We start from the raw sequence: 144179 nt of genomic DNA on the forward strand, positions 1-144179 counted from the left end.
TGTCTTCTCTGGACCGGAAACAAGCTTCCTAGGACCGGTTTCTGGCATTTCAGCCGTCTTCAGCCAGGCTTGCTTGAATCCAGTGGCAAAGTGAGCAAGTGACTCACATCTGAGCATACCCTGCCAACTTATGGCGAACAAAGCAAAAACCAAAGGAAATGATAGACGGAGTGTTGAACATTGCAAGAACTCACCCCCAGTCAACTGATCTGGGTTTAATCCATCACCGTTCTTTAGCCCACTCTGCCACCCCAGTTCAGACATGGCCATATGCAAATCAGTCTCACCCTGTGCCTCATGGGAACATTCCAGCCCGAACTGCCAAGCCATGTCTTCCCTGGACCGGAAACAAGCTTCCTAGGACCGGTTTCTGGCATTTCAGCCGTCTTCAGCCAGGCTTGCTTGAATCCAGTGGCAAAGTGAGCAAGGGACTCACGTCTGAGCATACCCTGCCAACTTATGGCGAACAAAGCAAAAACCAAAGGAAATGATGGACGGAGTGTTGAACATTGCAAGCACTCACCCCCAGTCAACTGATCTGGGTTTCATCCATCACCGTTCTTTAGCCCACTCTGCCACCCCAGTTCAGACATGGCCATATGCAAATCAGTCTGACCCTGTGCCTCATCGGAACAGTCCAGCCCAAACTGCCAAGCCATGTCTTCCCTGGACCGGAAACAAGCTTCCTAGGACCGGTTTCTGGCATTTCAGCCGTCTTCAGCCAGGCTTGCTTGAATCCAGTGGCAAAGTGAGCAAGGGACTCACGTCTGAGCATACCCTGCCAACTTATGGCGAACAAAGCAAAAACCAAAGGAAATGATGGACGGAGTGTTGAACATTGCAAGCACTCACCTCCAGTCAACTGATCTGGGTTTAATCCATCACCGTTCTTTAGCCCACTCTGCCACCCCAGTTCAGACATGGCCATATGCAAATCAGTCTGACCCTGTGCCTCATGGGAACAGTCCAGCCCGAACTGCCAAGCCATGTTTTCCCTGGACCGGAAACAAGCTTCCTAGGACCGGTTTCTGGCATTTCAGCCATCTTCAGCCAGGCTTGCTTGAATCCAGTGGCAAAGTGAGCAAGGGACTCACGTCTGAGCATACCCTGCCAACTTATGGCGAACAAAGCAAAAACCAAAGGAAATGATGGACAGAGTGTTGAACATTGCAAGCACTCACCCCCAGTCAACCGATCTGGGTTTAATCCATCACCGTTCTTTAGCCCACTCTGCTACTCCAGTTCAGACATGGCCATATGCAAATCAGTCTGACCCTGTGCCTCATGGGAACAGTCCAGCCCGAACTGCCAAGCCATGTCTTCCCTGGACCGGAAACAAGCTTCCTAGGACCGGTTTCTGGCATTTCAGCCGTCTTCAGCCAGGCTTCCTTGAATCCAGTGGCAAAGTGAGCAAGGGACTCACGTCTGAGCATACCCTGCCAACTTATGGCGAACAAAACAAAAACCAAAGGAAATGATGGACGGAGTGTTGAACATTGCAAGCACTCACCCCCAGTCAACTGATCTGGGTTTAATCCATCACCGTTCTTTAGCCCAATCTGCCACCCCAGTTCAGACATGGCCATATGCAAATCAGTCTGACCCTGTGCCTCATGGGAACAGTCCAGCCCGAACTGCCAAGCCATGTCTTCCCTGGACAGGAAACAAGCTTCCTAGGTCCGGTTTCTGGCAATTCAGCCGTCTTCAGCCAGGCTTTCTTGAATCCAGTGGCAAAGTGAGCACGGGACTCACGTCTGAGTATACCCTGCCACCTTATGGCGAACAAAGCAAAAACCAAAGGTGGCAGAGTGGGCTAAAGAACGGTGATGGATTAAACCCAGATCAGTTGACTGGGGGTGAGTGCTTGCAATGTTCAGCTAAAGAACGGTGATGGATTAAACCCAGATCAGTTGACTGGGGGTGAGTGATTGCAATGTTCAGCTAAAGAACGGTGATGGATTAAACCCAGATCAGTTGACTGAGGGTGAGTGCTTGCAATGTTCAACACTCCGTCCATCATTTCCTTTGGTTTTTGCTTTGTTCGCCATAAGTTGGCAGGGTATGCTCAGACGTGAGTCCCTTGCTCACTTTGCCACTGGATTCAAGCAAGCCTGGCTGAAGACGGCTGAATTGCCAGAAACCAGTCCTAGGAAGCTTGTTTCCGGTCCAGGGAAGACATGGCTTGGCAGTTCAGTCTGGACTGTTCCCATGAGGCACAGGGTCAGACTGATTTGCATATGGCCATGTCTGAACTGGGGTGGCAGAGTGGGCTAAAGAACGTTGATGGATTAAACCCAGATCAGTTGACTGGGGGTGAGTGCTTGCAATGTTCAACACTCCGTCCATCATTTCCTTTGGTTTTTGCTTTGTTCGCCATAAGTTCGCAGGGTATGCTCAGACGTGAGTCCCTTGCTCACTTTGCCACTGGATTCAAGCAAGCCTGGCTGAAGACTGCTGAAATGCCAGAAACAGGTCCTAGGAAGCTTGTTTCCGGTCCAGGGAAGACATGGCTTGGCAGTTCGGGCTGGACTGTTCCCATGAGGCACAGGGTCAGACTGATTTGCATATGGCCATGTCTGAACTGGGGTGGCAGAGTGGGCTAAAGAACGGTGATGGATTAAACCCAGATCAGTTGACTGGGGGTGAGTGCTTGCAATGTTCAACACTCCGTCCATCATTTCCTTTGGTTTTTGCTTTGTTCGCCATAAGTTGGCAGGGTATGCTCAGACGTGAGTCCCTTGCTCACTTTGCCACTGGATTCAAGCAAGCCTGGCTGAAGACGGCTGAATTGCCAGAAACCGGTCCTAGGAAGCTTGTTTCCGGTCCAGGGAAGACATGGCTTGGCAGTTCGGGCTGGACTGTTCCCATGAGGCACAGGGTCAGACTGATTTGCATATGGACATGTCTGAACTGGGGTGGCAGAGTGGGCTAAAGAACGGTGATGGATTAAACCCAGATCAGTTGACTGGGGGTGAGTGCTTGCAATGTTCAACACTCCGTCCATCATTTCCTTTGGTTTTTGCTTTGTTCGCAATAAGTTGGCAGGGTATGCTCAGACGTGAGTCCCTTGCTCACTTTGCCACTGGATTCAAGCAAGCCTGGCTGAAGACGGCTGAAATGCCAGAAACCGGTCCTAGGAAGCTTGTTTCCGGTCCAGGGTAGACATGGCTTGGCAGTTCGGGCTGGACTGTTCCCATGAGGCACAGGGTCAGACTGATTTGCACATGGCCATGTCTGAACTGGGGTGGCAGAGTGGGCTAAAGAACGGTGATGGATTAAACCCAGATCAGTTGACTGGGGGTGAGTGCTTGCAATGTTCAACACTCCGTCCATCATTTTCTTTGGTTTTTGCCTTCTTTGAAAAGGTGCCAGCTTATTCCATGACAGTGTCAATGTACTTTTGTGTGCACTGCCTTGTGCGACATATTGCATGCAGGCACATTAGTGTTCTTAACACAAATTATCCAATTTCCACATGTGAAACATGAACAACTCTTGACAAGTGCCGTGAGTGCCAAGGTACAATTCATGAAGAGTATCAACTTGAATCATGTCAGTTGTCACCAGGCCATCCGTCACCTGATTACACAGTTGGCTACACATATGACCTACTGCCTGTCATCTGGAGTGGCACACATGTCCACACCCAGGACAATGCATAAGCTAATGGGCCTGCAATTGGGTGGTAAAAAATACCAGCTGTACTGTTTGGACACCCTCATGGCAAGCCAGAATGTACACACAGATGTCAGCACACAAAGTCCAAACTGCGTTGCATCTGAACCACACACATGCCAAACATTTATGAGCAGGATTCTTGTTGGTAAAAAAATGACACAGGCTGCAAAGCACGTACATTAAGCACTGGCCAGCATCACAGGGGCACTGCCCAGTGTATTTTAGTCCAGGCAATTCTCACACACCTGGCAATGAAAAATCAGAGTTGCACATGTATGCCTCTCCTGCACCCCCCCCCCCCCAATACCTGAGTCAATGTGATTTATATAGATCAAGAAGTGACACCTCTTATTCAGGGTTACAACAACTGTGCTTGAAAAATTGCTTCATTGACACCACATCACCTCATGGGGCTGACAACACATATTTGTGACACACAACCATCAACAGATTGTTGTGAATAGCCACACAGGTACTGCCCAGTGTGAGTATGCACAAGCAAAATGTTGTATCCCTGTCCAGTGGACACATGTAGCACACATTAACAAAATCCAAACTAGGCCAGGGAACAATGCCACAGAGGCAGACCTATGCAGCACACACACAGAATGTGTACAGTGTTGGATGACACACATGGAGGCCAGGGTGTCTCACGGGACTGTAGTGGGCACACTGCTCCATGGTCCTGGAATGAGCTGACTCTACCATGTATAACCGTCATAGCACTATGCATATCTCACACTCATGCACATCATGTCTGAGGCCACAACATTGCTCATGCATGCTGCAATGGTGTCCAGTTGAAAGCTCACACTCCTATGTTGAGAATCAGCATCAGTGACAACAACTATGGACCCCCTACATAGTGAACAGGTCATGGCACAGGCAAGGTACCAACACAAGTCACAGACCACCCTCCCACATGATGCAGAAAGCAATGTGCACTTAGATGTACTGGCACCCTAGATGACCATGTGCAAATGTGATTACACACACACCTGGGGACACATGTCAAGGAGAGGAAGGGATAAAAAAGATCCCCAGGTGACATTTGGGAACAGAAAATGCACTGCACATATGAACTCTGGGAGTGTATTCATGCAAAATAGCACTTCCTAAAGCTGGCGACACATAACACAACAAAAAGCCATATACCCACCCCCGCCTTGCTGCAGTCTCTCCTCTAGCTGCCTAACGAGGTCAGGGAAGACCACCGCCAGGACACATTTCATGTGGTGGGTCAGGTCTCGGCGGCCTCCGTGGGAGCGAGGTGGAGAGAGCTTGAGCTGGACCCGGGCGATCCACCGGGTCCAGCACCGGATGTCCTGCCACCTCTTGCGGACCTGGGCCAGCTGCCGATCACGCCTCCCCGCAGTCCTCACGACCCTGATGACGTTGGTCCAGATGACCCCCTTCTCGTAGGCAGTTATCTGTCAGGATGACAAAGTGACACAACATCAATACACCTGCTCCATGTCCCAGAGACTCACATTAGAACATCTTTGAAATGTTGAACAGGGCATAGGATGCTGACATGAATAGCCTCATTCACAACATGCAATTGGCCTGTGTGCAAGCGCCAATGCAGTACATGGCATTGAAAGTCTACAGGTGGCATGAGGGGTGCAAAACACTCAATGAACATGCCACACACTGTGCAGCACATGCAACAGCAGGCTGATGGGCAGCACGTGCCATGCAGTCACATGTCCCACTCCACTGACGCACCCTCAGCAGACTAGACAGACACACCCAGCCACTGATCACTGGCCTGTCATTGACAACAGTGGATACAATCCTCACTCTGCACATGTGCCATTTGCCAGGGGGGAGTCACAGGTGTCGTGCTAGCTCTGCAAGTCAGACACAAAGCACGGCTCACTTGTCACATCAGATGGTCAGATCAGTAGCCTCCAACATGCAGCTGTGGTGCAACACTTCACATAGACACTCACCCATATGACAAGGAACATTCACACACATCAATGTCCATGAGGTCGTACACGTCATTTGGACACTCTCACCACAGGTCCACCCAACTCATACACATCTGTGGGTACAGTCACCTGTCACACCGGGGGGACCACTGAATCACCTCAGGACAACATGAATAAAAGCCCCCAAGGATTAGCCAGGCTGAATGTCTCATGCACTATGCAGTGAAAGTCACTGTAAGCACCATGCAAGTGAGGAGTGCACACAGAAACTACATGATGCACTGCATGAGAGACATAAGCATGCCCCCCCCGGGACACACTCTGAACAACATTGCATGTCAGTCCCATCTGGACACAATATTGACAGTCACACAACAGGTGCATAGGCAAAGGTAGTGGACTCATCACTCACCTGCTCCCCTGGTCTCCCATACAGGCTGGTGTACTGTGGAAGGAGGACGTCCAGCAGGGCCTGATTCTCCTCCAGGGTAAAAGGCTGGGCCCTCTCCACAGCACGAGACATGGTCCAGGGAAGCAGAGACAGCAGCAATGTTGTCGACAGGAAAGTTGTGCAGGCAAGTGCCCTCTCATTGCTTCTGGCTGCCTTATATCTGTCTTGCTGAGGGGCATTCATTTAGTGGAGTACATAGTTATTGGTCAGAATCCTTTGCATCTTACGTTTACTCCAATCCCTTTAAACATACACCAGTGACAGCATTTGCATCGTTCAAATTTAGAGCATCATGTCAAGTCAACAACCACTTTGCAACATTGTATTTTGTGGCCAACTGACTTTTCCAGGACACCTGATGGAAAAATTTGAAGAGAAAACTCGGTATCCATGACAACCAGCATGCATTTAGGGCCTAATACTTGTCCCTTATGTGTCCCCTATGTAATTTTGGAAGCCACACACAGGTACGGTGCGTTTCACACGTACCCCTACGGCACCAGTTGCACAGTGCGTTTGACACGTATGTGTAGGCACTGGTAGTACACGTACGTGTACTACCAGTGCGTACACGTACTTGTACATGTACGTGTAGGCACTGGTAGTACATGTACGTGTACAACTAGTGCGTACACGTACTTGTACATGTACGTGTAGGCACTGGTAGTACACGTACGTGTACTACCAGTGCGTACACGTACTTGTACATGTACGTGTATGCACTGGTAGTACACGTACGTGTACTACCAGTGCGTACACATACGTTTACAACTAGTGCATACACGTACGTGTAGGCACTGGTAGTACACGTACGTGTACACGTACGTGTACGCACTAGTTGTACACGTACGTGTGGGCACTGGTAGTAACACACCTAGGGCCTGCACATGAAAGTATGCAATGACAAGTACTTGATGGACATCCATGTGCGACTTGTAGCCCTCCATTCCTGGCATGTGTACGGCTGTATTACCATTGTAAGCGTGTGAAATGCGTACCCGTACGTGTACGCACTGGTAGTACACGTACGTGTACGCACTGGTAGTACACGTACGTGTACACGTATGTGTACGCACTAGTACTACACGTGCGTGTACTACCAGTGCGTACACGTACGGGTACGCATTTCACACGCTTACAATGGTAATACAGCCGTACACATGCCAGGAATGGAGGGCTACGAGTCGCACATGGATGTCCATCAAGTACTTGTCATTGCATACTTTCATGTGCAGGCCCTAGGTGTGTTAGCCAGTGATATTGCACAGGTCCTCTCATCTAGTTGCACAATTGATGTGTTCTGACCTGTGGACACATGTCATGTGTGATGGGGCCACGATGTGGCACACATCACCTTGACACTTGCCACATGTGTGTCTGTAGTCCAACTGTGTCATGCATAGAAGCAGTGGGTGGCACAGTCATCAACACCCGCACCTGTCTCCTGATGCCAGGGACAGGGACACTTTATCAACTGACCTGTCACGATCAGCGTGCCCCTTTGGGACTATGTCGGGTGTGTGTCATGTGTTCCCATGAGCTTCATGTCATTGTCCCGTCAACGGCATCTGCTGTTGGTGCATCCAACAGGGGTCTGTGTGGAGATGGGCATGTAAAATATCTACTACCAGTTCCTACACATATGTGTACAAGTACGTGTACACACTAGTTGTACACGTTCGTGTAGACCTTGATAGTACACGTACGTGTACTACCAGTGCCTACACATACGTGTACAACTAGTGCGTACACGCACGTACGTGTACACGTACGTGCACTACCAGTGCCTACACGTACGTGTACAACTAGTGCGTACACGTACGTGTACGCACTAGTTGTACCGTACTTGTACACGTACGTGTTGTACACGTACATGTACTACCAGTGCCTACACATACGTGTACACGTACGTGTATGCACTGGTAGTACATGTACGTGTACTACCAGTGCCTACACATACGTTTACAACTAGTCCGTACACGTACGTGTAGGCACTGGTAGTACACGTACGTGTACACGTAGGTGTACGCACAAGTTGTACACGTACGTGTGGGCACTGGTAGAACACGTACGTGTACTACCAGTGCCTACACATACGTGTACAATTACGTGTACACACTGGTAGCACACGTACGTGTACTACCAGTGTGTACACGTATGTGTACGCACTAGTTGTACATGTACGTGTAGGCAATGGTAGTACACGTACATGTACTACCAGTGCCTACACGTACGTGTACACGTACGTGTAGGCACTGATAGTACACGTACGTGTACACGTATGTGTACGCACTGATACTACACGTACATGTACTACCAGTGCATACACGTACGGGTACGCATTTCACACGCTTACAATGGTAATACAGCCGTACACATGCCAGGAATGGAGGGCTACGAGTCGCACATGGATGTCCATCAAGTACTTGTCATTGCATACTTTCATGTGCAGGCCCTAGGTGTGTTAGCCAGTGATATTGCACAGGTCCTCTCATCTAGTTGCACAATTGATTTGTTCTGACCTGTGGACACATGTCATGTGTGATGGGGCACGATGTGGCACACATCACCTTGACACTTGCCACATGTGTGTCTGTAGTCCAACTGTGTCATGCATAGTAGCAGTGGGTGGCACAGTCATCAACACCCGCACCTGTCTCCTGATGCCAGGGACAGGGACACTTTATCAACTGACCTGTCGCGATCAGCGTGCCCCCTTGGGACTATGTCGGGTGTGTGTCATGTGTTCCCATGAGCTTCACGTCATTGTCCCGTCAACGGCATCTGCTGTTGGTGCATCCAACAGGGGTCTGTGTGGAGATGGGCATGTAAAACATCTACACACACCATGCCACATGTGGATTCCCAAGGCTGTAGGGTCTGAGTGCATGGGACATCATATATTTTCAGTCATACATGTGTTTGTTGTCTCAATGGCTGTGTCTTTGTGTTGTCACGTGTACCCCTTCATCGCACTTGATATGTACATTTGACATTCCATGTGACCTGTGCGTGTGCCTTGCAGTCAGCTGTCTGGATGAGATGAAATCCTTCAAATGCAGCTATGTGGTTGTATGTCACTCCGGTGATATCTGTGGCTCTTCACTCAGACTGGCCCCCAAATCATTTCAGGGCATGTCATGTTGACTTGACAATCAACAGGTGTATCAGGCTTTTTGTAGGAGTGCCAGCAAGCTGCCATCTGTGTCCTGGATGTATTGCACACACCCGACTCCATAGTTACCTGATGTGTATTAGCAGTGTAGCATGTGCTATGTTCATTGACATTGATGTTTGCCGACTCTCAATCTTCATTCTTCAAAACTATGTTTTGCAGGGCACCACCTGTCCCAAGACTAATGCCAGACTAGGGTGCCATGAGGGAACGTGCCTGCATCCGCCGTTACAGATTCACTCAACAGTTGATTGAGGACCTGACAAACACGCTGGCACCACACCTCCAACCGCAACACAGATATCCTACTGCGCTGACCCCCAAGAACAAGGTGATGGCAGCCTTACATTTTTTTGCCACAGGTACGTTTCAATTGACCATAGCTGATGTGGGTGGGATGTCCCAGACTATGTTCAGCCATGTCCTGCGTGATGTTTTAGCAGCCATGTTGGAGCACCTTGATGAATTCATCAAATTTCCGACTCCAGAGGGGTTGAGGGATGTCAAGGGGGATTTCTATGCCCTGGGTGGGATGCCCCATGTAATTGGGTCCATTGATGGTACACATGTGGCATTTGTACCACCACAGGCACAGGAACATGCCTATCGCAACCGCAAACATTACCACTCGATAAATGCCCTTGTGGTGTGTCTTGCTAACATGCTGATTTCCCATGTCTGTGCACGTTTTCCAGGATCAGCACACAATGCCTACATCATGAGGTGTAGCAGGGTGCCACAAATGATGCTGCGGCTGCACAACGAACGAACATGTCTTGTTGGTGGGTATAGTCTTTTTGTCCTATGTGTTGCGGTATCTTTGTCTCTTACGGCATCTCATGACCCACTTATTTACATGATGTTTCCATGTAGGGGACTCTGGCTATCCCAACATGCCATGGCTGCTGACACCTCTCCGCAACCCAAGAACAGCTGCAGATCACCGGTACAACGATGCACACGGCCAGACCAGGCGAGTGATTGAGAGGACGTTTGGCCTCCTGAAGAGCCGATTCCGGTGCCTGGACAAGACAGGTGGGTCCCTCCCTTATGGCCCGGAGAAGGTCTACAAAATCTTCATTGTGTGCTGCATGCTGCACAGCATGGCAGTTGAGAAGGCAGTGCCACTCATCCTGGATCCAGATGAGCAGGAGCATCCACCCATGGAGGATCAAGGGCTTGGTCACAAGGCTAGTGATGATGAGGAGGAGGGGGATGATATCCGGAGTCAGCTCATACGCAACTTCTTCTCATAATGGTGAGTCACTGGCTATGAGTGTGCAAGCTTGTAGCATTGATTGTCATGTGTTGCAATGTGTGTGTCCAGCTGACTGAATGCAAAGTGACTTGGATGTGTGTTCTGATGTGTCACTCGAGTGATGATGTCATGCAACACAGTTTTGCGGAGAGACTTGATTGGCAATTTACATGTGTCCAACATTGTTCATGTTTTGTACACTTCCATGTGTGTGTAGAGAATTTTTTTAGGTGACTTCTTGTGTGTCTGTCATTCCCAGGTATTTTGCACCTATTGTCTGGTCGTGTCATCGTTGTCCTCCTGCTATTCCTCGTGTGGATTGCAACGTGTGCTGAATCAGCGTTCCATGCACGGACATGTGGAAATGTCACTTTGGGTAAGTATTGCAGCAAGGCTTTTTGGTGGTGGTACAGGTTGGGAATGTGTGGTGACTGTTTCTGTGCATGTTGTGGTACCATGCATAAATGTCTTCTCACCATGGAGCATATCACATGTAGCATTACTCCCATGAAATGATAGTCAGCCTTCTTGACAGTCATCTGTAGTGGAATATGGCATCTGATGAAGGCATCAATGTGTGTGTACCTTGGCTCTGAAATATTGCAGATGCTACGGGTGGACATAGTGTGGGACATCACAACAGGTTCTATGGGGAATTGCAGCCTCTCCGTGGGCAGCAGGATGTCTTTTGCTCATCCCCTTACCTTGTGTGCCAGTTCATTGGGATTGACATCATCCGTGTTGTGAAGGGGGGGTCCAGCGTATGTCCCACATGTTCTGTCAACTGACCTGTGAGTCTGTTAATTTGGAGGCATATCCCTTTGTGTGTGTCTGTGGAATTAAAGGTGTTCAGCACAATCCAAAGTGCCTCATCTCGGTCACTGCAGATCTCTTACCAGTTTGCATGCGTCATCTATGGCAGAATTGACAAAGATTGAGCATATGAGTGTATGTGTACTTCGGCAACATGCATGCAGTGCTTCATGGCTAATGGTCTCTATTGTGCATGAAGTACCTGGTTGTGTATGTATTTGTGCAGGTTGCTGCCCACAACGGGACGTGAATGCCTGCTGATGGTGTGTCTCCTTTGCGCATCTACGCATTTTGTTGCCTGACACAGTGGATGTAATTTATGGTGATTGATCATACACTTTCTGGGAGTGACCCATGAGTGAGCTGACACTCCTTCCTTGACATACACCTGTTGCACTGTGCCTTGCAGAACTCCTTGTCTTTGTGTGTTGATTTTGCCATGATTTCTAACCCCTTCCGCCTGCTGCTGCCTCACCTGCGGCCCCACCACTCCAAGTGCCCTGATTCTGCAACCCCCACGCCTCAAAAACTGCTCAGTCTTCCCCCTCCACCCATTTGAAATGCAGCCAGCAGCTTTTCTGTGCCACTGTAGCCCCAGCGGCGTGCCAAAGGCAGGACCATCTGCGCCTGCAACATGCCATGCACAGTGCATGACCCTCTAGTCTTTGCATGACCCACGTCACACAACAGGCTCATGCTGCAGCCACTCTCCAAGCAATGTCCTTGTGACAATCATCCTCCTGCCATCAGGCAAACCCTAAGCACACACACGACACCTTCGCATGCTGAGTGTGCTACTCCAACTGCCTACACAGCGCTGCCCAGCCTACCAGACCCTGTCAGTACCACCAGGTTATGTGCCTCCTACTCCACACCCGCTCCATCCACCAGCACGCCATTGGACTCTGTTACCTCCTCAACACTACAGCCCCACACATCACCTTCATGACAACAACCTGGACAAAAGCATCCTCAGCACATGACGTCTTCATTGCCATCTCAGACGGATCCAAGATCACCCGCAGGGACGCCAACACCAATCCCGGGGGCTGAATTGCTAATTATTCACAAGTACACCCTCAGAGTCACAAGTCCGGTTTCGCAGCAACTCCCTAGCAACCCTCGGAGTAGCACTCATCTACAGATCTGCAGGCCTACATCCACAATTCCGCTAAGCCATCAACACGTACATCTGCACGCAGGCCCTCACCTCCACAGGCTACATGTGGCTGGGGGCCAGTAACTTCTTGCTGGAGGGGACACACACCACCATACATCATTGGTCCATCAACATTTGAATCCACGTCTCCAACAAGCAACACAGTGCCACACACCCCGCTACCGATCCCTCAAAGATGCTTGATGTAAGTCGCCACAATTAAGCTGTGTGGGACACTCAAAACAACACCACCGCCACACCCTGCAAACTCACACACTGGATCAGCAACTGATCCTACAACCTTGTCACATTGACAGACTTTCCTGTGAAGCACAACAACAGTTAAGGCACCTGGGACAAGGCAGACCTACTGGACTCCTACAGCCCTAGCCGGACTCTTGTGCAAACATTGCAACACAAAGAGACATCATTTTCCTTACAGCCCTGGAAAACACCACACACAGCCATCACCATATCATCAGCAGGGACAAGTGGAGATCCTTCAGATAGTGCAGAGACACCCAAACACACGACATCAAGGAGCTCTTCAGCATTGTGAGTGAACTGACAGCAGATCTCCATCCAAGACACCCCACCCTTGCAAGGCAGATCCCATCCCTTGCAACTTTGTACCACTGCAAGCTCATGGCCATGCACAACAGCCTTGGCACACAGAGGCAGACAGCACTATTATCCGCTGGACAAACCCCCCTCAGGTCATGGACTCCCGTCAGCAGCAAGTACACAATCAGGATCATGTGCACCATCCACTCTGGCTCTCCATCAGGCCCCTTCCCACACAACATCTCAACCACATCATTCGCCATCCTTGAAGCCCACGTCCTGCGCGACAAGAATGTCTCCTTTGAGTTAGCCACATGGCTGCAGGAGGCATGCAGAGCCCCAGGCCCTTCTTAAACAACGGACGGCAATAAAGCAGGATCTCCTGGTACATCACCCTACTTCCCTACCCAGCAAATGTCACCAGGAAGACACTCAACAAGCAACTGACCAATTTCCTACATGCAACCAGCTCCAGCCAACCGGCACCAGACCGTATTACACAGTAATCACACCACTGCAACCGTCATCATTGCCACCACCGACTACTTTGCCCTGCTCAACAATGGTGAGGCCACCACTCTTGACCTCTCAACGGCATTCTACACCATGTGCTACCACACTGTCAGCTCACACATCTCACACACTGGTATCCAGAGGAGGGCCCATGATTCAATCAGGAAGTAGCTCACCAGCAAGGCCCAGGGAGTCTGCCTCCACCCTGCAACATGTAGTACACTGGGGCCATCTGGCCCATGCCACAGGGCTCTTCTCTCAGCGTGACGATCTTCAATGTCTCCATGACCCCCCTCTCCACCATCACATGCGCACACAACCTCATCATCATCTGGTATGCCATTGACACCCAGCTGCTCCTCAAACTCACCAAAGAGCCAGCCATTGTCAGATCCAAACTTCAAGAAGGCATGAGATCCATTGATAAATGGCTCAGCCATCTGAGGCAGGACTTGGACAGGACAGAGGTCATCATCTGAGGATTGTTCCCTTACGGCTGGGTCAACTCCTTGCGTCCTACAGGTCTGTGCACCGCACCAGCACCCAGTGGCCACGCAGGCAAGCTGGTGTTCATCATGGACCCATCGCTCACAATTAACATGCAACTCACCAACATCTGTACCTCATGCTGCAACACCCTCCACATGCTGCTGATGACCCCCAGATAGATCCACTCCAAGGCAAGACAGACCGTCCCCCTGCTCCAGGACACCAGCCGGCTCAAATACAGCACCGGCCTCTACAGAGGACAACAGAAAACATGCAGGAGAACTTATCCACATCCAGGGTGCATCCGTACACCTCATCTGCAACATCCCCCGCCCCAGCCACATCACCGTCCACCTGAGAGAGGTACAATGGCTCACTGTGTGCTGCAGGATCACCTTCAGACTCCTCAACCACACTCAGGAGGCAGTCGACAACCCCAGACCCAAACCGACCTTGGACGAGTGTCATCCAACACCCCGTTGGCCCTACTCCATGCAGCCCACCTTGCCCTGGCCACCATTCATCACATCCACATTACATCTGCATGCAGGAGATAGTTCTCCCACCTTGCAAAACAGACCTGGTACTCCCTCCCCGGGCACATCAACATGACCCATGACCTCTACACCTTCATGTAACTCTTCCAAATTGGTCTGTCAGAGCAATATAGCAAGCCCCCCCTCAGCAGCTTGAGGCCATCATGGGTGAGTGTTGGGCTCCATGTCTGTATTTTGTGATACATTGTGAGCCATGTGTGTCCTCGACAGGACTCAGATCCAAGTGTATGGATGGCTGGAGTTAGTTCTACACTCAGGCATACTTTGACATATCCCCACACGTATGTTGTGGACTCATGCTAAATGACTGCAACATGAAATTTCAATTATTAATGTTTTAATTTCGAGCTCTGGGACGTGATTTGTCCACAGAAAATGGGGAAATGCAGGGACCATAGAATCCAAAGTTCACAGGGGGAGATGGGATCCTTGGCATTTGAAGACATCAGAGTCCAGCCCACAGTGTTTGGCATCATTGGTCAGACTGTGACCAGCAAGTCCATGTGGCAGATGATGTCAATCAATGAGGTGATGCTGTCGCACAAGAAGGCCAGGTGACCTGGGAGATGTGGATGGCCGGCTGCCTCTCACGGTCTTTTCCGTGGACGACCAACCTTCCTCCGGGGACCCTCAGATGCAGGCCTTGACGATGTTTGGGACGCTCTGTCGGACGAATCCTCCTCCTCCTCCCTCCCTGTGGCTGGTGCTGGTCTGCGCCTGGTGTCACAGGGAGGGTTGCCCATGTTGTCGGCGATCCGACGGAGTGAATGGCTTATGTCCGTTTGCACCGCCAGGAGCTCAGCCAGTCTTGCCTCCATCCGTCCTTGGTGTTGTTGTTGACTGGCGTGATGCTCGGCCTGCTGGTTTTTGATCTCTGTGAGGGTCACCACTACCTGGCTGATCTCCCTGGTGTCACGCCAGTATGCCTCCATGAGGTTGCGGATGTGTGACATACCGGTCCCTTCAGCTGGCTGGTCAGGTTCTCACCTCCGCCTGCCTCCACTCCCGCCACCCCTGCCCACACGAGCCGGGCCTGCCGTTGTGGGCACATCGGGTCGACGGGACCCCTGAGGGATGGCAGTGGCAGTGTTGTCTGCCTCCTCCTGGGTGCCCGCCGCACCTTGTCCCTCCTGGTCAGACTGGCTCTGTTCACTGCGGGCAGGGCTCCTGGGTGTCTCCTGTGATGTGGCAGGAATGGGGGTGGTGGTTGGCACAGATGTTCCTGAACCAGGTGCTGCAGGGGCTTGGACACCAGAGGGTCCAGGTCGGTCGGGGTCATCCGCGGAGTGTTGAGAGGCGTCGCTGCTGGTGGGATCCGGTTCCTCCCGAGCCTGTGACTGTGATTCTTCCTCCCCATTGTTGGGGGGATGTTCATCACGTTGCCCTGTGTGTGAGAGAGAGACAATGTTAATGCTGTTTCATGCAACATGCATGTTTCATACACATTCAAGTTGGCACTGTTCCTCCAGGTAGTTGTATGTGCCTAGCATTCTCCTCAATGTTCACTTGTGTATGGGTATGTTGCGGGGGACAGATTGATATGTTCTCCTGAGTCTTTGACACGTCCATTTATGGCTTGGGTGATTCTTCGGCTATGTATTGGTGTTGTGTTACATGTCCATTGTGGCAGTGGGTAAATCCATTGCCTGTCCTGGTGGTGTCTGCTTGTGTAAGGGGTGTGTGTGACAGGGCCTGCTGGTGGGTGTAGTGTGATTTGGCCCTGGGGCTCCCAGGTGATGTAGCTGTCCCCCCTGGAGCATGCTGCCATGACAGTGAGTGTTAGTTCCTGTCCTAGATATCTGACCTTGTTGTGTTGGTGTTTGTGTTTGCACTGGTCACAGGAGGGCCTTGTGCTGCCTACACCAGGGCCAAGTATGAGCTATCTTGTCAGTACTTTCCCAATCCCTGGGCATTGCGCATGGTGCATGGGTATGTAGCTGGGCCATATGGGATGAGGGCAATTGTGTCTGATTTGGAATTCAAACATGCGTGTTGGTGCACCCACCCTCCCAGCATACTGGACATCCATTCTTGGGTTGGTACTTCGTGTAGCATGGGACATAGCATGGCCTTGCTTTCTCAATGGGGCATACACATGTTATTGGCATTCGCGTTGTTTGTGACTGTGGTTCTGGCGGGTGAGGGCTTGGGGGTAGTTGCGTGCATTTTGTGTAGTTGGGGTGTGGATGCCATTACCCCCATGTTACGTAAGTTGTTTGTGTACTCACCAGGCTCTGGAGGTCCTTGGAGTCCATGTACTCCCACCATCGGAAGCATGGCCATCACCTTCTCCTCTCAGGGATGGTAATGTACTGGTCTGCGGGGCGCACCACCTCCAGTGATGTTGGTCTGGGCGTGCTCTTCATTCATTTTTCTCTTGACCGCCCTCCGCAGATCGTACCACCTGGCCTGGCATTCATTCCTGGTCCTTCTGATGTGTGCAACAGCATTCACCCTCTCGACGATCCTCTGCCACAGGCGTGATTTTTCAGCTATGCTGGTCTGTCTTACCAATGTTCCAAACAGCTGTGGCTCGACTCTGATGACTTTGTTGACAAGGATGTCCAGCTCCTCCATTGTGAACTTTGGATTCTTGTCGGTGGGCATGGTGTGGGGTGAGGGTGTGGATGGTTGTGGGTGTGTGGGTCTGATTGTGACGGTGTGTGTGTGAATGTGGAGAGGGGGTATGTGTGAAGGGGTGTGTGTGAAGGTGTATATGTTAAGGTGGATGGGTGCAATGGTTTGTGTGTGCTCTGTAGCAGTAGTGAGTCTGTTGCAAAGGCTCATGGTTTGTGTGTGTCGTCCCTTTTTATTGGTCCATTTGTGGGTGGGGCTCAGTTTGAATTTTTGGTGGGTGTGTTATAAGGGGTGGTTGTGAGGTTCCCCCTCTGTTTGCCTGTTTAGATGTGTCCAGGTCAGTCCTTTTCATTATTTGTGCAGTGTAGACGTGTTTTGTGGTGTTGTGCGAGTCGAATAGGCACTCCTTGTGCTGTTTTACAGTGTCCGTGGTTCAGTACGGTACAGGGGTACGAGTCGTACAGCCACACACCCCCATGCGTAGTGGATGTGAGGTGCGTACACGGACATTGCTATGTACGGTGCGTACACCCCAATGCTTCTGTACGGTGCGGGTGCATAGACCGCCATCGCGTATGTACGGTGCGTACTCGCAACATCGCATACCCGCAACATCCGCCGTACATACGCGATGTCCGTACATTCGCAATGGGGGTACGGTGCGTACATACGCGCTGGGGATACGCACCGTACATACGTGATATGGGTACGTGCCGTACATTCGCACTGGGGGTACGGTGCGTACCTACGCGCTGGCGGTACGGTGCGTATGTACGTGCGGGGGGTACGGTGCATACCTACGCACTGGGGGTACAGTGCGTACCTACGTGCTGGGGGTACGCACCATACATTCGCACGGGGGTATGGTGCGTACCTACGCGCTGGGGGTACGCACCGTACATTCGCACTGGGGGTATGGTGCGTACCTGCGTGCTGGGGGTACGCACCATACATTCGCGCTGGGGGTACGGTGCGTACAAACTTCGCTTCATAGCGGGCAAAGTCATTCCCCGTGTACGGGACGTTTTCCGTACAAATCGTAAATTGTAACGCCGGTCCGGATCGTACTAGTACGGTCGGACTTCATTTTTACGATTTGTACGGAGAATTGTCCGGGTCCGTCTCGTACTAATTTTCCCGCTACGATTCGTACGGATCGTACTTCACGGGTCGGACGTGACTTGTACGATTCGTACGGAAAAAAATACGGATACAAGTCGTACGGGAAAATAAAATACAGGATCGGAATCGACCCCTCAATGTATGTAATAATTAATGTTTTTGTTTCTAAATAATTTCTAACTAAAAATATTTATTTGTTTAGAATATTTTTTCTTCATTTTATTTAATATAATATATGTAGGTATTTGTCATATGTATTTATTATTATAATATGTTTTATTTATTTTAACTGTCAACATATTTATATAATTTTGATTTATTTGTTTTTTTGAATTTTTGTTTTGCTGTTGTTGATATTTTGTATGTGTTTAATTTTTAACTGACTGGAGTAGGAATACTAATTTTTACCCCTCCGCAATCCAACACTTTCCCTACTGTTGCACTGACTGGAGTGGGAGATTTAAGTTTAAAGATTTTTAAATAGTTTAATGTTTTAATTTATAATAGAATGTTTTTAATAGATACTATGGTTTTGGTATATATATATTTATTTGTTAAATGTTTATATAATTATAAAATTGTAAAATAAATTCAATTTTATAGTTTAATAATTATTTTGAAGTGTATATATATATATATATATATATATATATATATATATATACCCAAATTCAGCGCTCCACACTGACGTTGCCATGAGCTTGCCGCTTATGACGGCGGTCCGTGATGAGGGGGCGAACCTTAAAACACCGCAGCAATCGCTGTAATCTTTCCTTCCAGAACAACATCAACCACGGACTCAAATAGCTTCTTTAGCAGTGGAATTTATTTCAGCAAGATTCTCGGAAACTCAACGCGTTTCGAGACCCTGTCCCTTGATCACGAGTGCCGTTAGTGATTTCACATTTCCCTAAATAACACGTGACTCAACAAAAAAAGATAGTAAATAGTGAAGACAGACTTCCAACAAAACAACAAAGTCTCGCTACATATTGGAACCGCTTTTGTCAGCTTTAAATAAAGTTAAAGTTATTCATCTTAGCTCAAGTTGTGAATACATTGACAAAACATCTCTTTGATTATTGAGATCAATTCGTTACCTTGCAAAATTACATTTTGTGTTGCGAACGAGAAATCTTGCATTCGTAACTAAAACATTCTTTGTTCCAAAATTGCGGTAATTCCGTCTGTACCAACATTATTCTAAGGACTCTCTCCGCATTGATTTTTGGGAGACATATATGAATATTCATTCACCTGTCATTGCCCCGGTGGGCTCTTTGATTAAATCCTCCAAACGTCCTTACATTATACAGTCTCTATATGAGTCTAACCAGTATTATCATATCTCAAAAGTCACGCCCAAGTGGGCTGACGGGCAATCAAAAGATATTTTCGCTCTTGAGCTTTTCTTCTGACAAAACATCAACGGCATCATCTGCAAACAAAAATAAAATTAACATTTTAAAAAATTCTGTTGAGTGACCAATAAATACGCATACCAAATAATAACACCAACGGTGACAATAAAAACTACAAACATCTTCTTGAGGTAGACATCATTCTTATTTCTTTAAAACATATCAATCTATGTACAAACAACTATCTATGTCGCAACTGGCCATATTATAATCACTTCATAATTATCTGAAAAACCTCACAAAGTGAATCACTCCTCAATGAGGTTTAAAAACGGGCTCGTATATACCTATCTAATCAGATGTTATACTATACTTCAACCAAGGTGAACAGCTAGCTCCTCATCGCAGTTATGTCCCATCGGAACTAACGTTCTATACTGTATGATTAGTTTTGACTCAAGGAGTCGTAGATTCTGTACTCTATTACCTCCCCTTTCATTGTGTTTCACCATGTCCAATACACAGAAGCTCAACAAATTGGTATTTTGATTATGATGACTTTGGAAATGTCGCGCTATCTGGTATTGATTATCCCCATTTTTTATAGCACGAAGATGTTCAAGTATCCTTTTCTTTGCTTTGTGTATTGTGCTGCCTATATTGGCTTTCTTACAGGGACAAAAAAGGGCATAAACTGCATATTCTGTATTACAAGAAGTGTGTTTCATTATCTCAAATGGTTTGCAGTCTGGTGAAGGTCTTACTTCTTTGATGTTTTTACTGTTTTTACATGCCTTGCAGTTATGCATGTGAAAAATCCTTTTATTCCTGATGGTTTAGCGAATGCTGGTTCTACTGCTCTACATAGAGTGTCTTTCAAAGATCTAGCTCTCTTAAACGTAATCTGGGGCGATGCTTCGACACTATTAGCTAAATCTGGATCCGTTTGTAGGACCCGCCAGAATTTACTTAAACTCTTCCTAACGTTATAGGCCTGTCTGTTATAGGTTGTAATAAATCTGATTTTATTTTGAGATTCTTCTCTGTCAACCTGTTTGACCTCTAACAGAGATGCTCTAGATCTTTCGGCCACTTTGGTTTTAGCTGTGTTAATCACTGAAGATGAGTAACCTCTCTCAAGAAATCTCTTGGTCATGATTTTTCTTCAATCCTGAAACTTTCAGGTGTGCTGCAATTTTGTTTCGCCCTTAGGAGTTCACCTACTGGTATGCTATTAATCAAGGAACTCGGATAGCAACTTCGTGCGTGTAACAAACTGTTGCTCGCAGTGGATTTTCAGAAAAGTAGGCTCTCGAGTTTGTCATTCTCAGTAGCGGTCCGTGGAGGGAGTTCCGTGGGATGGTGAGGTGGGGCGGGGGAGGGGCAGGGTGGAGGAATGTAAACACCAGAATATGGATGAACGGAGGTAAGTACACATTTAAATAAATAAAACGAATTTCGTTGCGCGCGCTGCATCGCATTTTGCGATGCAGGGCGCGCAAAGGAATTCGCTTTATTTATTTAAATGTGTACTTACCTCCGTTCATCCATATTCCGGTGTTTACATTCCCCCGCCCGCCTCATCGCCCCACGGCACTCCCTCCACGGACCGCCACTCGTCATTCTGAACGTAAGCTTAAGATCAAGAAACTCTAGTTCATCTGTTGACCATTGATTAGTGAATTGTTGATTGAAGTTATTCACATTCAATGAGGCCACAAAATCTGTTGCACAAAATCTGTTGCTTCATTTTCAGTGCCATCCCAGACACAGAAAATATCGTCTATGTAATGGACCCACATGGCCACCTTCTCTTTAAACATAGACGACTCTCTCACTACTTTCTCTTCCCAATAACCCATGAAGAGACCTGCAAAACATGGAGCAAAAAAAGTCCCCATAGATGTACCAAGGGTCCGTTTAAAGAGCTTATTATCAAAGAGAAAGTAGTTCTGGGTCAGACAAGATGTCATCATCTACACCTGCATCTCCGTATGAAAGAGATAAGAAATCGATCTTTCATTGAGAAAGTGTCTCTTTTGATTGCCCGTCAGCCCACTTGGGCATGACTTTTGAGATACAATAATACTGGTTAGACTCATATAGAGACTGTATAATGTAAGAACGTTTGGAGGATTTAATCAAAGAGCCCACTGGGGCAATGACAGATGAATGAACATTCATATTCGTCTCCCAAAAATCAATGCGGAGAGAGTCCTTAGAATAATGTTGGTACAGACGGAATTACCGCAATTTTGGAACAAAGAATGTTTTAGTTACGAATGCAAGATTTCTCGTTCGCAACACAAAATGTAATTTTGCAAGGTAACGAATTGATCTCAATAATCAAAGAAATGTTTTGTCAATGTATTCACAACTATGAGCTAAGATGAATAACTTTAACTTTATTTAAAGCTGACAAAAGTGGTTTCAATATGTAGCGAGACTTTGTTGTTTTGTTGGAAGTCTGTCTTCACTATTTACTATCTTTTTTTGTTGAGTCACATGTTATTTAAGGAAATGTGAAATCACTAACAGCATTCATGATCAAGGGACAGGGTCCCGAAATGTGTCGAGTTGCCAAGAATCTTGCTGAAATAAATTCCACTGCTAAAGAAGCTATTTGAGTCCGTGGTTGCTGTTGTTCTGGAAGAACAGATTACAGCGATTGCTGCAATATATATATATATTATATATATATATATATATATATATCACACAAAACCAAGAGGCCCATTGCTGGTAGGACGGCATTTATTTCAACGTCTGGCATCGCAGGTTCCTTCCCATCACCTAACGTTTCGGCCCCCAATCGGCCTTGCTCACAGGTGGAAAGTAAAATTCAAAATGCTCAGTGCGCTGCTGCGTGCTTTCAGAGTTCCTGGTACATCACGTGACTACATGCAAAAATACAAGTCCCACAGTGCACCGCTTTTATGATGTGATATACAAACTGGAAGTCCTCGTTTAATACAAGTGAAATACACAGTGTAATGTTAGTACCTTCATAGCGAAACGTTAGGTGATGGGAAGGAACCTGCGATGCCAGACGTTGAAATAAATGCCGTCCTACCAGCAATGGGCCTCTTGGTTTTGTGTGGTTAAAGTTGATGGGCTGCTCCGTGTCCATTGGTAAGAGGCCACCCTGAAGGGTCGGGGGCTCCAGTAACGGGAGAAACTGTGTTTTGAAACTTTATGAGGAGCATGACCCACTCGACGCGCCCCAGCCTACTATAGGAATCCAGTGTGGTGAAATGGTGCGCGTTTTGGAAGGGATTCGAGATAAAGTATATTTATCGACGATCGTGCAAGCTGGATGCTGTTTTGCTCACGTCATTGGATTATTTACAGCAATGTGCGAGGAACATCAACTCACCTGGCTACCATTTGAATTCCACACTGACACAGTGTCACCGCTATGAAGGTACTAACATTACACTGTGTATTTCACTTGTATTAAACGAGGACTTCCAGTTTGTATATCACATAATAAAAGCGGTGCACTGTGGGACTTGTATTTTTGCATGTAGTCACGTGATGTACCAGGAACTCTGAAAGCACGCAGGAGCGCACTGAGCATTTTGAATTTTACTTTCCACCTGTGAGCAAGGCCGATTTGGGGCCGAAACGTTAGGTGATGGGAAGGAACCTGCGATGCCAGATGTTGAAATAAATGCCGTCCTACCAGCAATGGGCCTCTTGGTTTTGTGTGGTTAAAGTTGATGGGCTGCTCCGTGCCCATTGGTAAGAGGCCGCCCTGAAGGGTCGGGGGCTCCAGTAACGGGAGAAACTGTGTTTTGAAACTTTATGAGGAGCATGACCCACTCGACGCGCCCCAGCCTACTATAGGAATCCAGTGTGGTGAAATGGTGCGCGTTTTGGAAGGGATTCGAGATAAAGTATATTTATCGACGATCGTGCAAGCTGGATGCTGTTTTGCTCACGTCATTGGATTATTTACAGCAATGTGCGAGGAACATCAACTCACCTGGCTACCATTTGAATTCCACACTGACACAGTGTCACCGCTATGAAGGTACTAACATTACACTGTGTATTTCACTTGTATTAAACGAGGACTTCCAGTTTGTATATCACATCATAAAAGCGGTGCACTGTGGGACTTGTATTTTTGCATGTAGTCACGTGATGTACCAGGAACTCTGAAAGCACGCAGGAGCGCACTGAGCATTTTGAATTTTACTTTCCACCTGTGAGCAAGGCCGATTGGGGGCCGAAACGTTAGGTGATGGGAAGGAACCTGCGATGCCAGACGTTGAAATAAATGCCGTCCTACCAGCAATGGGCCTCTTGGTTTTGTGTGGTTAAAGTTGATGGGCTGCTCCGTGCCCATTGGTAAGAGGCCGCCCTGAAGGGTCGGGGGCTCCAGTAACGGGAGAAACTCTGTTTTGAAACTTTATGAGGAGCATGACCCACTCGACGCGCCCCAGCCTACTTTAGGAATCCAGTGTGGTGAAATGGTGCGCGTTTTGGAAGGGATTCGAGATAAAGTATATTTATCGACGATCGTGCAAGCTGGATGCTGTTTTGCTCACGTCATTGGATTATTTACAGCAATGTGCGAGGAACATCAACTCACCTGGCTACCATTTGAATTCCACACTGACACAGTGTCACCGCTATGAAGGTACTAACATTACACTGTGTATTTCACTTGTATTAAACGAGGACTTCCAGTTTTTATATCACATCATAAAAGCGGTGCACTGTGGGACTTGTATTTTTGCATGTAGTCACGTGATGTACCAGGAACTCTGAAAGCACGCAGGAGCGCACTGAGCATTTTGAATTTTACTTTCCACCTGTGAGCAAGGCCGATTGGGGGCCGAAACGTTAGGTGATGGGAAGGAACCTGCGATGCCAGACGTTGAAATAAATGCCGTCCTACCAGCAATGGGCCTCTTGGTTTTGTGTGGTTAAAGTTGATGAGCTGCTCCGTGCCCATTGGTAAGAGGCCGCCCTGAAGGGTCGGGGGCTCCAGTAACGGGAGAAACTGTGTTTTGAATATATATATATATATATATATATATATATAATATATATGTATATATATAAATATATAATATATATATATAAAACGATATTTTGCGCAACTTTATTTTTGACATCAATTTTTTTTTCTCAATATTTTTGTACCTACCATTATAAATATAGGATGTTGATATTTTTGACATCGATATTTAAAACTCGAGATTGTGGTATGGGGATATTTCAGGTGTCGATATTCTGTCAGAGAACCCTTGCAGGGCCACCTGTTTGTTCATTGCATGGGCAGAGGAAGTCAGTACTCTGAGCTACCCAGAATGGGAATCCACAAACTTTTCATGACCTAATCGCACTTTGTAAGCAGAGATAATGTACCTTGATTATTCCCCCAGGGATAGTTCGCAAACCCACACTAGTTTCGCAGATCCACACCTGTACCGATAGGACATCCATCACTTACTCCTAGCTCACAGTTTTAAAAGAGTGATGATGAGTAGCCTCTGGTGGGGACACTGTCCAATATGCTGTTTCGGAGGTTTTAAATCCAATTGAAGACACATTGGAAAATCTTTCACATCGAGTTCCAATGACCTTAAGGGAGTTTTTCTTGGGGCACAGCTATGAACTTCCTGTCATGGCGAGCTTCCCATGGGAGGCGGGAAATTTTGGCACAAGATAGGCAATCTGATATTTCACCCCAGAGCGACACCAATATCGCAGGAGAATATTTGGATATGGTTTCCACAGAGACCACCACAGACACCCAGTGAAGGGAGATGTGCTATTACAACGGAAGAGAAGGAAAGTAAATAGACCATCAAAGAAACTGAGTGCTGCCACACAGGCAGCAAACTGGACTGAGAGAATCCAGCAGACTTTGTAACTAAACTATTTATCCACCAAAGAACTCTGATAGAACCGACTCTAAGAAAATTGATTTGTATATTTTTAAGCACCTCAGAAAACCACTAGATATTGAGATCTGCGATTAACTCAAGGGCAGTGTTCCCGTCCAGATATAGAGGATAAAGTGGTTGCCACTCCAGATGCGAGTTTGAAACTTCTGACTTTCATGTTCAAGTATGGAAAAATCCCTAAGAAAGGAATTGATTAGTCTTGGTGCAGCTGCCAACACAGGTTACCAGATATCAGTTTATTTTTGGCAAAGTTCATAGACGTGATGGAGGAAACCAAAATGAAAGGACCTTGGTGGATTCAGACATTTTGAAAGGATTGACCCAGAGAGCAATGTGTTTTCTGAGCAACAAAAATTGTGCATTGGCTTTGTTAGCAGAGAGGGGGAGAGGCTTTGTGCTAAAGATAGACCTGAAACTAGGCAACGTGGTGGCAACTGAAGCAGGGGCGATTGCTCAGGAGCAGCTCCCCATTGACCCCTTTATCAAGGAAGTGTCTTGATGTGTGAAGACTTACACTGCCCTGGAGAATTCCTTCTTCACTAAAGAACATATTTGACAGCAAGTTTTTCAGCATGGACCAGTCAAGGATAGGGACGCTCTACTGCCCATGGTTGGCATCAAACCTTGAAACAGAGGTGGACGTGGCAGGCTTTGGAGAGGAAACCAGAAATTCTCATCAGAGTCCTACTCAGGTGTGACATGCCTTATCAAACACACACTGCTCTGGGGCCAGTCTAGCATTGTTCTTACACAACTGCCACAAAATCTGACAGGTTACCTGGGTTTGTAGATGGTAACAGGTTTCCATTTATAGTTCGTTGGAGACTTGTATCAAAAAGGGGATCTAACACCAATGAAGTGGTCCCTAGATTTATCTACATCATCAGAGGTTTGAAACTGGTGTTGTAGAGCAGGCCATTCCCTGCTTTTTGAGCAAAATGTTCTTAATATCCGGTAGGGAATCAACAGAATTGTGACTGGTCATACCTACCGTGGGGTGTCCATTTTGGAGCCTCACTGGAGATTTCTTTGCTATTGATGGGAAGGAAAGACGTGGGCAGCGGTGGTTCCTCTGCTAAGGCAGAGGTGCATCGCCCCCCTTAAGTCTAAAAGGAAAAATAAAAGTAATGCAACATTAATAACGTTACGTTCTTATCATTTTATTCTTCTCTATGGAGCCCGAGCCAGGTTTGGAGAGGGTGGGGCTGGGCTTGTCACAGGGAGAGGGGGGAGGAGTGGCTGTTGCACCATAAGTGCGCATGATGGTTTGGCTGGCTGTCTTGGGCCCGCCAAACCATCATGCGTACTTAGGGACCTTTTAGGATGGCGGGCGGACTTTAGTCCGCCGTGATATAATAATATGGCGGGGGTAATTCAGGTTGGGATGGCGGGCGAATCGCCTCCGCCGGGCCAGCAGTGGCAATCCGCCCGCCATCCTAATGACCCCTTAAGTATGTTCTCCACCCAGCTGTTTTGCACAGCCTGGGTGGAGAGAATGCACAGGCTCCCACTCCCTGACTGAGCACCGAACCACAGCATACTGACCAATCTGGTGACAGTAACATCTTGATTGGCTCGGGGAGTCTGGAGCCTGTGTTCTTCCTTGCTGCCAGGAAAAGAAGAGTATGGAGAGACCGTGGGCCTTCATGTAAGTGAACTTTATTTATTTAATGTAATTGATCCCCCGCCCTACCACTAATTTTCAAAAGCGGACGCCACTAGACATGGGAGCAATTTCCAGTCTTCTGTTGGGTTTGTTTTCATTCCTATAGTGCTTTAGTTGTATGTTTTTTTTGAGTGCCATGAAACAGCCTAAGATGAGTACGAGGTGGATAAAAAATTAATTCACAGCATTTTGAGTTTAGTGGACTACATACTGTGAATCTATTGAAAGACCTTTTTGAGTCAGAGATTGTCAGATACAAGGTAGTTAGCAATGTAAGATGGAACAGATGACATCCTTTTGTATGGATAGTTTATGTTCACAAGCTTTGATATTGGAATTGAAATGCCATGATACATCCTAAGTGATGCACAATCTGAGTACCATATCTGTGCAGCAGCCAGTGGTTATATTTAATGCAACTTCCAATCCAGAGTGCGTTTGCTGCTGTATCAAGAATCATTGTAATGGCTCCATGACAAGTTGTCATCTTCTTATATTACAATTTCCAGTGAATTTATATATTCATCGTCATCAAAAAGAAGAAAGTTCGCAATTAAACAGAACTGTCAATTTTGTATGCCTCCTGCCGATACATTAACTTTACTAAACTGACGGTGACAGCGTGACCCACATGATTACTCGCATTAGTTACAGCCAAGAAACTGCTAGCGGGTATGGAGCGAAGGGGGCTGCATGTGCAGTTGCCGCTATCCAGCAAGCCTCCTCCAGCACATTCATGTCACATCCAAAATGGGCTCTGTTTCATCAATTAAACCATTTAACAGACTTTACTGTGTATGCTTTTTGATCTCAAGCATTATGATTATGCATGAAACAAATTCCTTTTATGGATTCTCCGCTTTATAGTTTTACAGTCCAGAGATATTCTTAAGCAAAAATATTAATACAAAGCACATGGATGTAACCACGTGAATAGTCATTACTGCAGAGAAGACAACTTGCCCTCGTCTTTAGTTTACTGCATGTTTAAATCTTAATAATTGTTAGACCTGCCACCGTTGGCGTGGGTCACCCTTCCATATTTGTTTGTGCCTCAACGTATTTTTGTGCTGGTGTTAGCTGCTCAGGGCCCTGTGACACTGCCATCCAGTGCCACAGGGCAAGTGCTCCCTATGGTAAAATGTATTATGCGAATTGACTTCCACGATTGGTTTATTTGGTTTACTGTCACCCCTAGTAAAGCGCACCAGGAGTGCCAGGGCTTGTAAATACAAATGCCGCTAGTGGGCTGCAGCACTGGTTGTGCCACCCACAGGAGCGGCCTAGTAAAATGTGTCTAGGATCTGCCACTGCAGTACCTGCGCGCAGTCAGGTACTGTTGCGCTGGCTGCGCAAGTGCACCCACTTGCCAGCCCCTAAACCTTCCCTTAGCTGCATGTTAGTCACCCCTCTGGTAGGCCCAAGGGCAGGGTGCATTGTAGGCATAAGGTAGGACATGCCCTGGGGTGTGTGGCATGTCTTACTAGTGAATTACAGCCCTTGTCGTTTTTCACTAGTGAAGGCTACCTGCTCTCCATAGGCCAGAATGGGCTGCTGGGATTGCTACACGCTGTGATCCCAGTGGACTCATAGAGCATGGGTGAAAGTCATGTTTAGTATGCCTGAACTCAGAATAATAAAATACTTCTTTTAGTAAAGTTTATTTTAATATCCTGTGTTTGTAAATACTACTTTTAGAAAGTTAGTATTTACTGATCTGGCCATCCAGTCCACCTCTGCGCTGTGTGTGTGTTCTGCCTAGTAACAAGAGGAGCAGGGCTGGGGAATTCCAGGAGACAGGCTGGCTGCCAGGTGGTGGGTAGAAAGATTACCCCAGGATGGGTGGGAGGAGTACACCTTGACTCTTGAATACACCTGTGCTCTGCCACCACAAAGCCGGCTCCGCCCCCTGTGGAGCAGCTGATGTCTCTGCCCTGCTGCTGAAAAGAAAGAGCAGAGTCACCACAACAAAGTGCTCCAAAACTGGACTGAGCCAGGCCCAGGCCCCCTGGCGACCAAGAACAAAGGATTTGCACTTTAAAAGAAGGAGCCCTGCTCCTAAGAAATCAGATCCTGCTCGTGACCAAGAAGAACGCTCTGCCTGAGGAGGAGGAACCTGAAGCTGAAGGAGGAAACGCTGTTCCTAAAGTCTGGAGGACTTGCCTGCAGTGGTTGTCTCGCTGCCAAAGGAGAGAAGAAACTCACCAAGACTTGCTTTATTTATCCGCTCAAAGACTTGTGCTCACAGCAATCTCCAAGGGCTTGATTGAGCTTGCCCCCTGAACGGAACCCCAGGACCAGTGGGTTCCCCGTGTCTCCGCTCGTCTGAGAATCGAGCCGTGTGCTTTCTCCCGCCGGAGTGGTCTGTGCACCTTCGCATCCCCCTCCTAGGGCCGTGACACCCAGAAGCCTGGCCGCCTCCACTCGCCGAGAGCCCCGCTCTTGATCCATCGGGTCTGGCCGCCCCGCTTCCCTGTCACCTGCCTGCTACTGGAGCGTACTTGGTGCCCCCTCGCCCTCCCGCTGGATTTCTAATCGGAAAGCGAAATCAAGCCCCGGACGGCCGCCCGTACGTCGTAACGTATCCGGCCGCCCCGCTTCACCTCCCAACATGAGTCTGACCATGCCGCCCTCTGAAGGGACCTCCCGCACAGTCCGTGTCGAAGGCCCGGGGCGGCGCCTGTCTACTGAGAGCCGCCTGCTGATTCCCGATCCGGAGACCCTTGAGGTGCAGAACCTGCACCGCCCACCGAAGACCCGTCCATCACACCGCACGTCCCCAGGTACAGTGAACTCCCTATCGGACTCGGGGTCCGCAACGTTCTGATTTCCCCGTATCACTGTACCCTGGGCGCACTGCGTACCACCGTGGCTGGACAGATCCAAGAAAGCGCTACAGAGCGCCTGTAACACAGAACTTGCCAACGAAAGAGAACCGTGCCGAACTATCATCTTGTGGCTCCCATTTCACGAACGTTATTTATGGTCTTGTATTAAGTCTGCATAACAAAGAACCTTTTACATAAAGTATACGTATTTTTGATACATCTTACGCCTGGCGTCCATTTGTGGGGGATCTGGTGATTTACTGTGTGTCGTCATAAATGCTTAACTGACTTAGCGCCCTGAAGTTTAGCCCTGACTGCTCGCGCCACACTACCTATAGGGTGAGCAGGGGTTGTTCTGAAGGGGTAATTCTCTTGCCCTGAATAGAAGAAGGGACCGCTGCTTGTCACAAGTACCTACCTGTGCCAACCAGAGGTTCCCCATTCTAACATTGATGGCAGCGGTGGGATATCGAATTTGCATTTCTGATTTACGTACAGTGAATTATTGATCACCACGTAGCGAGAGCAGACCTATAACGCAGCCACAGGTTGAATTTTGTTTTGCTGAAGAATCTCCACTTGAAGAAACCATGCCTAGCTCAGTCAGTGGAGGCGGAGCATCCTCCATACTCTCTGGGATTGATGACATAGATTGGGAACAAGAGGCACTGAGAAAGTGCACTACTGAAGTCTTGAAAGGATACCTCTCCAAGTACAGAATTAAACAAAGTGGATTAACCACCAAGGATCAGTACATAAAGGCGCTGAGGGCCTGGCACGAATCAAAGTTCCCAGAGAATGCAAGAGAGGTGATACCCCCAGAAGGTGTTCCTGAGCCTGGCAGAGGCCTGTCGCCAGAGGAGATGCCCGACAGGAGTGCTGCACGCGCACATGAGGTGGAGATGGCAAAACTTCAAATGGAGATGGAAAGACAAAGATTGGCCATGGAGCATGAGGTAAAAATGAGGGAGTTGGATATCAAGGCCAAGAATTTAAACCACTCTCCCTCTGGTGGCAGCAATTTAACAGAGTCAAGGGAGCATATTCCTAAAGATGTAGTAAGGGAGTATTATAAACAGGATGATATTGGGCAGTGGTTCAGGGCCTATGAAGTAGCCATGTCCTCCCACCGGGTCCCTGAGAAAGATTGGGGAGTGGGGTTGTGGGGAAGGTTCCTGAGAGAGGGGCGGGACACACTGCTGGATCTCCCCTCTGATGTCAAAACATCCTATCCACACATGAAGGAAGCTCTGATGGCAAGGTATGGGTTAACTCCTGAATTGTACAGGCAGAGGTTTAGGGATTGCACCAATAAACCTGGTACCACTTATGTAGAATATGTGAGCTTTTTTTCCAGAGCGCTAGATGGTTGGGTGAAGGGTAGCAAAGTGAATGATTACCAAGGGTTGTTTGATTTAATTGCTTGGGAGCACTTGTCGGATAATTGTTTTCCTGAACTACGCCAGCACCTGATTGATAGCAAGCTGACTAACCCTAGGAAGCTTGCTGAGGAGGCGGACCGCTGGATCAGCACCAGGGTCCACAAGGGTCCCGTGGGAGGCCCCGCCAAAGGTGTTCAGGGTCCCCAGCAGAAGAGTGGGGGGGACAAGGGTAAACAGAGGGAGTTCTACAGAGGGCCCCAAAGTAATTCCCAAGGGAACCAAGGGAAAGGTTCTCAGCCACCCCCACCCCCGAAGCAGACCGGGGCCCCGACAGGTAACCCTGTTCAAAGAGGGCCCCTCAGATGTTACAAGTGTAACAACCTGGGGCACATTTCCATGGATCCCAAGTGCCCCATGTATGGTAAACCAGCACCCTCTGGTGCTCCACCCCCCAAGCAGGTGAATAGTGTAGCCTTTGGGAGGGAGATAGATGTCCAAGGGGCGGGGGATCCCGTACAGATGACCCTAGTCTCATTAGGAGACAGTGAGATGGTCGCTGAGGCCCAACAGCCCCCCAATACTCAAAAGTATGGGCAGTGGGTGACCATAAATGGCCGAAGGGTGGGGGCTCTTAGAGATACAGGAGCCAGTGTGACTGCTGTCAAGCAACACCTGGTGTCTCAAGAGCAGGTTGTCCCCCACGCATTCTGCCGTGTTGTCAACGCCGACAACACCGAGAGTCAGTGTCCAATGGCTAAGGTTCCCTTTGAGTGGGGGGGGGTCTCTGGTACTCTGCAAGTGGCTGTGAGAGAGGCCATGCCTGTTGATTGTCTCCTAGGTAACGATTTGGAGAGCTCCCCTTGGGAAAAGGTGGAGAAGACAACTCACCTGAGGATGGTGGGTTTACCTGATTGGGCGTGCGTGACCACCCGGTCAACGGCGGCCAGTAGGGGTGTTGAAGGGATCCTGGAGCCTGAGGGAGAGGCCCAGGAACCGGCCTTAGGGAGAGGGCACAGGAGGCATGGGAATCCGGCTCCTGAAGTTCCCACGGCCCAGGAGGGAGCAGACCCCGAGGGGGATGCCCTGGAGCCGACCGGGGAACAGATAGCCGAACTAGGGGACCTGCCTGAGCTGACCCATTGGCAGCAAGAAGGAGGCCCCACCAGGGAGGAATTCTGCAGGGAGCAGAAAGAGTGCCCCTCTCTAGTGGGTATGCGGCAGCAGGCTGCAGCCCAGGCCAATGGTGATCAGTCTGGTACTCACTTGATCTACTGGGAGAACGACCTCCTGTACTCAGAGCCTAAGGTTGCTGAACCTGGGTCAGCCCGTGCGCTGGTGGTACCCCAGAAGTTCAGAGCCTTCCTACTGGGGCTGGCTCACGACGTTCCGTTAGCAAGGCATTTGGGGCAGGACAAGACCTTCGAGAGGCTTGTCACCCACTTTTATTGGCCTCAAATGCGCAGGAGTTCTGACACTCAGTGCAGGATATGCCAGACTTGCCAGGCAAGTGGTAAGAGTGGAAGGAAGCTGAAGGCTCCACTCCAACCTTTCCCTATGGTCAGTACCCCATTCCAGCGAGTGGGGATTGACATTGTGGGGCCACTGGACCCCAAGACAGCCATGGGCAACAGGTTCATCCTGGTCTTGGTGGACCATGCCACCCGGTACCCTGAAGCCATCCCTCCGAGGACAGTGACGGCCCCCGTGGTGGGACGAGCACTGATGGGAATTTTCTCACGAGTAGGATTCCCTCTAGAGGTGGTGTCTGACAGGGGGACCAATTTCATATCGAAATATATGAAATCCCTTTGGCAAGAGTGTAGTGTGACGTACAAGTTCACCACCCCTTACCATCCCCAAGGAAACGGGTTGGTTGAGCGCTTCAACCGAACCCTACAAGGCATGATTATGGGTCTTGAGGAACCCATGAGGCGTAAGTGGGACGTCCTCTTACCATGCCTTCTCTTTGCGTACTGTGAGGTGCCACAAAAGTCTCTGGGGTTCAGTCCCTTTGAGCTTTTGTATGGCCACCCAGTACGAGGACCTCTTAGTCTGGTCAAGGAAGGCTGGGAGCAATCTCCCAGGAAACCTCCCCAGAATGTATACAGTTACATGCTGGCTTTCCGGAACCAGACTAGGCGTTTCAGGCAACTTGCTGAGGCAAACCTGGAAGCCAGCCAGGAGGAGATGAAGCGGTGGTACGACCAGAATGCCACTCTGGTTGAGCTTCAACCTGGCCAAAAGGTATGGGTCCTGGCCCCTGTGGAGCCTTGTGCACTCCAGGACAAGTGGACAGGACCCTTTGAGATTGTGGAGCGCAAGAGTTCTGTCACCTACTTGGTGGACTTGCAGTCTCCAAGGAACCCCTTGAGGGTCCTCCATGTCAATCGATTGAAGCCCCACTTGGAGAGGTCCGAAGTGGGCATGCTCTTGGCCACAGATGATGGGACGGAGGAGGAGTCTGAGCCTCTTCCTGACCTCCTGGTAGCCTCAGAGCGAGACGGGTCAGTGGATGGAGTTACCCTCTCACCCACCCTGACCCCTGAGCAACAGGATGACTGCTGCCACCTGCTGGGGCAGTTTCCTGACCTGTTCTCCCTGGTTCCTGGTATCACAGATTGGTGCGTCCACGATGTGGATACAGGAGACAGCTTACCTGTGAAGCACAAGGCTTACAGGGTAACTGACAGGGTCAGAGCTTGCATCAAAGAGGAGGTCTCAAAGATGCTTGCTCTTGGGGTGGTTGAGTCCTCCAGCAGTCCTTGGGCCAGCCCAGTGGTCTTGGTCCCAAAGGCTGCCTCACCGGGTGCCACACCCGAACTCCGGTTCTGTGTGGACTACAGAGGACTCAATTCGGTCACGAAGACTGACGCGCACCCCATCCCCCGAGCTGATGAGCTCATCGATCGGTTAGGGGCTGCACGGTACCTCAGCACGTTTGATCTAACGTCTGGGTACTGGCAGATCGCCTTGACTGATGGGGCCAAAGAGAGGTCCGCATTCTCCACACCAGATGGGCATTTCCAGTTCCGGATGATGCCATTTGGGATGAAGAATGCCCCTGCCACCTTCCAGAGGTTGGTCAACCAGGTGTTGGCTGGGCTGTCCGAGTTCAGCACAGCATACCTGGATGACATTGCAGTGTTCAGTGGGAAGTGTTGATGGCACTGCGCAAGGCAGGCCTCACGATCAAGGCAAGCAAGTGTGAGATCGGGCAGGGTTCCGTGGTGTACTTGGGACACCAAGTAGGGAGCGGCCAGGTGGCGCCCCTACAACCCAAGATAGAAACCATCCTGGCTTGGGAGCCCCCAAGGACCCAGACGGAGGTGAGGGCCTTTTTAGGACTCACAGGGTACTACAGGAGGTTTGTCAAGGGGTATGGCAGCATCGTTGCCCCCTTGACAGAGCTGACTTCGAAAAAGCAGCCCAGAAAAGTGATGTGGACGGACACCTGTCAGAAGGCCTTTGACACCCTGAAAACTGCCATGTGCACGGCGCCCGTGCTCTTGGCTCCTGACTTCTCCAAAGAGTTCCTTGTGCAGACAGATGCATCAGAGCATGGTGTAGGGGCTGTTCTCTCACAGATCACTGAGGAGGGCTTTGACCAACCCGTAGCCTTTATTAGTAGAAGGTTACTTCCCCGGGAACAAAAGTGGAGTGTGATTGAGCGAGAAGCATTTGCGGTGGTCTGGGCATTGAAGAAGCTAAGACCCTACTTGTTAGGGTCTCACTTCCGGGTTCAAACAGACCACCGGCCCCTCAGATGGTTGATGCAGATGAGGGGTGAGAATCCTAAGTTGTTGAGGTGGTCCATTTCCCTACAGGGGATGGATTTCACGGTGGAACATCGCCCCGGTACAGACCACGCCAACGCTGATGGTCTTTCCAGATTTTTCCGCCTTAGTGATGAAGAACTCCCTGGGGTAGGGTAGTTCTCCCCACATTTCAGCTGGAGGGGACACGTGTTAGACCTGGCACCGTTGGCGTGGGTCACCCTTCCATTTTTGTTTGTGCCTCAACGTATTTTTGTGCTGGTGTTAGCTGCTCAGGGCCCTGTGACACTGCCATCCAGTGCCACAGGGCAAGTGCTCCCTATGGTAAAATGTATTATGCGAATTGACTTTCACGATTGGTTTATTTGGTTTACTGTCAGCCCCTAGTAAAGCGCACCAGGAGTGCCAGGGCTTGTAAATACAAATGCCGCTAGTGGGCTGCAGCACTGGTTGTGCCACCCACAGGAGCGGCCTAGTAAAATGTGTCTAGGATCTGCCACTGCAGAACCTGCGCGCAGTCAGGTACTGTCGCGCTGGCTGCGCAAGTGCACCCACTTGCCAGCCCCTAAACCTTCCCTTAGCTGCATGTTAGTCACCCCTCTGGAAGGCCCAAGGGCAGGGTGCATTGTAGGCATAAGGTAGGACATGCCCTGGGGTGTGTGGCATGTCTTACTAGTGAATTACAGCCCTTGTCGTTTTTCACTAGTGAAGGCTACCTGCTCTCCATAGGCCAGAATGGGCTGCTGGGATTGCTACACGCTGTGATCCCAGTGGACTCATAGAGCATGGTAGAAAGTCATGTTTAGTATGCCTGAACTCAGAATAATAAAATACTTCTTTTAGTAAAGTTTATTTTAATATCCTGTGTTTGTAAATACTACTTTTAGAAAGTTAGTATTTACTGATCTGGCCATCCAGTCCGCCTCTGCGCTGTGTGTGTGTTCTGCCTAGTAACAAGAGGAGCAGGGCTGGGGAATTCCAGGAGACAGGCTGGCTGCCAGGTGGTGGGTAGAAAGATTACCCCAGGATGGGTGGGAGGAGTACACCTTGACTCTTGAATAGACCTGTGCTCTGCCACCACAAAGCCGGCTCTGCCCCCTGTGGAGCGGCTGATGTTTCTGCCCTGCTGCTGAAAAGAAAGAGCAGAGTCACCACAACAAAGTACTCCAAAACTGGACTGAGCCAGGCCCAGACCCCCTGGCGACCAAGAACAAAGGATTTGCGCTTTAAAAGAAGGAGCCCTGCTCCTAAGAAATCAGATCCTGCTCGTGACCAAGAAGAACGCTCTGCCTGAGGAGGAGGAACCTGAAGCTGAAGGAGAAAACGCTGTTCCTAAAGTCTGGAGGACTTGCCTGCAGTGGTTGCCTCGCTGCCAAAGGAGAGAAGAAACTCACCAAGACTTGCTTTATATATCTGCTCAAAGACTTGTGCTCACAGCAATCTCCAAGGGCTTGATTGAGCTTGCCCCCTGAACGGAATCCCAGGACCAGTGGGTTCCCCGTGTCTCCGCTCGTCTGAGAATTGAGCCGTGTGCTTTCTCCCGCCGGAGTGCTCTGCGCACCTTCGCATCCCCCTCCTAGGGCCGTGACACCCAGACGCCTGGCCGCCTCCACTCGCCGAGAGCCCCGCTCTACCTGAGTCGCTCTTGATCCATCGGGTCTGGCCGCCCCGCTTCCCTGTCACCTGCCTGCCACTGGAGCGTGCTTGGTGCCCCCTCGCCCTCCCGCCGGATTTCTAATCGGAAAGCGAAATCAAGCCCCGGACGGCTGCCCGTACGTCGTAACGTATCCGGCCGCCCCGCTTCACCTCCAAACATGAGTCTGACCGTGCCGCCCTCTGAAGTGACCTCCCGCACAGTCCGTGTCGGAGGCCCGGGGCCGCGCCTGTCTACTGAGAGCCGCCTGCTGATTCCCGATCCGGAGACCCTTGAGGTGCAGAACCTGCACCGCCCACCGAAGACCCGTCCATCACACCGCACGTCCCCAGGTACAGTGAACTCCCTATCGGACTCGGGGTCCGCAACGTTCTGATTTCCCCGTATCACTGAACCCTGGGCGCACTGCGCACCACCGTGGCTGGACAGATCCAAGAAAGCGCTACAGAGCGCCCGTAACACAGAACTTGCCAACGAAAGAGAATCGTGCCGAACTATCATCTTGTGGCTCCCATTTCACGAACGTTATTTATGGTCTTGTATTAAGTCTGCATAACAAAGAACCTTTTACATAAAGTATACGTATTTTTGATACAACTTACGCCTGGCGTCCATTTGTGGGGGATCTGGTGATTTACTGTGTGTCGTCATAAATGCTTAACTGACTTAGCGCCCTGAAGTTTAGCCCTGACTGCTCGCGCCACACTACCTATATGGTGAGCAGGGGTTGTTCTGAAGGGGTAATTCTCTTGCCCTGAATAGAAGAAGGGACCGCTGCTTTTCACAAGTACCTACCTGTGCCAACCAGAGGGTCCCCATTCTAACAATAATATTTAATTTGCAGGGTCAACTATTTATTTATTTACACTTTACATCATGGTGTTCCTTAGGTTCTTCATTGAACCCTACCCTTTTCAACATTTACATCCTGCCTTTAGCTTAGGTTGTAAAATCCTCTGGACTTGTGCTGGTATTGTATACAGATGACACCCGTACCTTTACTCTCTGACAATCCAACGCAGGACATGGCCAATTTTAAAAAAGGAATGCTTGCTGTTGCAGAGTGAATGAACAACGACTGTCTATGCCTCAACGTAAACAAGACTGAAATACTCCTACTAGGCGAACAAGCCCACTCTTGGGGCGCCCACTCGTGGACTTACTCCCACGACCCTCCTCCAAACCCAAGTCTTCTATCAAGAACTTAGGAGTCTGGATGGATGACACTTTGGCCTTTCGTGCCCACATCAATTCAGTTGTTAGCACTTGTTTTGGGCTCTTGAGAAGACTTAAATCCATGCTGGGACTCTTTTCAATCTCAGCACCTCCAAATTATCATTCAGGCAGTAAGTTTGTCCCGGCTGGACTTTTGTAACTTCTTGCACTTAGGAGCCAATAAACCTGTAACTAATAGGCTCCAGCTGGCCCAGAATTCCCTCCTAAGTTTTGTTCGACTTCTGGTCTTCTTTGTAGTTTACATTAGCTAACTTTGGACAAAGGCATTCACTTCAAGACTCCCTGTACCACCCATAAGATTCTTCAGAGTAGGGGGACCCTGATCCTAAACAACCTCGTCTCATCCTACCAGCCCATGCGATCTCTGCACTCTGCCAAGCTTAACCTGGAAATTGTTCCCTGAGACAGGAGAATCCAAGCGGGGTCGATCCTTCTGGGCCCAGGACCCCTCTCTCTGGAATTTTACTCCTCTCAGAGTCCAGAGCTGGGAATCCCCTTTGTTGGGGCATTACACACTTTACAAACCTAATAACATAACATTGATTAATTTATTAATCTGTGTATTTGCTTGTCAACCATAACATTTCAAACAGAAATGCTTTACTTAAGAACTGGCTGCTGGCTGGACTTTCCAGTATTTGGGACACGAAAGGGACATAAGATATTAGGCCATAGTTTAAAGGAGAGGGTAGGCCTTCTGTAGGTTTTACCACTGAACATTTAAAGCTCTGTGGGTATGTGCCTAAAATGAGGAAGTTATTGTAAAGAGGAGCAATTTAAAGGAAAACTGTAGAGGAGAGAGTTAGGTTTAAGGCTGGTGAACTAAACCGATCTGGAGTACATGAAGGGCTACCAGATTTTATTATTGGGATATGTTTTGCCAATGAAGAGGTCAGAGAGCAGAGTAGAGTGGTTGTACATAGTGAATGATGTGAAGGACCGTTGGAAAGGTGGTGGGCGTAGTAGAGCATGGGAGTTGTATGGTGGTGAATTGGGTTGTTTTTGATGCCAAGAGAGATTATTGAGCAATTGTGTGCAAGGTGGAGAGTAGACTGTTTATAATAGATGTTTGTCTTTTTGGATGTGGTCAAAGAGCATAGATGAGGTGAAGGGAATATCCACATTTTGTATTATCAAGGGCAAGTGTTAGTATACATAAAGCTTGATGGAATGCATTGACGTTTTTGGTCATACAGTCTAACGTCATTTGTGAAAGAGAGCTCTCATATTGTTTTTTATGGAGTGAACTGTTGGTGTGAACCAAGGCTGGGGAAGTTGTAGTGGGGGAGACTGTGCTAATGAGGATGATGTGTCTCTAAGGCATGTTTTAGGATGATGTTAAAATGATTGCTTTAAGGGGACGACAAATGTATCAAATCATATGAACGACTGTAGAGATGAGAAATCATTTTGGCTGTAATTAAAAAAAGGCCAGAGAATATTTCCTTTTGGAAATGGAGTAAGGGCTCTAATGGTGGATTGACCTGCCACATTACACCAGTGGTGGCTAGTATGGAATGGGGGTAGAGGGGTGTGGGGGACAATTGGGGGGTATTGAAAATATTTTAAAAATGCACTTACCTTTTCCGCCGGCCGCATCTCTCCTCCGCTTCTGTGCTCTTCCTGACTCCAGTTTGGAAGAAGCTGCATGAAGCACCAGGCAATGCAGCGTTGTGATTGGTCTCATCACTGTGGATCAGGGCTCAGATCGGGACATGGAGCCTGTGCATATTGCATACCAGGCTGTCCATTACAGCGTGGTGGGGAATATGCAAAGTGTGCATAACTGGTTTGCCGGCCAAAACGGCCTGCCAAGCAGTCATGCGCTCTTAGTGTGCATAGTCCACTCCTCCTCCCTGAGCCACCAGCCTCGCCCACCCTAACCCAACCCCGCAGCAACCAAAAGAAAAATGATAATGACGTTCAGTTATTATCATTTTATTTTTCCCTCTTTCCCTGCTCTAAGAGCAGTGCGGCAACACTCCTCCACCTCAGAGGAGCTGCCAATGCACATTACCAAAAGAACACAAAAGGTCTTCTCAATTTTAAAGGCCAAAAATAGGAGTACTATTGATAAATGAGTGAGGTTCATGAAAAGGTAGTCGCCTGACTGACACTAGGGAGTACGATGAGATGTTTAATAATCCAGATCGGGGAAGCAGCCACAGTACACTGAGGCACAGTGGGTGCTACATGCAGCAGCCCAATAAGAATAAAAAACAGTGATGAATGGAATGCTTGAATTAATCTCAGCCACTGGTAATCACTCAGGGCCGCATCCCAGTCCATCATTATTTTACACGCCATGACACTTTAGTTTGAACCCAGTTATTTGCAAGTCAGTCTTGACACTGCTCGAATAGGAACTGTTCAACCCAAACTGCCAACCTAGGTCCTGCTTGAACCGGAACACAAGCAGCCAATGAACAGTTTCGCCTCAGTAGTGGGCTCATCAGCCGATTACAGGTGGATTGGGATGTGGCTTTGTGCTATACCAGTGGCCTAGATTAATTCAAGCATTTCATCTATTAGCTCAGTCCTAAGTGTGACGGGTATGCCCAGATGTGGGTTTTGGGCTCACTATCCCACTTGAACCAAGTTATACCTGGCTGAAAAACCCTAACTAGGGTGAAACCAGTCCTAAGTTGCTTGTGTTCAGGTTCAAGGTGGGCCTGGCCTGGCAGTTTGGGCTGAACTATTCCCATCAGGAGCAAGGTCAAGACTGATTTGCATATGGTTGGGTCCAAACTGAGGTGGCATGGTGAACCAAAAACGATGGATTGGGATGTGGCCTGAGTGATTACTAGTGGCTGAGATTAATTCAATCATTCCATCCATCATCTCGTTTGTACATGCAGCAGCTCAGTGTCAGATCTATGCCTGCTGTCTTCTGCTGTCATCGGGCAAAGAGAAAGTCTTGCTGTAGATAAAGAGAGCAGGTGAGAGTGAACGTCAAATTGTATCTGAGTTATGAGAAAAACTTAGAATGGAGTAAAAATTTAGGTCACCTTTTAGGTACAGGGCGCCGAGCCTGAATTGACGTAACGGAGAGAAGAAGAAGCATGGACTCCACTTTTGGAGTCTGTAAAGAACAATTCTGTTGTTTACTTCCTACTAACTTTTAAATGCTGTTTACTCTGCTCTAATTGCCCAATGTTTGTGTCTTCTGTTTTTATGAGGACAGGTGGCACATTGCTACCTCTGTGCTGTACTTATGCATATACTATACTTCATGTGAAAATTGTGCTTTAAAATGCACAATTTTACCTCTTCTTTCCATCTTTTAATCAGGTGAGGATCCCCCTAACCCCCACGAACCTTCCAGGAAGAAGTCAGGTTTGTTTGCTTTCCTTGTTCACTCATTCCAACTTTCGATTAAGGTTTATGCCTCCTCATTTTCAAGGTTTTCCAGCCACCACTGCACAAAATGGCACTTGTCGAGATCAATTGGTTGAAAGCAGCAGGTGCCTTGTTATATGTTGGCCAATAATATTCTTTCCACAAAAATGGGCCGAAAGAATAGGCGTTCAGAAGGATTAAAAAAAACACTATACTGCTTTCAATCCTTACGATTTCCCTCTTTTGATTTTTGTTTTCCCAAATAATACAAGATAACGTCTACACCATTGTAATTGGGACAAAAGATTTTGGGTCGATATACCTGAATAATTAGGATGTCGGGAGGATTAAGTGTTAACCAGGAAGAATTGTACAATTGTCCTCAAAATTCAAAGTCAGTGCACGTCAAAGTAGTTTGTGAAGCAATTTAGAGGAAACATAACATCGTCAACACCTAAAAAATATATGTGGTTTGCACTACCAAAAATGGAAGTTTAAAATCATTTTTCACTCACATGACCAGATTGCTTCTGTTTTGGAACTGACCGAGTAATGCAATGTAAGAATCAAGGATACATCTTGGGGCTGGGCAAAGGAGGCGACATTCACAATAGGATTTTTGATGGACACCTTACAATAGAGGACTGCCAATAAGCAGCTGGTTATTTATTTCATTAGAATACTGGTAGACATAAGTTAGGAAAAATAAAAAAATTCAAGTCGGATGCTGGGGCAAAACGTAGACTATCAGACCTCGGCAAACAGCAGTTCGCCTCACATATAAGGTTGCTAATGGTGAAGAAAAGTACTCTAAAATTGCTCTATTTCTGTTCTGAAATGCCTAAAAAATATGTTATTATCAGCTTATTTTCTTCATTCTCATTCCTGCACCGCCTTTCCTGCTGATATTTCAAAGAATTGTCGCATTAGCAATATGGGCTTTTGTGCAGATCCTAAAAATAGCTGTGGTCGTCACACACCTCGCTTTTTCCACTCAAACAATTACTTCAGTCTTTGCCTGTGTGTCCTTATCCACGCCTTTGATCGCGTGCATAGCTTCCTCCACTTCTGTAAATCCCAGTCTGCCATTCACAACTTGTCTCTCTTTACCCAGTTTCAGAATATGATGTTTTAGACATTAGGCTGGTGTCCTATGGAAAGAATGAAAATTCTATTAGTTAAAAAAACAATACAAAACTGAAAGTGACATGCACGTTTTGACATTAATACTTACGTCAAAGATGCAGTTTGAAAATATTCAAGCTGCCGGCTCAATATGCATCATATGAAAAAGGGCAACTAGACTTTCCACGAACGGTTTAAACACTACTGTGTTGTTTTTGGCAACAATTTGGCACAAATCCGAAAAATATGATAAAATACAACAGACTGCCAAAGGCTCCAAAATTATACCTTGCAGCGATCCCAGATAACTTCTTGATTTGGCACAAGTCAGTGTGAGTACAGAAATACAATACGAGCTGCTTTGCACTGTACGCCCAGATCTTCTGTCGTTAAAGATCTCCTGCAAATGTTGTTCACACTTGCTGAGAATACTGCAACCCTGTGCAAAATTAGGAGCTGCAACACCATGGCAGTAATGAAGGTACCATTCGATATTGCCACTAGATTTAGCATGTTGCACAAATAAATGAGGAATAACACCCTGCATGTTTTTTCCACAATGTGACTCATTTGATTTTCTCCTACCGTTTGCTTATGGAAACCAATCACAGTAATCCAGGGATCTAATACATCACAACCATTTTTCACTAGGTCCCCAGTAATTATAGAAATGTGAGTTAATTTAGATACCAGATATGTCTTCCATTATTGCATAGCTCTAAGGCTCTGATGTACACATCAGCAAGCTGAACATCGTGGATGCAAACGAAGCTTATCCATTTCAAATGTCTATCATTTTGAGATGCAACTGACTAAGGGCTCTATTACAAGGCTGGTGGTCCATGGACTGCCAGATTTGCAGGACGCAGTGGTGCGGTCTTCCAACCACCCCATTATGACCTGGGCCGTAGGGCTGCCCTTGGACGGCCGCAACCGCTGCAACTGCCAGAGATCATAGATCGGTGGCTCGAGGGTCTTGAGGCAGCAATAGACTTGGCTGACCGCCGCGGTCCCACCAAGCATATGACAAGTTTTTTTCTCAGCCACTGTTTTCATGTCTGTGAACCCGCCATGAAAACTGTGGCAGAGATAAAAATAAAGAGGGCCCTACATTGCCTCCTGTTGCCTCAGGGCCATGCAATGCATGCAGGGGAGCTCATGTTGTGTCCTCCCTTGTGCATGAACCCCTGTATCTGTACGGCATGGGCTGCAGCAGTCCGAGCTGTGCAGGTACTGATTTTGACGTTCCCATTGTGGTGCTTATTTCATAGGCACTGCCGTGGGAACAACCAAGAAACGCCTGCCAGACAGGAGAAAACTCCGAATCTGGCAGGCAGTTTATAACCTCAGGTTTGGCGGTAGGGGAGCGGGGCGGTCCCGCTCTCGCACTGCCAAACTAATAATAAGGCCCTAAGTCACATTGCAAAAAGCCCATTCTCAGAGGGTTGCAAAAGTGTTTACCGAATATTAAATAAACAGTTGGTACATGCAACCCCTGTAGTTGACTACTTACATTGGGTTGTTGGCCTGCCAGGAGAGCAGACATGCATTCATGTACTCACATTCCCAATTGAAATATATGTTTTTTTGCAGCCTGTAACCCTAAAAGGACATTTACTCCTTACAAGAAAAGAAAACAAGTCATTGGGAGGTTCAAGGAGTTATCCCTTGGACCACTTTGTGTGCCCCCAGAGGCTGCCATACGTGATTTACAAAAGTGGGTGTCGGCATCTGATCCATAATTTGCAGCCAAAATGGCAGTCTCTATCCATTGTTACTCGTCATTGTGGACAGGGCCGGAATGGGAACCAAAACCGGCCATGGCAAACTGCTCGCCCGGCCCTCCTGAAGGGGAGGGGTGTGCAGCTGAGCTGTTTGCTAGGGCTGGTTTCGGCTGATTTGTTACAGGGGGCCGATAATGCCGGCCCCCGTTAACAAAAATGGCCCCCCAGGGGCCCAAAACCAGCCCCAATCCTGGTGGCCCACCGGGGAAACGCCCGGTGCCCGCTACGGCCAGTCCCGCCCTGATTGCGGACCATTCAGTCCCAACCTAATTGTGATTTGAAATGCGCCCCAATACCCTTTGGTGGGTTGGAAAACGAGTTTTGTACTTCACAAGACACTCTTTTGCAGTCGCAACCCACGTGATTTTGGGAGTGAATGGTGTCGTTTGCAAAACTGTTTTGTAATCCAGACCCTAAATGAGTTGGTTTCTCACTGCTAGTAAACTTTACCGAATGTTAAAACGTTTGTTGTTTTCTGAAGTGAAAACTGGATACCAGCCTAGAACAGAGAAACACAATATGAATAATTGTTAAACAGTTCACTGTGAACCGAACATGACATTTCAAAAGCTGAGTTTGGATTTAAAATAATCTTTAAACAGTGTTTGGCTGCTTTGTACTTTCCTGCTTTGCTTTGTGGACGTTAGACCTTTAGGTAACACAAAAAAACAGCAGGTAACGCAGTCTCTTTCAGTTCACGCCACCGTTTCCTTTGGAGAATTTGCTTCTGAATTTCAAGCGAGTCTTTGATGGTTTCTTGTCTACAGTTTCACAGGCACATGATTAAATATATTATTTTAGAGGCATTTTTAAAGCGTAAAATTAAATAATTCCTTTGTCAGCCAATGTCTCTGACAACCCAATTTATTTCAAAAGGTGCATTTATCTCATCCTGCGAAATCATGCATTTGAAAATGGGCTAATTTGTATTTTGACCCGAGGGTTTACAGCAGGTACAGCCTAATAACAACTTAGCAAGAGACATTTCATAAAAACTGGGAAAAATATAAATGTGAGAGACATATAATAGAATGGATTTTTACATCTTCCTTAGGGGGCTTTAACTCTCACTACTAATGTAATGGAGGTACAAAAAAAAGGAGCTAAGGGTCAGATGTACAAAGGCCGTTAGTGTTCACAAATCCTCTGATTCCATAAATGTTTTAATTAAAAAGTACTCTGCTCATTTACGCTTTTCGGAAGAGTTTAATAGGCTTAGGAAACCATACCGAATTGGTATTTGGAAAGGACTTGTTTAGGGTGTCCCTTTCCAATACTGATTCCTCACTGTACATATTAATGTTTCGCAGCCAATATCTGGTCTCAAAACATTCATATTTTACAGATACCTCAAAGGATGTGGTAACCCATCCACAAATGGGAAAGGGTCCTCAATTTAATCGCATCCTATTTTCCTTTAAGGAAAACACGCCGCAGTTAAAAAAAATGCTTGCATGATTTAAAGCAATCACGGACATGATGGTCTGCAAACCTCAGTAGGCCACCATCCTTGTGATGCAATGAACGGTAGCTGTTCACAATTTACGATCTACTACATTAAAATTACTGAGGTGGGTTGAATTGTGGCACACTATAATTCAACATTTTGAAACTGACCTAGTAATACATAGGTGAGTTTGCAAAATATCAATGCATTCTGTTAAACTCAATGCACAAATTGTGACCACTTTTACAGAATCCATTGCATGTACATCTGGACCGAAGCACCAAGAATATACAAACAGTTCAGGAGGGAGTTCTGACTTTGGTATTAATTTTTCACGTGTCAGCAAAACGTGAACGGTTAGGACAAGACTCCGCACCATCCACCAAAGCTGCCTCCACCAGCCACTGAGAACATGATGGAGAACAGCAGGATAGTGTAGCAGAATGTGGGACCAATTCTCTTCCATGAATGGTCAGGCACTTACAGAGAACAACTCAGTCTGGAGCAGTGCCATGAAATGGTGCAGCTGTAGCTGCAGTGTGATGTTTGCTGCTAAAAGTACATCTGGCCAGAACACTGTCAGAGGCCATGGAAGCCGCTGATATCTCTCTCTGCTGTCTCAGTTCCATGAACCCCGCCTCTTTCGGACTACTAACCAATGAAGCAACAAGTTAATTTCCCCTTCAGGGAACAAAATCAGCCACTCCAGTATGCAGCTCATGCACAGTGTCTGAATTGCAAACCAAATTTAAGAGAGAGCAGAATTTGTCACTTTACTGGGACATGCCTGTCTGCCCTAAGGCATGTTGTTTGTGAGGGAGGAATGTGTTGGACTTAAGAGTGACCAATTGGTTCAGTGAAACAGGGTGAAGGCCAACTCCAACGTACAAATCAAATATAAATCCACAGTCCACACACAGGTAGGTGGTCTATTCTCCTCTTCCTGCCCATGTGTGGTACCTACCATTTGTTGTCATGAATCGCCGTACCAAGCATCCCACCTGTGTGCGTTTGTGTGCACATGTTAGCTAGCGTCTGCCAAGGGTAGGTGTTACGACCCCACAGAGTAATACATCTTCTGGACTCTGGCAAACACCTAAAGATTACTACAAGGGCACGAGGACAAAGTAAAGCACCCACCAACAGCATGCTTTTTTGCCATGGCAGTGTTAGTAGAGTGATGACTGGCAGCAGCCAAGGGTATTACAACGGTGCTGACAGCGGGCATGATTTGCGACTGTAAGAGGGTATGAGCCCCAGAGAACGAACAATGGAGAGGTAAGGTGGGAGCAGCCATGGGTAAAAAGACTGAGTGGAAGAGGAGCATCTCTGACTGATGTCAATGATATTGCAGAGATTTATGACCATCAGGCCATCATGAGAACTGGTATGGAATTGAGACAATGTATTTGAATTCTAAAAAGTAATACAGGATAAATAAATGTTAATTATGAGAAAACAGAAGGGTTGCTACTGAATAAGGGATCATTTATCAATGGACGCTTGGGAAAAGGCCTAAAGGCCATGAGGTTGAGCAGTAAAAATATTATAAAAACGTTAAAACCACAGCGTGCAAGTGATGCAATAACACTTGTTACTTTTACAAATGTTATCCTCCTTTGTGGTGTGCTTTGGGGTTGGAGTTTCCTGTTAGGGGCCATAAGATCTAGGAAGAGGATGTCCTTGCAGTAGTCACGTAACATCTATTTAAACATGGCTACGGCATTATATGTATTTCTGAGTACCTTTTAAATGTCTAACTGAGTGGGTCTTTATCAAGTATTTATTTTTATGGCATTTTATCTGTTGGATTTTTTTTTGTGCGTGTCGTTATTTATTGGGTCAAAACAAAAGGTTTATAATAGGGTCAAAGGGAAAAGTTTTAAAGACCAGCCACAGTTCTATTCCCCTACTCTTACAAATACAAAAACTAATGGAACTGGGGGTCTAACAAAGACACAGGTGTGTATGGTAATGTGTACAGCTATGTATGTCAAAAAGATTGACCAAGCCAAGATTGCAAAAGGAGTAGCACAAGGAGAAAAAGACAAATAAAGAGTAGAAAAGAAAAGAGGACCCTAGAGCAGAGCTTGGATATCCATCAATTGTCTAAGTGATCAATCCTATCATTTGGTAATCCAATCCGATGAAAGATATATCTCTTGATCATAGAGTTTATCTTAAAAGGAGTGAGCCCACTCAATCAGGTCCAAAAGCGTCAAGGGATTGGAATAAGGAGATCAAGTGTACTTAGTTATGGATCAATTGAAAGATTAGTGCAGTGCATGGAAAATAATCAAATGGTGTGTTAAAATAGAGTTGTGAGAGAATGCTACTAGTTTAATGTGAATGAAAATCTCACACTCTAAATAAAAACAACAGTGCAACAATCAGTGTTAAACAAATAACTGCTATCTAGAAAGGTCGACATGTTTCAGCCATCCGGGAGCTATTTCTCCCTAAGGCTTTCTTCAGGACCCTCGTTGTTAAATTTATGCTACTGCTTAGGTGTCAAAAAGAAATAATGACAATGTGCTTGTTTCTCTACTATTAGGTTGGATTAAATACAACCTTAAAGTGATCCTCCACCTCAAAGGATGCAATGGGCATCTGTTGGAAAAACATATGGACATTGTCTTAGTCACCAAATCATAAGAAAAAGTGATAATACTCCAAAACTTTGGGGCAAAATACCCAAGTGGCGCATATTGGACGACCTTGTTTAGTATGGATACTTACCCAAATTGATCGAGGAATGGACCTCACCTCGCCTGGAACCTTACTCAGGACTAAGAGGCCCCGCTCTATATGCAGAAAACAAAGAACGCTAACAGTAATCAAACTACTTTCGTTACAAAAGAAAACTGTTAAAATCAATTACACTGTGCTTGCTGAACAACATGCTAGCACCTATACATCTGGTGTTTATATCCACAGTTTACACAGCTATACCAGGAAGTGTGGAAGAACTATCAAGTCTCAGCTGCAGTGTTGCTGACTGATGGTGATTTAAAAATGTGGTAAGCAAGCCACACATCATTTGTGTGAATTGTTTGTGAAAAAATGTTGTTGAAATTTTTTTTTTTTGCATTTTTTTAAAACAGCAGATATTTACTTGCGCTTACTCTACCTGCTGCCTCGAGGTGTGACATACAGGGGATTTTTCTAACATCATGAGTCTTCTTAGATGCCTTACTGTCTTGCTTGGCTCAACATATGAGCAATAATTGGAGCGATATATACAGATTATCTTTTGCTCTGACTCAATATCACCAAAGGAGTCCTTGCAAACGAGTGGGGTAATATATACACCTTTACTCTGGCGGTCATTTTGTTAGACCGCTGGCGCTCTTTTGGCTCCTCTTATGAGATTTTTCGAGTCTATCCAACTAATAGTGAGTGCAGTCACTTGACTCATCAAGAGCTGTTTTTTTTTGCCATTATATTTTTTGCCATTACTGTTTAAAGATCGGTACGCACTATTGCCATATCTGTCCCGTTACTTAGTAGTTTTTTCTAAGCTGTGGCGGTGTGATGTACGTTAATGTCCAGACATTTGTTCTAGGTACAATATACCGTTCACTTTCACGGTGTACTGATTCACTATCTTACTTGGAATGAACTACAGACGCCATTTTTATGACGTCATTTCGTAGTTTTGGTGACGTGTTTACTATGAGTCCGGGACCACACGCGAACGCGGAACAGGTGTGGTCGCAGAGATGGTGGACTAGTTTGTTTGTATATAAACACGATTGCAGCCCGGTCCGAGTTACCTCCATTCCCTGACTCAGACGCAACTCCGAGGTAACTTGGGTATTTTGCCCCAAAGTTTTGGAGTAGTATCACTTTTTGTTATGATTTGGTGACTAAGACAATGTCCATATGTTTTTCCAACAGATGCCCATTACATCCTTTGAGGCGGAGGATCACTTTAAGGCTGTATTTAATCCAACCAAATAGTAGAGAAACAAGCACATTGTCATTATTTCTTTTTGACACACCTAAGCAGTAGCATAAATTTAACAACGAGGGTCCTGAAGAAAGCCTTAGGGAGAAATAGCTCCCGGGTGGCTGAAATATGTCGACCTTTCTAGATAGCAGTTATTTGTTTAACACTGCTTGTTGCACTCTTTTTTTTATTTAGAGTGTGAGATTTTCATTCACATTAAACTAGTAGCATTCGCTCACAACTCTATTTTAACACACCATTTGATTCTTTTCCATGCACTGCACTAATCTTTCAATTGATCTATAACTAAGTACACTTGATCTCCTTATTCCAATCCCTTGACGCTTTTGGACCTGATTGAGTGGGCTCACTCCTTTTAAGATAAACTCTATGATCAAGAGATATATCTTTCATCGGATTGGATTACCAAATGATAGGATTGATCACTTAGACAATTGATGGATATCCAAGCTCTGCTCTAGGGTCCTCTTTTCTTTTCTACTCTTTATTTGTCTTTTTCTCCTTGTGCTACTCCTTTTGCAATCTTGGCTTGGTCAATCTTTTTGACATACATAGCTGTACACATTACCATACACACCTGTGTCTTTGTTAGACCCCCAGTTCCATTAGTTTTTGTATATGTCGTTATTTATTGCCTGATTCTTCGAAATTATTTTTTATTCTATTTGTTAGATAATTTATCTTAGTATTCACAACATTTGCATGATGGGTTTCTTTTCATGATTATATGCAATTTTCCTCTAATGTATTGATCGTTTTTAAAGTCTCTTAAAATGTTTTTTAATTGTCTGCTTTTATGGCTTTTATTGGCCGAATAAAGAATTTTTGACTTGACTTGACTATAAATGTGTCAAAACCACAGCATGCAAGTGATGCAATAACACTGATCAATATAAATCGTTCTGACAGTGGTAGCGATAATAAGAGACTAACGGCTAGATTGCTCCTCTGGCTCTACTATTAGGTCTTAGAAAGGCACCGCCATGAGACCGCCGCTGCAGGGTCACCTGCCAGGATTGTAACCGTATTCCGGCGGCAGTCAGACTACGGTTTTGGCCAAACTCGTAATGAGGCCCTAAATCACTTTTCAGAACAAGATAAATGTGTCACCTTCCTAACATACCACTGCAAGTACCAATCATTTTTTATAGAAGTGAATGAAATTTGCATAATTACGTAAAATGCAAATCCATCTTTTAGTGCTATATTTTATCTCAAAATGCATCTTCACTGCTATTCGGGGTACAAAAATAGCACACAACCAACAAGTGACGCGAGCAACAGCCGCTAGCGTTCTAGCGGTTTGTGCTATTTTCATGGGCTCAGGATAAACTTTGCCACAAAAGGCACTTAATTTCATAATGTGGAGTAAAGATGTAATTTCACATAACACGCGTAACACAACATTACGGGAATGAGACCAGCATACTTTAAATGTTGCCTAGGCCTATTTTCTAAATATTCTCACAATATGTGAAGTGTGGCTCACTGGTTAGAGGAGGCATACCCTGAAGCAGAGGTCAGACCTGGGACCAGGGTTCAATTCCCGACGCGGCAGGGTCTGAGCCCAAGTGTCCACGGACTCGATAATTCTCACTTCGGTGCCTACTCGAATCATGGGTTTACACTCTGCAACTCTGGGCAATAGCTTGCTTAATCTCCACTGCGGCCCCCCCCCCCCCCGCGGCGGGATGCCTGGCTTTCACCTTGAGGATGCCCAGTACGGGTTATCTCACAGGGAAAAAAGCCTGGATGGGTTCCCAATGCAAGCGCTGAGATGCCCAAGGGTAAGTCGAGTGCTATATAAGAACACACATACATACAATTTGGCTCTTCAGTATGTCCAATTTTGGGCCGCTGCGTGCAATTAAGGAATGGTAATTTTACAAGTGATCATCTGACTATTTGTACAGGGTAATAATTTGTAAACAATCAGAAAATTCCTTCGAATAGTAAATTAATAAATCAAGAGGTACAATGAATGTCACAATATGTGAATTATCATAAAAAAAATGACAATGCTTCACCAAAACAGAAATACTGTGATAGGAGATGTAAAATAATGCTAACTGCACAGTAATGACGATAGTGCTCGGTGCTCAGGTGAGGCACACAATCAAGTAAACTACGTATGATTAAACATGAATTATTATCCAAGTCGCACTTCTTGAAAGATAAGGAGTTATGACTTAGTGCACTGTTATAGAACACAGGTCATCTGTTGGTTATTGGTGTTTTGATCCACTTAAAGTAACGAGGTCATTTTTAGGGCAAAAGAGTATGGTTAAAGCCCGGAAAATCATATGATTGTACTTTTGCTCAACTGTTAGGTGGCGGTATAGTCGTAGAATTTAAGTATTGCCCCATTAATTTGAAGGACTCCATATCCAGCGTGGGGAAAATTTTGAATGTACTGCCTCTTTGTATTGTAAAAACCCTGTTTGTAGAGGAAAATAGTTCCCCAAGTGATGTGGTGGTAGGTTGCATAAGGGAAGCAAGGCAGACAGGTAGATGTTACCGAACAAACAAGCGGTCAGATGAAGTCATGCAAGGAGTGCATCTGACAACGAAAGGGAAGTTAGGAGCGGTACATGCTCAAAGGTCACATAATGTAAACAAATACAAATGACAGAAGGCATGAGGTCACTGGTCAGGCTTTTTCTCTGATGCTTCACAACATTGTCAAAAAGCATTTATTTTACCAATGCTGGACAGCATCATCAAAAAGCATTGTCAAAACTAAAAAAGTAAAACTTGTCTTTGCCAATGTTTGATTCCACAATGAGGTAATTACTCTGTTCCCCTCAACCACTCTTTTGCATTCCTCTATGTAGCCAGTGGGGAAATCAATTTAAAAACACATCTGCAATCTCATCTTTCAAAGCAAGTTCAGTCATTCTTTTATCAAATTCATACCTTTACAACTCTTGCACTGGAAAACATTGATGTAGAGCTAATGTAATCTTCACAGCAGCACGTAATTTGATGTTTTCAGCAAATATATCAAGCATATTAGTAGGGAAGGACTTTTGCTACTTTAGGGCCTTCAGTATTCATAAATAACACCACAAGTGTGTGAGTAATCACAGCTAATGATCAGAGAGAACAGGTGGGCCGGTGGCAAAAACAGCCGCGGTGCGTCCATTAGGGCGTTGGGGCGTAGCCCACAGCTCCCTCGGCGTCTTTGAACTTAAGTAAACTGAACCAGTTTACTTAACTCCTTCCGTGCTCATGACGGAACCACGCCGTCATGAGCCACGGTTGCCGTGTGCTCATGACGGAGTGGTTCCGTCACGCTGCGGCCGTTGGCGGCCGCGCCGCCCACGCGGTGCTAATTCCCCGCCTGTGCATGCGATTAGCGCTGTGGGCGGAGTCATGACGGAACCACTCCGTCATGAGCACAGCCCAACCGTGGCTCATGACGGCGTGGCTCCGTCATGAGCACCGGGCCACCGCGCTGCCCCCCCGCACCCCCCAGCGCTGCGGCGGAATTTCCGCCGCAGCGAAGGGGTTAAGTTCAAAGACGCCGAGGGAGAACTGACAATCATGTCAGTCAGCATGACGTCGGACCGCCCACCCCCTTCAGAGTCTGAAGGGGGTGGACGGTCTGGCGTCATGTTGACTGACATGATTGTCAGATGGACCAGGGGCAACAGGCAGCAGCACAAGTGTGCATGAGTGGTGAAGGTGAGCGAATTTCCGCGCCATGCCCAGTCATGCACACTAGTGTCTGCTCTGGCTGGCGCATGCCCATTAGGAGAGCGAGGGTTGAGCAAAGGCTCAAACCTCGGTCTCCTAATGGGCAGGCGGGCGAGCAGTAACTGTGCCCTAAGCCAATCCTGGTGCTGCCGGCAGCGCCAGGATTGGCTGAGAGCCCGAGATGGGCTTTAGGCGCCAATGAACCCGAGGCTGCGCGGACCTGCTCAGGACCTCAGGTAGGATGAGGATTTTTTTAATGTATTTTAACCATTTCCCCCCCTTACCCCCACGGCCCCCACCCCCGCACGAACACCCCAACCCCCCCCGCGAGCCGCGACTGTACTAACTGTACTGTGCTAGGTGCCCTACCCAGGCAAGAGTCCAGCTTATAAACCAAAATTAGGCCTATAGTAGGCATGAGGGCACCGCGGTAGCAACGCGCAGCAGCACCGCGCAAGGCCTTCTACCCAGGCAAAGAATCCAGCTTAGAAACCAGAAGAAAGCAGGAATGGTCATGGCCTGCTATACAGGATTCAACCTATAAACCAAAAGACAGCCATAGTAGGTATGCCGGCACAGCACAGGAAGCAACGCGCAGCAAGCAACACGCAAGGCAATCTATCCAGGCAAAGATTCCAGCTTATGAACCAGAAGAAAGCAAGGATGGGCATGGCCTTCTACCCAGAATCAGGATACAACCTATAAACCAAAAGACGGCCCATAGTAGGCATGCCGGCACCGCACATCTGGCACTGCACCTACAGCAATGCAGATGTTGCTAAGTCAGACCTTTATTTGTAGTTTTGTTTTTGTTTGAGAACAAGCTTCCTTGAGGAAGAGTGGTTCCAAAAAGTGTACTGGCTCCGTACGTGTGCGTAACACACGTGTAGCATGTGAAACCGAAAACATAACTTTCTTTTCTAGGGCCTTCAATGTGCCTCTTCCACTAGCGCCCCGAAGATGAATAAGAGACTTCTAGGTGCTGCAAACCACAGGAAAGAAGGGCAGGTTCCGAACCGGGCAATCCACTGTAAACAGCACTTTAAAAATGCACGCCATTTGAAAAGGAGGATTGCGTCATCATAGCAGTACGTTCACAAATACGCTTTCCTTGAGACCCCTGGGGGGGTCTCAGTTCCCTGAGCCGCGGGGGCTGCAGATCTAAGGGCCAACATATCGTGGTCCTGATGAGCTGACGTCAGCTCACCCCTTTAATTAGGCAGCCCCGCGCGCGCACTGCCAGGCCCTTCACAATGAGAGGACCCGGGCATCAGTGACTTCCTTTTATGCCTTCTCTTGGTTACTACTTAGGACACCCACATGGATCAACGAACAGGGGCAGCGAGCCCTTCATAGCAGAGACATATCACAGCACACACACCTGCTGATGTGGTTGGCACCTGCCTGGCTTTTCTCACCTAAACCAGGGAACGCATGCACTCTATCCACTTGTCCGTGTTGAGCACTAGTTGATTTTAGAATGTAATCGCCGTACACGAATTTAACATGCACAGGGCATTTTAGAGCTTTCACTTTCAATCTGCCATTTCATAGTCTTGCACATTGCTTGTTTTACTAGCCTGTTTATCGTAAGTGCCTTAGTTTGATTGCCTTTCAGTTGATCAATGACCAGTTTACTCAGTACAATATAACTGTAGAGTCACCTTCTGCCTGAACACGTAAAACTACAGCCAGCATTAACAACAGTGATTCCAGCAATTATTGAGAGGCTGACGCGCGTTGCAGATAAAAGAATGAAACAAGTCCATTTCTCCTCAGCTCCTTGTAATTAGTGGCCATAATCCTTTACAAGTGCACGCTGTCACTGAGGATGTTTATGAGGCCAGGCATGGTGAATGTATGAGATTTCTTCCCTTGGTTCATAAATGTCAAACCTTGCAGGCAAGTTACTTCGGTTTTACCTCCAAAGAGTCTCTCGAATCATAAGCTTCCTACGTAGAAGTGAACAATCAGCAGCCAAGCAAGAAGCAGCGGGCTTATATGTTCGAGAAACGATAGTTTTGCGCTTTGCTTTGTGGTCACCGGTGTCATTATTGGTAAGAAAAGATCACCGGTTAAAAAAAACCACACACATCAGTTCATGTTGATTTCTAAGTTTAACAGTGCTACTAAATTTATTATCAAAAAGTAGCTTAATGAATCTTTCCAGGATGTGATTGTATTAATTACTCAAAGTTACCTTAAGATAACTTCACATGTGCGATTACACTTTGCTCTAATTATGCTAACTGACAGTTCTGAAATAGAAAGATTGCAGCATCAATTGTTTGTAAGGTTGAAACACAGAATTAGTTTCTACCGTGTTTCTCTTGCTCAAACTCATACCCGTATACCCGTGGTTGAATGTCTCCTTTATCCCTGCTCATACCTAGTTTAGGAGCAGACACATCAGTCCCCTCCTTCCCTTTGTGGATTTTCCAGTGCTTAGCATTTTTACTTTTATTAAATTCAGTGAATGAACATTTAGAAAGTCAATGTTTCAAAGAGCGCATAAGAGAAGCTGAAAGATTGCTCATGAAGCAAAACGTTCCATCTGCATGCCTTATCAACGCACCATTCATTTTGACGAGCCTTTGATGTTTACTTTTGTTAATGTTATAATATTTTGTTTCAGAATTTTGACTTGTGCTGCAACCAAATACAGACAAAACAATATACAGTAGTGTGGTGACTGAAATGATGGCTCAGTGAGCTGATGGTTGGACATCAGGAACAGCATTTTAACAGTCATATCTGTTTCATAGTATGTTTCTGTAATACTTACAGTTAAATGTTTTTTTGTATTCTACCTTATGATACGACCGTGGACGTTCTCAGAATTTAGAGGCGTTTTTATTAAAAAACTACCAGAAGCGCCATAATATGCAAAGTAGTTTCAGCCTGTGTCACGTGTTACAGGCTTAAATTCTCTTGTGCCCTAATGATGGCCTAACTATAATTACTTTGTTAACCTTCTTGCTTTATCAAACTTGCTTGAAAATGCACCATTTGCCCACTCTTTAAAAAAAATAATTCCCTGGGGAGGGGGCAACTCCCCCTTATGACAAACGGGTGCATTTGCTACACTCGCACGCCACAGGGGACTCATCCTAAACATTTACACCACACCACTTTCATATGTCACCAGCCAGAATAATAATCCACATTTGTAAAGCGCGAACAATCTCCCATAAGGGTCTCTAGGCGCTGGGGGCCGTCGAGAAGATTATGCAAGCTATTGCCCAGAGTCACATGGTGCTGGGCTAATCTGCCGCCGGCGCCGGGGATCGAACCGTGATCTCCAGATTCCGGAGCCAGTCGCCCTGGCCACAGCGCAACACCTCCTCCCGATCAGAACTTCATACTAATCTTCAAGCAGTGTGCCAGGTATAGGTTGCAAAGGAGGTATGTTTTCGGAAATTTCAGATATAAAAACAGCGGGTGCCATTCTCGATTCTGATGAGGAAGGAAAATGACACAAGCGAGGAAGGTGTCAGCAATTAGAGAGTTTGAGGAAAGACCTGGAAAAAAGGACTGGAGTGTACAAGGATTCAGACATAGAAGTGACACAGAATAGGCAAGTGTTGGGAAGGTGGAGGACAGGCCTGTGCAGGGTGAGAAGAAAAGATTAGCAGAGCAGAAGAACCAATCAGAATCATTCTTCCAGGCCAAAGGTTGAGGCAGGTGCTTCCAGGTGACTATTATTAGAGGCAGCAGGCTAAACCTGGTGCCTCACAACAACCTTTGTTGTAAGGCTCCCATTCCTCTCGAGGTATACACTGCTAATGTTCCCACATCTTTGTTTTGTTTGCTCTTCCCTTCCTCTTTCCTCTCTTTAGATATTCCATCTAGCATTGTCCTGCAGTGTGCAACCCTGTAGCATCCTGTTCTTACAACTGAGAGGGGATCTGTTATGCTACCTGGGTTTGTTATGGCCAGTAACCTGAAGCAAAATGTAAATCTGCTGCCTTGATGAGAGCGTGTGATTGTTGGTTCTAATTGACCCATTATTGAAATCTATATTCTGTTGTTTCAAGATTATAACTTGCTGTTGGAAAGCATATTACATCTTGCTGGTGCCATACAAGTGCTGACACATTCCACAGACAAGGTTCTGCATCAGTGGTGTTTTCTTACTTTCTCTCCTCCATAACCCACCTTTTCCCCTTTCGAGGTTGTGATAGTGAGTTTGTCTACTCTGTACTAATCAACCTATCATCTTTGGGAGGAGACTGGTGGATTATTATCTGAAACCTGGCTCGAACCCTTTTGTCTCTGGTCGGATCCTGGCAGAAGCGCAATCGCCGGGGATCGGGACCTACTAGGTGGACAGGCGGGGCAGGACTCTTGACGAAGGTTTGACTATAGAGCTACCCCTGTTAGCCCTGCGATCCCCTGAGATACGGGATTCATCCGAAGTTCGGATGGAATACGACGCATGACAGATTAATTGATCAGTCGCTCACACGAGGAGCAGCTACTCTGCCCTCGCCCCACAAACAGGATAGGGAATTCCCTCACCTGCTATCCAGGGTGGCCTCTTTTGCCCTGAAGAAAGTCCTGGACCTTTACGGCCGTACACGCACTGAAACATGTTGGCACTAGGGTCCTAGGACCATAACACTCCTTTGAAGACCCCTTTTTTAGTAATTTTATTAACCCAGACAGACCCAAAAATAAAAGGAAACTGGGGATCTGCCTGAGGTTTTTTATCTTGTAGCCCCCCCTGGTCTATAATATCTTTAAAGAGCTCCCAACACTGTGGTTGAGCCCACCCCGACTTTTAGGCGTCGGGGTGATCCGATGATGAAGCATGACACCACTAGAGTGTGTGAGGGTACCTAAACCAAAAGGAAGTGCTTCCTTGCTCACCTATTGATGAAGTTTAGATTTCCCCTTACCAGTTTCTTCACATCTTTCCATCTACGTGCACCGATACCGACCACTGGATGGTCTGTTAGAGTAATTTTTTGTGTAATTGATTATATTGGGAGGTGTTACTCTGACTTAGAATCCTCTCCACCCTCCAGGCAATGAAATAATTTTTCAATAGCCTTTTGTGTACATATAAGAAGCGCAATCTGTTCATGGCTAAAGGTTTCCTTGACAGCTCAACACATAGGATAACCATAAATCCGCTTTATAGAAATGCCCCTGGGGTGCAACAGGCATTTGCGCCAGCTTTGCATGCCCCTGGGGCACTTTGGTATTACAGAAACGGCCGCAGACGCTTATGTGGCCCCTTCTGTAATATCGATAGCAGTGGTGCATTTAAAGCACCAGCACTATCATCAGAGGGCCTTCCCTTATTTGCATGGAGGCGTGCCCCATACAAATGAGGGAATCCCTTTGCCTCTGTGCCCGCGCCGTATTACAGACGCGGGCACAGAGGCAAAGAAGCTCTCACGATGTGCAATGACAGTGCATCATCAAAAAGGTGGCACACTATCAGTGCGCCCCCTGATGGTAGCCCTCTGTTGGGGGGAAAAGAAGTTCCAAGGACCCCCAACATCACCTTAAAGGTGAGGGGATCTCTATTCCCCCTTCACAGAGTGGCTTTAAAGCAGCCGCTGCATTTTTCACATGAATGTGCTGCTCCCACAGCAGCGTGAGTTCGCAGCTGCACTAGAAGAAGCATATTCACCATAATGCGGCGCATTTTCCTAGATTGAGCTGGGCGCACCTTTCGAATGTGGCCCTTCCATAATATGGCCCTCAAAGCCTTTTACTTCAGTCTGTACTGCAATGACTATGAATAATAAGTACTAAATTGCTTGAAGACTATGCAATACATGTCAACAGCTGTTTGCCTACTTAATTTTAATGTACAGAGGGCTAGAATAGGAATATTTCTAATAAAATAAAGTTAAAAAGGGGATATGCAAATTATTAAGCTCAAAAACAGCTTCATTATTATTAAATGCAAAGCACAAGTGCAGTAACAAAAATATGCGTTGGGACAGGGGTTAAGAACAAATGGAAAAGAATGGAAAAAGAAAACAAAGGAAAAAGAATGGAAAAAAGCCTGTATAAGTGGTGTGTAATGTAGCAGTTAATTGTGTGCACATGTATAACAAGAATTTGCAATGCAATCGGTCTCGCCTTTGGGACCTTATATGTATTTACCTATGCAGCACATTAGCCTGGGTGCTGAAACATCTACTGTTCTTTAACATGGAGGGAAAGTAAGCACCAAACTGCGTGATACGCCAGGTATGGAAGCACATAGAGAGTGATATTGCCTTTCAGCGGGAAATGGTATAGTCCAAAGCTCTGTTTTTAATATAAAATCAGAGCCTTTGGTGGTCATATCACTGAAAATACAAGATTTGAAAAAAATATTATTGTCCACAGGTGCTTGTGGAAGACTATTTCCATGTACTGGAATCTACAGAATGCTAAAGTGATTCTGGTATTTTACTGACCTCTGCTGGTCGTTTTATATCAAGATCCACCACCACCATGTCCACCACCACATCCATCATCACCACGTCCACCACCACATCCACCCCCACCACCATCACGTCTACCATCATGGCCATCACCACAAACACCACCACCACCACCACGTCCACCACCACCACCACACCCACCACCACATCCACATCCACCACCACCATGTCCACCACCACCACCATGTCCACCACCACCATGTCCACCACCACGTCCACCACATCCACCACATCCACCACCACCACGTCCACCACCACGACCGCATCCACCACCACCACCATGTCCACCACCACCAGCACGTCCACCACCACCACATCCACCGCCACATCCACCACCACATGCACCACATCCACCACCACCACCATGTCCACCACCACGTCCACAACCACGTCCACCACCATGTCCACCACATCCACCAAGTCCAGCACCACCACCACATCCACCATATCCACCACCACCATGTCCACCACCACCACCACATCCACCACCACATCCACCACCACCACCACCACGTCCACCACCACCAGGTAAAGTGTCACTGGAGGGCAGGGGTAATAGGAGTGTCAACCCCGGCTGTACATGGGACATTTAAGGATGCATTGGTGCGAGAAGATGGGAATAGGGGCTAGAAGTATTACACCAGACCCAAGATACATTTTGAAGAGGCGCAATGTCAAAAGCACTCCAGCATCTCTACCTCACAGTGGTATACCTGCACGAGCCACTCACTCACTCACTTAAATTGGAACATGTTGAAAATGCTAAATCAGATGGTTGTATGGTATTTTGATCAAATTAATATGAATGAATTTATGATAAACTGATTGTTGATGCTACTGGGATGATTTCGATTCTCGGTTTCTTTTAACTGTAAGTCTGTTTCTCATCTCCTCATGTGTTTATTTACAATACAATTTGCAATAAAAATATTTTTAAAAGGTACAAAGAGTATTGTGCACTAGTGGTACTCTGCTTTCACAGAATTTCTTAAGCTTTATCTTCTATCCAGGATGAACATGCAGTACATGTTGAAGATGAGGAGGAAGATACACCACCTCCAAGAAAACAAAGTGATATCTGGAAGTATTTTACAATACCTTCAGGGGAAAAAGGTTAGAGCTAGATATGTGCAGTGAGTGTTTGATGGAAGCAGTTATCCAAGGGCACTGCCAAGAAGTCTTCACGTGGGACAAGTTCCATGTGGAAACACTTGAAATATATGAAAGGTGATGAGGGAGAAAGTAGATGTAGCAGGACAGTCCACCTCTACAGTACCATTGGGAAAAACTTCATCAGCTGCAGTCATTGCAATACCAACTACCTGTGAAGAATTCAGTGAGATGGTTACCCACTGTGTGAAATGCCACATGCTTGTCTCTGTAAACATTTCTACTGTGGGAACATTCTTGGATATTGTGAAGAAGCTTCCAGTTACCACATAATGTTTTTTGAAGACAGAAGCGGGTTGTATTTTTGCATTTCCCTATCCTTACCCTATTACTACCCTGTTTAATTTTGGTTAAAAAACAAAACAAGAAGAAAAAATCCTACAAAACCCTTCTCCAAAAAAAATGTATTTTAGGAACCACCATCTGGTTAAGCAAAGAACTAACTCCCTGTTTTTAATGTGGCATCAACTGCATCATGTGAGACTGGGTATGTGAGTGGCTGTATCGCTGTGTGTTTAGGTGTGTCTGTTGTTGTACTGATGTGTTCATGAATGTATCAGTCTATTTGTTGGGGTGTGGCAGGGTGTGGCAGTGGCTGTATCACTGTGCCCCTGGGTGTGTAATTGCCTCTACCGATGAGTGAGTGGGTGTGTTATTGAGTGTATGGGTGTGTCCCTAGGGGTGACAGTGGCAGTATCGGCGTGTGTCGGGGTGTGTCAGTGGATGTCTCGGTCTGTGCATGGGTGTGTCAGTGTCTGTAAAAATATGTGCCTGGGTGTGTTATTGTCTATATGAGTGTGTGTCTGGGTGTGTCAGTGGCTGTATGAGTATGTGTAGGGGTGTTTGAGAGGCTGTATCAGTGTTTGGCTGAATTTGTAAGTTGCTGTATCAATATATCCTTTATGAGTATGTGCCTGGGTGTGTTGATTGCTGCATTGTAGTATGGCTGGGTGTGTCAGTAGTTGTATAACTGTGTGTCTGGGTATGGTAGTAGTTGTTTCGGTGTGTCCTGGAGTGTGTCAGTGGTTGTATCAGTGTGAGCCTGGTTCTGTCAGTGGCTACATCAGTGAGTGCCTCGGTGTGTCAGTGACTATATTGTTCTGTGCACAGATGTGCATTCTCTGTGTGGCTTTAACAGTGTATGGGTGGGTGTATGAGTAGCTGTGCTGATGTGTGAGTGGATCAGAGTATGCCTGGGTGTATGAGTGGCTGTATTGATGTGTGGCTTGATGTGTGAGTGGCTGTGTTTATTTAGTTAATTATAAAGCGCAAACTAATAACCGGAGGCGTCTAGGCGATGGAGAACCTGAGGTGAAAACTAAAAACTAACTGCACTCAATAATCAAACCTGTGGAAGATGGACTACCAGAAAAAAAGCCAGGTCTTGAGGGCCTTACTAAAAGAAAGCATGTCAGAGTTGTTTTTTTTAAATGGGTGGGACGACAGTTCCATAATCTAAATGTGGTGGTAACAAAACTTTTGCCCCCACAGCTTACAAGCCAGAATCTGGGAACCTCCACCAGATTTAGAGAAGATGACCAGAGGTTTCTCGGCGGACCATACCAATGGAACTAGTTTTTTAGGTATTCTGGTCCATGATCGTGTAGGGCTTTAAAATCAATCCTTTTCTCCACGGGGAGCCAGTGGAGGGATTTAAGAGCTGGTTTGGCTGAAAGATGTCTGGGGATCTCTAGTAGTAATCGAGCCACAGTAAGAATGTATGAATGGGTGTGTGAATGACTCTATGGTTGTATGAGTCTATTTAACAGCCGCAGTCCGTACAGGTAACAGCGGTGGGGCGGTGGGGCCAGGTAAGGGGGTATTTCAAGGGACGATGCGGAGGGAAAATGTATTATTTATTTAATTTTCCCTCTGCATTGACCCTCAAAATCCCCCCTTATCTGGCCCCACCGCCCCACCACCTTTACCTGCACGGACCACGGCTGATATTTAAGTAGATGTTTGTATGTGTATATGGGTGTGTAACTGATTATGAGATTTTAAGTGGGTGTGTGAGTGTATGTGTGACTGTGTCACTACCTGTGTGAATGACTGTATAGGTGTGTGAGTTCATGTATAAGTACCTGTATTGGTGTGCTTGTGACCCATAAGTCAGTAATATACATTTTTATAACTTTACAAATACATTTTATCACCACACTACAATACAATTTAGACCAAACAATAAACATAACTTATTCAACTATTTATAAATACACTTTTGTGCACAAGTACACCAGACACATGCAGGTAAAATGTCTGGAAGTGTTTTGCAATCCTTTCAGGGAAAAAGAGTCTTAGAGCTAAATATGTGCAGTGTAATACCTTCAGCAAGCAGTTATCCAGGGATACTGCCAAAAAGTGTTTACATGGGACAAATTCTACGTGGAAGCACTTAAAATCTATTCATGAAAGGGTCTACAACTGGATGATGCAGGAGAAAGAAGTTGCAGCAGGACAGTTCACCTCTACAGCACCCTTGGGAGATCTCTCATCTGCTGCAGTCATTACAATACCAGCTGCCTGCAAATGTTTGACTGAGATGATTACATACTGTGCAAAATGCCACATGCGTGTTGCTGTAAAAATGTACTTTGTGTGTGCATTTTTAAATTTTTTGTGATCTCTGGTTCTATACTCCTACACCATAAATGACGTACTTGTGAAAGAATCATAATTGAATAGTGGGAAAAATAATCATAAAGATTGTAGAAAAAACTGCACACTATGTCAATGTAAGCAGGTGTTTGTATGTGTAAATGGATGTGTGGGATTTTGAGTGGGTGTGTGGGTGCATGTGTGGGTGTGTCAGTACCTGTGTGAGTGACTCTATAGGTGTATGAGTTCATGTATGAGTACCTGTATGGATGTGGTTGTAACCCGTAATTTAAATCAGTGATATATATTTTTATAACTTTACAAATACATTTTATTAACACATTACAATACAATTTATAGCAAACAATTAACAAATCAATATAACATAACTTATTTAACTATTTTCAAACACAGAAACACACCTAAACAGGAACCTGATTAACTACACTAGTGTCCAACCCATGTACTTGCAGTGCTGCTGTCTATCAACTTTACCTCTCCAAATGTATTACATTTGATAGTATGCCAACATGGGACCAATTAGTACTGTTATTGTCATCATGGTGAGCTCAAGTGCACGTTGCAAAATGTAGGAACACCGACTTGGTTTCTAACCCTCAGCTGTGCAGAATATCAATGGGATGACTTACATAACTTTTTGAGAGAAGAAATTCTAACATTAAATGCATCAAATTCAAGACACAAGGAGAACTTATAGAGTTTTTTATTTGCCAAGTTTGTGCAGTGTAACATCTGCGGCAAGCAATTATCAAGAGAGACTAGTAAAAGGTATCCCTATGGGACAAGTTCCATGTGAAAGCATCTTGAAACCTTCCGTGTGGGGGTAGGGAAATTGAGGAGAACTGCACTCCTCTTCTGTAGTAGTCTTGGAGGAACCTTCAAATGTTTAACAAGTAACATTACCAGCTTCTGGCAACACTAAGCTTAGATGGTAACATTATTATACAATTTAAACTTATTTAACTATTTAGAAATACACTTTTGTGCACAAGTACTACAGATGCATGCAGGTATGTCTTTAGAACAGCAAGGACAACCTGACCCTGTACTGCACGAGCAGGATGAGATGCTACCTCCAAAAAAGAAGAGTAATATTTGGAAACATTTCAGTATTCCTCTGGGAGAGAAAAGGATTGGTGCCAAGTTTGTCCATTGCACTGTAGCAGCAAGCAATTGTCAATACAGACTGGGAAGAAGTATTCCCCTGAGACAAATTTCATATGGGAGTACATCAAAACTATCCATCAATGCATGTACCATCGCATACTGTGGGAAAAGGCAGATGCAGCAGAAGAACAATTGTTATCTGCATTAGCCTTAGAAAAATCATTGTCACTAGCTGTCATAAATGTTCCAGCTATCTCAGATAAGTTATCTGAGTTAGTAACTCACTGTAGTAAATGTCTGATGTCCATAGCTCTAAAGATGTAATCCATGACTGCATCTCTGGATACAGTGAAGAATTACCATTTTTAAATAATTGTTTGCTCCCCATTCAACCTCATGTTTTTCATAGACTGAAGCTAGTTGCTTGTTCCCTGTTGCCTTTCATTACCTCTTTAAATACCTTGCTTTTTTCTTCCTAAAACAGATAATTAAGAGATATAAAAACTGTAAGTGCTGCAGAACCATTAATAGCCTTTAAATTACAGGTCCTGGATACACGTAGTGCATTCTGCTAGAGACTTACAGATACATTAAAGTACAAAATCATGATAAAGTCAATCAAACCATGTTTAGGGGTGAAGCACATATACTTTACCACTTTGTAGCAGTGATAAACTGCTCATGTTTTTGAGGCAAACTGGGTGTCTCAATGTGTCAGTGGGTGTCTTAGTGACTGTTTGGGTGTTCAAATGGATATGCATGTAAGTGACAGTATGGATTGGTAACTGACTGTGTTAGAGGGTGTTTGGATATATAACTGTGTGTGCAAGTGGGTCTAATAGTAGTGGATACATACGTACTATATGACTGGAGGTTTTAGTGATTCTGTCACTGAGTAGATGTGACAGTGGCTGTATGGTTTTCTAGATAGGTATGTTTGTGACTCTATAGGTGGGTGACTGACTGTATAACTGAGTGTATGGGTCTGTCAGTGCATGTGTAAGTGACTGAAACTTTAAAGTACAAGTCTTACCTTTAAACTACAGAGCACCTTGTCCATTAGTCTTCCAAGGGTGGACCTTAGGGGTGTCTTTTGCTTGAAAGTAAGAAAGGTTAATACATTGACAAGAAGTATTAAATGGCAAGTCAAAGTGGCAGTAAAGTGCACACACAGGCTCAGCAGTGGCAGGCCTCAGACAGGGTTACAGGCTACTTGAATGGATGACTCAATTACTGCTACAGTAATAGCATTTAAATTACAGGCCCTGGGCATAGGTAGTGCACTGTACTAGGCACTTACAGATAAATCAAATATACCAATTGTGAATAAGCCAGTGAAACCATGTTTAGGTGAGAAGAACATACAATAAACCTTACCACTATTAAGCCATGGTAAACTGCTCAGATTCCTAAGGAGAACTGGGTGTCTCAGTATGTGACTGGGCGTGTCAGTGACTATATGGGGGCCTGTAAGTGCATGTGTAAGTGACTGAAACTTAAATGTACATATCTTACTTTTTAACTACACAGCATTCTTCCCATTGGGCTACCTAGGCTGGACCTCAGGGGTAACATATGTGTAAAAAAAAGGAAACTTTAAACATTGCCAAAGGGTATTAAATGCCAATTCCGCATACCAGTGCAACTGGTCACATACAGGCTCTGCAGTAGCACGTCTCTGTCCTTGCCTGACTGGGTGTATTAGTGGCTCAATACTTTTCCACACAGGTATCTGGTCACAGGATGGGTAGATGACTGAAAGTAAACTGGGCATATGGGTATCTAAGTACATATGTAACTCACTGAAACTTCAGAGTATGCGTCTTACCTTTAAAGCACAAATCACCTTGCCCTATGGCCTACCTACGGCCTACCTTAGGGGCAACCTATATGTAGTAGAAGTGGAGTTTAAGGCTTGACAAGGAGGTTTAAATGCCAAGTCAACCTGGTAGTAAAACTGCACACACAGTCTTTACAGTAGCAGTCGCAAAACATGTTTACAGGGCTACTTGTCTGCATGGGTGGCTAGGATTTACAGTAGTTGATTACAAATCTGACTGACTCTATCAGATCCTCTGTGGGTATGTCACTGCATATGTAAGTAAGTATGTCTTTATATGACCAGCTCTGTTAGTTACTCTATGGGTCTTTAATTGTGTATGTAAGTGACTGTATGAATTGCTTACTGGCTGTGTTAGTGAATTCTGGGGTATGTGACTGTGAGTGCAACTAGCTTAGGTACTACTGGATAAATAAATGCTGTGTGGATATGTGAATGTATGTATAAGTGCCTCTATTGCTCTCTCACTGGGTATGTGAGTGGCTATATGGTTTTGTATATAGGTATGTGAGCAGTGACGGCCCGTGTAGGGCGTGTTACTGGAGCGGTGACGTGGCGCAGAGGAGGGGCAGGGTGGGGGGTTGCAAAATGCGGCAAACGGACGATTTCAGGTAAGTTACGAAAAAAATTAATAAAACGAATTTCGTTGCGCGCGCTGCTTCGCCAAATGCAAATCCGTTGATCCACTGCGATGCTCAGCACGGGCCTCAGTATGACTTCTGGGTGGACCCACAGATCCACATGGAAGCCCGTAGAAGCATTTAGCAGGTTGCATTTTTCATTTACTTTGTAAAAACGACTGAAATAAAAGCTAAACACTCAATAATTACCAATTTTTCCATCTTTTTGAGTTTCACAGTACAGTCATTGTTGTTCCCCTCCCCCATAGTCTTTTAGCTCCATGTCCATGGTGGCCATGTTACCAGCATTCTTTACTTACCACTAGGTCAAAAGTACACATTACTTTCTGTAAGCAGCATACTAGCTTCAAATTAAACAGTAGCAGGTGTGGTTGACTGTTTGCAATTTCATTTTATTTTTTCAAAACTAATTACAGATGTAGTTACTTTTTTTCTCCAAATCACATCACTATATCATTTTTGGTCCATGTACATCTTCTCTTTCCAACCAAATATGGCTTCTATATTCTACATGCTGTCCTCCATTTTAGCTCCCTTTCATTTTCAAAACTGTATCATTCTACCTCAGCATTCTCCACTGTGCTACTCCTCCCACACACTCACCCATACACTGATACAACCAGTCACACACCCATACAGCCAGTCACACAGTCACTCACACACTCAGAAAACCACTCACACCCATTTGCAGACCCATAGAGCTACTCACACATCCACTGAGAAAGCAACGCAGCCACTCACACATCCACAGACAGATCCATACAGCCACTCACAAATCTACTCACACACCCATACAGCCACTGACAAATCCACTTACACACTCATACAGTCACACAGACACTCAGATAACATCTGTTAGAAATAGAATCACTGATTAGTATTACAGATAGGATACTAATTTAACTTATGTAGTAGCTTAGCATATATCTTTAAATTCAATAACCTTTTAAGAAACACTCATACTCACTGGATAATGTCAGAAGTGATGCTATCAGTAATATCACTGATCATGTCATCAGTGATGTCATGAGTGATGTCTTTGACCATGTTATGAGTGATGTAATATTTGAGGTCATAAGCAGTGCATTGCAGTCCGTAAGCTATAGTTAGCTAAGGTAACTACAATTGCAAAATTTCTATGGTTTTGTACATGTGAAATCTGAGCCTAACTACCATGTTCCTGTAACCTGTGTTTTTTTTAGTGAATTTCTAAGGTTTTTTCAAAATTCTATTTCCTGACTATAACATCCCTGTAGCCTTTGTTTTTTTATGAGAATTTCTTATTTGTTTAAAAAAAATGTCCTTACAGTAACGGTTGAGAGTGGATGTGCGACTGGCTGTCTGGGTCGGTGAGTGTGTGTTTATGAGTAGCTGATGGGTCTGTGAGTGTGTGTGTGTGAGTGGCCTTATGGGTCAATGAATGGTTGTGTGAGTGGTTATATGGTTCTGTGAGTGGCTGTATCTATCTGTGAGTATTTGTGTGAGCACCTGTGTGGGTCTGTGAGTGGCTGTGTGAGTCTGTTAGTGGGTTTGTAGGTGCCTGTGTGGGTATGTGAATGGGTCTTTGAGTGCCTGTGTGGGTATGGGAGTGGGTGTGTGTGACACAATGGGTCTGTGATTGGGAATATGAGTGCCTCTGTGGGTCTGTGAGTGGGTGTGTGAATGACGATATAGGTCTGTGTTTGGATGTGTGAGTGCCTGTGAGTAGGTTTATGAGTGGTGCTATGGGTCGGTGAGTGGATGTGTGAGGTGGCCACTGGGTGTGTGAAGGCCTGTGTGGACTTGTGGGTAGGTCTGTGAGTGTCTCTGTGGTTCTGTGATTAGCCATGTGAGTGCCCAAGTGAGTCTGTGAGTGGGTGTGTGAGTGTCTGAGTGTGTCAATGAGTGGGTGTGTGAGTGTCTGTGTGGGTTCTCTGAATGGGTGTGTGAATAGGACTGTGAGTGGGTGTGTGATTGGGTCTGTGAGTAGTTGTGTTAGTGTATGTGTGGATCTGTGAATCAGTGTTTGAGTATCTCTGTGGATCGGTGAGTTTGTGAGTGGGTCTATGATATGTTGTGTGATTCTGTGGGTGGGTCTGTGAGGAGGTGTATGAGTACCTGCGTGGGTCTGTAAGTGGGTACATAAGTGTCAGTGTGGATCTCTGAGTAGGTGTGTGAGCACCTGTATGGGTCTGTGAGTATGTATTTTGTATTAAGTTATGGCAGGATTTGCGGATCCATCAAGGATCCACACAGGGCTGCTTGGAGCGCAGTTGCAGATCCATGACTCCCTGCACATGAAAAATACAAAGATTTTAAGACAATATCTTCATCTTTATGGGTCCCACTGTGACCCCTATTGTACACCCATGTGGTGAGGGTACCTCTACCCTGACCCCAACAATTAGTTTACACATTGCATTTTATCCCCAGTGACTGTGCTGCGATTGATAAAATTGTCTAAACACATGATGATAGTAAGATAGCCCAAATTAACTGTGGCATACATTAATTTATTTTAGTCACACAAAGTGGTTAATCATGGAAAAGCAAATACTATACATAATAGTTGCGGTGGAGGATGTGAGACGCAGTGCAATAACGTGTATAAGGTACATACATCGCGACACTTCTATTGAATATAAAAATCAAATGACAAATAAAGAACATTCAAACATGGAGTGAAAGAACACATATATATTCTCACATGGACCAGAAATTTCTTTACACAATTTGTAAAGTCACAGTGGAATGTACTACTTCTAATTAGGCGTCGACGTTTCGACCCTGATAAATCTGTGCTGTAATAGAGCATCAAATGTAGGTCTTCTTCAGGACAGGAAAAAATAACTGGTGTGTAGCCTCTTCCAATATGGTTCACTATGAATCCAAAACAGTAGTCCTATCAAGGAGCTCAAGCGTCGCTCTTTGACTCCATGTTTGAATGTTTTTTTTTTTGTCATTTGATTTTTATATTCAATATAAGTGTCGTGATGTATGTACATTTAACACTTTTTTGCACTGTGTCTCACATCCTCCATCACAGCTATTATGTGTAGTATTTGCTTTTCTATGATGAACCACTTTGTGCGACTGAAATAAATTAATGTATGCGACAATTAATTTGTGCTATCTTACTATCATCATGTGTTCAGACAATTTTTCTAGAAACATTTGTGATATCCCAAGTGACTAAAGGGATAGATAACTTTGAAGTTACTTTTCTTTGTTAAGTAAAGTTGTGGCAGAACCAATATTCGCTTCACGTGATTGTCCCCAGGTTCTGCACCATACTGGGTATCCCCATTGAATAATACTGGTGATTGATAAAATGTCGACTACAACTTTCTTCTTTTTAAAGTTATGGCGGGAATCGCAGATCCACCGTGGATCAACATGGGAGCAGCAATGATTACTGCAGCGGATCTCCCAATCCCTGCATGTGTAAAAGAAAAAGATTAGGGCAATTTCTTCACCTTTAAGGGTCTGTGGGGTCAGGGTACCTTTACCCTGACTCCAACAATCAGTTTGCACATTAAATTGTAGCCCCCAAGACTGTGCTCCAATCTTTAAAATGGCGGCTGCAACTTTCAAGTAAAATTGCAGCCAGGCAATCCCCAGATTGATGTTCGGAAAAGGATTCTCAAACCCTCTTCAATCGATCCGCAAAGATACCGTGTCCCTAGATATCTATGTTTCTTTTTTTTAATAACTCCAAAACTACTAAACATATTTACACTGTTAGACCTAGCACCATTGGCATGGGTCCCCCTTCCATTTTTTGCTGTTGCCTCCTGTGTTTTTGCTATGTTTTTGCTGGTATAGATGCTTTGGGCACTTTGCCACTGTGCATCAGTGCCAAAGTTCAAGTGCTCCCTGTGTAAATTGTTGCTATGTATTAGTGACTCCATGATTGGTTATTTGATTTACTTGTCAGACCCTAGTAAAGTGCACCATGTGTGCCGAGGGCCTGTAATTCAAATGCAGCTTGTGGGCTTGCAGCACTGATTGTGCCACCAACAGAAGCAGCCTGTAAAATGTGGCTCAGGCCTGCTATTGCAGAGCCTGTGTGCAGTCTGGGACTGCCATGTCGACTTGGCCAGTGCACACACTTGCCAGTCCCTAAACCTTCCCTTTTCTGCATGTTAGTCACCCCTAAGGTAGGCCCAAGGCACTCCTGTGGGCAGGGTGCATTGTATGTGAAAGGTAGAACATGCCATGATGTGTGTGGCCTGTCCTGATTGTGAAATACCGCCAATTTCGTTTTTCACGATTGCAAGGCTATCTGTTCCAATAGGCCAGAATGGACAGTTAGTTGAGAACATCTTATAAACATAACTGGCCCTAGGAACAAGATAGGACAATAACGTTTAGCATGACTGAACTCAGACTGCTAAAGTGCACCTTTTAGTGAGGGTGATATTTACATTCTGTGTTTGAAAATACTACTTTTAGAAAGTGGGTATTTTCTTGCCTAACCATCCAGTGGGCCTCTCCTAGGTTTGTGTATTGCATGCCTGGCTTGTGAGTGACAGGAGCTGGGGAAAGGGCTGCGGCTCCGGCAGTCTGATGAGTCAGGGCTGGGCTGAATGGGACCTGGGTTGAATTTAGAGTAGGGGGAGGAGATTTCCTTTCACCTGCCTGGGCCAGGTCTGCCTTCAACAACGCTGTCTCCACCTCCTGCCCGGAATCTGCACCAGTGAGAACAGAACTGGTTCTGGCTGGGTACAGACACTCTCTGCCTTCAGAGAACAAAGAATTTGTGTGTATAAAAAGGGGGACCCAGACCCCAGACTTTTAGATCACTTCTGGGAATCAGGAGGAACCTTTGACAAGGAGAAGAGCTGGAGAAGCTGAGGGGGAATACTGCCCCTGTGCTGTTTGCAGTCTGGGGTTGGCCTGCAGTGGCTGCTTGCTGCCAAGGAAAGGAGATGGACTTTGCTGTTTTCTTTGTCACCTGCTTGAAGAAAAGATCTCCAAGGGCTTGAAACTGAGCTTGCCTCCTGTCTGAAGTCTCAGGGACACAAAGACTTCACTACCAGCTCCCTTGAATTTCCTTGCTGGGAATTCTCTCCTGCAAAGAGGTGCCTGCAGCTGTTTAGGACCTCTAGAGACTGTTTGTCCCTGGGAGCTGGAAGATCGACGCAACGAGAAGAAGTGTGTCGCATCCTCACCAATTCCTGGTGCATCATGGGGAAGAAGCGTGCTGCATCCGCACTTGGTTCCAATGCCTCGCTGAGCAACCAGGAAGAAGCACGCCGCATCCACACCGGATCCCGAGGCATCGCCGAGAACACCGTCGCAGCACCTGCCGTGCGACTGCAAACGTGCACGCATTGTACAGGATTGTGGTACTGTAAAATTCGGAACCATGTAGGCGGCAGGGTCCCACCATGATCATTTTGGTATCAGCGGACCGCAAATGAGTAACGCGGTATGCATGAGTGTTTTCGTCATGTTTCACCGATAAATTCACCGTGTATACGATACTTGTATCATACCCTCGGGTTCCATTTTAGAGCGGCAGCCATTCCTTTTGTTGCCCTCACATAGGCCGTGCATTAAGGCCATGCTTAGGCCTAAAGGACACGTGCACCTTCTGGTGACTTCTTTGTGACCTGTGCAAACTGACTCCAATGCCCGGGGTCAGTCATGTCCGGCCGGACCCTTTTACTGCGGCCAAATGGGATTAGCATCAGGGCTTGACACATCATAAAGTCGTTCTTCCCACACGAACCCGGACTAATCTCCTTCACACCTGACTCTGTTTCCTACTTTATGGCTTACTTTACGAGGAGGAGGTGCCGAATTATGTGGGGGCTGCTGATATCCGATGAGTGTTCTGAGCCTCGCTGGGTAAATACTTGTGATCTGAACGAGCTGAAATGTGGGATGATCATCATGACTTTACTGTTTCTTTGAAGCGGAAATATGTGAATGACCACTAGTAAGGGAGGGGCGGTGTTGCCCAGAGCGTGATTTTGTGTATATAAGTAAAGACTGGTTTTTGGTTCGGGAGCAGTCTCCTGAGAACATACATCGTGTTGTACTTCTCGGATACCTGTGATTGGTCTGCAGCCAATAAATACGATCTTTGACTTCACCTAGAAGACTCTGTGTTTCTGTAGTCTGAAACAGGAAGAACTCGAAGTCTTCGGGTGTGTCCCCTGGCACCGCTGGGTTGGTTCTGAAAAACCCAGTACTTCAGTTGGCGCCCACGGTTGGGCGATTTCAGCGGTACCGGTCCAAGCCAGAGGTTCGTGAGGAGCTTCGTGTGAAAATTCTGGAGGAAGGCCGCCACTTCATCGACCCCTGCATGTCGACGTGGTCCGAAAGTCTTTACTGCGAGGTTCTCCACGTCCCGACGGCTACAAAGTACTGCTGCCCTGACTATCGCCCTGTTTTGGACCCTTGATAATTTGGTAGAGCGAAACAATAGACGAGTCTTCTGGTGACATCATCGATACCTCAGTTAAGTATAAGTGGAGCGTCTCCCAGTTTCTTGGGTTGGTTCTTAGTTTGGTATCCTTTTTGGGATCGCTTTGATTTGGAACTTGCAAGTGCCAAAGCCGAAGGACTCGTGTATTCACGAGACTATCGTATTTGATAATCCTTTGAAGTTTGAAACTAGACTAGTGAGCGAAGATGCCTGGTTCTAGTATATTTGGAAATTTGTTTTGTTTGGGTTGTAATAGGGACTCCCGATTAGAGGATTCGTGTCCGGTTTCTCCAATTGGAACTCCAACTTATGAGCTTTATGTAAAACATGGTGTGGGCCCCATTGCGTATAATGAAGTATGGATCCGATACACCAGGAAGGATGGTGTTTTAAAATGGCCCCAAAATGGTAGTTTCGACACAGAGGTCCTAGATAACTTAGAAGTTAAATTATTTAAAAAGAAAGCCCGGCCGGCAATGTTTGATTCTTTCCGCCTTTGGCGAAAGGAAGCCAAACAGAAAGAAATTAAATTAGCAAAGAAAAATAAAAGAGAGAAAGGTAGGTCGATAATGCAAGCAGCTTCCCAGTTTAGAGATAATGAGGATGAGCAAATGAATGAGCAGTTGCGTAGGCAACGTGAGTTAGTGATTGATAAATGTTACCCAGTCTTGCCGCCCCTTCAGCAAGACACGTCAAAAGAAAAAGAGAAAGATCCTCTAATGTCGCATTTGCTGAGTTCGCCACCCCCGTATGTGCAGAGTGCTACGGCGCCTCCGCAACCCTTAAATGTACAGCCTCCAGCTAATGCGCCGCAAGCTTTCCCGCAGCTGCCAGCTCTTTCTCAGCCGGCTCCTATGCCTACGGCGCAGCCCTCTCAAGGGCCGCCGATTTCCCTGCCTATCTCTTCTGCGCTCCCTGCAACTTTACCTAGTACACTAGTGGCCTCCCTTGGCGCCCTTCCTGATACGACCCCTGTACCTGTATCTGCACCCGTTTTTCCTCCCCCTAACTTTCCCCCTGTTCTTGCCTCACCTTCTCCTTCTGCTCGACAACAAATAGCTAGTGTGGTCACTAGCCTTATATCACCTCTCTTCGGACCATCTAGTACGACCCCTGGTCCACAACGTAAGCAGTTGCGTAGTCAAATACCTAGTCCGAGAGAGAAAGAAGAACTGGACCGCTTGGCACGTAGATGGATTGTTTATCCTTCTAGATATGATGTAGAGTCTGTTGTGAATGTTTTTCATCAATGGGAAGCACCGCAACAAAGATATGTCTTTGAGAAAATGTGTGAATTCCTCTGTGAGGAATTGGAAGATCATGGGTTAGACTTACGCCCGCAGGAGTTGTGTCGAGTAAGGTTTGAATTTGGAAAAGGCGCGATTGTGGGTTCTGATGTTGAGAAAGCAGTTGCGACATTGCTGTCTTTTAGGAATGGGGATTGCCATCAGTCGTTGTTTGAACAGGAATTCCCTGTAGGGAAACAGGTAAAAGCGCGCCAATACCCGATGCGTGAGGTTCCTCCAGTTTGGAGACCCGGTGATGCGAATGCTAATCCACCTGTTCAGCCATATTTTCAGCGTGTTTGGGTACATGTTCCCTGGAAGCGATCAGAAGTTTTAGCGCTTAAGCAGACATTGCCTGACCCCCGTAAAAACCCTGCAGGATATTATAAGGAGTTATCACAGACTGCAGAATCGTGTGTCATGAACCTAGCTGACATAGATATGTTATTCGGGAATGTTGTTCCGCAGCCTTTATGGGGAGTGATTCGTAATGCAGATCATGCTGCAGAACTAGGTGACACATGGGCTAATATCATTGCGACAGACACTGCACAAGTTGGTGGTGCAAAACCTGAGCCCTTAGTAGCAGAACTCCCTGGTAGAATTATTAACTACATGAAAACCTTAATGCCCGCGATGCGTGTCCATTGGGATACATTATCCGCATGCAAAAAAAAGAAAGATGAAACAGTGTCTGATTTCTTCACCAGATTTGAAGAGACATTTGTCGACCACAGTGGTCAAGACATGAGTACAGAAGGTGGCCAACGGTTGTTTGTTGATAAATTTGTGCATAATTTGCTTCCCGAGTTGTGTAAGAAATTAAAAGATTCAGAGAGTTCTTGGGCTGTTTCCTCATCAGCGCAGATATTGGCTACTGCACAGTATTACGAAAATAGGGATAAAGATGAGAAGGATAGAGCAGACAAGAAAACAAAAGAGTTAAAGACGAAGGTTCTTTTACAGCAAGCTTACCCGCCACGTGGAGATCAGAATAACTATAAGCAAGGTCAGAGTAACTATCAACAACCCCAACAGTTTCAGAGTAACTCGCAAAGGTTCGGGTATTCCCAACCGCGTGTTCCTGTGTGTCCCAATCAGTGCTCGTATTGCAAACAAGAAGGCCATTTTAAGTATAGTTGTCCTATATTGTTGCAGCGCACAAATAATGCTTATGGCGCGAGAGGTAGAGGTAGTCAGCAAGCTCCTAGAGGTAGAGGGCGTGGGAATGTTCCCCAGAACGCGCGTCCTCTTCCGCCTCAAAATACGATGAACAGTTTTGAGCAGCAGGACAATGTACCTGGTAGAACAACTCAATACTATAATAATGACTATTATGCAGAAGATGGAAATGCAGAAGGTGACGATTACTAGGATAGCCGTAGACAAAGAGAGGGTGTTGTTTCAGTACCAGTGGATCAGAGTGGACCATATGTTAAGGTGACTACAGCGGGTGTGTCAGAGCCTTTTTTGTTGGATACTGGTGCTGCAAAAAGTTCAATTATGCACTCAAAACTCCCTGGCGCACCTTTGTCTGGCGAAATGAATGTTTCGGTAGGTTTTTCTGGCGCCCCGGTTAGGAACCCGATCTCTAGTCCTATGACCCTTTCTGTTGGACCTTGCGAGCTGAACGCACCCCTTATCCTGACGACAGGTTGTGGTGAAAACTTGTTAGGATTGGATTTGTTAAAGAGATTGCATGCGACATTATATTGCTCCCCCTCGGGAGTACAACTTACACTGGGAAAGGAAGTGATTTCTCCCATGTATTTGTCAATGAATAAACTGCCAGCTGAATTGTCGTCTCTTCCGGATGACATTTGGGCTACTGGCCCTAACGATGTGGGTCTCTTGGAAATACCGCCATATGTGGTCACTTTGAAAGCCAACGTTAAATTGCCACGCATTCCTCAGTACAGGATATCTAATGAAGGTGAAAAAGCGTTATTAGCGATCATCTATGATTTGATTGAAAAGGATGTAATTGAAGAGACAAGAGGCAACGTTTGCAATAGTCCGGTTTTGCCTGTTTTAAAACTTACTTACCCTTCTCAGCCACCTGTTTACAGGTTTGTGATCGATCTTAGAGAGGTAAATAAGATAGTTGTGCCACAGTTTCCAGTTGTCCCTGATATAACTGCCTTGTTAACTATGATCCCAGCCTCCGCTGCTTGGTTCTCAGTGATTGATTTAAAGAATGCTTTCTTTAGCATCCTGATTGCAGAGGAAAGCAGGGATGTTTTTGGCTTTAGTTTAGGAGGTCGCAGCTTCCGCTTTAAACGCGCTCCACAGGGCGACTGTGAAAGTCCATCAATATACAGTCAGGCTTTAAAAGCGCAGCTTGATGCAATTGTTTTACCTAGTGGTGCTACCCTTATTCAGTATGTTGACGATTTACTAATCGCCGCGGATACTGAGGAGATTTGTAAAGAAGCTACATTGTCATTGTTGCGTCATTTGTCTGTTTTTCATCACAAAGTGTCTCTCTCAAAACTGCAATATTGTCGACAAGAAGTGACCTACTTAGGTCATCTCTTATCGAAGGAGGGAAGGAAACTGACCCCAGAGAGAATTTAGGCCATTGCACAATTGAGCGTGCCAAGAACACAGAGAGAAGTACGTGCTTTCTTAGGTATTACCTCATACTGTAGGCAGTGGATCCCGAGTTTTTCTTTGTTGGCAAAACCTTTGATAGCATTAACATGCAAAGATACACCGAATCCCGTCCCATGGTCTGAAGAGTGTCAGAAAAGTTTTTCGGAATTGCGCAAGGCATTATGTTAAGCTCCTGTGTTGGGTACCCCCGATTACAGTAAACCTTTTACATTGTATGTTCACGAGAAAGAAGGTTGTGTGTTGTCAGTGTTGACACAGTCTTTTGGAGACAGACAGCGTTCATGCGCATATTTTTCGTCGACTTTGGATCCAGTAGCTAAGGCATTGCCAAGTTGCTTGAGAGCCACAGCGGCAGCAGCTGTGTCTATTCGACAGTCTGCTGGGTTAGTAATGAATAACACGTTGATTGTAATGGTTCCACATGCAGTGGACACATTGTTAAATAGGACCAAGACACAGCACTTAACTAGTGCTCGATTGTCAGGTTACGAGTTGACACTGCTAGCGAGTCATGTGCACATAAAGAGGTACAACACGTTGAATCCAGCTACATTATTACCGATTTCAACAGACAAGTATGAGATTGAACAACATGATTGTCTGTTCAGAACAGAAGAAGAAACAAAAGGGAGAGTGGCAGTTAAAGATACTCCCCTAGTTGAGTGTGATGGTACCTTATGGGTGGATGGTTCGTGCTTCAAGCTTCCGAATGGTGATACGACTGCTGCATATGCTGTCACGACTTTGCACACGATCGTTGAAACTGCCCGTATACCACATAATTCGGCCCAAGCAGCAGAATTGATTGCACTCACAAGAGCATGCGTGTTGTCGAAAGGAATGAAAGTGAATATATATACTGACAGTCAATATACTTTTGGCGTGGCCATAGTTTTGGGCGCCTGTGGAAAGAACGTGGGTTCCTGACTTCGCATGGAACTAAGATTCAGAATGGTCAGTTGGTGAATGATCTCCTAGAATCACTGACCCTGCCACTACAAGTCGCGATTGTGAAATGCAGTGCACACAAGAAGGTTATTGATGATGTTGGTCGTGGTAATGCATTTGCTGACGAAATCGCGAAAGAAACAGCAAAAAATGTGACAAATCGAATGTATGTTGCAGGCCCTGCAAGATGGGTTGGTGATGTTGGAATGTGTGAAGACACGATAGAAAGTGTGAAGTCCCTGCAAGCTGAAGCCACAAAGAAAGAATTGAGTATGTGGAGTGAAAGTAAGGGTAGATTGGATGAAAATGGTTGTTGGGTTGATTTGTCAGAACACCGGCGATGGGTTGTTACCTGATGCATATGTGCTTCCAGTGGTCACAATGGCACATGGAATGGCACATATCAGTGTGAAAGGGATTTGTAAGTTGTTAGCTCCAGTATGGCAGAATGCTGGAATTCCCAAGTGTGCAGAGAATGTGGTCAAAAATTGCATGGTATGTTTGAAATACAATCCTGGTAGGGGAACCCCAACTCCAGCTGTGCATTTTGCGCCTCCAACGTATCCGTTCGAGGTTTTACAGCTGGATTTCATCCACATGGAAAGGTGCAACAATTTGAAATATGTACTTGTTGTTGTTTGCGCTTTTTCAAGATGGATAGAAGCTTACCCCCTAAAAGACAATACTGCGTTATCCACCGCTAAAGCCCTTGTCAAAGAATTCTTCCCTAGGTTTGGAATGCCGAGAATGGTCTGGAGTGATAATGGGAGTGAATTTGTGGGACGAGTGATGAAGAATGTATGTGAGGGATTAGGTATAAAGCAGAAATTCCACGCTGCAAATCACCCCCAATCAGCTGGACTAGTAGAGTGCTATAATGGCACATTGAAGCTCAAATTTGCCAAGATCCAAGCGAGTTCTGGTCTCAAATGGCCTCATGCCTTGCCCTTAGCACTCCTATCAACAAGAATGACTGTGCATTCACGAGTGGGACTTAGTCCGTATGAAATCGTGTTTGGCCGTCCGGCCAATGTATGGGGAGTGCCAAGGCCGACAAAATTCAGTGAGATCGAACATCCAGCACTGCTTGATTACCTGTATGAATTGACGGCTAAATTGCGTGTCTTACACCAACAGGTCCACGATACTCTGCCTCAGGCCTCTGAAGCTCCGGGACATCCTATCAATCCTGGATCGTGGGTGTTGATCAGAAATTTCAAAAGAACGAAAAATGATGAGCCCCGCTGGACCGGCCCTCAACTCGTCCTTATCTCGACAAGATCAGCTGTTCGAGTGAAAGGGAAAAAGAACTGGATTCACGGCGTACATTGTAAAAGAGTTCCTTTGCCTCTGCCGTATGACCGGTGGGTCCAGGAGGGCATCGCTGATTCTGAGACTGACACTGTGCCTCGTTTCGTGCCGTTTAGCAATACACACGTGAAAGGAGCAAGCTCTGAGCAGGAAAGTGATGACATTTTGCAAGAGGCTGTGCCACCGTCAATTCGAGTCGACACCACAGAGCCTGAACTCTTGTTTCAAGACCAAACAATACCTACAAGAAGTCGCTACAATCTGAGGCCGAGAACTATGGACAAATAAAAATTATTTCTTCCTTTGATATTTTTTATAGAAGTGCAGCTCTCTCTTCCATTCTTCCATTTGAAAAACTGTCTTATTTTTGCTTTTTCAAACCACCATCCGGGTTCAGCTGTAGGGTCGCGGTGCCAAGACTTTGGGGTACAAGCCGGAGACGTTAGGTCAACGGTTCTGGTTGGTCTAGGGCGTTCCCTGGACTGACAAGTGTACTCCTTAGCAGAAGACACTCATCCGCCGCGAACAGCACGATTAGAGGATGGAGTTTTTTCAGATGAAGAGACCCGCTGAGGAAATAAATTTCAAGAGCAGAATGTGTAAAGTAATTAATAGCAAACGTTTTGTAATATTATGTCTGTTTGTCCTATTTAGCATGGTGATGTTTTCTGTAGGTTATGTATTATTGTCTTTCCAAGTATCATTTGCACCCACTGTACAGCCCACACCTCCTCCTACTGTTTCCTCACACTCTTTCCACCCTCTCCCTGAACACGAACAAGCTAAACGTTCTGAGTTCGTAAACAATTCATTTATTCAACTTCTCCACCAACACCAACTAGTTATGAATACGACAAATTGCTGGGTGTGTGGTTTGATGCCGCATACCATTAATAAGGGTATACCATATCTAGTGCTACCATTTAGCTATAATGGATCATCATGGGCATTCCAGACTATGTTTCTCTTCGCACTTGAGACATATTCCCCGCGACCACCGCGTTCCACTAGACCTAGCACGAACAATAAGGCCTTGATGAAAGGAGTGTCTGACATGAGCAGAGACATCGATGCATATTCATCTATTCCCAAGGATGAGTTGCAAGCTTATGTAGGTTGGAACGCGACGGGGTATAGCATTAGCCTGGGTGAGAAACAGCGTAAAAGTTCATCCCCGATTTGGGTCGTACCCCACACAGGTCGGTTCAGTTTACAAGGCAATGGTCAGAATCCAAGAGCTCAACTAGGGAAAAGTGACTGTACGGAAACGTACACTTTCCCATCACAGTTTTCCTCTGCGTTTTTGGCTGCCAAGGGTACATACTTTGTGTGTAATGACCTAGCATATACATGGTTTCCCCCTGATTTCTCGGGCACATGTTATGTCGCAAATTTGCTACCGCCGACATTTACTGCCGCCTCTGATTATCACAAGACCAGAGTTGTGAGAGGCGTTTTTAGTAAGGAGGATACTGCCGGTCAGGAAGCAGGAGACTTCTTCTTGGGTTTCCTGCCGTTTTGGGGACCAATGGTCAATAGTAGGAACCTGAGACAACTGACTCGTGTAGTGGAAACCACTGTTAATGTAACGGCTGGTGCCCTTGGTAACTTGACAGCTGAGCTCCAAGCGGATCGCCTTATGATGTTGCAGAACCGTATGGTTCTAGATGTAATACTTGCAGACCGTGGTGGGGTATGTAAGGTCATCCAATCAAGCTGTTGTATTTTCATACCAGATAACGCTCCGACAGTCTATCAGGCCATCTCTAAACTACATAAGATTTCCGAATCCATTCACGTGGATAAAGGAGATTGGTCGATGCTGGAGTGGTTCTGGGGACTGATATCAGCTTGGGGATGGAAGATTCTAATAGTCACTGGGATGATCTTAGCCATTCTTTTCCTGCTCTGTTTATGTATACAGTGTGCTCCTGTGATATGCAGCCTCTGTGTTACACCATGTGTAAGGAGACCTGTATCAAGGGACGAGCTAAGTAATATGATGATGCTACAACAACATCTCCATGACTTTATGAACATAGACTAGACTCAGATTAGTATAGTTATTGCCTATGTAAGGGCAAAAGGAGGGTCAGTGGTACTGTAAAATTCGGAACCATGTAGGCGGCAGGGTCCCACCATGATCATTTTGGTATCAGCGGACCGCAAATGAGTAACACGGTATGCATGAGTGTTTTCGTCATGTTTCACCGATAAATTCACCATGTATACGATACTTGTATCATACCCTCGGGTTCCATTTTAGAGCGGCAGCCATTCCTTTTGTTGCCCTCACATAGGCCGTGCATTAAGGCCATGCTTAGGCCTAAAGGACACGTGCACCTTCTGGTGACTTCTTTGTGACCTGTGCAAACTGACTCCAATGCCCGGGGTCAGTCATGTCCGGCCGGACCCTTTTACTGCGGCCAAATGGGATTAGCATCAGGGCTTGACACATCATAAAGTCGTTCATCCCACACGAACCCGGACTAACCTCCTTCACACCTGACTCTGTTTCCTACTTTATGGCTTACTTTACGAGGAGGAGGTGCCGAATTATGTGGGGGCTGCTGATATCCGATGAGTGTTCTGAGCCTCGCTGGGTAAATACTTGTGATCTGAACGAGCTGAAATGTGGGATGATCATCATGACTTTACTGTTTCTTTGAAGCGGAAATATGTGAATGACCACTAGTAAGGGAGGGGCGGTGTTGCCCAGAGCGTGATTTTGTGTATATAAGTAAAGACTGGTTTTTGGTTCGGGAGCAGTCTCCTGAGAACATACATCGTGTTGTACTTCTCGGATACCTGTGATTGGTCTGCAGCCAATAAATACGATCTTTGACTTCACCTAGAAGACTCTGTGTTTCTGTAGTCTGAAACAGGAAGAACTCGAAGTCTTCGGGTGTGTCCCCTGGCACCGCTGGGTTGGTTCTGAAAAACCCAGTACTTCAGGATCCTCGCATTCCATCAAGCCGCCATTTTGTCGCATCGCACCGGATCGTCGCATCGCATCGAGGTGTGATCTTGTTGCATCGTAACCGGAACACAGTAAGAAACCAACACATCCCCTCCTCTCTGGTAAGGAACCGACGCATCACCTCCCCTGCGCTGCAGTAAGGAACCGACACATCACCTCCCCGGAAGCAAGGAACTGACACATCACCTTCCATGCAACCCTTTTGTTTGTTTTGCGTGACGCATCTGAGGTACTTTGTTGGAAAAGTCTCGCATTTATAACTTGCATTGTACTGCACTATTTCTACCATTTGAAAGTCTTATTTTCAATACTGTAATGTGAATTTTTGTTGTTTGGTCTTGTTTAGATAAAGTTACGTATTTTTCTAAACTGGTGTGGTGTCAATTTGTAGTATTTTCACTGTGTTACTGTATGTGTTCACAAATGTTTTACAAACTGACTCTGAGATAAGCCTGTCTGCTTGTGCCAAACTACCAAGGGGGTGAGCAGGGGTTATTTTAGGAGTGTATCCCCCTTTTCCTGACTAGAAGCAAGGGTCCCTATTTGGACAAAGGTGCAAACCATTGCCAACTAGAGACCCCCATTTCTAACATTGGTGTACACTACTAGTGAGTGTGGACCATTACGCAACCACATACATTTTGTTAAATGTTTCCTTAGAATTTTTTGCCTCTTGAGAACTGCCAATTTTCACCATGAGCAAACAAGGATCTATTTTATCTGTTGATATTGAATTTGAAGAAGAAAGGGTTGATACCTACACTGTGTCACAGCTTAAAACCATTTGCAAAAAATTTAAAATCTCCATGAGAGGACTCACCAAGAAGGAGGAGTTCCAAAAGGCGCTGAGGGCCTGGTTGGAAGCAAGGAATGCCTGTGGGCAGACCGAGTTTCCTATAGTGAAGGGGAAGAATTTAGAAGGGCAGCAGGATGGGTTAGTTGACCTAACTGGTGGGGGAGTGCCATCCAGGGAGGGCAGCAGTGCGTCTTCAAAGGGTCTGTCTCCAGAAGAGTTGGAGGGCAGGGAGAAAAGCAAGAGATGGAGCTTGCTAAGCTCAAACCGGGGAGCCAGGGTGACATAGAAGATAAGAAATTGGAGTTGAAGAGCAAGAGATTGGCCATAGAGGTTAAGAGGATGCTTTTATTGCATGAGAGAGTGTTGAGGGAGCTGGAGCTGAAGGCAAGGCGCTTAGAGATCACTCCCTCTGGTGGCAGCACACCGTCAGTGCCTGTAAGGGAAAATTATATATTCTCAAGGATGTGATTAATGATTTCTAGAAGCATGAGGACATTGGGCAGTGGTTTAATGCCTATGAGGTAGCCATGATGTCCCATAGAAACCCTGAGAAAGATTGGGGAGTGGGGTTGTGGGGCCGCTTTATTGGTGAAGGAAGGGAAACCTTGCTAGCGTTGCTCACTGAGGATCAGGTGTCCTATGCCCCCATGAAGGAAGCCTTAGTAGCCAGGTTTGGGTTGACCCCAGAGCTTTATAGGCAGAAATTTAGGAATGGCAAGAAGCTGGAGCCTAGCACCTGGGTGGAATATGTGTCTTTTTTTTGCAGAGCAATGGATGGTTGGGTGAAGGGTAGCAAGGCAAGTGATTTTCAGGTGCTCTATGATTTGATTGCATGGGAGCACTTTTTCAGTTGTTGTTTTCCAGAGCTACGCCAGCACCTTGTTGATAGTAAGCTGACTGATCCCAGGAAGCTTGCTGCGGAGGGGGACTGCTGGGTCAGTACCCGGGTCCACAAGGGTCTTGTGGGACTCTCCACCAAAGGTGGGCAGGGTCCCCAGCAGAAGAGTGGGGGAGACAAGGGTAAACAAAAGGAGTTCCAAAAATGACCCCAAAGTAATCCCCAAGGGAACCAAGGTAAGAGTTCCCATCCTCCTGCTGACAAAAGACCATGGGTCTAGCCAGGTAAGCCTGTGCAGAAGCGTCCCAAAACCTGTTTTAGCTGAGGGCAGGTGGGTCACTTCAGGGAAGATCCTAAGTGTCCCAAATCAGTTACCACTGCACCCACTGGTGCACCACCCCTGGAAATGGCTAGTGTAGCCTTGGGGGAGAAAGTGGGTGCCCAATGTGGGTGGGGTCCCGCAGAGATGGTCCTGGTCTCTTTAGGAGACATTGAGATGGTTCCTAGGGCTCATCTGCCTGATAACACTAAAATGTACAGGCAGTGGGTGACCATCAATGGCCATAGTGTGGAGGCTCTGAGAGACACCGGAGCCAGTGTGACAGCTGTCAGTTGCCAGCTGGTGTCTGAAGAGCAGGTGGTCCCCAACAAATTCTACCCTGTAGTTGCCCCTGACAACACAGAGTGCCTCTGAAAAGTGGCACAGGTTCCCTTTGAATGGGGGGGTCTCAGGTACCTTAAAAGTAGCTATGAGGCCAGCTATGCCTGTTGACTGTCTGCTAGGCAATGATTTGGAGAGCTCCCCTTGGGCTATGGTGGAGAGAAGGTCTAATTTGGAGATGTTGGGTCAGCCTGAGTGGGCATGTGTGATCACTCGGTCAATGGCAGCCAGTAAGGGTATTCAAGAGGACCTGGAGTCTGAAAGAGTGACCTAGGTGCCTGCCTTAAAGAGAAGAGGCAGGGGGCACTGGAAACCAGCCCCTGAAGTTACCATGGTACAGGAAGAGGAAAAACCCTAGGGGGATGCCCTGGAGCCTACAGGGGAACAAGTGGCTGAACTGGGGGACCTCCCTGAGCTGATCCATTGGCAGCAGGAAGGAGGCCCCTCCAGGAAAGAGTTATGCGAGGAGCAGAAGAAGTGCCCTTCTCTTGTAGGTTTGAGGCAACAGGCTGCAAAACAAGCAACAGGTGATCAGTCTGGATCACATTGGATCTACTGGGAGAATGGTCTCCTGTATAGCGAGCCTAAGGTTGCTGAGGCTGGGTCAGTCCATGTGCTGGTGGTACCCCAGTGCTTCAGAGCCTTCCTACTGGGTCTGGCTCATGATGTGCCTTTAGCAGGACATTTAGGGCAAGACAAAACCTTTGAAAGGCTTGTCACCCTCTTTTACTGGCCCAAAATGCGCAAGAGTTCAGATACTCATTGCAGAACCTGTCAGACTTGCCAGGCAAGTGGTAAGAGTGAGAAGAAGCCCAAGGCTCCTCTACAACCTTTCCCTGTGGTCAGCACCCTCTTTGAACGGGTGGGCATTGGCATTGTGGGCTTATGTGGTACTTTTGTAGGACCTTAGTATATATGTTTAAAACTCAGAACCTTTTAGAAAGCCCTAACAATCACTGGATGATGTCATGAGTGATATCATTTGAGATGTCATCAGTGATGTTATGAGTAATGTCACTGACAATATCATGAGTAATCTGATATGTGAAGTCATAACCAGTGCATTGTGTGGGCATAAATTATAGTTAGGTCAGGTAACTATAACTGCTGAATTTCACTGGTTTTGTATGAGTGAGGTCTGAGTCTAACAATAACGTTCCTGTAACCTTTTTTGGCAGTGAATTACCAAGGTTTTTTAAATTCTATTTCCTAAATATAACAACCCTGTAAATACCAGTGAATTTACAAGGATTTTTAACGTTAAGTAAGATGACCATCGCAATGCACAATGGCGATTTAAACACAGGGCCTGGCCTGGCATTGTGTTGCCTGCACCCAAGCTTACTGCTCCTGCCCCCTCATCCTTGCTATCCATTGTCCAAGTCCATAACCTTGCCCCCTCATTACAGCCATTTATGGCTATTGTTCTGCCACTGCCCTTCCTGCCTGCCCTAAACAATTAGCTTGCTGTCCCATCCACCTCTTCCCCACCCTCTGTTGTCTGTGTCCACGCAAAAGCTCACTCCCTACTTTCCTGCATGGTCTAATGTGCTGCCACTGCCCTCCATTAAGCTTGATGTCCCTGTCCACTCCTCCTGTCCTATGTTTCCAAATTCTATGCCTCATTATTGCCCTCCTGCTTAGCGTCTGTGCTTAGCTTGCTGCCCCTACTCTCCCTCCACTTGCCCTTCGATGTCAATGTGCATACCCCTGCTCCCTTCTTTCTACCCAAGATATTCCATGGGCCTGCCACACTCCTATTTACTCTGAGTGTTTTGTTGAGCTGCCATTGCCCCTTCCCCCTTGCTGAGCATGGTCAGATGGCTGCCTCTTGTCTCTGCCACCTCCACCATGCCTGTCCAAGTTCTGTGTTCTGAGTTCCCCTCTCTCCTGTCCTTCATGGTAAATTTTGCTGCCACTCCCTCCTGCCCTCCGGCTTTTGTTTTGCTGCAACTGCTACTCCTGCCTGGCCTGTGAGGTCTATTATGAGGTCCCTTCCCCGGCCCTCTTTTGTGTGTGTCCAGCCTCTACCCCTCCCTTCTGTCCTCCATGGTCCCTTGTGCATGTCCCTGTCCCCTCCCTCTTTCCCACCATAGCCGTTTTGCTGCCACTGACCCTCCTGCGTGCCATGCATGGTCTTCTGTGCTACCACATCCTCTCCCACCTACCTTATGTGGTCCGTTTTCTGCCCCTGACCCCCTCTCACCTTTACTCCAATGTCTGTTGGTATGCCAATATAGTCTCACTGTTGCCCACCATGGTATGTTGCGCTAATGATGACCATCCCTCCTGCCCTCGAAGGGCACCTTGCGGCTCCTGCCCTTCCCCCTTGACCCCGGCCTCTGTTTTCCATGTGCAGACCGCTATCCCCACCCCTCTGCCTTGTCTGGTCCTTTGTCGTGCCCATGCCCCATGCCCCCTCCCTCCTGGCCTTTATGGTCTGTTATGCTGCAACTGTCCCTCCTGTCTGTCCGGTATGGTCAGCTTGCTTCCCTTGCCCCTTTCCCCTCTGCTCTCTGTTGTCAATGTGCATGGCCCTCTCCCGTCCCTATTGCTTTCCATGGTCCATTGTGCTGCTCTGCCATCCCACTTGCCCTGTGTGGTGTATTGTGCCACTACAACCCCTGATGCCTGCTCTGTAAGGTCAGTTTGGTGCCCCTGCCCATCTTCCTCCTGTCTGCTCTTATCCGAGCCCAAGTCCCTACCCCATTCCTACAGCCCTTCGTGATCAAATGTACCTTATTTGCCAAGTATTTGAATTTGGTAAGAAGGAGATTTTGAAAAAGAAAACTTGGCGCATTGATTTTCCCCATTGACTCACATTGAAAAAGAGAAGCATTTAGGCAGGAGACGGAAAACATAAAGCCCCTTTGGGCTTCAAAACATCGGGAGTGTCCTGCCTGAATATGGTTGTACTGCATCTTCCTTCTGCCCTCAATGGGTTTTTTAGGTTGGCATAGACTCTTTTGCCTGTACTGCATGATTTGCTGCCCTCCATGGTCCGTTTTGCTGCCACGGCCCCACCCACCTGCCCAGCGTGGTCAATTTATTGCCTCTGCACCCTCCTCTATGAGAGGGTCTTATTCCCAGAGAAATCATAGTTAGTGCTCTAAACAACTAAAATGAGGAAATATTATCTGAGTTCTCAAATCGCGACAAAGTACTTTAAAATAATTTGCTGCTTTTTTTTATATAGTTGATTATTTTTTGCACTTAAGGGAGAGAATGTGGTGTACAGCCAGAGCTGCAGACTTTGCAACTAAGGAACCAGGTTTGAGTTTCGGCATCAGCTCTACATACTGTGATTTTTAACAAATCACTCATTCCCACATTCCTAAAAACAAGATTAATGTGTCCTTGAGTAATGATGCTCATGTAATGCACTCCAATACTTCAGGTTCAAGTCTGCACTGTATAATACTGCAAAGAAAACAAACAACAAAAAGGGTTTTGCACACTTCTGACATTGGGCTGTACTTGGCCTACATTTAGGTGAGATTTGTGCTATATTTTGGCTCTTTTTCTCTAGTGGCCATCATGGGAGACTTATCTATTATGTAGCACCCTAATTTCCTCATTTACTGCAATTCTCATTAGAAAATGCTTTCAGTTTTCTACTTCCATTCTATCAAGATGGCATTCAGATGTGCCACACCTTTGTCATCAATTCAGAATGTTAGCACTTTAATTACTCATTAGAACACTACAGTAAAGCTGCTGATCACCAGTGAGTTAACTGGCAATCTGCTGCTGGTGTTGAAAGTACATGTTTCAGTCTACATGCCAGAATGTTTTAATGAAATAGAAAGGAAAGATATTTGAGAACTCACTTAAAATGTGTCCTAATTTGTCTGTCTATAGCACTAGCCATAATTTCAATGACAAACTGAACTCCCTCATGTTGTTCATTACTAAATTAAGGGCCAGCAAAATTGCCCCTCACAAATTGCGACTCATTGCGAGTCGCAATTTGCGAGGTGCAATTTGCCATGTACAACAGTGTGTTTACCACTGTTTGTGATTCTCAATGGGGTCGTAAATTACAAGGCTCATTAATAATAATGAGCTTGGTGCAATTTGCAAACCCATTGAGAATGACAGGCCCTCCCAAGTATGGTGGCCTGCTGGGCTCAGCAGACCACCATGTCTGGGACTGCTTTTAAGTAAAGCAGTTTACTCCCCCACCTCTGCAGCGCCACCAGTGCCTGTCTGCCTCCTCTCACCACCTCCCAGCTCCGCTACAACTGCCGTCTTGCCCGCTGGTGTCCTCCTTCGCCCGAGTGCTTGGCCCCGTGCGACTGGCTTGAGTGATTGATCTCTCCCCGTTTTCTTCCGTGTAACCCGAGTGCTTGGCCCCGTGTGACTGGCTTGAGTGATTGATTTCTCCCCGTTTTCTCCCGTGTAACCCGAGTGCCTGACCCCCCGTGTGTGCCCGGTCCCCCTGCCACGTTTCTCTCTCCCCCGTTGTTTCTCTCCAGCCCCCTCGCCGTTCTCTGGCCCTCGCCTCGCTTTTTGCCTCTTTTCTCCACAGCTTTTGTCCACTTTTGGCCCCCTCGCCGTTCTCCGGCCTCGCCGATTTTTCCCGCCGTTTTTCGCTTTTCCCCGCCAACCCTCCCGCCGCCCACCTCCCAGCTGACCCCTCCTCCCCCAGCTACCCCATATATGGCGGCCGCTGCGAGGCGGAGGTAGCGACCCTTGACCCCAGGGTAGGTCGCTCCCCCACCTCCGCAGCGCCACCAGTGCCTGTCTGCCTCCTCTCACCACCTCCCAGCTCCGCTCCAGCTGCCGTCTTGCCCGCTGGTGTCCTCCTTCGCCCGAGTGCTTGGCCCCGTGCGACTGGCTTGAGTGATTGATCTCTCACCGTTTTCTTCCGTGTAACCCGAGTGCTTGGCCCCGTGTGACTGGCTTGAGTGATTGATTTCTCCCCGTTTTCTCCCGTGTAACCCGAGTGCCTGACCCCCCGTGTGTGCCCGGTCCCCCTGCCACGTTTCTCTCTCCCCCGTTGTTTCTCTCCGGCCCCCTCGCCGTTCTCTGGCCCTCACCTCGCTCTTTGCCTCTTTTCTCCACAGCTTTTGTCCACTTTTGCCCCCCTCGCCGTTCTCCGGCCTCGCCGATTTTTCCCGCCGTTTTTCGCTTTTCCCCGCCAACCCTCCCGCCGCCCACCTCCCAGCTGACCCCTCCTCCCCCAGCTACCCCATATATGGCGGCCGCTGCGAGGCGGAGGTAGGGACCCTTGACCCCAGGGTAGGTCGCTCCCCAACCTCCGCAGCGCCACCAGTGCCTGTCTGCCTCCTCTCACCACCTCCCAGCTCCGCTCCAGCTGCCGTCTTGCCCGCCTGTGTCCTCCTTCGCCCGAGTGCTTGGCCCCGTGCGACTGGCTTGAGTGATTGATCTCTCCCCGTTTTCTTCCGTGTAACCCGAGTGCTTGGCCCCGTGTTACTGGCTTGAGTGATTGATTTCTCGCCATTTTCTCCCGTGTAACCCGAGTGCCTGACCCCCCGTGTGTGCCCGGTGCCCCTGCCACGTTTCTCTCTCCCCCGTTGTTTCTCTCCGGCCCCCTCGCCATTCTCTGGCCCTCGCCTCACTTTTTGCCTCTTTTCTCCACAGCTTTTGTCCATTTTTGGCCCCCTCGCCGTTCTCCGGCCTCGCCGATTTTTCCCGCTGTTTTTCGCTTTTCCCCGCCAACCCTCCCGCTGCCCACCTCCCAGCTGACCCCTCCTCCCCCAGTTACCCCATATATGGCGGCCTAAGGCAAGCCCGTCTGCGCCCGTCCGCGCCCGGACCGCGGCCAGCGCCCGAACCCCTGGCCCCCGCAACCCCTGCCTGACCTACGACTCCGCCACCCTCGCCAACCTCAACCCCGGCCGCACGCCGGGCTGCCACCGCGCCACCCCGAAACAAACCCACGGACCCTTCACCTGCAGCAACTGCCGCTTCACCTGCCAACGGACTCACACCGCTCCCGCCAAGAACGACTCCCCCGGAAGCAATCTCCACTGCATCCTGGTCAACACCCGATCCATCCACAGGCACGCCATCGAACTGTGGAACCTCATCAACTCAACGAACCCTGACATCGCCTTCCTCACCGAGACCTGGATGAACCCCTCCTCGGCACCCGACATCGCCATAGCCATCCCCGACGGCTACAAAATCATCCGGAAAGACCGCACCAACCGCACCGGAGGAGGCATCGCCATCGCACACAAAAGCTCCATCCGCATCTCGACCCACACCGACGACTCACTCCCCGATGCCGAACATCTCCACTTCACGATCCACAGCGACCCCAAGACCACCCTCAGAGGCACCCTCATGTACAGACCACCAGAACCTCGCACCAAGTTCAGCGAAGACATCGCAGACCTCGTCAACCCTCACGCACTCTCATCCACCGACTACATCCTCCTAGGAGACCTCAACTTTCACCTGGAGAACCTCACCGACAACAACTCCACCGCCCTACTGGACAACCTCGCCAACCTGGGACTGAAACAGCTAGTCAACACCCCCACCCACTACGCCGGACACACGCTCGACCCCATCTTCTCCTCCAGCAAACACATCACCTTCAGCCACACCACCGAATTCACCTGGTCGGACCACAGCTGTGTCCACTTCAGCTTCAAGAAGACCACCATGCACCACCACAACCAGCAACCACCAAGAAGACACTGGAATCGTATCACCACTGAACAGCTCGCATCAACTCTCTCCCAGAACCAACCCACCAACACCACCGACTCCAACGAAGCCGCCAACAACCTCACAAGCTGGATCTCCGACTGCGCCAACCTCCTGGCCCCCCTGAAGACTCAAGCCAACACCAACAACCACAAGAAAAACTCCTGGTTCACCCCCGACCTCAAGGACTCCAAGAAAGAATGCCGTGCCCGCGAGAAGAAGTGGCGCCTCAACCAGACCGAGGAGAACATGTCAGCTCTCAAGGACGCCACCCGCCAACACCACCAACACCTCCGCGCCGCACGAAAAACAGCCTACCGGAACAGACTTGACAACAACGCCCACAACAGCAAATGACTATTTGGCATCGTCAAAGAGCTCTCCAACCCGGACTCAGAAAACAACCCCATCCCTCCCTCACAAGACCTCTTCGACTCCCTCGCAACCTTCTTCCACCACAAGATCACCGATATATACAACAGCTTCACGACCACCCCTGCCCGCACCACATCTACAACAAGGCCGACAACATCATCGCACCGCACCTCCGAGACGTCATCAACGCCTCCCTCACCACCGCCACCTTCCCGGAGAGCTGGAAACACGCAGAGCTCAACGCCCTCTTGAAGAAACCCACAGCAGACCCCACCGAACTCAAAAACTTCCGTCCCATCTCTCTCCTACCGTTCCCCGCCAAAGTGATTGAGAAAATCGTCAACGCTCAACTCACCAGCGCCCTGGACACCAACGACTCCTTCGACCCCACACAGTTCGGTTTCAGGGCCAACCACAGCACCGAAACTGCCCTCATCGCAGCCACGGATGACATCAGAGCCCTGACCGACAACGGAGAAACCGTGGCCCTCATACTCCTGGACCTCTCTGCAGCCTTCGACACGGTCTGCCACCGCACCCTGATACGCCGCCTCAGCAACGCCGGCATCAGAGGCAAGGCCCTAAAATGGATCGTCTCCTTCCACTCCGGAAGGACTCAGAGAGTCCGCCTGCCCCCCTTTAGATCCACAGCCACGGAGATCATCTGCGGCGTACCTCAAGGATCCTCCCTCAGCCCCACTCTCTTCAATGTCTACATGACCCCCCTGGCGAACATCGCACGCAAACACGGACTCGACCTCATATCCTACGCCGACGACACCCAGCTCATCTTATCCCTCACCGACAACCCCACCTCAGCAAGGACCAGACTACATGACGGCATGAAGGAAGTAGCGAACTGGATGACAGACAGCCGGCTGAAACTGAACACAGATAAGACGGAGGTCCTCATCCTCGGCCCTACTCCCACCGCATGGGACGACTCCTGGCAGCCCCCCGCCCTAGGCAGCACTCCCCAACCCACCAACCACGCACGCAACCTCGGCTTCATCCTGGACTCATCCCTCTCCATGACCAGACAGGTTAACTCGGTGACCTCGGCATGCTTCAACACCCTCCGCATGCTCCGCAAAATCTTCCGCTGGATCCCCACCGACACCAGGAAGACCGTCACCCACGCCCTCGTCACCAGCCGCTTGGACTACGGGAACACTCTGTACGCCGGCATCACCACCAAGCTGCAGAGGAAACTTCAGCGGATCCAGAACGCTGCCGCACGACTCATCCTGCACATACCCCGCCACCACCACATCTCCGGACACCTGAAGAGACTCCATTGGCTCCCAGTCAACAAGAGGATCACCTTCAGACTCCTCACCCACGCACACAAAGCCCTTCACAACCTCGGACCCAAACTCATCAACAACCGCGTCTCCTTCTACACTCCTCCGCGCACTCTACGCTCTACCGGACAGGCCCTGGCAGCCATACCCCGCATCCGCAAAGCCACTGCCGGAGGAAGATCCTTCTCTTTCCTGGCAGCGAAGACCTGGAACTCTCTGCCCAGCCACCTTCGCGCCATACCTGATCACCTCTCCTTCAGAAGACAGCTCAAGACCTGGCTCTTCGAGCACTGACCTCCCCCCCCCACCCCCACCAGCGCCTTGAGACCCTTTATGGGTGAGTAGCGCGCTTTATAAATGCGAATGATTGATTGATTGATTGATTAAAAAAAATGCAGCCCATGATCCTTAAAGGAAAAAGGAATGCCTTTTATTAAAAAGATTACATGTTTTCGTTTCATTTTTTAAGGGCAGGTAGTGGTCCCTGGGACCACTGCCTGCCCTCAAAAAATATTTTTAGAGACAGTCACAAATTGGAAGTGGTCCCCTGGGACCCCTTCCAAATTTCGACTGCATTACCACTCTCTTGAAGAGGGTGATAATTTGCAAGTGTTTTGCGGTCACGAAACATTCGCACATTGATTTGCAAATGCAATTATGAAGGGAACGCCCCTTCCAAATTGCGACTCGCAATTCCTAAATAGCTATTTAGGAATTGTGCACAGCCCATTCACATTTTGCATGTGCATACGGGTCGCAAAACCGTTTGCGCATGCAAAATGGGGTCGTACATCTGGCCCCAAATGTCTTAAGTTCTATCAGTTTGATTCATTCAACATGGCTTCAAGTGTGCCATAGTTTGTATCTTAAATAGCACTGCTAGCGCTATAGTTGTTCTTTCGAACACTCAGGGAGGCTGCAGTAGAACACATGGGAATCAACTGTCATGCTGCACCTGTTGAAAGTACATGATTCACTGAGAATGCCAGACTTCATTTTCATATGGCTGAGAAAAATGGTGTGAATTTACAGAAAATCTGCTCTGCTTTTTAGCTTCTGGAGCACCTTCCATAACCTCTATGGGAAAATCATGAGAAAACTGTTTTCTCTCAAACATGATTCATGAAATCCCAGCAGAAGACTTTTTCAAAATGTAAAAATCACCTTAGAACACATCACTATTCTTAAAATTAGTATGGTGCCATTAGCAAATTATATATTTTATAACCAAAATCTGTTATCACCATTTATACTTTCTCCTTTTTGTGACCTTCAAAACCTGCCATTCACTATAACGCATTTCAAAGGGGTACTATCATGTATGTTGGTCCCAAGATGACTGCCCTGGTTGAAGTATTGGCAGCCAATCAAATTTCAGCAGCATTTCAGTACGTTTTTGTGCTTTCAGATTTTTATATTTTTTAAACTCAAATATGACTGAACTATTGAATGGATTTATGCCAAACGGCAAAAGCATACTTTCTGGACCAACATCTAGCTTTCTCCTAAATTTGGTGTAATTCTGTTCAACGATTCGGGCTGTAGTCGTGTTCAAAAAATGAAAAATCCCCGTAGACTTAACATGGGGAAAATGTGTTTTTGGACCCCCGCTTGACATAGCAGCTGAACCAAAAAGAGGACGTCTTTTAAATATTTTTTGAAGATTCGTCAAGCTGTGCCAAAGTTCTTGGCAAAACAGAAAACCCTTTTCGTATTGGAATCTTTGGTCTTAACTATAAATACCGATAGCCAGTAGGTAATATATGTAAAGCCGGTACACAAAGCCGGCACCGGTGCGTGTCAGACTTGAGGAACCCTCGAATGTATCCAATCCACCTCCAATCGCTGCAAAGCGTGTGGAACAAGCACTCATCTCAATAATCCAGATTTAGTTCAATAAATTAATTTTCATATTATTTTCAAATAACGCCAAATACCCAATGCTTTTAGGCATGGAACACGCCTCAATCACACACACACACACACACACATATATATATATATTCACTTAAAAAACCATAGGTTTCACAAATGTTATAGTTAGCTGGGCATTTCACTCGTGAAAAACCAATGAAATTCCCCCGTTATAGTTAGGTCAGATAACTATAACTCGCGCGACCGCCACTCTATCACAAGGATGATGTCATCGGTGATGTCATGAGTAATGCCACTGACCATGTCATGAGTGATGTAATATGTGACGTCATGAGCACTGGATTGCGGGCGCGCGAGTTATAGTTATCTGACCTAACTATAACGGGGGAATTTCATTGGTTTTTCACGAGTGAAATGCCCAGCTAACTATAACATGTGTGAAACCTATGGTTTTTTAAGTGAATTTGCAAGGTTTTTTAAATGCTAATTCCTAACTATAACCGCGCGCCCACGTTACGTAGTTCGCGGAATTTAGCCGTTTCTACCGTGCGCGTACGCTACGCGCACTACGCGATTTTTTGTAAAAAAATTAAAATACATTTTTGCCCTTGGGGGTCCTTCTGGGACCCCCTGACCAAGGCTAGGGGGTCAGGAACTGTCCAGCCTGCCCCCTTTTCACGTTATCCACCTTTATTTTTCACCCCCTCAGACTGCGAGAGACAAAATGGCGGCAGACACTTCCTGGTTTCGACCGATTCGAATGTTTACTAAGATCTAACAACCAATCAGAATCGCGCTCGCGCACGGCAGCGTGCGCGTACGGTAAGCTTACGGTACGCGCTCGGAGCGCGCCTATAGATATATATATTGATTTAAATGCTATTTTCTCAGGAAATACTGAACAGATTTACACCAGACCTGCAAAAGGCACATCCCTGACCTGAGGACTACCTCTCTGCCAAATTTCAAGTAATTCTGTTCAGCCGTTCGGGCTGCAGCTTGGACTAAAGGACCTATGGAAAAATGCATTGGGAAAACGCGTTTTGGGACCCCCTTTTTCTCAGCCCCCGCTTGACGAATCCCCCCGAGACTTTCAGGGAAGGAGCGGAGCGGAGCGCCCCACCTATTTTGAAAATTTCGCGAGGATTCGTCAATCGGCGCCAAAGTTATTCAAAATAGAATGTTGCGGATTTCCTATGGAAACACGGTCCTAACTATAACTATCTACTGGCGACCGCCAGTAGATAATATATATATATATATATATATATGCCCAGTGCCTTAAAGACAATGTTGTTGTTTGGTTGCGGTTTATTGATGATTTATTTGTTGTGTTGAATGGTTCATTAGATGAGGACCATGGGTTTATTGAGAGTCTAAATGTGAACAATCTCAATCTTCAATTAACTGCTACATGTAGCCAAACCAGTGTCACCTTTCTTGATGTCGAGATATACACCTATGCTGGTAAACTAGAAACTAGGCTATATCGTAAACCCACTGCAGGCAACACGACCCTTCATGCTACGAGTGCACACCCACCCCATCTCATCAATAGTATACCCTATGGGGAGATGCTGCGGTTGAGGAGAATTTGTAGCAATGACACTGATCTTAAGACAGCACAAGGGCAGAGCAAACTAAGATTTAGGGCGAGGGGTTACTCGGAGAGTATCATTGAAAGTGCTATAGTTAGATCCAATGCACTCAATCGTAATGATCTGTTAAAACCCATTAGTGGAGTTACTAGCAGCATTATGTTGCCAAACAACCAAGAGGAGATCAACAAGAACTCACCCAATACTTTTAGAATCATCATGGGCTATAGCAAACAGCAAGCAGAATTATTAACAAGAACTGGCCCATTGTGCGAAGTGATCCTGTCTTAGGTCCTCTGCTCCCACAGCAAGTTACCATCACACATAGCAGAGCCCCCACGATGAGACAAGCATTGGTCAACACCAATCCAGAAACCATTGACAAAACGTCTTGGCTACAACTCAACAGTGGTTTTTACAAGTGTAAAACTTGCAAAGCCTGCTCCCATGGTGTCAATACCAAAACTTTTATTGATCCGTTTAGTAACAGGCAGCTCAAGATAAATAAACTGTTGACATGCAAGACCGAATTTGCTATTTATGTCCTGACTTGTCCGTGTAACCTTAAGTACGTTGGCAGCACAAAACTAGCGGTTCATAAACGCATTTTGCAACACCTGCGTGCGATCTCTAATCAAGACAACACCTACCCCGTAGCTCGACATTTTAGAGAAACTCACAGTAGTGACAACAAGGGTTTAAGCTACGTTGTTGTTGATTGCATTGAACCCAGTAGGAGGGGTGGGGATCGCGAGTCCAATCTCCGCAAATTGGAAACACGGTACATTCTGCAACTTAACACTAAGGTTCCTTCAGGACTGAACATGACGGAGGACTTGCATACATGTTTGGGTTGATCATACTTTATTGCACCTTTTTACCATGGGAAACTTTTTTACTTTTTACCTGATGTGTACTTAACAATATCTTAACATTTTAAGTCATTTGTCTTAACCCTATGAAATATGCAAATTTTAGGTTATTTATTTAGTATTTTACTATTTATTATTGACAGATTGTACTTTTACATGTGATATTTGCGTTATTTGCACATCCTAATCCCATTATGGATTTCTGTGTTTCATCTTTTGAGACTCAACTTTACTCCAATTTCCATCTATGAACTTACCACACTACCTTCGCATCTGGATCACTTTGATCATATCAACAGGGTCCCACCACAGTCTTACTCTGTGGAAGCTTCCTTTGTGAGCAAACAAAAAATTTTTTTTTGCGGATTTATTTAATCCGTGTCTATGCCTTTTATGTTTCTCATTATCCCAATATGAGTTTCTAAGATTGAATACCATGTCCCTGTGTTACATCTGGGTGAGTTCCATTGTTACGTATGTACTTTTTAGGAAGTGTATTCTTTCAAACTTCTAAGCACAGGCACTTTAATTGTATTTTTTACCTTTTACTAGCATATTTTCTTTTGCACTATTCACTTTTCTGCTTACATTGGTCTGTGGGGTAACCTGGATTTTTTAACATTGTATATTTTATCATAATATTTATATATTATATATTTATATATTTTATGATGATTGTTGTATTATGTTATTGAGGTCTGACTGAAACCGATTGATTCCGCTTTTTGGCAACTATGTTATTTATGAGCAACTGTTCAAATTCACATTTAATTCCTTGAAGTTGCCAGCTGCTTACCTTGTATTTCCTCTAGGCTTTATGGGCATTCATGCCGGCATTGCATCACACGACCTACTCTAGTATTTATTTACATGTCGTTTATGGATAACATGTAAGCCTGTGGGTAGATATTTCGAATTTTTTACCAGCGGTAATTGTATTCTCTTCTGTGTCTATGGCCTTATAACCATGTAATTCCCCCATGTGACCAGCAATATCACTTTAAATTTGTGACATCACGAGCTAAACGCTGTCATGTGATCAAGGCTCCACGGAGCCGAAACGTTATGGCCGTCGCTCTGGGCAATAAATGAAACTTGCACTATTCCCAGGCTCGTGTACTTACTTCTTTGGCAGTTGAAGGACCTTCAAGGCTGGTGGGAGTAGTTTCTGGATATATATATATATATATATATATATATATATATATATATATATATATATATATATATATATATATATATATAAAATATCACAGTCCTGTTCTGCCTGGGGTTCCCCCAAGAAACAGGTACGGAAAACAGCGTGTTGTTGAAAATCTTACGTACAATTTATTGCGATCAAATCAGCAGCATATCCAGCATTTCAGCATTATGCGTTTCGACAGTGAAACACATGACATGCTTAGGGCCAATCCTCATTATGTCCTGGTGAAGACAGTGAAAAAAGACTTAATGCACAAAGTCTATGTTATAGAGATAGAAGAAACATTTCTAATTCTCTCCATATAAATACAAAATGTTTAAATTCACATTTCGCAATGTGCAAATTTGCAAATATAAATAAATAAATATGTGAGATAAAGTGCAAGTGCAATGAATCATAATAATATTTACCAGTTATTTAAGACGGCATAACTGTTAAAAAATTATATAATAATATTATATTTGAGAAGCCTATATGGTGTTATAACATATTCAGATGTTATGTATAAATACAGTACATTTCCTATCATAATCCCCCTGTGGGTTTTGAGCAGCAAAACTATACTCTGACATTTCATCGATCTCAGGTTCCCCAAATAATTAGCAAGTGCTAAAATACAAAGCGTTCACTGGGAAAACCTGCAGAGTATACGTCCTATGTCAAAAGGTAAGTCTTATAGTCTGGTTCAGTCGAGTTCCTGTCATTGCGTGTATTCATAGTTATTTCCTCGCCAGTAGTTGAAATGTTAGCTTTATTCAAGGCTACCATTAGGTCCTTTTCTTTGTATCCCCGATTTATAAATCTTTGGAACGCCTCCATTTGGCACTTCTTAAGGTCATTATCTGAATTACAGATACGTTTGATCCTCAAGAATTCCCCATAGGGGATACCTTTAATCAAATGGTTAGGGTGAAAGCTACTGCCGTGTAGTACCGCATTGCCTGCAGTATTTTTTACATATATATATAAAAACAAAGGTTATAGGAACATTATAGTTAGGAAATAAAATGAAATACACCGCAGAAATTCACTAAACATCCATAGGTTACAGGGACATTATTGTTAGGTTTAGATTTTACACTCATAAAACAATAGAAATTCAGCAGTTATAGGTGTACTTGTCTCAACAAGCTATAACTTGCGCCCTAAGGTAACTATAACTTATGTCCTCACCATGCACTGCTAAATACCCCACATATTACATCATTAATGACATCTGCTAGGACATCATTGATAATATCACTGCAACATTTACAGTAAAAGTATTGATGAGAAAACTGTGCAAAAAACAAAGGTTAAAGTTGCCTTATAGTTAGGAATTGTAATATTATATTTCTCTACATGTAACATTATCTTTCTCTACATTATAAAAAGGTCACTGAAAAGTGGCTTAACGCTGCCTTGTAAATAAGGCGAGGCCCCTATCGCCATCACAGTGTCACTGAAAGTGACGTTGTGATGGCAATAGGGGCTTGTAAATATACTCCTTTATTTTGAAATGCTGAATTAAATGCAACACAGGTAATTCCGCTATGAACCTGCATGCCAAAGGAGTCTGGTATTCTTTCTGAGCTTCAAACCAAGCAATGATTGCCAAGGTATACAAATCCAATCCGTAGTCAGGAAAATCAGTACCAACAAAGGCTAGGAAGTGGAAGTCTCACCCCTCTGCCAGCATTTACTATCCCTTGCTCACTTTGCCACTGGAATCAAGATAGCCTGGCTGACGAGGGTTATGAACCCGAAACCGGTCCCAGGATGCTTGTTTCCGGTCCAGGGAAGACATGGCTTGGCAGTTCGGGCTGGACTGTTCCCATGAGGCACAGGGTCAGACTGATTTGCATATGGCCATGTCTGAACTGGGGTGGTGGACTGAGCTAAAGAATGATGATGGATTAAACCCAGATCAGTTGACTGGGGGTGAGTGTTTGATTAGCTCAAGCGCTCCGTCCATCATTCCCTTTGGTATCGCTTTGTTCGCCCTAAGTTGGCAGGGTATGCCCAGACGTGGGTCCCTTGCTCACTTTGACACTGGAATCAAGATAGCCTGGCTGACGAGGGTTATGAACCCGAAACCGGTCCCAGGATGCTTGTTTCCGGTCCAGTCAAGACATGGCTTGGCAGTTCGGGCTGGACTGTTCCCATGAGGCACAGGGTCAGACTGATTTGCATATGGCCATGTCTGAACTGGGGTGGTGGAGTGAGCTAAAGAATGATGATGGATTAAACCCAGATCAGTTGACTGGGGGTGAGTGTTTGATTAGCTCAAGCGCTCCGTCCATCATCCCCTTTGGTATTGCTTTGTTCACCATAAGTTGGCAGGGTATGCCCAGACGTGGGTCCCTTGCTCACTTTGCCACTGGAATCAAGATAGCCTGGCTGACGGGGGTTATGAACCCAAAACCGGTCCCAGGATGCTTGTTTCCGGTCCAGGGAAGACATGGCTTGGCAGTTCGGGCTGGACTGTTCCCATGAGGCACAGGGTCAGACTGATTTGCATATGGCCATGTCTGAACTGGGGTGGTGGAGTGAGCTAAAGAATGATGATGGATTAAACCCAGATCAGTTGACTGGGGGTGAGTGTTTGATTAGCTCGAACGCTCCGTCCATCATCCCCTTTGGTATTGCTTTGTTCACCATAAGTTGGCAGGGTATGCCCAGACGTGGGTCCCTTGCTCACTTTGCCACTGGAATCAAGATAGCCTGGCTGACCAGGGTTATGAACCCGAAACCGGTCCCAGGATGCTCGTTTCCGGTCCAGGGAAGAAATGGCTTGGCAGTTCGGGCTGAACTGTTCCCATGAGGCACAGGGTCAGACTGATTTGCATATGGCCATGTCTGAACTGGGGTGGTGGAGTGAGCTAAAGAATGATGATGGATTAAACCCAGATCAGTTGACTGGGGGTGAGTGTTTGATTAGCTCAAGCGCTCCGTCCATCATCCCCTTTGGTATCGCTTTGTTCGCCCTAAGTTGGCAGGGTATGCCCAGACGTGGGTCCCTTGCTCACTTTGCCACTGGAATCAAGATATCCTGGCTGACAACGGTTATGAACCCGAAACTGGTCCCAGGATGCTTGTTTCCGGTCCAGGGAAGACATGGCTTGGAAGTTCGGGCTGGACTGTTCCCATGAGGCACAGGGTCAGACTGATTTGCATATGGCCATGTCTGAACTGGGGTGGTGGAGTGAGCTAAAGAATGATGATGGATTAAACCCAGATCAGTTGACTGGGGGTGAGTGTTTGATTAGCTCAAGCGCTCCGTCCATCATCCCCTTTGGTATCGCTTTGTTCGCCCTAAGTTGGCAGGGTATGCCCAGACGTGGGTCCCTTGCTCACTTTGCCACTGGAATCAAGATAGCCTGGCTGACGAGGGTTATGAACCCGAAACCGGTCCCAGGATGCTTGTTTCCGGTCCAGTCAAGACATGGCTTGGCAGTTCGGGCTGGACTGTTCCCATGAGGCACAGGGTCAGACTGATTTGCATATGGCCATGTCTGAACTGGGGTGGTGGAGTGAACTAAAGAATGATGATGGATTAAACCCAGATCAGTTGACTGGGGGTGAGTGTTTGATTAGCTCAAGCGCTCCGTCCATCATCCCCTTTGGTATTGCTTTGTTCACCATAAGTTGGCAGGGTATGCCCAGACGTGGGTCCCTTGCTCACTTTGCCACTGGAATCAAGATAGCCTGGCTGACGAGGGTTATGAACCCGAAACCGGTCCCAGGATGCTTGTTTCCGGTCCAGGGAAGACATGGCTTGGCAGTTCGGGCTGGACTGTTCCCATGAGGCACAGGGTCAGACTGATTTGCATATGGCCATGTCTGAACTGGGGTGGTGGAGTAAGCTTAAGAATGATGATTGATTAAACCCAGATCAGTTGACTGGGTGTGAGTGTTTGATTAGCTCAAGCGCTCCGTCCATCATCCCCTTTGGTATCGCTTTGTTCGCCCTAAGTTAGCAGGGTATGCCCAGACGTGGGTCCCTTGCTCACTTTGCCACTGGAATCAAGATAGCCTGGCTGACCAGGGTTATGAACCCGAAACCGGTCCCAGGATGCTCGTTTCCGGTTCAGGGAAGAAATGGCTTGGCAGTTCGGGCTGAACTGCTCCCATGAGGCACAGGGTCAGACTGATTTGCATATGGCCATGTCTGAACTGGGGTGGTGGAGTGAGCTAAAGAATGATGATGGATTAAACCCAGATCAGTTGACTGGGGGTGAGTGTTTGATTAGCTCAAGCGCTCCGTCCATCATCCCCTTTGGTATCGCTTTGTTCGCCCTAAGTTGGCAGGGTATGCCCAGACGTGGGTCCCTTGCTCACTTTGCCACTGGAATCAAGATATCCTGGCTGACGACGGTTATGAACCCGAAACCGGTCCCAGGATGCTTGTTTCCGGTCCAGGGAAGACATGGCTTGGAAGTTCGGGCTGGACTGTTCCCATGAGGCACAGGGTCAGACTGATTTGCATATGGCCATGTCTGAACTGGGGTGGTGGAGTGAGCTAAAGAATGATGATGGATTAAACCCAGATCAGTTGACTGTGGGTGAGTGTTTGATTAGCTCAAGCGCTCCGTCCATTATCCCCTTTGGTATCGCTTTGTTCGCCCTAAGTCGGCAGGGTATGCCCAGATGTGGGTCCCTTGCTCACTTTGCCACTGGAATCAAGATAGCCTGGCTGACGAAGGTTAAGAACCCGAAACTGGTCCCAGGATGCTTGTTTCCAGTCCAGGGAAGACATGGCTTGGCAGTTCGGGCTGGACTGTTCCCATGAGGCACAGGGTCAGACTTATTTGCATATGGCCATGTCTGAACTGGGGTGGTGGAGTGAGCTAAAGAATGATGATGGATTAAACCCAGATCAGTTGACTGGGGGTGAGTGTTTGATTAGCTCAATCGCTCCGTCCATCATCCCCTTTGGTATAGCATTTACTATCAGGCAGTATCACGGAATCAGTAGTATAGCAGCCTAGTCCCTGGAGCACGACTCACTCTTCTCCAGTCCGGATCTCTCAATGCAATCACCAATGCACAGATTTGTAAGAACACCCAGCAAATCCTCTAGTCTTACTCTTGTCCTCGCTACCACATTGCCCTGGTCGGGCCCTTATATAATGAACACAAAAGTGGGTATACTAATGGTGGTTATAGCCACCTGCTATGTAAGGACCAGCAGCATTCTGCCAGCTGAAAGAAGCTTAGAGGTGCCCAATTAGAGCGGCTCAGTCAACGCTACACTTTTCCTAGAAAATCATTTATTGGACAGTCCTGCTTGATGGTTGTGGGTGATATTCAATATGTAGGCAAGAGGTGTTACTGTGGCAAAGTTGTGAGGTCAATAGAAACGGACGGATGAAGATTACAGAACAACAGCATTAAACATGTGTTTGGCAGCTGGCATGGCCCCTTAGTCTTTTTTTTTACTTTTTCTCCTCTGCCTGCTGGCCACAAGAGAGAATGACAGATGCCTCTCACATCCCCCAGAGTCATAGGCATGAGGGATCCTCTTCCAGTACAAGCACCACACAAGTGAACCCGGCCTTCATGCCCTTTTCCCGGACTAACCTACCATCTGGTGTATGGCGCAGTCCCCGACTGGCAGACTACCCCTTCCTGAATTGCAGTCTCTCAGCTGATGTCGTTGCCTCTGGCCCCTCTCAGCAGCCCCAGAGGATGAGGCAGCACCTGCTTCCACCAACAGCAGCTGCCTGCTTCTGCAGCCCATCGGAGCCCCAGTCTGCGTCCAGCTCCGAAGAGGAGCTGGGCAGTCTAACCCAATGAGCCCTATGCACTCTGCTTCAGTTGGCAGCAACTCATCGCTGGGCAGACCCAAGAAAAGCCCCCCAATCCTTGGATCAGAAAGCGACAGCCCCACCGGGGCAGAGCATGTAGGGGGCAGTAGGGCCCCTGGTAGGACGCAGAGGTCTTCACCTAATAGCGGTAGGAGGAGCGAGTCCCGGGATGGCAGCAGTACCAGTTCCCCTATTTCGAGAGGTAGGAAGCAAATTTGACAGGCTCCACTTGTTGTATATCCAGTGAATCACCAGGGACATGAAATTTGTGATTTGCAATTACAATAACTGTGTCTGCCATAGTCACTCCATTGCAATGGCACATCAAGGTTTTATGCTCAAGTGCATGTACAATAGGCTTTATCACAAATTCCAAAAGTTTCACTGTGCAGTCCTGCTATAGGAACAAATAGAGAAGCTAGGCTGGTGGTCCCGCGACTCCTTCTATGTTTAATCCATAGTTTTGGTGAGCATGCATGTAACCTCCTCTCAGCCGGCAGTGGGAGGAGGTTTTTGCGAACTTCATGCACTCTGGTTGGAGAAGCACAGACTGGCAAAACTCCACAAACTCAGCGGAGTGGAGTGTACCGCACCCTCCTCGTGGTTATCTGTATGTTCTTGTATATATCGTGTATTTTCCCACCAGAAAATATAAACAGATTGAATCTGCTGATATTTTTTTTTTGTAAAACTTTTTTATTATTTGTTAACAAACATCAGCATTTCAATCACATTGCGGAGGAAGTAATAATGCAGGCTTCAAGGGAACAATAGGCAATATAGACAGTACAGAATATCCCTTGGAAGGTCTAGGGTGAGGGGGATCTTCGTTGTCGAAGGCGAGGGATGGTTGACAGATATCCCCCGATAAGAATTCCACAAGCCCCATATACGGGCCCACTTCTTAGGACAACCCTGGGCTATATACACCGTTTTTTCTTGAAACATTGCCCAATCCAAATCATTCTCCCAATCTCCCACCGTAGGAGGGAGTAGCGCTCCCCACCGCTGAGCAATATTTCTCTTAGCAAGCATGAGCCTCAAAGTGACCCATTGTGTCGTGTAGTCATTCAGATCTGTCGGCTCCCAGATATTTAAAAAGCACCTACGGGCTTCCGTGCGGAGACGCCGCGCGGACAGGACAGTATTAATGATATTGTGTTTGTTGCGCCAATAGGGTTGAATAATCTCGCATTCCCAAATTATTTGCATAAAGGTCCCCACCTGACCACATCCCCGTCTACAATCACCCCCGTCTACTTTCCCCCTCCGTAGCCCATTGGGGCCCTGTCACATAAATCCTGTGGAGGATTTTTAGTTGGACAAGGCAGAGACGAGCTGGTATTGCCACTACACTAGGCGAGGAAACAGCCTCCTGCCATTCCTCATCGTCCATCTCTATGCCGTCTTTGGTCCATTTCTCTCGAAGGGTTTGAAGAGGGTCTGGTATATTGTTTACGAGCTTTTTATATATCAACGAAATGGTTCTATTAGGGATATGACCGTCTAGCTTTCTATCTTCTAGCGGGGAAGATTCGGGTGGTGTGGCCCCACATTGGAAATGGGTGCACAAGGTGTGCCTAACCTGTGTGTAACGTAAGAATTCCGTATCGGCTATCTCGAATTGCTGTTGCAATGTGGCAAATGGTTTAATATCTGACTTGTTCCATAGATCACCTATATGTGAAAGGCCTATGAGATCCCACTTGTCAAACCCCTGGCTCTTCCACAAACTACCCAGCTGTTCTGAGTCCCATAATGGTGTCGCGAGTGTAAGCCTGCGCCCCCAACCAAGGCATTTAGTAGCAGTGTGCCAAACATGTACTGAGTGTTTGGTGTGGCCCATGAGTGTAAGACGCGGTGGTTTAGAGTAGAGGGCTCTATTAAAGTTCCCCCCAGAGAGAAGCCATCTGTCCATTCTATAACCTGGATCGTCAGGTTGGGCGTAGGTGCAATGGTTAATGGAGGCCAGGTGGGCCGCCCAATAGTACATTTTAATGTCAGGAAGGCTGATGCCCCCATCATACCAATTCAGGGAAAGCTTACTGAGGGCGATACGCGGCTTGCCATTCCATAACAGGACTCGCTGGAGGCCTTCCACCTCCCTGAAATAGGACGCAGGTATCGGGTCTAAAGAATTCTGCAGAACATATAAAAATCAGGGCAAAGACATCATTTTAAAAAGGGCCGCCTTTCCTAGTAGGGAAAGGGGGAGTGACTTCCAGCTTTTTATGTCTTTTCGCAGCTTGAGCAAGGGGGAGGTGTAGGTTCTGAGTATAGCGAAGGGAGGGGTCCAGGGAAAGAAAGATTCCCAGATATTTGAAGCCTTCAGTACATATCTGTATCGGACACCCCTGTGGTGGGATCGGCGGCTCTCCTGCCACCACAAACAACAGGGATTTACTCCAATTAATAGAGTATCCGGAAAATCTGCCAAAGATAGTAAGGATATCTAAGACCACAATCAAGGACCGCCTCGGATAGGTCAAATACAGCAGGATATCATCCGCGTAAAGGGAGATACTGTCCTCCCATTCTGGAGACCAGCGCATGCCCCGAATCATCGGGTCTCTACGTATCCAGGCTGCCAGTGGTTCCAACGCCAGGGCAAACAGGAGGGGGGACAGTGGACATCCCTGCCGGGTCCCCCGACCCAACTCAAAGGTGGGCGACTTTTTATTATTGACTACTACTTGGGCTAGAGGCTTAGTATATAATAGCTGTACCCATTGGATATATTGCGGACCAAATCCCATCTTCTCCAACACTGCCTATAGATACGGCCATTCAATGGTATCGAATGCCATGGCGGCATCCAAAGAGACTATGATAGCCGGTTCCAGGATAGAGGCCGCCCTGCCCAACACGCCATGAACCCTACGCAAATTGAGCGCTGTGTTGCGGTGCGGAATAAAACCAGATTGGTCTGGATGGACTAGGGTCTCGATCACTGTTATCAGTCGGTTAGCCAGAAGTTTAGCCAGAATCTTGGGCTCTGCATTCAAAAAGGAAATCGGCCCATATGACCCACAATCAGTTTTGGGTTTCCCCTCCTTATGAATAGTGATGTTGGTGGCCGTCCTTTGGTCTAGTGGCAGGAACCCATTGTCCCTAGATTCCTCGTACATAGTCCTAAGATATGGAGCCAACCTGTCTGGTTTAAATTTGTAAAGTTCGAGCGGCAACCCATTAGGGCCCGAGGCCTTACCTGAATTAAGGGATCTGATTGCTGTTTTATTTTGCCGTTGGATATATTGCTATCCAGGAAGTCATGGTCGTCCACAGACAGCTTGGGCAGTGTTATGTCAGCTAACAATTGTTGGGAGTCTCCTTTAGAATAGGGAGCAACTGAAGAGTAGACAGTGCCAAAATGGGCCGCAAACAGGTCCACAATGTCTTGAGGATCCATACGGGGTCTACCCCGTTGCCCATGGAGCTCCGGCACTAGACGGCTTGCCCATCCCTTCTTATCCAACCACGCTAATAATTTCTCAGTTTTGTCTCCCACCTCATAAAACCGCCCCTGCGCTGCTCTCCCCAGGGCTTTAGCTTAGTTAGTCGCCAACGCTCTATATTTACGCTGTTTGAGTTTGAGGTGGTGGAGTTTATCGATAGTGTTATAGCTGATTCCAGGTCAGCTTCTAATTGGCTAATTTCTGTCTCTATGGCCACTATCTCCCTCCGGTGATCTTTCTTCTTCCCCGAGATCAAAGAGAGGGCCTCACCCCGAATCACCATCTTGAAGGCCCCCACAGTGTCTGTGGGGACTCTACTGAGCCTTCATTATCAATAAAATATTTGTCTATTGCCGCAAGAAGTTCCTTTCGAATCTTTGGATCACGGAAGTACCACAGGTTAATGGGGGCCACCCGTCCCGCCTGTTTATAGCTAAGAACCACGTGAAGCCAAACTGACGAATGATCAGAAATACCTCTAGCAAGGTGTTTAATCTCCTGAATGTGGGAAATTTGGGGTGAGAGGATCAAAAAATAATCGATGCGGGATAGGCTCCCATGTGCCCCAGAATGGAAAGTGTGCTGCAATGTGTTTGGGCGATAAGCCCGCCAACTGTCCACCAACCCCATCGTTTCGAGGAATTCGGGAAGCCAACCAGAGGTGTGGTTAACTTCACGAGGGGGATGACGATCTAGTGTACCCGAGACAACTGAATTTAAGTCCCCTCCCAATAGTAACAGACCCTCTGGGATATCTAACCATATTGTTCCTAGGTCTCTAAAAGTGACAGCTTGGAGGCCAGGGGGCACATAAACCGACTAAAGTGTAATGGGGGTCCTTCCCATGTGCTTAAGACCCCAATATATCGCGCCCTGTCATCTGTCCAGGTCGCCTGCACTACGAGGGGGAAGGATTTCTTCATCATGATACCTACCCCTCAGGAGCCCGAGGTGAATCCCGCGTGGGCCAACATTACATAACCCCCTCTGTGCAACGCCTTGCATGCATTACCAATGAGATGAGTTTCCTGAAGCAGTATAAAGTCAGGGGCCTGACTGTAGGAGAGTAGGATCTGCCTCTTATGTTACACCCGCTTTTTTTCTGATGTTTATACTGGTTTCTGGCAATAGTCTGGTTGGGACCCTGCTAATCAGGGCCCCAGCCTCTCTGTTCTCTCTAAACAACCTGGAGTGCATATTAGGTGCACTAGTGATTGGATACTGTGGTGCCTTATGAGTCCCTAGTATATGGTACCTTAGGTACCAAGGGCATAGGTACTTCACAGGCCTATCAGGGGTGAAAGCATGTATTATGCCACCCCTGGGAAGCAGACTAAATCTGACACCCCAGGCCTGCTACTACAGCCTGGGTGAGGTAGTGTTAGCACTCCTCACTGAGATATAGGTTCACTATATCTCTCCCTGCACACACATTTAAACCTGTCAGTCACCCCTAAGGCAGGCCCTACCAATCCTGAGGGCAGGGTGCTTGGTTTCCATGTGAGGGGGTGCCTCTGCCTGAGCAGGGCCCCTCTGCAGCTCTCAGAGACCATTCTCTGGGGCTGTTTGGGAATGCGGTCAAACCATATACTCTTAAGTGCATTATAACCTCGAGGTAAATGCTAACTTTGGAATGGCTGCATCAAAACATGTTGTGTTTGGTGCCAAACGCTTTGGAATCATACCCCCACACCAGTAACTGGTGTGGGAGTATGATCCCACCCTTCTAGAGGGATAGACATGTACCTACTGTGGAAACACGGTAGAATACTGAAGAGCCCTGGCATCACAAAATGGATGCCACCAGTAACAGACACTGGGCTGCCCTCCTGCTGATGACCGAAACTTGCAGTGGAGGAGGCCCAACAATAGTTATCCTGTCACAGGGAGGTGTGACCACCTCCCAGACAGGGTTTAGTGTATTGGGGCTGCGTGGGTGCACTCCTAGAGTGCTTTGAAGTCCTGCACTGGGGGAGCAGTAGGCTCCTCTGTGCATACACCAGTTCAAACCGGCTCAGGGGCTACCTGCCCCTGCTCTGGCGTGAAACTGGACAAAGGGAAGTGGGTGTAGCCACCCACTCCCCTGACCCTCCCATAGGTGGGGTCACAGAGCTATTCCCTCCCTTCCTTTCAGTATAAGTGAGGGAACCCTTGCCATTGCAAACTAGATATCCCTGGATGACACTCTGGAGAAGAATCCTGGACCTTTGACGTTTCATTACCTCTAGAAGATGGAAGAATCTCCCTTGGAGTCAAGGAGTGACTCCCCTGTTTGGCAGGCACCAAATCTTGCAATCAGCAGTCGCTAACTTTCCCGCTCCCGCCGGAGTCCGAAGTCCCTGCAGCCCAGGAAGAGGATTTCCTCACTTCTCCAAGACCAAAGTGAGCCCCCAGTGATGCTGAGGCAAGTGGACCCCACGAGTGATGAGGAACCGCAACACCTGGGTACCGTGCACTATTTTCGAGTGCAACCCCTTCACGACATTCTACTAACCTGTACATTGGACCACATATGGTCCAAGCCTCCAGCAGGAATCTCTCCGAAGACCTGAGGCCTACCCCATCCCGAGTGACCGTGGGCCCCTGGTGAGTGAATCCTCCTGAGGCATCTTCGCGATCCCTTGCTGGTTGGCTTGTGGGTCCCCAGAAGACTTTTCTACTGTTCCATAGGACTCCCCTGGTTGCTACAGGCCTGCCCTGACTTACACTCGCTGGGTGGGTCCCTCAGATCCTGCAGGTCTGCACAGCTGACTTTTTATCCTTTCCACGAGACTTGCTGTTACCAAGGCTTGTTGGCTCCAATCTGGTCACCGATACCGCAGTAAGCTGCAGACTTTGTGGGACACACTGAATCCAGCTCCTGGTTGTCGTCGACGCCTCCTGGACCTCGTGGCTGAAGAGTCAAGGCACCCATGGATCACCTGAAATCACCCGACGACTGTGGGCATCCATCTTCCTTGCTCCGGGTCACTGCCAAGTGACTTTGAACACTATCCCCTCTGCTTTCAGGTCTTCCTTCTTCTGAATCCAGGCTTGGATTCCACAGGATACTTCTCCGATCTTCACAAACAGCAGGTCTTCTTTGGCTCCCATTGAAAACAACGCCGCGACCTGACACCAAAAGACACCTATGCACCTGGCTTCCCTGGGTGAGGTAACTCCAGCGCTACGGAGCTCCTGTGGGTGTTGGCTCTAGAACTACTTACCCTGTAAGTGACTTGCTTGTAGACTCTCCCGAAGTATCCTTAAACTCTTAATTTCCAATCGCGACTTGCTCCTTTGAAATTAATAGGGATTCGCGGCTGTGTTCTCACACTGCATGTGTCTCCCGTGGGTCCTTTACTTACCTGCCTTGGGTGGTTTTGTGGGGCCCCAGCACTTCTGAAGGCCCTAGGCCTTGTCCCCTTGCAAGTCGTTATCTCTAAGTCTCTTTTTTAGTATGTGGTCTGGTACGCCCCTAGGGCCCCAGCCATATTTGTGCTTAATTTATTGTAAAACGTTGATTTATGCATATGTTCCTGACTTTTAATCTCATAAAGAGATAAGCAGAGAGTTGTTAGTAATAAATACATATATATTTGATATATATACCTGTGTGGTGTCCTTTCATTTAGTAATTCAAGAGATTATAAGGTAATACAAGCTGCTTTACATTCCTCTAAAGACTTAGCCTGAAGGCTGCTCTCCACAGCTACCACTAGGATAGCTTTCTTGAAAGGTTGTCTTAAACCTATCTACCATAAGAGGCTAATTGTACTGGTGCAAGGTGTCCACTTTAACTAGTGAACAGCATATACCAGGCCAACTTCTCACACTGACGCTTTATATATTGGAGGACAACACTACGTTTTATCTTGTCCCCCAACCCATTGACATTCCAGTTTATTAACAATTTAATCCCACCGTCCCAACGAATAGCCATAATAGCTTAAAAATCTCACCATTTTCTTTACGGAAAGTGCAGTACATGTTTCTACTTCCCCTACTAGAATTACAATAGAAGTCGCTGATGCAATGAATACCACAAAAACAAAACAAAACACCCCCTCCCAACAGCCCCTCACCCCGCTGCCCTGCACTCTGGGCCTAGAACTGCCCATCAAAAACTTGCAGAGTGCCTGTCGCCCCTGTAAACAGTTCAAGATAGAAGAAAGAAAAGGGGGGAAATTAAAGTGCTCCACTTCCCTAACCCCAACCACGTCAAATGTACATCCCTATGAGAGTAAGCACCTCAGGTCCAAATAAGTCCACAATCCCCAACAATATAAAACAAGCAACCCCCCTCCCAGGCCCACCCCGTTCCAGGTCCCAATTTCTCAGTTCAAATTCAGCTGCCATCCAGGTCTCTCTCTCAGGCAGGTCGATTGTCCGCACACTCCCTGCCACCGTGGTTGTTTGGGCTCTTCGTTCCACGACGTTCAATCCAGTCTGTCACTGCTTCAGAATGCTCAAAGAAACACGCTCTGCCCTCCGCTTCAACCTGAAGACACGCTGGGAACAGCATCGAGTATTTCAGTACTCGCTCTCTGAGTTCGCGTTTCACAGATAGGAACGACCTCCTATGCCGCTGTACCCTCTGTGTGAAGTCCGGGAAAAAGGAAATTTCTGTGTTTTCGTACCGAAGGGGTGCCCCCGTCCTAGAGTTCTGGAGGATAACATCTCTGTCTCGGTAGCTCAAGTTCAAGACCCTAGCCAGCATGGGTCGCAGGGGAGCGCCCGGTTTGGGATGGCCGCCCAGGTCCCTGTGGGCACGTTCGATGACAAAGAATTTGCTGAGGCCTTTGGGCTGCAGATGTTTGAGTATGACGTCTTTAACAAAGAGATCAGGAGATTGCCCCTCCGATTTTTGCGGAACACCCAGGATGCGGAGGTTGTTACGTCGTAGACGGCCTTCATAGTCGTTCAGTTTGAGGACCGTAAGCTTGCGAAAGTCTTGGAGCTCGCGGATTTCCCCCTGGAGCTGTGTGACATCACCAACAAGACTAGTGGTAGCAATTTCTACTCGCCTGACTTTCTCATTGAGTTACGCCAGGTCCACCCTAATAAGGTTCACATCGATCGCCATAGTGTCCATTTTGTGCTCCAGAGATGTCTTGACTCCGGTAATGGCTTCCATAACATCCTTCAGCGATAGCTCCTGTTCCTCTTCACCCAGGCCCCCCTGGGTGGCATCTCTGGACAACGGTTCTGTTGCCCTTCTTTGAGTACGGTGTAACGGTCCAGTTTGTTGGTTTGTGTTGTTTTCATCCCTTGGGCCCCTGTGCCTTTATTGTGCTCCATTGTGCCACTACGTGTCCACTCCCAGCCGATCTGATGGCACTCAGGGCAAGCGGCCGCACCACCCCTTACTGCACGCTTGAGATTGTTGGATTGATAGAGTTGCCACTGTGCAAGCGTGGACACTGGAGGAGCGCACCCTAGGTCTGTCCCCTGCTGGGGGGATGTCCGCCTTAGTGCTGTTTGCAGAGGCAACGATGGTGCCAGGAACTGAGCTGCCCCGGTCTTGTCGGGCCCTTATGGCTATAATGTCTCTCTTGCCAAGTTGCGGGCCCCCCCATGCCCACCCGGTCAGATCCCTCTCCGGTGGCTGAATCCTCCTTGTCCCCAACCGCGATGCGGGAGGCCAACTGCCCTCCCTCGGTACCCCCCCGAAACTCTGGGGCACCGCGAAGCACAGTACCAGCACAGTAGATGGGCCCCGGGAGGCCGTGCCTGGCTGGCGAGGTCACCGAGGATAGTTAATAATGGGGGGAGCAGGTCGGGGCACAACAGGGCTCAGAGGTGCAGCGCCGCCATTTGCAAATTATCGGCTTTGTGCGCGAGTTTGGCGAAACCCGCAGGTCCCCTCCTGCCTCACTGAGTACATATAGCGGGTCGCCGTCTGCCACTGGGTCGACCGGGCCCCAGTCTCCAATCAGGGAGGCAATCCCCCTCTATCTGCGGCGGCCCTTTCTGGGCACGGCGCCACCACGCGAAGTCGTCTATTCATCCAGGCCTTACCCCCAGCCTGCCTCAGCACTGTGGGTCCCGGCGTGCTCCTGGTATGTAGGCCTCACCTCACCGAAGCTCGTATCTCTGGTCTCCGACGTCGGAGGCGAGCCGGGATGGGCGGGTTCACAACCGCTACCGTTCCAACATGCGGGACCGCAGTCAAATGGGTCGGATCAGGAATAAGGATGGACGTGGGGAAGGGAAAGGTTGCGGAGCTTAACTTTACGCGGCCATCTTGACTCGATGCATGGCCACGCTCCAGAATCTGCTGATATTTACTGAGAAACCCATAATTGCATTATGTGCAGTAACTGGCATTACTGCTGTAACCGCAATTAACAGAGCTACCTATAATTATAGCCCTTACTCGGATTTAGGGATTATGTTATCAGAAAAGGAGCCTAAGAAATAGTCCTTACAGAATTGAGAAGCCTGAACCATCATCTATGGTTAAATAGGGTCGAATTGATATATGAATCATTAGTATTTTTTTGCAATCAAAATATATTTCAATTTTTGTGTTCATTCAATTTATGTTTCGTGTTAATTAAGTCTGGGCAATGAACTCCACTCTGCACGCGGAGTTTGCGGAGTTTTCCGCAGTCCGCGTTACTTGAAGTTCCAAAAAACTCCACTCTGCATAGCGAGGCAGAGTTTTTTCCCTCGCTCGCATTCGTCAATGTCAAGTTGGCACGCGTGAGCGAGGAAAATCCACCTCTAGTGAGATTTTTCATCGTTCGCGATCGTCAACATCAGGTTGGTGAGCGCGTGCGTGGAAAATCAACCTCCCAGAAAGATTTCTCAATGCGGGCGGTCAGATTTCTGATTGCGAGTGGTCGTGTATGCTTGCGACCGCTCGTGTGGAGAAACTATTCGTTCGCATTGAGAAAGTTGGCGCTCGAGTAAAAATCTACTCGAGCAGCAGAAAGGAAGCAGCACCCGCTTACGCTGTGCATGGTGCTGTTTGCAATGATTGCACAGCGCGGACAAGCTCCTGGCACTGAAAATCACTTCGGACAACATTTTTTCGACACACTCCGCTGCTTGTGGAGCTCCGCGTATCGCAGCAGAGTGTTTTTTTTACAGTTTTAACTCTGCCCAAACTCTATCCGAATTCATGGGGATAAATTCTTCTATTCATGTTCTACAGTCATAACTTTTTGGATTGTATAGAGCCTGATTTAGAGTTTGCCTGACTGGTTTCTCCATTACAAAATGACAGACTTCTAGTTCACCTTATTATAAGAGCAAATAAAATGAACTTGTAATAAGGTGGAAGAGATATCCTGCACGATGTGATGGAAAAACCCATCAGTCAAACTCTTATTCATGCCCACAGTGTTTTTTCAAAAGAGTTTAAATCTTTAACAAATGTCTCATATATGTGAAAAATATCAGTGCAGGCATCCTCTCAAGTTGTCTCTCAGCCAGCACTTAAACACGAGAAGAGAGTGGCCTGTGCGTGTGGAAACTAACCTTCAGTTTAACAACAAATTAAACATTTTGAAGAACTGTGCAAGCGACTCCTGAGTCCTTATATCATCACATTTCCCATAGACATGGAATAGGGAAAGCTCTTTGTTACACCAGGCCTTTGGTATTTATTTATTTACTTTGGGGTATTGAATGTAAAATTATCAGTCATGATATCAGTTATACATGAATGTCAGGGTTCACTGCAAGGAAACTGCACATACAAATATATACAGGAATATAGCTATGTGAAACCCCATACATAACAAATAATGGCTCAAAAAGTATAAAAACAACTACCTAACAGATCATTGGGTGCAAGGCATTTAGTAGTAGTAAACTTAGGATTCCTAACTTTACTACTTCTAAATGCCTTTTGTGAATACCAAAAGTAGTAAGTTTAGGATTGTATCTCAGATTAGTTCTGTGAATCGGCCCTTAAGAGAATACAAATCTGCAGTAACAAAGGGAAAACAGTATTAATAAGAGAAGGCAAGCCTTTCCATTTGCCATGCTAAAAAAGAATCCAACTAATTTATTAAAAACTAAGAAAATTATGTAAGTGTTTTGTGCCAAGAAGGGATATATGCAATCCAACATTTCTTTGAAGAAAATGTGTAAGGAAACCTACGTTTTTAGGACCGCATTTTGTGTATGAGAGATAAGTGTGAGCGTTTTTCTGCAGATGGCCATAAAATGTGTACCTGCTTCTGCTATACGAAATCACAGCAAATATGCAACAATACTTTTTTTAATAGAAGGCTCCCGCTATCTGCTTGTATTCCCATATGTTCATGTAATTACTGCCTGTAATCAGAATATTCACATTATGTAAATAATGGAGGCATATTTCACTTGTCAAGGCGTCTGTTACAACAAATGCTATGGTTAGTGCAATCTATTCACAGTAGTGAACTACTGCATCTTCGACTCTGTAGGCTTAGATACACCTAACGGTACACTTATAAAACATGGCATTTATTTTTGCTATAAGGACCAGTTTGGCAATATCAAAATTATCTCCAAAACACTTTGAAACTATAACATCCAAATAACTTCATTGTGTGTACTGCATTTTATAAACATCACCTCAAGGTGCTTTGAACGTGGCAATATCAACTTTGTAGGTGGAAGCAAGCACGTCAGCTTCCGTGGGGTGATGGATGCCTGCTTTTCATTATTTACTTGCAAAATTGTTACTTAGTGTCAGTGTTTGGCTGGTTTGCTTATTTAAGCTGAGTTTTTCTGCTTTCACGAATCGGATGTGAAAGATTACATTGTAGCAGGGCTTCTGGGGAGTTTTGACTACACTTATTTCATTGTCAGATACATTGTATTATTTGCTGCATGTCAAACACTTGCCTGGGGAGTGTTTCTGCAAGCAGCTGCCTTATGTTAATGTCATTTAAAAGGCAAAATGTTCTTGTCTGTGAGCTTTTTAAAAAATATATATTTGGTATAACTTGTTCAGAGGAAATATTGTGAGGTGTTTTGTACAATCAAGTTTCACATTTTGTTCTTAATTATTTTAGAAGTGTGGCCACTGATATTTGGAACTTCTGTGGTGAATGCTATTACAGGCTCCTTGGCATTTCTTGTGGATGGCTGATCATATTCCCAGAAATGAAAAATATGTAGCTGTGGTGTCAAAAGAATGATTAAGAAAAAATAAGTTTCCCCTTATAGGTATGAGGGAGATGAATTTGGTGATTGTTCATTTCCACAGGGAGAAAATGAGTTGATGTCCTTGTGGCAAAACCCTGCTGTGGGTAGCACGGGAGGCCCATGGAAGAGGCCCTGTGAAGATTATATACAGATAATTTCAATGAATTCAATGGCAATTATGATGATGATGATGGTACTAATGTCCTGAAAAGGATGAAAATTAGAGATTAGCCTCCTTTTTTTATTTTGGATGAGGGAGGCACTCCTATGTTGGAATATGGGCACATTCAGCATCCAGATTCAGTTGAGTGGGATCCTCTGCCATTTATAGATGAAAACTTTAGTTCCATAAATAAAAAGTTTAGTGGAGATGAGTGTTAGATATAAAATGAGGAAAGAGTGCCCACGGGCAATACAATCTCAGAAAGCGTCAATGACCCAAGGATTGGATGCAAAACTTTTAGCTTTTTAAAGCAGAGGTGGGAAGGACCCTACAAAAGGGGCGGATGGGGCATGGTCCTTATGCTAAGATAAAGTATTGAATACCCTGGGTTCTGTTTGTAATATTTTGTCTGCTGCTGAAGAGGCTAAGAAGTTATGGGGGTCAATTTCACCCAGAATCAATGTCTGATTGGGTCTAAAGGTGATCTGCTTTTTTGGGAATGCAAATACAGGACTTCTTTTGAGAAATGCAAGGGGCTGTTGAGCATTGATCCAAAAGTTGTGGATCTGGTGGGCTCGAATATATGGGCAAATTCTCAAGGTCTCTTTTTGGGGATGAAATTATCAAAGACATTGGGCGTTACATTCAAACCTTTGTCTCTCTCGACAAGACACAATCATCCCTGGCCCAAATATTTGGACAGGTCTCCACCCGGAGCCAGTGGATATGGTCATTGCTTCACCTGCAGAGGTTCTTCTACAGACGATTCTACAGTCAGGAGTATGGGTACTCAAGGACAACATTCTTCCTGCAAAGAAGAAGGGATTGGTGCTTTGTCTTCAGCAAGGTCAAGCAAGGAAGGGGGAATTCATGGTAAGAGAAGTGTGTTCTCTCTTTGTGACAGTGAGAGAAAGGTTGGGTTTTTTGTTCTGCACTAGGGTTTCATATAAAGAAAATGTATGGGCATTACAGTCAGTGAGAGTGATTCAAAAAGAAGTGTATGCAAAACCAATAGAGACCAGTTGGCCTTTTTCAATAAATTTTTCTCAGGAACCTCAGGTTGTGGCCACCACACAGGTGCAGGAGTTGTCGTAGAAGTGGGATATAGAATCATGGCAATGCCATCCCAGGAGTTTTGCCACTCACATCTTCATAGTGCAGAAGAAAAAAAATATTCAGCCAGTAATAAATGTGAAGTAGCTCAATCAATTTGTTCTTTACCACCATATTTATAATGGATGCTATGACATGCCTGAGGGGCATCCTTCTTCCAGGAGACTAGATGGTATGTCAGGATTTAAAAGAAGCCTGCTTGACAGTGCTAATATATTAGGAACACTGGAAGTACATGTAGTTTCAGAGGTAGGGACAGGGGTTCACATTCAAGTCCCTTCCATTCTTTCTGTCCTCCACTCCCTGGTGCTTTACCAAGTTCATTAGGTCTTTGGCTGCAGCCCTCAGAGCTCAGGGTCTAAGCATATTGGTGAACCTGGACAATATAAAGCAAAGTTAAAGGTGGTAAAGAAGGAGCTGAGGGTAACATTGTTACAGCATCAGATTTCTCTCTGCCTGTTGGTGAGGCTGGTAGGCCTGCTGTCGACTTCAAATCAGGAGATTTTTCCATGATCTTTTTATCACAGAGCACTCCAGGATGTGAAGATAAAACACCTTCAGAGAGGTTTATAAAAAGCAAATCAGCTCCTTTAGATCAGGAGTTAAAAATGAGGTAAGTTGTTTGCTAAGTTATGTACACGCATGACATGAACAAGCCATCTTCTCTATGTCTCAGATCTTGTTTTTAAATCAGGTGTGAGTCTGGGAGGCTGGAGCGCAAGATGTGGCAGTTACTTGTCTGAAGGAGGATGGTCGAGGAATGAGTCTTAATGCACATAAAGTGTTTAGATCTTCTTGCAGGCTTCTTTGCAATCCAGAGCTTTATCAAAAAACAGAGTCAAATGTGTTATTCTCCTTTACATGGACAACATAACAGCAGTCAGGTATATAAGCAAGGTCAAAGCTTTTGGTTGGACTAGCCAGATCCCTTTGGGAATTGTGCCTACAAAGTAAAACATGGCTGGTGGCAGAATATCTTTTGGGACCAAACAATGTGGTAGTGGATTGGTATTCAAGAACAACATAAGACAGTAGGTAATGGTATCTGGATCTAAAAGAATTCCAGACTCTGAATAAGACATTAGGGTATTTTCAGCATGGATCTCTTCATGTCCCACTTGACAGCTCTGGTAGGAAGATTTTACAACTGGAGACCAGATCCCTAAGCTCTACCAACAGATGATTTTCTTCAGGATTGGTCCTGAGAAAATTCGATTTTCGATCGTGATCGAATCGACCCGCCATTTTGTGCTCCGCCGCCATTTTGTGTTGCCTTCACTCAGGCAGCACGGCGAACAAAGTCTATTCTGCTTTTCCTGCAGCTTCGTATCGAAATAACCCTTCTGCCTCTATTTACAAAGCTAGTGTTAGGACTGTCCGAGAACACTAATCCCTGTCTGGTTTTTCTAATCCCCGTCTCAACTATCTGTTGGTTCACACTATTCTTTTCTAACTTTATCTTATCGTCTGGCCTTCGCTGTCCTCTGCTAGCCTTCTCTCGTTTCACAACTGTGCTTGCAGGTGGCGAGATACGTTTGTGTGTGTTACACAAACGTATCTCGCCACCTGCAAGTTAGTTGCGGATCTGTTAATGAATTAGTTGAGGGAGGGGTGACAAACACAGTTGGAGGAGAGGTTTCTTCGAGTCATCTGACACTTTGTTTTCAAACCTTTTCTATTGGTTCTGTCCTGTTTTTCAGCTTTTCTTATTGGCTCTTTCTTATATGTTCTGGGTGTGTATTTGGTTAATGTATATTTCACGTATGTGCTATATAAGATTGTGCGCCACGGAGTGAAGTGGCAGTCTCCTGAGAACCTACCTTGTGTACTTCTGGGATAACTGTACTAGCTGCAGCTAATAAATCCGATCTTCTAACGCCTAACAGAGTGTCCCGTGTCTCTGTGTAGCTGAGCAGGAGAACCCCAGAGATTAAGGCGTACCCTGCGCCGCCAGTCCCAAAAGGTTTTGGTTCTTCAGTCCTGAGGGAATCATTATTCTTTTCCACCATTTATCATGATTTCAAGAAGTGTTTCCTTGATCAATAGACAGTTGGCAAGGGCCACATTGTGAAGGACTTCGCCCTTAGGGGCCATGCGGGCTACTTACAGCCACCTGCTATGCCTTTCCAAAAATGAAAAGTTGGTCAGACAGTAGAGAATACGAACTTACTTGTTTATTGTCAGTACTCTGCAGAGGAGTCCAATCAGACCTGCACCCTAAGATGTATTCCGAGGGACTGATCCCCCAACAGTCTACAGTAGATAATCGTTCCTCTTGTGGAGCCCTCAGCCACGCCCATAATGAAAAACTAACAGCCTGAGCCGAACATGAACAAAGAGGCACAGTAGGATGAGCTAACACCTGCCAGTTGGGTACATGGTCTCAGCATCTCCTAACGTGGGGGCAGAAACTACACATTCAGATAAGCATTGCCAGGGCAAAATGGCCTATTCATTAGCAAGTTAGAAAACAGCCTTGAACAGCACAGAAAAATATTAACGAAATGCAGTGTTCTGCTGAGGCAAGCAACATGAGCAACGGGGCCTAACTCGGCGCCCAGTCTAAGCAGCCTAATAGGAATTGTGAAATGCAAAATGGAGTCACACTTGCTAACTGAAGCCTGCACATTACGGAGATAACTCAGCTGGTTGTATAACGTGAATGCAAATGACGTCTATTTAGCCACGCACTGCTAACCTAATATGGCATGAAACATGTGCATTGTCGGAATAGGATTTTTCAAACGCTACAATTGGTATCCCCATTGTGGAGGGCACAGCTTTGGTCCCCTCCCCCCTAGAATTGTGAGCCATTTGCCAAATTCTTTTTCCAACATAACCTCAGGTGTTGGGGGACTTTCTGGGGCAAAATGACAACCTAGTTTTTGAGGGCAGCCTCACTCTGGTGGCCAGGAACCTTTTGGGGTGCTCACAGGTAGTCCAGGAGTTTCACAATCAGCTTCCATGTATATCAGATAATACTGGGCAAAAAGTACAATAAATTAGCTGGATTAGCTGGAGTCTGACATGGGCAATATTCTGCGATCCTAGGCAGAGGACAGAAGGCTAATAGTATTATTAATGGATATAAATCAGCTATATCAGCAGGACAGCAGAGTGTTAAAGATTAACCACCTAGAGAGCACCTGCTGGTTTGTAAATTATTGAAGAGTACCAGATATAGCATTCCATCTAAGCCTAGGTATTCTACCTTATGGCATGTAAAGGTGTTCTATGGGTTTTTCTATCATGGGAGGGCAACTGCATGTTATCCTTGAAGGTGTTGTCAACAGAATTGGCAACATTGTTATATTTGGTTTCTTTTGAAGGGTATCTGTTTAGAGTGTTATTTTTTTGAATATCAATACGTCCCACAAATACCTCTGCTTCCATCAAGATCCCTGACTTTCTACTACAACTTCAGTTGTGTGTGGTCAGATATCTCAAGCTGTATGTACAAGTAACAGAGTTTGAAAACATCTGATCAGCAGCTTTTGATGGTAATGCATAAGCCATTTAAGCCTGTCCTCTACTTTCCTCAGTTGGTGAATTATAATTATAATGGCCACGGCAAGGGTAGACAAGGATTGTTTCTAGGCTCACTCAGCAAGGGGTGCTTTGACTTCTAAGGCTCTTTGGACCGGGGCAAGGCTGGAGGGTGTTTTGAGATCTGCAGATCAGTCAAGGGTTTCTACATGTAAAACTATATATCGCACACCTATAAATAATGTATCTTTAGCAGTTGTGGAGAAGCTATGATTGTGCATAATAGGGCCTCCCGTCTTGTAATAAAATTGCAGATTCTCCTAGATAATATTGAAGGAGAGTCCTGATTATTAAAGACAAAGGAGGCAAATATTATCCCACCTCTGCTATCTGATATGATATATTATTCAATATGATATGGCTGATGATAATATATCTGTTTGATTATTTCTAGTGCCAATCTCGACTAGCCAAGCAATATGTTTAAATATCTAACCATAATCTTGCTGCACAACGGCAGGTGACGCAAGTTGAATATCTATCATGGAGGAGCATGACCAAATGGTAGGCATTCTATAGCTGCCTCTTCATTTGATGTTACTGTTTATGCTTTTTTCATCTTGTTTTATGGACTTTAGAGTTTGACTCATCAAGAAAAGAGGAACTGGTTTGAGGACTGCTGCTATTTATTGCTATGTCCTTTGTTTGTGTTGATAATGTTGTGCCCAGGGTATCAGGATTATGAGAGGTGTAATGTTCTTTTACATGCTTTACAAAATATTGTAGGGAGAGAGAGTACATAATATTTATTTCCTTAGTTTTAAAGAAACTCAGGACTCTCCTTCAATATTGTCTAGGAGAATCTGCAATTACAGATGATGTGTGATGGTCAGAGCCAGGGTAGTTAGCACAACAAAGCATGATTATCAGGTCTGCACTGCAGAGCACATAGTACTCCAATAAACACATACTTTCTCTATTGGTGCACCTATGTGCAATCCAAGTATCCAACCACATTAAGAAATGACGATGGCTTTAATGCAGCTGTTTCCAAATTTAAAGCAGCTACATATTCTTTATATCAGTCACTTGCAGAAAATGATGACAGAAGGTTGGTCCTGACCTACCGGCTGCAATTACAGCTGTCCTGTGAAAGGAACAGATAATAAAAAAATGCAGCAAAGGCTGAAATTTCACTAAAGAACGCTGTTGTCCCGATATCACTTAAGGACCTTATTTCGGCACCGTCCAAACACGCATATCAATTATTCATCCAAACAATGTGCAGCCAGACCTCGCTGTGCACTTAATAGTTTATATAAATCCTCTTCCTTCTCTTCTTTAAAGGTAATCCAATCTGTTTTTCAGCTGTATACTCAGTTTCCCTGATAGGGGCTGCTAGTAACATGGCTGCGTGTGGTAGCTGTCCTTTTCAGCCAGGAAGCAGGTGGCTTCTTGAAGCTTACAATGGAAGGACAGTTTTGACAGTTCAAAACTACTGTAAAGAGGCTTCTAAACTGCAGTATAGAGTCACAAATGCTTTTGGGAATGTCTCATTAATTAATTACTTCATGCTGAATATCATGGGAATGCCATAAAGTTTTGACATTTGACTTGATACAGCTATTTTACAACCATTTGAACATTTACGAAATTAGAACATTGTTCAAAAACATGTTCACAACCTAAGCTTACTGGTCCAAATAAAGGAATCAATGCATTATTGTAACATGAAAATGTGGTATCAGCAATATTTTCCATTCCCTGTTACTAAGAGTCTAAGTATGTATTTTTACTGAACAAAATTCATGGTGTTCATGCTACAGTTTGTGCAAGTCTATTCCAATTATTTGCACATATGGTTGAACCCTGAAGGCTAAATCAATAGGGTGCTACATAATTTAATGCATTTGATAACAGCTCTGTACGTTTTGCTTATCGGATCAATCCAAAATCAACAAACGAATACGTGTTTCTCAAATAGATAGGTTTACTTTTACTGTACAGCACTTTTTAATTGTCCTCAAATGTTATTTCATTGTGTTCACGAAGGCCTGCTACTCCTGCCTATGTAGACCTTGCTAGAGACACGATTTATAATGCGCTTACAGTGATGATATCAGGGGTACCTTTGCATGTTTTGGACTCAGAAACTGGCTTGACACATATATAACATCAAATGTAAGCATAATGGCCCGACTCACATTGGTAACCTTACACTTTTATTTAAGTTTGTGATTTTTTGTAATTCACAAAGGATTTTTATGGGTAGTATCTTTATGACTGCAAAGTCTCTGCTCTTGCCGCGGAGATTTCACACATAAAAAGATAGGCAGTTGTAAAGATGCTACTGGTAAAATTGATTTGTGGTTTGCAAAAAATAGTAAACTTGCACATAAGTGTATATTTGCCTTTGTGAATCAGGCCCTCCATTTTTAAGAAGCCATTAGAAAAGTTTTAGAGCTAATATCTTGATTTCCTTACTTTAGGTGTAGAGTAACTCATTGCTGAATATGATGGAAAGATGCATGATAACTATTTTCGTGGAAACATTATCATCCAGCAATGGGTGTTACAGTTTTAAAAATAAAAAAACCTTTAAAAGAGGCCTCTTTGTGTACAACATGAAGTTACTAGTCCTGTTACATCATGGTTAATTAAGGGACGCTTTCAGCCACTTCCCTCTTCCCTCTATACGTTATCAAGTTCTCTCCGATATACAGCCATGGGCATCATATTTATTTTCTAGGTTGATCAATTTGTGTTAAAGTTTACATCCGAGTGTTAGGGCCTTATTACGAGTTGGCGGTCAATGGGACCGCCAAACCCATGGTGGAGGTGCAGTGGCGGTCGTGGACCGCCATACCATTGGTAATGCAGCCGTCAGATCATGAGGGGACCACTGCAATTGCCGGGGATTTACGATGCCTGGCTGTGACGTAAAAGATCTTAGGTCACAATATGATTGGCGGTGCTGCTGCAGCACCACCAACCATATTACAAGTTTTCTCCCGGCTTCCCTTTTCATGCCGGTGAGCCCACCGTGAAATGTTTGGCAGTGAGGAAACAAAGGGGACCCTAGAGGGCCTTGGGATACATGTAGGGGGCACGTGTTGTGTGCCCCTGTGTGCAAGCACTGCCTGTTCCTGCTCGGCATGGACATAGTAGTCAATGCTGTGCAGGAGCAGCCTTTGACATTCTCATTGAGGTGCCTTTTTGACAGGCACGGCTGTGGGAATGCCAGAGGACCACCCGCCAGACTACAAAAAAACGTGTACTCCGGTGGGCGGCCAGTGGTGAGTTTGGCAGTGCAGGAGCAGGGCGGCGGCATGGTGGCCACCGCCAAAGTCATAATCAGTCCCTAAACAGTTCTCCATATTGTGAGCTGTTTTACAATTTATCAGTATGCACTGAATCCATTTGTAAGACAGAATTGTTTGCCATTAGTTTACAGAATAACCTACAATGTGATATGTAATTTTTTACTTGCGTGGGCACGTTGCCTGCAAGATTCTTGCTCTTAGCTTTTCAGCTAGAGGGCAACTAACTTTAAGGAAACTTCCGGAACATGCATACATGCTGTCATCAACCACATCCTTACAAGGGCGCTCCCATCTCATTACTGCAGACCCTGTTGCTGACTATGAGCTTGGCTACAGGCATACCTGAATACCTTGCCCTTTCTTCCTGGTAGGAGACACAGTGCTGTCCTTCCCCCCCAAGACCCTCATTTAAGCCATCTTCAGCAGCGAAAATTTCTATGTAAAAATAAACAAACGTATAATTCAGATGGGACTGGTAAATGCTGTTACCTGCCCTACCAGAATTAAGAGGCCACTTGTAATTAGGGTCTGAGTCATCCAGCTGTGGTTTTCCCATACCACTCCATTACAGAACATGTGCTGCAACGGATGCTGTAGGAAACTTGGTTTTTAATTAAGGGGGTTGAGAACCCTTCTCAATCAGAATCCACAATACCTGTCACGGTGAAACAGAAAAGTCATTATATTATCCAGTGCTTAACCCTCTGTTTGCTTGGCACAAACGCATTCAGGCTTAACTTAAGGGCAATGCATTAAGCCTTTATACAGCACACAAACAGTAGAAAGTAAAAACATAATACAAGAAAAATCCCACATCAGTTTAAAGAATAGAGGGACATTTTTTTAATAATTTGAGACCAAAACAACAATAATCCAATCCTTAGAACAAGGGACAAGCAATTTCAAAGATTTAGTTAAGTATAGCGCCTAAAGTACAAAGCCCCACTTACGGTGATGTGGTCATGGTAGGCCGAGGTAAAGCCTTGAGCTCAGGGCGACCGTGATGGAGTACAGTTTGGATACAGGGACCAGGTTAGTCCTGCTGAAAAAGTTACTTTCTCAAAGTCCAGTGCCACTGGGAAGTAATAGTTAGGATCATGGTCCGATAAGAAATGTCTTTTTTTTCCAATAGCTTTTGTACAGTTTTGTGAATATTCACAACATTTTAAAAAAGTTTTTCTTTTTTTGCCTAGTTTCTGCTTGGTAAGTTTCAGGGTGATCCATCAAGCAGGGATTTAGAAAAAGAAGGATCGCAAAACACAAAATTCCCACACATTTTCCATAGAATTATTTACGAATCACTACGGCAAAAACTGCTGAACAGAATCACATCAAATTTGGCAGGAAACTAGAGCTTTGTCCAGAAAGGGTGCCACACACAGACTTTGGGTGTACATATCTTGTACTGAGACAACCTGCAAAGTGATTGAGTGGAAATTTTGAACATTGCTTTGGGCTTGTTTTCTGTTAAATGTTTGCACTAAGCCAATACGTGCTGCTTGAATTGCTGTAACCACACGTGGTAGTACAGAAAAAAAGCATATTATTCTCTCTTCACATTGCCAAAATGCTCATATTATGTTAAATTTATGAAGCTGTTGATGTGACTCATCATTTTTGGAAGGGCTCCTTGTAACACACCAACTAAAGTTGGCTGTGACATTCCAGCAGATACAACAACAGCACATTGGAAAAATCCGGTGGCCACCAAATTAAGTACTGCCATTATTGTACACTCTTGGTGTTATTGTTATGAAATTCCTATAATGAGGCAGAAGATTTGGCTCCACCAGATGACATAACTAAATAATAATTTGCCTATAGAATCTGATTGTTTTGATTATATCTCTTTCTTCCATGGTGGCAAGGTCTGGAACTGGAAATGTTAAAATAGCACTATTTGTGTTATGTATGGTTGGCTACGTTTCAGAAAATATTGACAGATACATATTTATGAAATTTAATAAAATACTAGCTGATGAGTTTTAGTTATTTGTATTGTGATGTCTTGGTTAAAGATGGATTCAAACATTACCTACTTGCAAATCAATTACGCTTTAACTTACATTTGCTTTTTTACTTTAGAAAATGTATGACGGAAGGAAAATCATCAATTAATAGAGAAAGGTAATACAACCCTATCTTTGACTTAGTTCATTTTTTTTTCCCCGGGTAAACAAAGCCAATAAACTAACCCAGGATGAAAATCAAAAAGCCAACAATATTTGAAGAAGTCAGTCATGGTGAATGAAACCATTATTGAAGAGCCAACATTTTTTGAAGTCCAGTGTCCAAAATACAACCTGCATCAGAAAGGTAAATGTGTCCAAAAATAGTCCACAGAGTAAATGGTAGTCACACACTGGAGAAAATGAAGTTCTGCGTTTCTTGTTGGTGGTATGGGTCTTGTAATCCTCTCTGGTGATCCAGATGAACATGTACTCTTGCGCGGGCTGGTGGATCCACAGTTGCAGGGACTAAGGTGGGTGCAAGTGTTGCCTCTTGTGGCAGGACCTCCCTTCTGTGGCTGTGGCAGACGTAGTTGAACCAGATGTAGTAGGACCACAGAAAGGAGAAGTTGGTGTTGGGAAAGCCCTGCACATATGGGTGTAAATGTCCTGCAGTACCCCAGTTAGAGAGCCCAAATTGGAGTTGTAATTCTCCATCTGTACATTGTGCTCCCTCTGCAACCGCTTCATGTCCCGGAGCTCTGTAAGGACCTGGCCCATCATGTCTTGGGGCAGATGGTAGGATCCCAAGACTTGGTTGATGGTGGCCTCGCTGACAGTGATCTCAGTGCCTCACCATGCTGGCCCACAGAACTCTCCATCGACCCCTACCCCCGCTACCATGCGCCCTTGACCTAGTATGCCCTATCCTACTGGTCTCTGGCTGAACTGGAGGAGGTGGTATTGGCTGACCAGCAGCCAGGACTGAGGGGCACAAGATTGGGCTAATGTTGCTATGGACACAGGAAGTGGAGGTATCCATGGCCTGAGATGTAGTAACAGCTGGGGTGGGAGGTGTAGGTCTGGGCCGAGTTAGACTCTCTGGAGACGTTTGCCCAGGCAGACCAGATGGACCAAGTCGCTGCTCTTCATCTGGACTTTCAGGAGTGGAGTCCTCTCTGGAGGCTCGATCCTGGGCTGGAGTGGAGGTATCGTGAGTGACAGATGGTTGGCCACGTGCTCTGGCTATTGGACCTATTATGATTGAAAAAAAAAGAATTGTGGTAAAAGTGTGGATTACACATCCAATGAGGTTTAAACGAAACACAACGTAGCAACCTAAAAGGGAAAACAAATGGAATATCATGATTAGGCCTTTCTGTGGAATTGTAGTTAATTACACAAACAGTTTACATTTCATACAAAACTACTTCATATAAACAGGTAGGAAGATGTCTAAATAAAATTAAAAAAATTAATAAGTATACATGAAATGTGCGAGCCATTCAACACAACCCAACACAGTAAAGAGGGGAAATGTGAAATTGAGTGTTCCAAGGCCTAGCAGGCTAAATAAATAAACATTTACACAACTTAGAGGGATGTTTAGCAGTAGTCATCATATGAACAGTGCAGAGTTATGTTTTCACATATGACACCTAATTCAGCATACAAATGTACATAGCTTAATTTTTGTAGGTCAACAAACGTTGATTTGCAAAACTAATGACATCAGCTCAATTACATGATAAGAAAAGGATAATATCCAAAATTCAACACAAAAACTTTCAAAAGAGAACATTTAGGCAATTATTAGGATGTCAGTCAGAAAGTCTCCTTGGTTTGACTTCCAACCACCGTATTACGATTACGGCTTTCGGAATTCAAACCGGCCGGTCATTCCAGCTGGCTGTTGACATGCTCAAGGAGCCCGTCAGCCATTCGGAACTGCCCCCATAATCCCAAATGGACGGCATTTCCGCTGTTGGGATTATGATGTTGGTTTTCGACAGGCTTTCCATATTGGAAAGCCTGTCAGAAAGCAACTTTGGGGGTCCCTAGCAGGGCCCTCCTTCTTCAGGAGCCTCTGGTTGGGGTAAATCCCTGCACCATGTGGCAGGCACCGTGAGGTGCAGGGATTTACAGTTGCTCCCTTTTCTCTATGAAACTTGTGCTGCAGCTGGTTTTTGACCGCTGCACAAGCTCTTATAGGGAAATGGGAGTTTGCGACCGCACCATCTGATTTTGCATCGTAATTGTAGTTTCGGACCGCTGACCCGAGGTCGGTTGGTCCTGAACCTGCAGGGATGTCGGTCAAAGGAAACTCCGACCGACATCCTAATTAGCCCCTTAATAGAGATCGATCAATAAATGAAACTTTACCATATGTACACATATGTTATTAAAGGGGGAATGAGCAAAATTAAATGAAAACATAATTTTCACAAAACCGAAACAAGGCATCATGGTAGTTGTAGTTATTTCAAAGACACATTCACACTTGCAAAATTTTAACTTGAACAAACCTTGTGAATAACTGCTGTAAGGAGACAACAAACATTTACTTTGTGAAACACACATTTGTAATTTGAAGTACAAACACTTACAAGCACCATAAAATAATGTGAAATGTGATGGCTAGTGAAACATATTACCTTAAATACAACTCAAGACATGCAAACAAACAAGCCAAACAAGATGTTACTGAAATGTTTATTAGGCCTGGGCGGTGAACTTTGATCCGTTCACATAGTTTGCAGAGTTTTCTGCACTCCACACTCGGCAGAGCTCGCGGAGTGCAAAAAACTCTGCTACGCGATGTGCAGCAGAGTTTTTTCCCTGCTCGCGATCGCGAACGGTAAGTACGCGAGCGCAAGCTGCCACTCAGGTAGATTTCTACCCGAGTGGCAGGAATACCAGCACAAAATGCAGTTTGCACTGCACTCCCCCACTCATGGAACTTCACGGAGTTTTTTGTAACTTCGCGGAGTTGCGCGTAGCAAAACTCCGCGAACTACGCCCAGGCCTGATATTCCTATTTCTATGTAAAAAAGAATTGTGCCGAACACATTAGTAACATATAACTTCAAAGCAAACAGGACATTTAGTTTTGTGACACAATGAAAGTTATAATTTACTAGTGTCCACTCCACCAGGGATTCCTGTCAAGCATTCAGAACGTATGACCTCTTCCTGATTTCCTCCAGTGTGCACAGGTTGTTTTCTATAACAGCATTCACCCTGTCAGCTATTCTGGCCCACATTTGCCTTTTTTGAGATAGTGGTCTGAAATGGAATGTGTTTTATAGTGTGGTATGCAGGAGCAAACAATTAGCCAAAATACATCAGGTGTGTGACGCTAGCATCTAGCCTAGGGATAGACCAATGTTGACTGCATACCACAATTGATTCACTCTGTCCGCAACCCGCCATTAGATCACCGCCAGGACAACTGTGATATCTAAATAGGCTCAACGCAACCCTGATGGTGACTGAGTGCTATTCGCCAGCAGTGAAGTCCACCACGTCAGCAGCAGTGAGCAGCGTACATGGTGCTAAACACTCTGTCGACTGGGACAGAGATTCAGCCTGCATGCATCTAAATATGACAGCAAGGATTCTGTCAGCTTGAAGGAATACTTGGGACCACTTCCATGACAGAACGACGGTAGTCCTGCCAATATCTAAATCAGGCCCATAAAATGGTACAGGGTTTGGGGGGATGACTCGTCACATGGGTAGAGAAGAATAGACTTGGGATCAAATTGGCTGACGTGGAAATGTAGATAAATCTTTGCAGTTCCTAAGCGGAATTGCGACAGCAGTGTCTTTTACTTTACATTATCAAGATACTGAAGATATGGCTGAACGCCTTTGACTGTTTGCAAACTGATCAGTTCTCTCATATTAGGCTTTATAATCTGACAGTCTTTCCTGTCAGACACAACACTGTCCTGCTCAAAAACAAATCTTTGATATTTCGGGTATCTCCCTACAGAATACCATGTGATTTGGAAAATAGCTCTGATCTTCTAATGGCTTCTGCTGTTTTCTGTAGATATTTTAGTCAGGAAATTCGTAAGCCATAATTGCAGGACAAGCAATCCTCAACAATCTCACAATTGAAAGATTACTTGGGGTTATTCCAGATGGAACCCCAAAGAAAAAGTCGAGCAAGCTCCACCAGATCGATCACATGAACCAATCCCATCTCTTCATGTATGAAATACTGTGAGCTGCCTGGTTCAAGTCCAAGCAGCCGTCTGCAAAGGTAATTTTCCTATCTCTAAAGGCTGCTGCAATACCAGTACACCCATATCTCAGCACCATAAGTAAGGACAGGTAGGCACTTTAATTTATACATTTCCAGAAGCAATGTTATAGGTTTACCACCCTCTTTACTAGATACATTAAACAAAGCACAAACTGCTCGATTAGAGCATGCGCAGTGATCAGAAAGGCAGGTCAAAAGGCTGTTATAAATGTCAAAAGTCACTCCCTAATGTTAGATTTCTCTGCACCTGATGATGTTTCTATCATTGACGGAAATCTGTCTTACCTTACAGCACTGTGACCCTCATGCCATAAAATTTGACTTAGGAATGTTGGTGTCTAAATCCAGGTGATCCATTAAGGATGCAAAATTGTCAACAAATTCCTGTAGCCCTTTGGGTGTGCAGCAGAACAGGACTGCACATCAGCATACAATAGGGTCAGCATTGGATAGCAGTTGATCTTGGGTAGATCAGCACTATTATTAGTTAAGAAAAGGTTTAATTCATTGATATATAAAACAAATAAAATCGGGTCCAAAACGCACCCATGTCAGACATCTCGCATCAAGGGGAAAAGCGGAGTTCATTCCCCATCTGTGGCAAATCTCACCTTTACTGAAACCTTGAAGAGCAAAGCACATACGAAGTTCACTAGATCCTACAGTAGACCATTCTTTTGAAGAATAGCCCATAGTTTGGATTGGGTAAAGTAACATTATAGTTAGGTGAATATGTCAGTGATAACATTAACATTTTTAACTAAACCAGAGCACACACATTAACCAGTTATAGTTAGCAAAGCTAACTATAACTCGTCCCCCTGCCATGCATGGCTTATGACCTCACATATTACATCACTCATGAGAAGTTCTATTACATCATTTATGGCATCACTGATTACATCTCAAATGACATAATTGATGACATCACTTACATATACAAACGTTAGTACAGTTCTCCATCTCATTCATTATGATCTAAAAGAGCAGCAAAGTAACCAAACTCCAACTTGACACTTGCTCATACTTTCCCACTCCCCTTTTACCCCTAACCCGGGGATTCATCGAAACCTTCCTGCTTTGTCCTCGCAGTAGTGTTTTGAGTTGGGCTCTCTACACCCGACACTGCATAGCCATCCTTAGTTCCATAGCCCTTAATCCATTCAACGCTCCCTGTCTCCTTGCAGTCTATTGTCCCCACTCCTCATCAGTAACCGCCCCCAACTTCCATCACTCTCCCAGCCATCTCACATCTTCTCAAATTTCCAAGGGCATAACCTACCCTCATACACTAGTTTTTCCAGGGCCCGGCATCTCTGCATTTCTTTCTCATATTCGGTCACCCTTGGCATGTCTGTGCTTCCTCATTTCTTCAAAAATTCCCATTTTGCCAGCAGTTACTCCTGTTCCACCAGGTGTTTCTTGTAGGCTGCTAGATCTGAGGCCCTCCATACACCAACAAACCTAGGAAGGCTTGCCCGTCTATTGGTGTTCCCACTGCAGCTTCAAGTCTAGTCCACACCCATGTCCAAAACAGTCCCATTGCAGGAGAGTCCCAGAGTCATCATAACTTCTTTTGCACACATTGCTCTACAAACAGGTATGACATTAAAGCTATGAATGTAACTGCAAAATACCTCAGAATAATATGAAGCATCATTAATGCCATCACAGATACAACTTCCTTAGGAGCAGCAAGCATGTGTTATTTGCAAAAGTGACCCTATGCCATACACTGCACGGGTACACTAGTTTACATTAGCAATCAACCACAGATATATAGGAATCCCTAATTGCATACAGTGTTCAATAGGTATACAAATGTTCAGCGAAAGCCAAGTTCCTCAAAATACTCAATGTCTGTTCCAAAATGAATGCCCTACTACGGACAGCTTTTATCTGTTTCAAGTCCCTGACAGTAACCAAACCCACATTGTGAAAAGAAGTTGATATGAGTAGAAAAGTGGGTACTGTACACAGTAGTCACTCTATGGAGAGAGTTTACTGCGTACCACACTATTTGCAGACAGTAAAACTCTCATGAGAACTACACTACAGAGTATTAAAAAGTATCTACTAATAACACACATATTGCTTTCTGTCTGTATTTATCTGTAAAAATCAGTAAAAATGGAAAACTGGGAACCTTAGTCATAAGCACGGCTTGGTGGGCCGGAAGCAATAGTTAGCTATGCTGAATATATGACGTTACAATGCATGCAATTAGAACGTATGCTTTTACAATGCAGTCTTTACATCGCAACTACCATTACATTGCATAATTTTACAACGCATGCCATTACAACACATTTTTAGAAACTACCATTACAGCGCATTCCATTACAACGCATACCATTACAACGCATACCATTACAACGCATAATACTTTTAGGGCAACAGTAGGGTAAGTGTTGAATAGTGTAGGGGTAAAAATTACTAAGTGTTGGATAGTGTAGGGATAAAAATTACTATTCCCACTCCAGTGGGTGCAACAGTAGGGAAAGTGTTCTCCACTACTTACCTTATAATGCGTTGTAATGACATGCATTGTAATTGTATGCGATGTAATGGCATGTGTTGTAGTGCCATGCATTGTACTGGCATGCTTTGTAATGCGATGTAAAGGCAGTTGTAACAGTTGCGTTGTAAAGGTAGGTCCTTGTAATGAGTGTGTTGTAATGGATGTTTCCCGCTATGCTAACTATAACTGGTGAATTTCTGTATTTTTTTTAGATCAACAAGTTAATGTTGTCACGGAAATATTCACCTAACTATAATCTTATTTTAATCTTTGTTTTTTTCAGTGAATGTCTACGGCTGTATTTTAAACAAAAACGATCTATTCATCCAACAAGTATAACGTTACTTTAACTTTTATTTTTTTCAGTGAATGTCTAGTTTAAAAAAATTTAAAATAATATTGTATTACAATACATAAAGTTAACACGCCAAAGGGCGTGTGCTGTTGAGGGTAGCCACAAGGCCTTCAATGCATCCAGGTCCTATGGCAAACCCCTCTACAGACAGCCAACCCAATATTGTGCAGAACCTTTTATTACCGGCAGCTTAGGGTTGGCCGAAGGGCCTGACTGCCTCAAAAACAGCTGCATGGAGGCAACCAACCCCACGCTGTGCATGGCCTTTGGTTGTACATGGCTCAGGGTTAGATGCAGGGAGTGTCTTGAAGCCAGGCCCTGTTTCCAACTTACAGCAGGCAGCCAGCCCACCGGGCACGCAGCCGTGGGCAGTGGCTTGTTGGTCACAGGGCTTGGCCTACCACCAGGCCCTGGGGACTAAACCCCAGCAGGCTACTAACCCCACACACTGCACAACCTTTGGTGTGCGCAGTGTGGGATTGGCCTCCGGGCCCCAAAAACACCATCCTCTGGGGCAAAACATATATATTAAAGGGAGGGGGGATGCAGCCCCTTCTTTGACCACTAATTGGCCCCAGGGACCCCATCCCTGGGTGCTGTACCAATAAAAAGAGGATACGTATTATGTCCCAGGGATCCCATCCCCTGGGATCATACCAATAAAAAGATTAGGAGGCCATGTGGGCCACCTCCCATAGCCTTATTAGGACCTGAGTACCTCATACCTCAATGCCTTAAATATTTTAAAAGAAAGGAGGCCACTTGACCCCCCCCCCCCACCCCCAGAGCCTCATTAGGGCTTGAAGACCCCATCATCCAGGTCCTCTTTTTTGAAGGTGAAAGGGCTGTGTGGCATCCCTCCCTGAATTTTAATATGTCACACGGAATCCATGCACCAGGGCCTTAACTATTTTAAAGGGGAGGGTGCGTGGTCCACCTCCCTGAGCCTCATTAGGCCAGGGGGATCCCATTCCCAGGTCCTTTCTTTTATAAAGGGGAAGAGGGGGGCCACATAGCCTCCCTCAATGAGCATTATTAGGCCCTGGGGCCCCCATCCCCAGGGAAGGGGGGCCACGTGGCCCAACCCTCCCCAAAGCTCATTAGGCCCTGGGGACCCCATTCCCCCAGGGTCTATTTTTTTTTTTAAAGGGGAGGTTTGCATCGTCGCCCCCTTCCACAACCCTTACTAGGCTGCCCTACATGAAAGGAAAGGGCTGTGTGAAACAGAAAAGGCAGAAATGCACTGTATTAAACATTAGATGGCTCATTGCTGTCCTTTCTTGCACTGGTGCACAATGTGCTGACTTGCGCCAACCCAGGCACCATTGCACAATGGTGCAAGGGTGCCTGTGTTGTAAGCAGGATTGTTTTTGTGCAGGAAGAGCCATCTTCATGTACAAAACCAGTCCTCTGCAGAAGTTTCCTCTTTCTATGTGTGCTACGAAAGAGGAGAAAAAAGAAGAGATAAAGATATTTCTCCTTGTTACACCTCACTTGGGGAGACGTAGTCTTTTGACGCATTCCTTGGTCTACCAGTAATGGTAAATCTGTGAATGCTTTAAAATCCATGGGCGGGATGCGTGGGAACACCCACTCTCCACTCATGAAATGTCTCTCTGGGTCAGAACAATGCAACACAGCAATTTGCCCTGCATTGCGTTAGTTTAGATTTATCCAACCATGCAGGCCCACTCAAGGTCACCTTGCATGGCTTGATAAATCTAACTTAGTAGTAGCGTCGCCCTTGCGCCCCCTTACGTGGCACAAGTGGGACGCAACTCATTGATAAATATACCCTCACATGTTTGTCATTAACCTCAATTCGATCAGCCTCCGAGCAAATTCTCTTTATTATCCAAACATTGTTATATCCTCAAATCGTCAATAGAAAATCTGACCTTAAACTCTGTTTGGAGTTGATAATTCTGTGAGGGTCATGAACACTCGCAATGAACTTTGTCCACTGCTCAGCTTTCTCAGTGCCCCTCCCGCAGGGAGAGACAGTAAGCTCTAACTTATTATTGGCAACAGCAGCTAGGTGAGTCCACCAATGGATCAGCCTTTGGCCCCTCAGTAAGGATAAAGAGAGAGAGAGAGAGAGAAAGATCTGCATTTATAGCCTTGGAAGAGCGGTAAAATATTAACTAAATTATGAATGTCTTTACCAATATTTAGGTGCCGATTCCGATCCGGTAAAATGAATTTGCGTACGACTCGTATCCGTATATTTTCATGTACGAATTGTACAAGTACCGTACAAATGGCGAAGTACGATTTGTACGTGAAAAATACATACGAATAGCGTCTGGAAAAGGTTACGAGAGGAAGCCGGACATTTTTACATCCGAATAGCGTCGGGAAAAGTGTACGAGAGGGAGCTGGACATTTTTACGTGCAAATCGTAAAACAGAAGTCTGAGCGCGCAAGTACAATCCGTACCGCCCGTCCGAATACACAACCGAATGTAAAAGGCCCCGTACGCAGCGAACGCAGTAGCACACATGTACATGGGTAAACTTGTGCCCGGATACGAGTCATACAGCTCCCCCACCCCTGCATTTGTCAGCACTGTACCCCAGCCCAGTAACTGTATGCACCGTACCCCAGGCCCGTAGTGCCTGTACGTGCTGTACCCCAGGCCCGTACCCCAGCCCCGTACCTGTACGCACCACACCCTAGGCCCGTACCCCAGCCCCGTACCTGTACGCACCGCACCCCAGGCCCGTACCCCAGCCCCGTGCATGTACGTGCCGCACCCCAGACCCGTACCCCAGCCCCGCACCTGTACGCACCGCACCCCAGGCCCGTACCCCAGCCCCGTGCATGTACGCGCTGCACCCCAGGCCCGTACCCCAGCCCCGCACCTGTACGCGCCGTACCCCAGGCACGTACCCCAGCCCCGTGCATGTACGCGCCGCACTCAAGGGCCGTACCCCAGCACCGTGCATGTATGCGCTGCACCCCAGGCCCGTACCCCAGCCCCGTGCATGTACGCGCCGCACCCCAGGCCCATACCCCAGCCCCGCACCTGTACGCGCTGTACCCCAGGCACGTACGCCAGCCCCGCACCTGTACGCGCCGCACCACAACACCGTACCCCAGCACCCTCACCCAGCATCGCGTATGTACGGACCTCACCTACGCGAAAAAGACTCGTACAGAACCAGGACACTGTAAAACAGCACAAGGAGGGTCAATTCGACTCGCACAACACCAGAAAACACGTCTACATAACAAAATACATCTCAATGACTGACCTGCCACATCCAAACAGAGGCCCAAAATCACAACCACCTCTTATAACACACCCACCAAAATTTCAAACCCAGCCACACCCACAAATGGACCAATAAATAGGGCCCACACACACAACCCATGAGCCTTTGCAACAGACCCACTGCTGCCAGACCCCACAGACAAACAACTGCACCTTACTTACACCTTAACTACACCTTAACTTACACACCTTCACACAACCTCCTTCACAAACGCCCTCTCTTCACATTTCCACACACACCGTCACATTCACACCCACACACCCACAACCATCCACACTCACACCCCACACCATGCCCACAGACAAGAATCCAAAGTTCACAAGGGCGGAGCTGGACCTCCTTGTCAACGAAGTCATCAGAGTTGAGCCACAGCTGTTTGGAACATTGGTCAGACAGACCAGCATAGCCCAAAAAACTAGCCTGTGGCAGAGGATCGTCGATAAGGTGAATGCTGTTGCGCCAATCCGAAGGACCAGGCATGAATGCCAAGCCAGGTGGTACGATCTGCGCAGGGCAGTCAAGAGGAAAATGAACGAGGAATACGCCCAGAGTAACAACACTGGAGGTTGGCTGCCCCGCAGACCCGTACATTACCATCCCTGGGAGGAGAAGGTGATGGCCCTGCTACCGCCGGTGGGAGTACACGGAGTCGAAGGAGTCGCAGAGCCTGGTGAGTACACAAACAACTCACGTAACATGGGGGGAATGGCATCCACACCACAAATACACCAAATGCACGCAACTTCCCCCAAGCCCTCACCGCACACAACCACACTCAAAAACCACGCTCATGCCACTAACGTCTCCATGCCCCATTCACAAAAAAAGGCAACGCCATGTCCCAGGCCACACCAACCACAAACCCAAGACTGGATGTCCGGGATGCTGGGAGGGTGGGGCTCACACAACACATTGTGCAACTCAGAATCAGACACCAATGCCCTCAGCCCAAATGGCCTAGGTGCATACCCATGCACAATGCCCAATGTGCAGGGACTGGCAAAGTACTGACAAGGTAGCTGACACTTGGCCCCGCTGTATGCAGCACAAGGCCCTCCTGGGACAACTGTACACTCAAACACCAACTCCACAAGCTCATATATCTAGCACAGGAACTCACACTCACTGTCATGCCAGCATGCACCATGAGGGGACAGACACATCACCTGGGAGACCCAATGACAAATCACACTACACACAACAGCAGGCCCAGTCACACACCCCCCCTTACACAAGCACACACCCCCGGGGCAGGCAACGGATTCACCCACTCTCACAATGGACATGTGACACAACAAGACCAATCCATAGCCAAATAAGCATCCTAGCCACAATTCTACTGGTCAAACACTCAGGAGAACATATCAATCTGTCCCCCACAACATACCCATCCCCAAGTGTACATTGAGAGGAATGCTAGGCACATCCAACTACCTGGAGGAACTGTGACAACTTGAATATGTATGAAACATGGATGTGACATGAAACAGCATTAACATGGTCTCTCTCTCACACACAGGGCAACGTCATGGACATCCCCCCAACAATGGGGGGGGAACAATCACAGTCCCAGGCTCAGCGTGAAGATGATCCCACCGGCAGCGACGACTCTCACCACTCCGTGGATGACCCCGATCAACCTGGCCCCTCTGGTGCCCAAGCCCCTGCAGCACATGCGTCAGGTACATCTGTGCCAACCCCCACCCCCATTCCTGCCACATCCCAGGAGACACCCAGGAGCCCTGCTCGCACTGAACAACAGAGCCAGTCTGACCAGGAGGGACAAGGTTTTCCGGGAACCCAGGAGGAGGCAGACCACCCTGCAAATGCCATCCCTAAGGCCAGGCTCGTGTGGGCAGGGGTGGTGGGAGTGGAGGCAGGCGGAGGCGCGAACCTGACCAGGCAACTGAGGGAACCGGTATGTCACACATACGCCACTTCCTGGATACATACCGGCGTGACACCAGGGGCATCAGCCAGGTAGTGGTGAGCCTCACAGAGATGAAGGGGACCCTCGACAAGATGAAGAACCTGCAGGCCGAGCAATATGCCAGTCAACAACAACACCAAGGACGGATGGAGGCAAGACTGGCTGAGCTCCTGGCGGTGCAAACGGATATGAGCCGTTCACTCCGTCGGATCGCCGACAACATGGGCAACCCTCCCTGTGCCACCAGGCGAAGACCACCACCAGCCACAGGAAGGGAGGAGGAGGAGGATTCGTCCAACGGAGCATCACCTGCATCGTCAAGGCCTGCATCTGAGGGTCCCCGGAGGAAGGTGGGTCGTCCACGGAAAAGACCGTGAGAGTCAGCGGACCATCCACATCTCCCAGGTCACCTGGCCTGGCACCTGGCCCTCTGGCGCAACAGCAGCACCTCATCCAATGACATTCTCTGCCACATGGACTTGCTGGTCACAGTCTGACCAATGATGACCAACACTGTGGTCTGGACTCTGATGACTTCCAAAGCAAAGGATCCCATCTCCCCCTGTGAACTTTGGATCCTATGCACCCGGTACAGCACCTTAGTTTATCTACCAAAACACGTACCCCACCCTAAATAAAAATCTTTATTTTTTCATGAGATGTGGCTGTCATTTTGCATTAGTCCCCAACATATGTGTGTGTAAATGTCAAACTATGCATGAGTGTTGAACTAACTCCACCCATCCATACCATGGGATCTGAGTCTGGTACAGGACACACATGGGTCACAATGTATCATTCAATGCAGACATGGAGCACAATACTCACCTGTGATGTCCTCAAGCTTCTGAGGGGGGGCTTGCAATACTGTGCGGACAGACCTGTTTGGAAGAGTATCATTAAGGCGCAGAGGTCATGGCTCATGTGGAGGTTCCCGGGGAGGGAGTCCCAGGTATGTGTGGCCAGGTGGGAGGACTATGTCCTGCATGCTGGAGTAAGGTGGATGTGAAGAATGGTGTCCAGGGCAAGGTTGGATGCACGGAGATGGCCCAACGGGGTCTCGGATGACAGTGGTACAAGGTTGGTTTGGGTTCGGGGTTGTGGCCTGCCTCCTGAGTGTGGGTGTGTAGTGTGAAGGTCATCCTGCAGCAGACAGTGATCCATTGCAGCTATCTCTGCTGGACGGTGATGTGGCTGGTGCGCCGGATGTTGAAGCTGAGGTGTGCAGATGCACCCTGGATGTGGACAAGTGTCCCGGGAGTTTGGATGTGCCTGCTCTGTAGAGGGCAGGGCAGTATTTGACGCGGATGTTGTCGTGGACCTGGGGGATGGTCCGTCTTTCCTTGGAGTGGATCTATCTGGGGATCATGTGCATAATGCAGAGGGTGTTGCGTGGACACTGGGTGCTTGTGCAGGGCTCTTGCGGGTGGGACACAAGCAGTTGACCCAGCTGTAAGGGGAAAATCCTCAGATGTTGACCTCAGTCCTGTACAAGTCCAGCCTCAGGTGGCTGATGTTCAGCCATTCATCAATGGATCTCATGCATTCTTGAATATTAGAACTGGCAATGTCTGCGTCCTTGGTGAGGGTGAGGAGCACCTGGCTGTCAATGGCAAACGAGCTGATGATGAGGTGCTGTGCGCATGTGATGGTGGAGAAGGGGGTCCTGGACACATTGTAGATTGACACGCTGAGAGATGATACCTGTGCCATGTGCCTGACGACGACACCATACTACATGCAGAAGCCTTGAGTCCCACTCCCATGGCCTTGCTGGGGTACAGAGCCGGTGGGGAGTAGGACATGACCTGGTTGGTGTGACAGGGCCTGGAAGGCGTGGCAGCGATGTGTAGGCAGTTGGAGTTGCACACTCATCATGCAAAGGTGTTGTGTGTGCGCTTAGTGTATGCCTGAGAGCAGGCGGTAGATTAGTGGATGGACATTGCTTGGAGGGTGGCTGCAACATCAGACTGTAGTGTGATGTGGGTCATGCAAGGACCTGAGGGTCGTGCAATGTGCACGTTGCATGTGCAGACGGTCCAGCCTTTGGCACCGCGTGGCCGCAACTGTTGCACAGACAAGCTGATGACAGCCAAATGAATGGGTTGAGGGAGGAAGGGAGGAGCATCTTTGATGTGTGTGTGTTGCCAAATCCGGAAACTTTGTGTGCCCTTGCTGCAGGGGCTGCAACAGCAGGCGGCATGTCCTGGAAACTATGCCACAAGTTGCACATAAAGACAAGGATGTCAGAAAGGACAACTGCAACAGGTGTATGTAAAGGAAGGAGTGTCTGGTTTTCCATGGCACACCCAGAGACAATGGATGCACAATTACCAAAGATGACTGAAACCGGATCAGGAAACTGAAGGCCGAGCTGCGCACAGGAAACACACCCTCAGCAGGTGTTGACGGCCCGTTGTGGAGACCAACATGCCAAAACACATACACAGCCATGGACTTCATGCACAATAGAGAATCAAATACATGAAGAACAGCATGCATGTTGCTAATCTACACATAGACTCATATGCACAATCTTTGACAACTATGCCAGAGATGCCGCATGCACAGTGGCAAGAGACCTGCATTGACAGAGATGAGGCACCTTGGAGGGTGAGGAACACTTTTATTATTCAGGCTCACACCTATGGAAATGCATCAATATGAACAGACTCACAGGTTTTTTGGATGAACATGTGGGACCTACACTGGACACCCCCTTCGCACTACAGATGCTATAAATCCATTCAACTGGCACACAAGTGAAGGCGGTGAGCCAAACACCCCCTGCTGCACACTGAGAGGCTGCAATTCCCCATTGAGCCTCTCATGGGGATGTCCCACACTATGTCCACCCGTAGCATTCTGTATGTTTCAGAGGGAAGTTTTACACACATTGAGGCCTTCATCACAATCCACAATCCCATTACAGATGACTGTCACAAAGTGTGACTATCAATTCATGTTAGTCATGCTACATGTCATCTGCCCCATGGTGAGTCGACATGTATGCATAGTAACCAAACCTGCACAGGAGCAGTGCCCACACATTACAAACAACTACCAAACCCAAAATGCCTTGCTGCAATCCTTACCCAAAGGAGACTTTTCACCATGTCCATGCATGTAACGCTGATTAAGCACACATTGCAATACTCATGAGGAATAGCAGGAGCACAACGATGCCACGAGCAGACAGCATGCGCAACTACCTGGGGATGACAGACACAAAAAGAGGTCAGGAAAAAGATAGTCATCCGCATGCATGGTCATGTACTCTACATGAATAAGTTTGACTACATGCTAGTTGAAAATTGAGTGTGTCAGCTAAAATGTGTGGAATGACATCATCACTCGATTGACACATCAGAACACGCCTCTAAGTCACTTAGCATACAGTCAGCTGGACACACACATTGCAACACATGCCACACAAGGCTCCAAGCGTGCACACTCAGACCCAGGTACTCACCATTATGAGAAGAAGTTGCGTATGAGCTGACTCTGGATGTCCTCCTCCTCCTCCTCCTCCTCCTCACTTGCCTCGTGATCAAGGCCTTCATCCTCCACGGTGGATGTTCCTGCTCATCCGGATCCAGGATGAGTGGCACAGCTTTCTCCACTGCCATGTTGTGCAGCATGCAGCACACGAGGAAGATTTTGCAGACCTTCACCGGTGCATATGGGAGGGACCCGCCAGTCTTGTGGAGGCACCGGAATCGGCTCTTCAGGAGACCAAACGTCCTCTCAATCACTCGCCTGGTCTGCCCATGGGCATTGTTGTAACTGTGATCTGCAGCTGTTCTGGGGTTGCGGAGAGGCGTCATCAGCCATGGCATGTTGGGATAGCCAGAGTCCCCTACATGGAAACATCATGTAAAGAAGTGGGTCAGGAGATGCCGTAACATACAAAGATACCGCTAAATACAGGACAAACAGAGTATACCCACCAACAAGACATGCGCGTTCGTTGTGCAGCCGCAGCATCCTTTCTGGCACCCTGCTACGCCTCATGATGTAGGCATCGTGTGCTGACCCTGGAAAACGTGCACAGACATGGGAAATCAGCATGTTAGGTAGACACACCACAAGGGCATTAATGGAGTGATAATGTTTTCGGTTTCGATAGGCTACCTCCTGTGCCTGTGGTGGTACCAAAGCCACATGTGTCCCATCAATGGACCCAATTACATGGAGCATCCCTCCCAGGGCATAGAACTCACCCTTGATACCTGTCAACTGCTCAGGAGTTGGAAAATGGATGAATTCATCCAGGTGCTCCAACAAGGCTTCTAAAACATCATGCAGGACACGGCTGAACATGGTCTGGGACATG

Source organism: Triturus cristatus, chromosome 5_1, assembly GCF_964204655.1.
Source record: "Triturus cristatus chromosome 5_1, aTriCri1.1, whole genome shotgun sequence".
In the NCBI taxonomy this organism is placed as follows: Eukaryota; Metazoa; Chordata; class Amphibia; order Caudata; family Salamandridae; genus Triturus; species Triturus cristatus.